The sequence below is a fragment of the Theropithecus gelada genome, chromosome 8 (assembly GCF_003255815.1).
Source record: "Theropithecus gelada isolate Dixy chromosome 8, Tgel_1.0, whole genome shotgun sequence".
NCBI classification, from domain to species: Eukaryota; Metazoa; Chordata; class Mammalia; order Primates; family Cercopithecidae; genus Theropithecus; species Theropithecus gelada.
The window spans coordinates 67,775,058-67,919,236 of NC_037676.1; the positions used below are offsets into that span (position 1 = coordinate 67,775,058).

At 41.3% G+C, this 144,179-nt stretch overlaps 2 protein-coding genes across 5 annotated transcripts in view; one reads left to right on the forward strand and one right to left on the reverse strand.

Annotated features, from left to right (window-relative positions):
- Nucleotides 1-76,039: 76,039 nt before the first annotated feature.
- On the reverse strand, nucleotides 76,040-107,932 carry ARMC1 (armadillo repeat containing 1). 3 transcript variants are annotated; one of them, XM_025394675.1, is made up of 8 exons: nucleotides 107,715-107,894; nucleotides 106,616-106,717; nucleotides 97,473-97,690; nucleotides 93,249-93,340; nucleotides 86,861-87,050; nucleotides 79,019-79,135; nucleotides 78,860-78,934; nucleotides 76,040-78,182 (listed from the first exon to the last, which is right to left on the reverse strand). In XM_025394675.1, exons 3-8 carry the CDS (start codon nucleotides 97,653-97,655, stop codon nucleotides 77,991-77,993), a joined length of 849 nt encoding a protein of 282 aa, XP_025250460.1. In that variant the 5' UTR covers nucleotides 97,656-97,690; nucleotides 106,616-106,717; nucleotides 107,715-107,894; the 3' UTR covers nucleotides 76,040-77,990. The 3 variants fall into 3 exon arrangements, with proteins under 3 accessions (XP_025250460.1, XP_025250459.1, XP_025250461.1); XM_025394674.1 differs by lacking the exon at nucleotides 106,616-106,717 and having other exon boundaries at nucleotides 107,715-107,932; XM_025394676.1 differs by lacking the exons at nucleotides 86,861-87,050; nucleotides 106,616-106,717 and having other exon boundaries at nucleotides 107,715-107,932.
- Nucleotides 107,933-118,277: 10,345 nt separating this feature from the next.
- Nucleotides 118,278-144,179, forward strand: part of MTFR1 (mitochondrial fission regulator 1) — a 73,297-nt gene continuing 47,395 nt past the window's right edge. Inside the window, exons 1-2 of one of the 2 annotated variants that reach the window (XM_025393758.1) lie at nucleotides 118,278-118,484; nucleotides 142,762-142,907. In XM_025393758.1, coding sequence (XP_025249543.1) covers nucleotides 142,842-142,907 — 66 coding nt within the window. In that variant the 5' untranslated portion in view covers nucleotides 118,278-118,484; nucleotides 142,762-142,841. The remainder of the gene's footprint in view (nucleotides 118,485-142,761; nucleotides 142,908-144,179) is intronic. The other variant, XM_025393759.1, reaches the window with a different exon arrangement.

The window sequence follows — 144,179 nt, forward strand, 5'->3', positions numbered from 1 at the left end:
ATAAATAAATCTCTTTTGCCACAGAGATTTTTTTTTATTCAACTCTCCTATTCTAAGGAAACTCTAGAGATTTCAATCTCCCCAGTCTTGGAATGTTGGAAAGCCCCAGAGCTCCAATCTTGGTCTTATTCTCTCTATATTCATTCTCTATTTTCTCTCATCTGATCACATGATCTTAAATACATCCTTTTGCCCCAAATGTATATCTATAACCCGAACCTCTTCCCTGAGCTCCAAACCTATATATCCAACTGCCTACTTGATATCAACAATCGATGCCTAATAAGCATCTCAAGGTCAATATGTCCAAAATGAACTCTTAAGATTCTTTCCAAAACAATTCCTTCACCTATAGTCTTCTTCATCTCATTGAAAGTAACTCTATCCTTCCAATCACTCTAGCTTAAAAACTCACCTCCCCTTTTTTTTCCCCCAATTCCTACATCTGGTCCTACCATCTGTGAATCTTATCAGTAGTACCTTCAAAATAAAATTAATCAAAAACTCAAGTATTTTTCATTATCCTCACTGTCCCCATTTTGATGCAACAATCGTCTCCCTTCTAGATTAGTTCAGTAACCTCCTAACTAGTCTCTCTCCTTCAGCCCCTGTCGAATCAGGGATTTTTTTCAACCCAGACAGATCATATTACTTTCATGCTGGAAACCTGCAAAGTGATCCAGCTCGCTCAAAGTCTTTACCATTACTTAAAAGATACTACATGGTATGGCTCTCCATTACCTCTCCGCCATTCATCCTCCCTCCAACCACACTGGCCCTCTGCAGTTCCCTGAACCCCTCAGGCACGTTTCCACATCAGGACCTTGATGCTTGCTGGATCCTCTGCCTGGGATGTCCTTCTCCGAGACAGCTCCCTCACTTTATCCTTATCTTTATTCAAAATGTACCTTCTTAGTGAGGCCTCCCCTGGCTACCTTATCATAGTTCAATATTCCCCAGCAATTTACATCTTTTTCCTCTTTGAGTTTTTGCAGTTATCACTAGAACTATATTTGACTCCTGTGTTTTATTCATCTTGTTTCTCCCTCACTAGAGTGTAAGCTCCATGGGGACAGAAATTTTGTCCATTTTGTTCACAGTGTACCCCCAATGCATGCATGAGAGAGTCAGGCTGTGTGCAAGTTACATAGTGCTCAGAAATTAGTTATTGAATGATTCATAAATGAAGGAATACAGATGTTTTTATGAAAACAATGAAGAGGGAGAATGGAGTTATCTTAAGGAAGAAAATGATAACTTATTATTGGATACAATCATAATTTGTCTCTCATATTGTGAAGAATTCTACAACAATCTTGATTCTTACTGGTCTTTGAAGCTCCAACTCATGTTTCATCTTTTTCATGAACTCTTCCCTGATAGACTTAGTACTCAGGGATTCTTGTCCTTGCCCATCTCCTGAACCCTTACAGTCAGCATTAACCACTTACCACTTAAAGGCCTTGTATGGTACATTAGCTGTACATGTGTATGTGTGTGGGTACACTTGCAAATTCTTTTTCCCGCCCAACTGTCATCTCTTTGAGAACATGACCCTTATCTTATACTTCTATGTATCCCTCTCTTCCCTCCACTGAGAACTCTGGTAATTCTGTGTATGTCTTTTATCTGTTTTTAATGGATACGAGGGGAACCAGAGCATCAAGATGTTTTTAAAAGTCAAGATTCACCAGGGCTCAGAGCGCTGGACCCTCCTAGCAGTCTACCAGGAGATACCAGTCTGAATAACAGGGGAAAGTAAGAATGGCAACATTAGGATTGCAGTTTTTCTCTTTCTTTTCTTCTTCCCCTCCCCCCCCCCCCCCCCCCCCAATTTTTTTTTTTTTTTTTTTTTTTTTTTGGTAACATAACATAGATAAAATTTGCCATCTTAACTATTTTTAAGTACAGTTCAGTGGTATTAAGTGCATTCCCACGGTTGTGAACCATTATCCCCATCTCTTTCTTACATGAGCCTTTTCAGATGTCTGCTTCAGAAGCAAGTTAAAGATTTTCATATTCTTCCTTACATGGCACCACTACGTCAGCAGCAACCCCTAAATTCCTGGGAGCCAAAGCTGCCCTTCATTTTTTGTTTTTGTGTTTGCTTGTCTGTTTTCTAAAGCTACCTCAGGACTTTAAGACACCATAATTACTGAAAAGGGATCCTGGCACTGGACATGCTAACTAGATAGGAATAAGCAAATACAGAAAACCATCAAAAAGTGTCAAGTAACAGCAAGCCTGGCAAATAACTTTTAAAACTGTCCCAAATAAAGTTAAAGATAACTTCAAGTAAGTTTACATTACCAAGAAAGCTTCACCGTAATAGTTTGTTTTCATTTCCCAAAGGTTATTTTATAAATTTATTACAAGTATTTCACAACAAGTAATTTTGGACAACAGAGGTTTTCCCCTCATCCTTGTCCATTTAGCAGTTGTCCTGTATGATGAGTTACCTCATTCTATGTTCCTAGTAATTGCACGCCAGGTAAACCAAGTGAGGTTGCTGAGCCATTATAACCAACCTCTTTACCTTCCACTGGCCTCCAGCAAGCAGCATTTCCACTTAATCTCCTATTCCTCTCCCTGTGAAACATTTTAATAGGTTTCTTTTGCTTTTTCGTTTTGTTTTGTTTTGTTTTTTTGAGACAGAGTCACTCTGTCACCCAGGCTGGAGTGCACTGGCGCGATCTCCGCTCACTGCAACCTCCACCTCCTGGGTTCAAGCAATTCTCCTGCCTCAGCCTCCTGAGTAGCTGGGATTACAGGCGTGTGCCACCATACCCGGCTAATTTTTATATTCTTAGCAGAGACAGGGTTTCACTATGTTGGCCAGGCGGGTCTCGAACCCCTGACCTCAAGTGATCACTTGCCTCGGCCTCCCAAAGTGCTGGAATCACAGGCGTGAGCCAAGGCACCTGGCTTCAATACGTTTCTGTTTTTTTGTTTTTTGTTTTTTGACGGAGTCTAGCTCTGTCGTCAGGCTAGAGTGCAGTGGCATGATCTCGGCTCACTGCAACCTCCACCTTCCAGGTTCAAGTGATTCTCCTGCCTCAGCCTCCTGAGTAGCTGGGATTACAGGCGCCCGCCACCACACCCAGCTAATTTTTGTATTTTTAGTAGAGACGGGGATTTCACCATGTTGGTCAGGCTGGTCTCAAACTCCTGACCTTGTGATCTGCCCACCTCGGCCTCCCAAAGTGCTGGGATTACAGGCAGGAGCCACCGCACCGGGCCCTCAGTAGGTTTTAAAAAAAAAAAAAAACTCATAAGTTATTTATTAAATACATACACGTAAGTCCAGAAGAAGGCACCGGGAAAAGGTATTGCCTGTGTAGTACAAATTTGCTGTCCAGGGCAGTCCTCCTCAGGAAGCCATATTTGCAGCACTTCAAAGCAAAGACTTTGAGCCATGCAGGCTTCAGTTCCCATCCTGATCCCTCCATGCATGAGCTGCACAACTCAGGAAAGACACCGTATCTCTGAACTTCACCTCCAGACACTGGAAAATGGAGTGTAATAGCAGTAGTTACTTCTCATGATGTTTGTAAAGGTTAAATGCAATAGGGGCAACTGTAGCTCTAAGTTCTGTGCCCATACACAGTAAAATGTTTGATAAGAATTCATGACGCATACTAATAAATAATTATTAGTATTATTATTATGTAAGAGGAAGAAAAAGGAGCAGCAATATAAAAATCAATCATTACTCTTGAAGTGGGGAGAATAAATTTTAAACTTCAGCCCTTCACTAACAAACTGTGAGTAGGAAAAAAAACTGCTTAAAAAATTGATCACAGTCTGGGCAACACAGTGAGATTCTGTCTCCACAAAAAATTTAAAAATTAGCCAGGTGTGGTGGTGCATGTCTGTAGTCCTACCTACTCAAGAGGCTAAGGTGGGAGGATCCCATGAGCCCAGGAGTTCAAAGTTGCAGTGAGCCATGATCATGCCACTGCACTCCAGCCTAGGCGACAGGGTGAGACTCTGTATCCAAAGGGGAAAACAAACAAAAAAAAAGATCATCAAGAATTTGATTTTCTTTCTCCAAAAATCAAAGCTTTTACCAGTTCTTCATATCGCATTTCCTGAGGACCAGGATAGAGAATAACCCAGCAACAGAGTTGCAAGCTATGAAAGGAGAGGCCTGGGGTTCATCCTGATTGGCAGGTTGAAATGAGCCTAGATTACTGAATGAAAGAGCAGGAGTTTGGGGCGCTGCCTCTGGGTAACTCCAAGGATGCAGGGACCCTGGAAACTGAGGAGAGGAAGATGATGAGCTCTCCAGCTACTGAAGAAAGGCCAGCAATATTAAGACAGTTTAGGGCCCTTGGCCAGACTGTAGTCAGTAAAAAGTGCCCTGTGATGGAAAGTGGTTAGTAAACTGTGTTTGGAGAAATCATGTCTCCTGTCAACCTTGACTTCCTTGTTCTGAGCTGTAATCATTCTATGATCCCTAGACCTTCTTCTTTTTTTTTTTTTTTTTTTTTGGAGACAGAGTCTGGCTCTGTTGCCCCGGCTGGAGTCCAGTGGCACAATCTCGACTCACTGCAACCTCTGCCTCCTGGGTTCAAGCAATTCTCCTGCCTCAGCCTCCTGAGTAGACGGTATTACAGGCACGTGCCACTTCGCCTAGTTAATTTTTTTTTTTTTTTTTTTTTAGTAGAAATGGTGTTTCACCATATTGGTAAGGCTGGTCTTGAAATCCTGGCCTCAGGAATTCAAGAACTCGGCCGCCCAAAGTGTTGGGATTACAGGCGTGAGCCACCATGCCCAGCCTAATTTTTGTATTTTTAGTAGAGACAAGGTTTCACTGTTGGCCAGACTGGTCTCAAACTACTGACCTCAAGTGATCCTCCTGCCTCAGACTCCCAAAGTTCTGGGATTACAGGCATGAGCCACCACACCCAGCCCCTACAACCTTTGTAATAGTCTGTTGTGCACATTGCCTTGTCGGTGGTGCATGAGGCAATGGAGAAGCAGGCGCTGGGGCCGATCTGGGGTCATGTGGGCAGGGAAAAGCCAGGAGCCAAAGGGCAGGAGATTGGTGAGGAGAAAATGAAATAAAAGAGCTAATATGAATTATGAGTTTGAAAGACAGGAGAGAATAGAAGCTCTAACAGGAATCCTAGAAAGTACTGGGGAGGGCACTAGACCGACAACATGTGATGGGATGAAAGCTTCAGTTATGCTGTTTGGAACAGATGTTAAAGAAAACTATGAAAGCTGGAGGACTCGGGGATGCTATGATTACAATTGTTAATTCATATATCTGCTACTAACTTAAAATTTTGTGTAACTGTTCACTTATATTTGGTCAGATCTAATTACAAAATGTTAGCTAAGAATCATCAGCTAGGAAGTTAAAATTTACAATGATATTTTACTTAAAACATGTGGACATGGTGATTATTTGATCAAAACTCTTACATTTAAATAAGTGCAAAAGTACAAATCAGTAACTATTTTAAAAGATCATATAATATATTGAAAGTATGCCAAGTGTGGTGGCTCACACCTATAATCCCAGCCCTTGGGGAGGCTGAGGCTGAAGGATCACTTTAGCCCAGGAGTTTGAGACCAACTTGGGCAAGTCTCTACAAAATTTAAAAATTAGCCAGGCATGGTGGTGTGTGCCTGTAGTCCCAGCTACTGAAGAGGCTGAGGCAGAAGGATCACTTGAGCCCAGGAATTCGAGGCAGTAAGTTGTGATCATGCCCCCACACTCCAGTATGGGCAATAGAAAGACCTTGCCTCAAAAAAATAAAATAAAAACTAATATGTATCCATGTGTGTGTATATATATATATATAAAGAGAGAGAGAAAAAGCAAAATTCATGTAGGAATCAGCCTAAGCCAATGCAAATTCCAGTTTTGCTGCTTTGTGTGAGTTGCAAAATTCACTTAAGTTGGCAAATTTCCATGAGTCTTATCTGTCAGTGAGGACAAGGAAGCTCTGGTCTGTTAGGCTGGACATATACAACCCTCACACCTGACCCCACCATTCATTAATCAGTGGGCTCCCTCCATTACTGAAGCTGCCATCTCTTCAGCCCTCTTGGATTTTTTTTGGACTCTCTAAAATCCTCTGTGGATTTTTTTTGGCTTGAACATCCCCTAAGAGTCTGGGCTTGGCTCATTCATTCAGTTTCTGCAGCTCCTTCACTCCACCCCTCCCCACTGCCTTGGACGTGGACTTCCTACTGCAGACACCATTCCTGCCACTGCACCTGCTCATGCCCAAGAAGCCCAGCCTCAGGAAGTAGACAAGATTTTGACAATAACACCCACCACTAGGTTCCCATCATAATCAAATGAAATCATGTCTACAGAAGTTTTGTATAAAAATAAGGCTTTAGAACATGATTTTGTATTAGTCGTCACAAAAAGATGCCTAAATACCCCATGTTTTATATTAAGTCCTTCCAGCTTGGATTTAAATATATATATGCTAATCTAGATAGTGTGCTTTCAGTTGCTATTTCTCTTATGATGACATTCTCAACAGAATACTCCTTAACTGAGATTTTAGCACCTTAGTCCAGGACATAAGCTCTACTAGATGGTTCCAGGTGCCAAGTCATTTGGTAGCTGTAACTGAGCAACCCAGCATTCCTGAGGTTTGTGTAAAGTTGATGCACTGGGGTATTCTAAGTAAGAAACAGAATTTTGCCAATCATTGAAAGTTAAAATAGCTGAGCATAGTGGCTTATGCCTGTAATCCCAGCATTTTGGGAGGCTGAAGGAGGCGGATCACTTGAGCCTAAGAGTTTAAGACCAGTCTGGGAAACATGTCAAAACCCTGTCTCTATAAAAAACACAAAAATTAGCAGGGCATGGTGGCACATGCCTATGGTCCCAGCTACTCAGGAGGCTGCATTAGAAGGATTATTTGAGCTCCGGGAGGCGGAGGCTATGGTGAACTGAGATCCCACCATTACACTCCTACCTGGGTGATACAGTGAGACTCTGTCTCAAAAAAAAAAAAAAAAAAAGGTTAAAATTATTTTAAGATTGTCAAGAAATTTAGTATTAAATTCATTACTGGAAAAAGAAACAGTCAACATAGCATTTGTAGAGGGCAATTGCAAGCACTTTCGGGAAACTAAGTCTATTCACACAGACTCTGGTTAGCCGGTTTCATTAAGGCTGTCTTTCCTACCCAAACACTGTCCCGTCTGTCAATTATAGTCACTGGCTAACTCAGCCACAAAAGCTCCCTGTCATTTCTGGACAGGATTCCGACAGCTTCCAGAGCATCAATTCTGTCACTAACACTTATTTCTCTCCAACCTACATAAGATTATATTAACTTAACCAGGCTAGAGACCTTCTTGTTCTGTTAAGATCAACCTTTAGGCCAGACCTGTCCTCGCTCTGAGTTTTTCTGCAGGGTCCACTTCAAGGCCTCTCCTTCCTGCTCCCTTTCAGCTGCCTCAGTCAGTGACTCAGTTCATGGTAGTCACGCTCAAGAACACACAAAAAAATGTTTCCCTCGGTTAACACTCCATTAGCTTTGGAGGTGAATGACTTTAGAGGTGTGCTTCTGCTAAATTATAACTGGCACATTCAGGTCAATTTCCCTCCTCTATCTATTCTGACATATTTCTCTCTGGGGCAGTAAGAACTGCCACTTCTCTCCCGGAACCACCCGCTGTGCAGAGAATTACTCAGCCAGGTGACTGCGGGAGCTGCCCAGGTGGGGGAGCATTCCAAACTATCTCCCTTGAAGAACACTCATGCTTCCAAGTGTCCCTCACGTATGTCATGAAAACTCACACAACACTGAAGGTGCATCATGGTTATTTTCCACACAGAGGATACCCCGGAACCTTTTGCTGATTTCTGTAGAAATAACACAATATGCGTTAGTGTTTGCTAATAATAATTAAGCTCAGTGAACTAGTCCATGTAGGATATCATGCAAAATTGACTGGACTTGGAAACTAACTGGAAATGGAGGTGAGAGAGGTTTTACATAAGGTTGAGTAGAGTGAGGAGGCGGGTGGTGAAGCCTTTACATGAAAATGGAATTTCAGGAGTGGGAGCAGGATGGGAGAGGGATTGAAAGGTGGAGGAGCAGGGAATAGCAGGGAATGAAATTGATTTTAGATATGTTGTGTTTGAGATACCTACAAAATGAGAATTGAGAACTGAAATGTAAAAGAAAGGTAGAGGCTGGAGAAACTGATTTGAGAATGATCATTGTAAGAGATTATTCCTGAAGCCAGGGAAGTAGTTAAGAATTGCAGAAAAAAGAAGACAGAGGAAGAAAAGAGAAAACTAATCTGTAAGACATGTTGCCATGCTTCTTTTGTCTGTCCCCTTTTGGGCACACGTCTATTTATGGAAGAATGAGTAAGTGTTGTGACTAGAGAGAGCTTAGGATGGATGGAGAGACACAGCACGATACAAGAACAAGACTGAGGAGGACACATTTCAGTTAAGGAAGTCCTTATTTTCTCAGCTTTATCATTAGAAGTTAAGCCATTCTCTTAACACCAACCAGGAATTCAGTAGTAAATTAATTCCCAGAATATGAATCAGTCAGCATAGCAATTGTGGAGAGAAATTGCAAGCAGTTTATGCTAAGTCTACTCTCATACCCAGCAAAGTACACAAGTTCTGCTAAAACTGCCTGCATCACCCAGGCCCCCACAAACTTATTTATTCACACTGGACAAGGAAGCTTAGTAATCTACTAGACAGATCCCAAAAACAAAACTCTATTCTATCTGTGGTTAGACAATAAAAACCCAATTTATTTTTTTTCTACAAGATCTCAGAAAAGTCCACCTAAAATTTTGCATGCAAGCATTGATTTGTTCAATCAAAATCATTATTTACCCCATGATAACAAAATCTAGATTGGAAATGTTAACTTTCACTTTAAAGTTTTTCAACCGTACTCGATACTAGCACCAAAGAACGTGGTTTCTACCTGCTATATGTCAGTCATACTGTAAACTTCTAGAATTATAACAGTGTTATGTCTAGGTTAAGTCTGTACTTGCATTGCCCAATAAAAAACACAGATTACTGGTTCAGTTTCTGCTTCATCTCACTGGACACTCAAGGATCTCCCACATGGGACTTTTTGCCAAGCCCTACAACAGTTCGGTAGAGTGTCACTGAAAATTGCTATTCTGTGCATCTCCTTTTGTTAACGTGACTATAACAGAAAAGAAGAGAATGAAATACAGGCCCATGCCAGGCGCAATGGTTCACGACTGTTATCCCAGCACTTTGGGAGGCTGAGGCGAGTGGATCACCTAAGGTCAGGAGTTCAAGTCCAGCCTGGCCAACATGGTGAAACCCCATCTCTACTAAAAATAAAAAATTAGCCAGACATGGTGGTGGGTTCCAGCTACTCAGGAGGCTGAGGTGAGAGGATCACTTGAGCCCAGGAGGTTGAGGTTGAAGTGAACCGAGATTGTGCCACTGCATTCCAGCCTGGGTGACAAAGTGAGACCCTGTCTCAAAAAAAAAGAAAAGAAATACAGGCATCAGATATATCATCTTCTCTCTCCTTGAATCTGATCCACTCACACTCCCAGATATTCTTATTGGGCTGGTTTGTTGTTAATAGTTTCAGGCTCAGCTGTTTAGCATAGAGACTCCCAAACACAACTCTTTTTTTCTCTCTCTCTCACACAACCTGACGATGGACAGTCCTGAAAGCCAACAGCTCTGCTCCCTGAGATCATCCAGGGACCCACATTCTTTCTACCTTCTTGTCCCCACTGTATCCAAAAGCTGCTGTTTACATCCCCATTTTCAAAGCTAGCTAACCAGCACCATGGCCTGCAAAAGAGGGAAGTAGAAAGTGGAGGTAGCACATTTCACTTCTGCTCACCCCCCACTGGCCAGAGGTTAGGAAATATAGTCCCTAACTGGACACTGTGCTCACTGAAATTAATAGGTATATAGGGGTTTTTTAACTGAAGGAAGAAGGAGAGAATGGACTTTGGGAGACAATGAGCAGTCTCTACAGCAGCTAGTTCAGATTTAGGCTTAGAAATGCCAGGCTCAGCTGGGCACGGTGGCTCACACCTGTAATCCCAGCACTTTAGGAGGCCAAGGTGGGTGGTTCACTTGAGCCCAGGAATTCGAGACCAGACTGGGCAACATGGTGAAACCCCATCTCTACAAAAAATACAAAACTTATCTGGGCACGGTGACACACACCTGTAGCCCCAAGTGAGAATCGCACCTCAGCCCCCTTACCCCTGAGAACAGGGGCCCGAGTACAGAGGACAGGGGTCCAAGTACAGGGGTCAGCGGGCCAAATACAGAGGTCAAGGGGCCGAGTACAGGGTTCAGGGGGCCAAGTACAGTGGTCAGGGGGCTGAGGTTCAAGGATCACTTGAGCCCTGGAGGCAGAGATTACCGTGAGCTAAGATTGCACCACTGTACTCCAGCCTGGGCGACAGAGTGAGAACCTGTCTCAAAATGAAAAGAAAATGCCAGGCTCACCCAGTCAGATCACAAAGACATAGACATTTTTCATATGAGATCTCTGAGAAGCCTCAGCTATGGGTGCAGTATTAATCATGTCTCCAGGAAATATATTATGTCTCAGGTATTGTGCCAAACACTTTATATACATGAGCCCATATAATCCTCACAGCAAACATGTGATATGGATACCACCGTTCTCATTTTAGGGATATGAAAAAATGTATTTAGAGTAGTAAGGCAACTTTCCCAAGCTCAGACAGCTACATGGCAGCATCAGGGGATAGGGTAGAGGGAGAAATAAACTAGACAATTGGGCAAAGCTTCAAGCTAATAGGAATGGGATTAAAAGTAAGGATCCATGAGGTACTGGAGTGTGGACCAGGAACCAAGGACAATGGCAGAAGGTCATTCAGCTTGGATGACCCATGATGCTAGGATTAAATAAATAAGCCCTGGACTGCTTCTCACTAGGACACTGAGCAAGGGATGTGCTTACCCTGGGGCCCACCAAACCCTGAATCTAGTAGTAACTCGCCTCTTTTGCCCCAGCTCACTGGGTGGGGAAACTCCTGTATGGTGCTATAATTAGTTTCCTCGTTTCAGGACCAGGAAGGGACTCTGCCCCTATTCAGTCATTCAGCACATGTATTGGGTGCCATCCTTTGATCAGACCTTGGGAATGTAGAGGTAAACAAGAGCAAAATCATTCCTTCTCTCACAGGATGCATGGAAGAGAAAGCAGACACTAGATATTGTGCCCACAATAACGGGTAGCAAATGTTGTGGTAGGGAAAATGCCAACTGATGAGGGCCATGGCCTTCCTGATGTGAAGAGAGAGGTGCCCTCCAACAGGAGGGAGGGGCCCATTCACAACCAGGAGGGAGAAGCCCATTCATCACCAGGAGGGAGGGGCCCATTCACAACCAGGAGGGAGAAGCCCATTCATAACCAGGAGGGAGAAGCCCATTCATAACCAGGAGGGAGGGGTCCATTCACAACCAGGAGAGAGGGGTGCATTCATCACCAGGAGAGAGGGGCCCATTCACAACCAGAAGGGAGGGGCACTTCATCAGGATGGAGGGGCCCATTTATAACAAGGAGGGAAGCGCTCATCCACAACCAGGAGGGAAGGCCCATTCTTTCCAGAGATCTAAAGGAGAATGGTTTAAGCGACTGGCCAGGAAGACTGTGAAGACTGAGAACAAGGATGAGCTGACATAATAACCAGAGTAGTATTCTGTTGTAGAGACCACAGAACACAAGTACTGCTGCTTTAAGTCACTGTTCTATGGTTGCAAAAAGAAGATGACTTAAGAGTTTTTAAAAGGACCCAATAATCAAATTATTGTACCGTTGACTTTCTTCTTGAAACCTCATTTCCAAAATCCTGACTCTGATTTATTTTAATTTGACCTTTTATCAAGGACTATCTTTTTCTGGCGACCCTTGCCTCCCTGGTATTGATGCTTTCATTTAATCCCTTCACCTTCACTGATCTGATTCCTTTCCCCTATCAATTTTTCCTGGGGCAACCAGTGCCTATGACAGACAACATCATCTAAGTAAACAGTTGCTACAAAATGTTAGTGACAATCACTACTGCTAATGAAAGTAAACTACAAGAATATTTGTATCATCAGTCTAACTGTCAAAGGCGTTCGAACAACAGCAACTCTATTTTGAATAGGGGCTGGATAAAATAAGGCTGAGACCTACTGGGCTACATTCCCAGAGGGTTAAACATCCTAAGTCACAGGATAAGATAGGAGGTCGGCACAAGATACAGGTCATGAACACCTTCTGATAAAACAGGTTGCAGTAAAGAAGCTGCCCAAAACCCACCAAAAGCAAGATGGCGATGAGAGTGACCTCTGCTCTCCTCACTGCTACACTCCCACTAGCACCATGACAGTTTACAAATGCCATGGCAACATCAAGAAGTTACCCTCTGTGACCTAAAAAGGAAGGCATAAATAATCCACCCCTCATTTAACATATAATAAAGAAATAACCATAAAAATGGGCAACCTGGGCCGGACGCAGTGGCTCACACCTGTAATCCCAGCACGTTGGGAGGCTAAGGCGGGTGGATCACCTGAGGTCAGCAGTTTCAGACCAGTCTGGGCCAACACAGTGAAACCTCATCTCTACTAAAAACACAAAAATTAGCCAGGCGTGGTGGTGGATGCCTGTAATCCCAGCTACTCAGGAGGCTGAGGCAGGAGAATCACTTGAACCCGGGAGGTGGAGGTTGCAGGGAGCCGAGATCACGCCACTGAACTCCAGCCTGGTAACGGAGCCACACTCCATCTCAAAAAAAAAAAAAGAAGGGCAACCTGCAGCACTCAAGCTGCTCTGCGTACGGAGTACCCATTCTTTTATTCCTTTACTTTCTTCATAAACTTACTTTCACTTTATGGACTTGCCTGAAATTCTTTCTCGCATGAGATCCAATAACCCTCTCCTGGGGTCTGGACTGAGACCTTTTTCCGGTGACACAACTATAACACTCCTTGAACACTTTCAGTTTAAAGTATCTTTCCCACATGTTCTTAGGATCAGAAACATACACTATTGTAAAGGAGAATTAAGTGACATAATGAACAGTGTTGGTGTCATTACCCACAGGAGCTAAGATTGCAGACTGTTAGGTAAAGAATGGGGAAGGCAGCCAGGCACGGTGGCTCACGCCTATAATCCCAACGTTTTCGGAGGCCAAAGTGGATGGATCATTTGAGGTCAGGAATTCAAGACCAGCCTGGCCAACATGGCGAAACCCCATCTCTACTAAAAATACAAAACAGTAGCCTAACGTGGTGGCGGGCGCCTGTAATCTCAGCTACTCAGGAGACTGAGACAGGAGAATTGCTTGTACCCAGGAGGCAGAGGTCGCAGTGAGGCGAGATGGCGCCACTGCACTCTAGCCTGGGCGACAGAGCAAGACTCCATCTTCAAAAAAAAAAAAAGAAGAACAGGGAAGGCTACACAGTGTGTGTCTTGGAGTGTGGACCCTCATTATTGAGTAGGTCCAGAATTAACTCAGTTCAAAGAGCAATGACAGAACAGAAAAAATCCCTTGGCAAAAAGTAAACACAGCAAAATTTTAAGAAACTGTGTTTGCAGCTTCAGAGGGTGCTAAGATTTGAATATTTGTCACCTCCAAAAACTCATGTTAAAATTTAATCTCCAATTGTCAGTTTTATCAGGTTGGGCTTTTATCATGATTAAGCCATGAGGGGTCTGCTCTCATGAATGGACTTGTCCATTCATGGATTAATGGGCATCGTGGGAGTAGGACTGGTGGCTTTACAGGAAGAAGAGAGACGAGAACCAGCACTCTCAACCCCTCACATGTGATGCTCTGCACCACCTTGAGACTCTGCACAGAGTCCTCACAAGCAGAAAGCCCTCACCAGATGTAGCCCCTTCACCTTGGACTTCTCAGCCTCCATAATTGTAAGAAATAAATTTCTTTACTTTGTAATTTACCCAGTCTCAGGTATTCTGTTATAAGCAACAGAAAATGGGCTAAAACAGAGGAGTAAGTTCTCCATTTTGGGGTACTTTATACCTCAGACTGTGTTGCTGTATACACTGCAAATACTTCATCCCACAAGTACTTGTTGAATACCTACTACATACCACACCATCTGATGGGTACTGAAAATAACACAGAAACAGATGCAGTTCTTGCCACGTGGACAGGTAGACATTCAAATAAATCTATGATCATAAACTGTGATAAAGGCTATGGAGGAAAGTTAAAGAGTTTGATGAACAGTTTGAAATGACAGTAATTTAGATTAAGAAGCCAGGGAAAGCATCTTTGGAGAAAATATTGAAGCCCAAAATAAATAGGAACAGGCCAGCAAAGTGACAGGAAGTGAGAATGGCGGAGAGCACTGAACACAGATGAACACAGAATTAGACGATCTGGGCTCCCGCAGAGGGGTGCAAGGCTCCTGTATTCTGCAGCACCTTCGCTCCCTGGGCTGCAGCAACCCAAGAGGGCTATAAAAGACCCTTTTCTAGGCTGGGCACAGTGGCTCACACCTGTAATCCCAGCACTTTGGGAGGCCAAGGCTGGTGGATTACCTGAGGTCAGGAGTTCGAGACCAGCCTGGCCAACACGGGGAAACCTCGTCTCTACTAAAAATACAAAAAAAAAAAAAAATTAGCCGGGCATGGTGGCACATGCCTGTAGTCACAGGTACTCCGGAGGCTGAGGCAGGAGAATCGCTTGAACCTGAGAGAGGGAGGTTGCAGTGAGCCACGATCGCACCACTGCCCTCCAGTCTGGACGACAGAGCAAGACTCTGTCTCAAAAAAAAAAAAAAAAAAAAAAATTAGCTGGGCATGGTGGCATGCGCCTGTAGGCCTAGCTACTCAGGAGGCTGAGGCAGGAGAAACGCTTGTACCCAGGAGACGGAGGTTGCAGTGAGCCGAGAGCACGCCACTGCACTCCAGCCTGGGCAACAGAGTGAGACTCCGTCTCAAAAAGAAAAAAGATCCAGGGTTGACCTTCTCAACCCAGGTCACCAGACCTTCAGAGGTAGGTTGTTCTCTGCCTTTAGAGCCAAGATAGGAGGGAAGAAGCTACAGACAGTTTGAATTCTGACTGTGAGGTTGTCACTAAGTCAATCCTTGAACTCTCAGGTAGAATTAATCGTTAGATATTCTGACTTCCCATAATGTTTTGACTACATTTTTCTGTCTCACTGCTGCTATATTATAATTACATCTTTACAAATTTTTCTCCATTTTAGCTTTTGAGGTTATAGAGCACAGAAATATGTTACTTATATTTATACCCCTGGAGTCTAGCACACTGCCTGGAAAAGAGTAGCTGCTCTATAGATGTAAAATAAATAAATGCATGAAAAAACACATTAATTCATCAATCAGTTGTTAGGCTTTATAGAATTTTTTTATAATTTGAGTTGATATAGGTTTACATACATTATGTATTTTTATGTGAAAGTGTCTAAAGATAACAGTTTAATAAGAAACAGCTTCTTTATTGAATGTTTCTCAAAATCTTAATGAAAGAAAAGAAAATGGAAAAATATGCTGACCCAACCATTGGGTATGCTACTAGTTATTTTCTTAAAGAAATGTCAGTGCAGACCGGGCACGGTGGCTCATGCCTGTAATCCCAGCACTTTGGGAGACCAAGGCGGGTGGATCACTTGAGGCCAGGAGTTCGAGACCAGCCTGGCCAACACGGTGAAACCCCGTCTCCAAGAAAAATACAAAAATTAGCCGGGCGTGGTGGTGCATGCTTGTAATTCCAGCTACTCAGGAGGCTGAGGCAGGAGGATGGCTTGAACCTGGGAGGTGGAGGTTGCAGTGAGCCGAGATTGTGCCACTGCACTCTAGCCTGGGTGACAGAGCTAGACTCTGTCTCAAGAAAAAAAAAAAAAAGAAAGAAAAGAAATGTCAATGGATTATGAAGGCAAATCAACTGAAGATACAGAGCCCTCCACATCACCACCTGACTCCAAAAATAAATGCATCCAGCTGCAAAAAAGCAAGTCAGCACTGAGTTCTTCTGTGCACTCATTGAAAATCTGATGATCTTGACAAGGAAAAGACTTCTATTCCAAACTAATAGCCTATGAATGCAATTATTCACAAAACGTCCTATTTGGAATCGTTACATTTTGCACAACAATGCCAGCCACCCACAGTTGCTGAGACTCACCACCGACAGTGGCTGGATATCAAGTGTAATAGGACCAGACGCAGCAAACAAATTAAAATGTGTGTCTTTGTCGAATGATACTGTTTCAAGGAGTGTAAGTGACATGGCAATTAATGTCTGTGAACAGCTGGTTTTAAAGATTAAAGAAAGTGATTATTTTGCCCAGGCAATGGACAGATACACCTAAATGTGCTGAGATGCTGGCATTTTAAGTCACTTTTCTGTGAAATACTATGGATAAGAGCATGCTGTTTAGAAAAATTTCATCCAGTATTACAACAGAAGACCATTTTGAAATATTTCAAGAGACAACCGAAAATTTCCATATGCCAACTGGGAATTGTGTATTGCTGTTTATATGGTTCGGAGAGTAATTACAGACTTCTCAAAACAGGAAATTATTTGATTACAAAGAATGATTCAGACCCCTTTTTTTTTTCTTTTTTTCTTTTTTTTTTTTTTTTTTTGAGATAGTCTTGCTCTGTCACCCAGGCTGGAGTGCAGTGGTGTGATCTCGGTTCACTGCAGCCTCCACCTCCCAGGTTCAAGCAGTTATCATACCTCAGCCTCCTGAGTAGCTGGAACTACAGGTACGTGCCACCACATATGGTTAATTTTTGTATTTTCAGTAGAGACGGGGTTTTGCCATGTTGGCCAGGCTGGTCTCGAACTCCTGGCCTCAAGTCATCCACCTGCGTCGGCCTCCCAAAGTGCTGGGATTACAGGCATGAGCCACCACACTCGGCAGATTCAGATTCCTATTGGTTTTTAAAAGGGAGAGAGAGAGACAGAGAGAGAGAGAGAGAGAGAGAGAGAGACAGAGAGAAAACATGTTTCCCTATAGCGGGAGGACTATCATCAGTTTTAACAGGAGCAACCCTCAAAATGGCTATGTAATAAAGAAGCGCCAAGGCCTTGAGTATAAAGAATATCAAAGTCCAATTATCAGTATCTCTTTAAACCAAAATGTCTCCACAAGCAAACTGGCATAGTAAGCATAGTGATCAAACCCACAATAGTATAGTCACAGCATCCCAAGGGACACATCCTGTGAACTTCCATATCTTAAGAACATTCTAGAACAGTAGCACAGACTAGCAATGGATTGGGGGGGTTTTGGGGTTTTTTGTTGTTGTTTTTTTTTAAGACAGAGTTTTGTTCTTGTCTCCCAGGCTGGAGTACAATGGCGCGATCTTGGCTCACTGCAACTTCTGCCTCCAGGGTTCAAGCCATTCTCCTGCCTCAGCCTCCCGAGTAGCTGGGATTACAGCCACCCACCATCACGCCTGGCTAATTTTTTGTATTTCTTAGTAGAGATGGGGTTTCACCATGTTGGCAGACTGTTCTCAAACTCCTGACCTCAGGTGATTCACCCGCTTCGGACTGTGTTTTAAAGGATAGTTTTCACAAAGCAGTCATACTCCTGTCACTTAAGAGGTTTATTTCTTGGAAAATGAGGTCAATTGGTTCACATACCAAATATGTATTCAGGTCTTTCTTTTGCAACTCAGATGCCTCCAAATGCCAGTTTCACAATGATCTTGACTTCACACTCCAGGAAATGTACAAACTAGGGAGTTGCTTCCACACAGCCAATGCTCATATTATGCTTTCATACGTACAAACATTTGTAGAAGATTTTTAAAGAGATGATTACACACTTTAAACTTTCCCGAATTTTATTCCTTATTTGGAAAAATGTGACAAATGCATTGCCCTGAGGCCAGTCAAGACCTAATTTCAGACAGCATGCATGACCTTAACCCTCTTTCTTGCCAAGGCAGGCCCTTCTTTAATTGTTTAAAACGAGTAATCTTTGCTTCTCCTCTTCATAGAGATATTTTTACCTCAGGTCTCTCAGGGGCCCAACAGTAAGCCCACAAGCTGTCTTCACCACAGAAGACCTAGGAGACTATAGGACTCCTAGTCCTGTTATGGGAATAAGTTGTCTGCTATTCGCACTGTTATCCCAGATTTCTTAAGACATACTTGCCAATTAGGCCTCATCCATGACCTTGTTTCATAAGAAATGGCTAAAAAAATGCAAGTAAGTACATGAAGTGAATTAGTTAGAAATGAAATCTTTGAGACAATAAGTCTTGACCTTGATCATGAAGAAGGTGTCAGGGCAATACCTCAAACAAAGGTGGGAACAAGCACCTCTTTGTTGTCAGCCTTGCCTGAAAAGAAGAGGCCATGACAGAGGAATGGCGTGCATAGGTAGAGAGGCAATAAACTGGTCGGTCTCTCTTATTGTAAAGCAAAGGAACTCGGATTTGATCAGGCAGGTAAATTCTTCAATAGAAGAATAGCAGACTAACAAATATCTGAGAAAATTTAATCTATTAACAAAAAAGATGCAAGAAAATGAAGTGAAAGGAAACTGAGCTACAGTATTATCTCGATAATTTGAACACACAGTGATGAAAACTGGAAAGGTCTACAGTTTTGCAAACAATGAGAGAGAACCCCATCTAAGTGATACTGTCCATAGTGAATCAGCAGACTCTGGAAACTGACCAGATAGAAGCCTAATATACATATGCAACAAACCTGCACGTTGTGCACACGTACTCTAGAACTTAAAGTATAATAATAATAATAACAATAATAATAATGATAATAATAAAGAAGCCTGAAGCAGGGACTAGCACCAAAATAACTCAAAAATGTTGACCCAGGAGCATACTGTAGAATTTAATACGAAAGGAGGTTGAACCAGATAACCTGTAAGGTCCAGTTCAACTCCTACTGTTATGATTCTAAAAAAGGCAAAGACCTCACATATTTAAAAAAAAACAAGGAAGTCCTCAAACTTTCTTAATTCTGAAAGTATTTACTGAGCACTATGTACCAGGCACTGTCCAAAGCCCCCAAAATACAATGGTACACAAGAAAGGTCTTTGTCTTATGCAGAAATATATTCTAAAGGGGGTGCACATAAAAAAATGCACTGAAGGGCTTAAACAGAGATTGATCCAATCCAATTTATGTTGTAAGATTACTTTTCTGCTGGGTAGGGATCAAACGCTAAAGAGGGAAGATTTTTTTGAAGGCAGTTAGAGGGATACGGGGGGTCATACTGAAAATGTAAAGAAGTAAAACTTAAAAGATATTTACAGATAGAGTTTCTAATTGGACTGGATATAGTCAATGAGAATAATGGTGGAATCTTGAATAATTGCTATGTTTCTGGCTGAAGTAATCAGGGGTATGTGATACCTTTTGCTGTGATGTGGAAAATTAGGGGGAAGTAGGAAGAATGGAAGTTTAAGGGGAAAACAAACCTCCTAAGGAAAACATTATTGTTGAAGAAGGTATTATTGACTGACAATGTAAGTAAGAAAATGTGTGTCAATTCATCCATCAATGGACATTCCAGTTGTTTCCTATATATCTTGACTATTGTGAATAATGCTGCAATCAATATGGGGGTACAAGCGTCTCTTCAAGATCCTGATTTTAATTATTTTGTAGAAATACCCAGAAGTGGGACTGCTGAATCATATTGTAATTCTATTTTTAATTTTGTTATATACCTTGACTGGGATATTATTCAGTCGTTAACTAAAGGAAAATCTGTGAAATGCAACAACATGGATGAACCTTAAGGATCCTATGCTAAGTAAAATAAACAAGTCACAGAAGGACAAATACTGGATTATTCCATTTGTATGACGTATCTAAAGTAGTCAAGTTCACAGAAGCACAGAGCAGAATGGTGGATGCCAGGGTCTGCAGGGAGGGGAAAATGGGGAGATGTTGTTCAATGGATGTAAAGTTTCAGTTTTGCAAGATGAATAAGTTCTAGAGATCTGCTGCACAAAGATTGTGCTTGTAGTTAACAATACTGTGTTGTACATTTAAAATTTTGTTTAAAAAAGAAAAAAATGCTGCTGGGCACAGTGGCTCACACCTGCAATCCCAACACTTTGGAAGGTTGAGATGGTAAGATCGCCTTAGCTCAGGAGTTCAAGGCCAGCCTGTGCAACATAGGGAGACTGCGTTTTTAATAAAAATAAGAAATAAAAATTAGCACAGCATGATGGACCATGCCTGTAGTCCCAACTGCTCAGGGGAGGCTGAGGTAGGAGCCCAGGAGATAGAGGCTGCAGTGAGTTGTGATCACACCACTGCACTCCAGCCTGAGTGACAGAGCAAAACCTGTCTCAAATTTTAAAAAGAGAAAGAAAAATAAAAAGAAATGCTGCATTATTGATGATCTGGATGGTCTAGAGACTGATACCCTGTGAAAAAGATAGGATTTTGACATGTAATTCAGAGGGATCAAATATAAATGTGGAGTCATTTTAGCGATATTTTAACCAATTTATTGAATTTATATTTTACTTTTTTGAATGGAAATTAAAGTTCTAAATAATAAAAGTCTATTTCCAAGTTTTTTTAATAAAAAGAAAAGGTGTATCAAGTGTCAGGTATTTGAGCCATGCCAAACGAGTTTCCACCTGTGGAGGACTCATCCCTCTACAGTGAGTATCAACATTTAGGGTTTGATCTGTTGGCTTTTTGAGTATCCAAGAGCAAGTATTTGGGGTTTCAGTGGGCAGGGTGAAAGTGAAGCTTGCGGATTGAAGCTGAGTAGGTCTTTCATATGTAAGTCAGAAAAAAATTACAAAATATTTATGCATCATCAAGTAGCTTATTAGCACTGTCACACCACATATTGATGACAGTGAAGAGTCTAGGCAGGGATGTTCTTTACCATCTTAGTGCCACAGGCAAGACTCAAAGGCAAACAGAAATGTTTTGGGGGAAAAATTAAGTGACTTCCCGGTAATATGTGAGTCTTAATGACAAAGTCAATATTCTTCCCCATAAGCTCATGTAATAGAAAATCTTTATTTACAATATGCTTTAATTGTTATCTAAAAGTTACCATTTCTACTTTAATCCTTACTTAGAAACATCCAGTGCTGAAATATACTCATAGTTGCCAGAAGCAGCTAATCAATGTTGTAAAGATTCTTCTGACATAGAAAATCAGAACTTAACACATAAACGGACTTTCTGTCTTGTCTCTAATCAATAGGTCAACTGGTTCTGGCCCAAGTATTCAATATGTATTTAACCTTAAAATAATAGACCCTTTTAACCTAGTTCCATGAATCTCTCTAAGTTAGGGGGCTATGTCTATTAGTTATTTGGAAAAAAATGGACAGAATCATTCAATGTAAAAAGGAAGGAAATCATTTTCATACAGCATCTTAAACGCATCTCTGGTTCATTTCTTCTCTAAGTCTTACAGCTCTCAAATCTTTCCTCTCTTCTTACCCATTGCCACTCTTGGTATCTCATCCTTCAGCAGTCTTCAAACTCTCTAATACTATTTAATTAATCCATCCAACATACATTAATTGAGCAGCTACTTATGTGTCAGACATTATTCTAGGTACTTCAGAACCAAGCAGACAAAACTTTCTGTCCTCGAGTTTACATTCTACTGAGGGGAGATGGGCAAACAAAAAACCTAGTAAGTAAATAAATTAAATAGTATCTTAGAAAGTGATAAGTGCTATGAAAAAAAAACCAAAAAGATAAAGTAAAGGAAGATAAGGAGGATCAGTACGGTAGTGTGAGGTTAGATCATTGGACCAGGGAGTCCTCATGGAGAAGGAGAGATCTGAGCAGACTTGGAGGAGGAGGAGTTGACCAAGCAGATAGCTGTGGGAAGAGCATTACAGGCAGGGGAAATAGCCAGAGCAAATGCCCAAAGCCAGAAATGTGCCTAGCTTTTTCCAGGAACAGCAAGGAAGCCCTTATTGGCTATTGTGGCCAAGTGAGAAGTAGAGCTGCAGTAACAAAGTCACTTTCTTTTCTGTTTCCCACACCAGGACTCAAGTCAGAAATGTAGGTATTATCATAGACTCCTCCTTCCTCCACCATCCATTCTATCATTAAATCATGTTGATTTTGCCTCATCCATATCTTTCTAATATCTTTTCTGGCTTATCTTATCTGGGTGATAGGAATGCCTGTAAATTTTAATTTTTTAGACATTTTTATTGCTTACTTTTTCTTTGTAAAAGTGTATATATTTATAAAAAATAGTAAAATAATTTTATAATAAAAATGCTAATAATAAGCTCTTTCATTAGGGGGAAGCCCTGCCCTACTTATTTATTGACATGGGGAAATATATGACATTGTTTAGCATAAAAGCAATCTATCATTTTATACCATGTCTGTCGTCTGTCTTTAGAGAAGAGAGACTACAAGATACACAATAATATGTTAGAGTTGATTTTCTCTGGACACTGTGATAACAGGTGACTTTCCATTTCCATTTTTCTACACTGTTACATGTCTTATGCATTGAATATATATTATTTCTATAATTTTTTTTGAGATGGAGTTTTGCTCTTTCACCCAGACTGGAGTGAAATGGTTTGATCTCCGCTCACTTCAACCTCCACCTCCCAGGTTCAAGCAATCCTCCTGCCTCAGCCTCCCAAGTAGCTGCAATTATAGGCACCCGCCACCACGCCCGGCTAATCTTTGTATTTTTAGTAGGGGTGGAGTTTCTCCATGTTGGCCAGGCTGGTCTCAAACCCCCAACCTCAGGTTATCTACCCACCTCAGCCTCCCAACCTGCTGGGATTACAGGCGTGAGCCACCACACCCGGCCTGTTTCTATAATTTTTAAAAATTAGCAATGTTGTTTTTTATATGTTTTACATATTTTAGTAAAACTAATACTAAAAACCTGAGTAGTATCATATATTTGCATTGAAGCTACCTTTGTTAATGCTAATTAAATATTCTACCCCATTCCTCCTTCTTGATATGCACTACAACCCTACTGACTGATTGGCCACATCTAGAAATCCAAGAAAAGAAGACATTCGTGCAATTGTTTCTTGTTTATGCAGCCCTAAGATAAGTGAAAATGACTGAAAAAAATGACATTGGAGAGCCTACATAGGAAGAATCTGCCGTTCTTCTAAATGGCAATATGGTTAAGGGCTGGAACTATCAACATAAACTTGGGAATACTCATTACATTTTTGTTCAGATTCCCAGCACCAATACTATTGTCTATTTGTCTCAGCTGTTTAATACCATTTAATTTCTATTTCTCTGACCTGAAAGCCTGTCTTCCCTCATATTGAGAAGAGTTCATTATCATTTCCATCTCTCCCCTGGGAACTGCATTCATTTGCTCACATCCTAATCATAAAGGGTTAAACTATGGACCTCACCTTACCTTGTTCCTAGAAATCCTGACCAGAAACGCTCTCCTCAATGAGCCCTCGGTGTCTTTATTTTATATCTAAGCCATCTTCCCAGTCAATGAGCCTCCCTAAAAGATTAATGTAGTTTGAACTTTTATAGAGGAATATCATTTGTGCACTGTCATATTTAGCACAAATGGTGCTTCAGTCACAGTTCAGTAATACTCCAGCATATTACTTCCAAGGCATTTGAGAGTTTAAAGAATTATTGAAGGGCACGCTGTACTCATTTGGTAATAAGGCAGAGAGCACTGCTTTCTACATATGATTTCAGCAAATGGAATCTCTGCTAATTTCATTGCACGTAGCAAAATAGTTGTGATAATAACCAAGGTAAAATACCCCACTGGAGGGAATAGATGAGATACATTTTTTATAAGACCTCCAAGAAATATTGAGGAGGAAGTTCTAGAATTTGAGGGCAAGATGTTGAGAAATCATCTTCTTTCACTGAATACGTACCCTTGACACTGTGGTTTGTCAGTCCTGGGTGTGAAGTCACAGCCATTACTTGGCCATTATTTGGCTGCAGAGTCCACTGAGCTACACACGCGCCATGCAGAGGGATGGGGGCAGCACAGGCATTAAAGAGAAATAAAGCAGTTAATATCATTTAGAGAAAAAAATGTAGCTACACCAAAGCCCAGGTATTTGGTGAGAAAATTCCCTATTGCAGCTTTGTAAAGAGCATACATGAGATAAGTTTGGGTATTTTTTTTAACATTTAAATTAATAGGTACCTTTTAGAGGAAGGAAAGGTCTTGCTCACTGTCAGGTGCCACCAAATAGTAGTTTACAGGTTTCTGGATGTGTGTGAATCAGAAAGAAAGAGAGACACCTGCTGTCATGAAAGGACCTTTTCATATAGATCCTGTTCCAGCTCTGTCTCAGGTGTTGGCCTTATTTCTTTACTAAATTATACATTCTAAGCAATTATAGCATTTACATTAATATCTCCTAGTTGTGAGAATCCCGAGAGCAGAAGTGGAACTCCCTTTTCTAGGTAAAGGAAGGCATAATTTTGCCATGTGGGGAACAAGCATATTTGAAATCCATTACAATTTCTTCTGCTTATTAACAGTTACTCTCTGGTATTAGAATCAGCTTGCTGAGACATTTGGAGAATACTCAGTTTGTATTAGTTTGAAAATATCCAACCCTTAATTTAGAGAGCAAACAGCTGCGCTCCTCTCTCCTCCCACTGCTTCTCAACAGTGTTGAGCCCTTCTCCTCCACTGCTCTGTCTTTGCTTCCGACCAGAGGAATGTCTCCCTTTTAAGTGGACGCTCCTGGGATATTCTGTGGGCAGCCTCTTCATACCTCTTACTAAGGTAATGTGAAATTATTTCTGCAACATTTTGGTATCACCCACCACTTAGAAAAAGTGGTCAAAAGTACAGGTAGCACATGAAGCTCTTTAGATTTTAAACCAGATATAAACCCAATAAAAACCTTACGAAGTACACAAATACCCAGAATGACTCATCTGACTACTGCTGAGGTGACAATATGCCAAAATCCTTAAAAGGATAAAAAGATGCTTTTACAGATTTTTTAAATACAGAAAATTTATTGTATAGTATTTAGTGTCTTGTACATAAGACTATACATATATATCTTTTTTTTTTTTTTTTTTTTTTTTTTTTTTTTAGAGAGAGAATCTTGCTCTATCACCCAGGCTGGAGTGCAACGCCCAGGCAGTGATCTCGGCTCACTGCCACCTCCGCCTCCTGGGTTCAAGAGATTCTCCTGCCTCAGCCTCCCGAGTAACTGGGATTATGGGCATGTACTGCCACAGCCAGCTAATTTTTGTATTTTTAATAGAGACGGGGTGTCACCATGTTGGTCAGGCTGGTCTTGAATTCCTGACCTTGTGATCTGCCCACTTTGATCTCCCAAAGTGCTGGGATTACAGGCGTTTGAGCCACCATGCCCGGCCAAGACTACAATTTTTTTTTTTCAGGTACCTTACTCGTCTCCAGGTATCCTACGTTGACGTCAACAACCAACATATTCTATTTCCCTGCATAAGTCATTGTTCAGGGATGACCATGGGCCTTTACAAGAGCCAGTAAACATGAAATTCAGAATATTGGTTCAGATGTATTCTTTTCCTCATTAAAATAAATTATAAAAACACACAACACTAAGAGTTACTGGACATTATCTTGCAAGCACTAAAGAGAATCAGACTTGGGATAAAGCTGACACCTTAAAGGGCAAAGTAGAGAGAAGAAAAACAATGGCCCCCATTGATCACATTATTGAGCCTTGACACCACATTCTGAAGCCCAACTTAGCTTTGTTTTACAGCAACATAAACTAATTGGCCCCTTATAATAATGAGGCAATTTAAGATAGGTTTTCAGTTTTTTGGGTTTTTTGTTTTTTTGGTTTTTGGTAGGTTTTCTTTGAGAAGGAGTCTGGCTCTGTCGCCCAGGCTGGAGTGCAGTGGTGCAGTCTCGACTCACTGCAACCTCCACCTCCCAGGTTCAAGTGATTCTCCTGCCTCAGTCTCATGAGTAGCTGGGACTGCAGGCACCAACCACTAAGCCTGCCTAATTTTTGTATTTTTGGTAGAGACGGGGTCTTACCATGTTGGTCAGGCTGGTCTCAAACTCCTGACCTCAGGTGATCCTCCCACCTCAGCCTCCCAAAGTGCTGGGAGAACAAACATGAGCCACCATGCCTGGCCGGTTTTCAGTTATTTATAACAACATAAAGTTCTAACTGATAAAGATCTAACAGATCCAGAAAAAAATATTAAAACTCTAATCAAGAAGCACATTGTCAAAGACTAAATAAAGCATTTTTTGGCTTATAATTTTATATAGTACTCATCACCAGGCCACCCAGGCTCTGTGACAAATGAGCAAGTGTGATAATTTAGAACTAAACACCATACCGTTTCTCAGGTTCTGCCTGCAAAAGACCTTTTTTAATTTTTTATTCTCTTCTTTTTTTTTTAAATCTCTGAACAAAACTGGAATCAGGATTAGATGCAATTTTCTCTTTCATTCAGGGCCCAGATGGCAGACTGCACGAACTTAATTTCTGGTCTCTTGGTAAAAATTTGAGGACTGTCAGCTCTTAAGATTTTAAGTAATTCAGTTAAGTGACTATAAGCTCTGAGGTTTGAGAACTATGTTGTCTTCAGTTTTGTGGTTGTTGTTTTGTTTTGTTTTTAATCATTGTAACATATCTCAATATTCATAGGCCATCCTTGGAGAAAATTGGCAGGACTCTCCCCTGTGTCTGACAACACGGATTTGTGTACAAGCCAAAGATCCCCACGGATCTGAATTGGAGCAGCTGGAGCTTCTAAGGACTGGTGTGATAGAGCTGAGTGAACATTTGGGGAACTGCACCATGAGATGCTTCCTTGAGAGAGGCTTGAGAATAGAAGAATGATGACATAGCAGAAGCAGACCAGAGGCCAGAGGAATGTAGGTCGTCCACAGTACTCTGGAGAGGCTTTTAAAGCTCACAGATTCGATGCACCATAGGGTTGTGTGTGGGGCAGCAGGCAAGATGCTAAAACGGTCACCAAGATTTCCTGCCTCCTCCCCCCACCTCTGTACACATGCTGCAGGATCCCCAGGACTGTTAATGTGATGCATGTTTCCCCCATGATTCCATTATGCAATATGGTACAGGTGACTGTAAGAAAGAAGGATTATCGAGATGTACATGACCCAATGACCTGAAAGCCTTAAAAGCTGGGAGTTTTCTCTAGCTAGTGGCAGAAGAAAAGATTAGAGACTAGGAGCATCAGAGGGATTTGCTTCACCATTGCAGGTCTGCAAATGGAGGGGCTGTGTGGCAGGGAATGTGAGCAGGATCTGGTTGCTGAGAGCAGTCCCAGCTGACAAGCAGCAAGGAGATGGAAATCCTAGCTCTGCAACTGCAACCAAGGGAATTCTGCTAACAACAAGCATAAACTGAAAAGTTGATTTTTCTTTAGAGCCTTCAGACGAGAACTCAGCCCAACTGACACCCTGATTTTGGCCTTGAGTTCATCCTGAACAGAGAACTCCACCTTGCCATGCTAGACTTTGACTTACAGAACTGTGGGCTAATAAGTGGGTGCTGCTTTAAGCCTCTAAATTTGTGGTAAGTTGCTCCACAGCAATAGATAATGAATGCATTTCTCAAATCAAAACAGTAAACAGAGGAAACTATTTTGGCAGGAACAGTGAAGAATGAATGCAAGGAGACAGAGCCACATGTAGAAAACCTACTGAAATCATCCAGGGTTTCCATGCATAATAAGAACCAGTGGCAAACAGTAACATAGTTCAGACCTGCACATTTTGATACTAATCATATTACTGAGTTGGAGAGGAAAGGTTATCAACACAGAAGATGTATAAAAATCACGTGAAAAGGGATATCGTCTTCATAACTTCCAAAGCTCAGCCCTTATGCAGTATTGGTGGCAACACCAGGAATGAATAACTGATTTATAATTGTATTTGTAACTCAGCCAAGTGAGTACAAATTTGTTGGCTACACATATATATGTGTGTATATATGTCTGTGTGTGTATATATATGTGTATATATGGGGGTGTGTGTGTGTATATATATGTGTGTGGTTTTTTTTTTGATAGATATTTACTAATGATGGGACAAATACGTAAGAAGAACCTTGAGACTTCCCACCAGATTCCTAGCTCAGCAAATGATCCCATGCATGTGAGTTAAGAAATCAGAGGTGACGGGAATAAACTAATTTTTATGTGTATTGGTTTTCACATTAGCCCCTATATCAATTGTTTTCTGGTTTTGTTTTTATTTCTATTGAGTGATCTTGAACTATTTTCACCAACTAGAGATTGATAGATTAAATGACAGACAAATAGACAGACAGAGGCAGCTTTGTTGTTTACTAAAGAGTTGTACCTGATTATGTACAGCTTTCTACATGTGATTCTTCAAGCCCTATTTTAAAGAATAATGTGAAGCTATCATTCACAAAAAGTTTTTTTAATAGGCATCATTTTTTAAAGCAGTTATATACTCACAGCAAAATTGGGTGGAAAGTGCAGAGATTTTCTGTATATCCCTGCCCCAACCCATGCACAGCCTCCCCCACTATCAACATCCTCCACCAGAATGGTACATTTGTTAGAACTGATGAACCTACACTGCCACATCATTATCAACCAAGGTCTATAGTTTAGACCAGGTGTTGTGCATTCTATGAGTTTGGACAAATGTATAATGACATATATCCACCGCTGTGGTATCATAAAGAACAGCTTCACTGCCCTAAATATCGTCCGTGCTCCACCTGCTGCTCCCCCAGGCCCCTAGCACCCACAACTTTTTTGTACTGTCTCCATAGTTTCACCTTTTCAAGAATTTCATCTAATTGGAATCATACAACTTCTTTTACTTGGTAATATGCATGTCAGTTCCCTCCATGTCTTTTCATGGCTTCATAATTCATTTCTTTTTAGCACTGAATAATATTCCATTGACTGGGTGTATATCTTGGTTGTTGCCAAGTTTTGACAATTATGAATAAAGGTTTAATAAACATCTGTGTGGAGGTTTTTGTGTGGACCTAAGTTTTCAGCTCCTTTAGGAAATACCAAGGAGTGCAATTGCTGAATCATATGGTAAGAGTGTGTTTCGTTTTGTAAGAAACTGTCAACTTGCCTTCCAAAGTTGGGGTACCATGTTGCATTCCCACCAGCAATGAATGAGAGTTCCTGTTGCTTCACATCCTCACCAGCATTTGGTGTTGTCAGTGTTCTGGATTTTGCCCATTCTAATAGGCATGAAGTGATATCTTATTGTTATTTTAGTTTGCATTTCCCTAAGGAGATGTAATGTGGAGCATCAATTCATATGTTTGTTTGCCGTCTTTGGTGAGATGTGTGTTCAGATCTGTTGCCCATTTTTTAATTGGGCTGTTTAATCAGGTTGTTTAATTGGGTTGTTAGGTTTTTAAGAGCTCTTTGTATATTTTGGATTGCAATCCTTCATCACACAGGTCTTTTGCAAATATTTTCTCCCAGTTTGTGGCTTATCTTTTCATTCTTTTGACACTGTCTACTGTCTTTTGCAGAGCAGATAATCTTTTTTTTTTTTTTTCTTTTTGGGGATAGGGCTTCGCTCTGTCACCCAGGCTAGAGTGCAGTGATGCAATCATGGCTCAATGCAGCCTAGACCTCTGGGGCTCAAGCAATCCTCCCACCTCAGCCTCCCAAGTAGCTGGTACTACAGGCATGTGCCACCACACCTGGCTATTTTTTTATTACTATTTGTAGAGAGAGGGTCCGTGATGTTTCCCAGACTAGTCTCAAACTCCTGGGCTAAAGTGATCATCTTTCCCCAGCCTCCCAAAGTATTGGGATTACAGATATGAGCCACTGCGCCCAGCCAAAATTATTCATTTTAATGAAGTCCAGCTCATCAATTCTTTCTTTCATGGATCATGCCTTTGGTGTTGTATCTAAAAAGTTTTCATCAAACCCAAGGTCATCAAGATTTTTCTCCTGTTATCTTCTGTTTTACAGTTTTGTATTGTGCATTTAGGTCTATGATACATTTTGAGTTAATTTTCATGAAGAGGTTAAGGTCTGTGTCTAGGTTCATTTTTTGGTATGTGAATGTCCAGTTGTTTCGGCACCATTTGTTGAAACACAAAACACTTTTCCTTTCACTGCCAACCCAAAGAAGACAAAAGTGGGGTGCCCTAGTGGTGGGGAGGACGCATCTGTGGAGACAGTCTCAGGTTTGTCATATATGAGTCAAGACTTTGGACAAGTTTACTCACATTGATTCCCCCCCTGTACATTTTGCAGAGGGATTAAATGATACACTGCACATAAAACACACAGTATTCCATGGAACAACAGATGTGGAATCAATAGGTATTTTATTCAGAGAAGCCATTTCACCTCTCTGCCTCTTTTTTTTTTTTTTTTTTAATCTTTAAAATGGTAGTGGTAATCTGAGGAGTGGCCGTCAATGGAAATAGAGAAAGCATGCAGGGTGTGTGGTCAGCAGTTAGCACTGCGTGAGCAGCAGACCTCCCACCTGGGACCAATATAGGAATTACCACCTGATAGAAGTTGTGTGATTCTGTGATTCTTAAAACTTACACTTTTTTTTTTTTTTTTTCAGATGGCCTGCTCTGTCGCCCAGACTGGAGTGCAGTAGTGCGATGTCAGCTCACTACAACCTCCGTCTCCCAGGTTCAAGTGATTCTCTTGCCTCAGCCTTTGTGTAGTTGCGATTACAGGCACACACCACCATGCATGGCTAATTTTTTTGTGCTTTTAGCAGAGACAGGGTTTCACCATGTTGGCCAGGCTGGTCTCGAACTCCTGACCTCAGGTGAGCTGCCCACCTCAGCCTCTCAAAGTGCTGGGATTACAGGCGTGAGCCAATGCGCCTGGCCAAACCTTACTTTTATTTATTTATTTATTTATTTATTTTTTATGTTTTATGTTTTTTAGTAATATTAAGGGTCTTTAATTAGGTACTGCTCATTTGAGGCAGTGTCCCATTTTTCACTGTCTTGGTTAGAAAAATACTGTGACCTTTGTTTATTTGTGTGTGAACTGATGAATCACAAGTGAGTTTAAGATCATTGCAGTTCCCCACTCATGAACTGGTACCTCCTGATACACACATCGAAGACTTTGATGTCCAGTCAACATTGAGAAAAACTGCTGTGGAAAGTTCACATGGATTCTGAAGACACCAGCCATTCCAGATTTTGACACGTGGTTTGACATAATAATTTCTACTCCACAATAAGCCAAATCCTATTCCTTCCTCCCTGAAGCCATAGGCACTTACTAGGCCATAGGTGGCCAGAAGGTACAAGGCCTCTCTAACCACAGAAAATCTCCATCAAGACTCCTATGAGATCTGACTTGGGAGCTGAACAGGTCCAGTATTCTAGCACAAGGCAAGACACTCATTTGACACTCAGTGTAAGTTTTTTGAATAAATGGCATTTTCAAACTTTGTGGGTTAGTTATAGATAACTCTATTTTATATATTATTGAAATTCTGACAGTGACTACATTCGAATTAGTAAGATAATCTCTGTGCTTCTTTCTCACTTCATCCTTTTGTACTATTAGAAGTAGTATTATCTAGAACCTGACCAAAATAATACCTCTAACTGGACTGGTGCTTAACAACTCCTCTCAGGGGTCTTTGAAACTTACTAAAATGAGTGACCCAATTGTATTCGTGTTCTACTGCTGTGATAGCAGATTACCAAAAACTACATGGCGTAAAACAACCAAATGTATCATCTTACAGCTCTGGAGGTCACAAGTTTAAAATCAAGGTGTCAGCAGGGCTATGCTCCCTCTGGAGGCATCAGAGTACAATGTATTTCCTTTTCCTTGCAGGACCTCCATTCCCTGACCATCCTCCCCTTCTCACATCACTTCAACCTCTTGCTTCCATTGTCATATCTCCTCCTAAGTCCTCCTGCCTCACTCTTATAAAGACCCTTGCAATGACATTGGCTCATCTGGATAATCCAGGATAATCTCATCTTAACATTCTTGACCATATCTGCAAAGTACCCTTTACTATATAAGATGACATATTCCTGGGTCTCAAGCATCAGGACATGAACATCTTTGGGTGGCCACTATAACAGCCTACTACACCAGTGATTTCCCAATTCATCTAAAATATGTATTGACAGATTGACTATGTAAAATGTACAAGGCACACTTGGGCATTGTCAGGATCATAAGGATAAGACCAAGTTCCCATCTTAAAGAATTTATTACATAATAAAGCAAAATAAGATACATTCATAAATGACTCTCAGTTTAAAGATCCATATAGGCAAGCACAAAGGACAGAACAATACGGCTCTCAGAGCCAAATACAGGAAATTAAGTAGGACACTAAATTCAGAAAGTGCCAAAAGTTAAGGTTGTCATGGCAACATGAACTCAGCAACACAGCAAAACCTGTTCATCAAAAGTATACACTTAACAGCTTTTCACAATTATGATCTGCTGAAAGAGCAGCTTTCATTCAATGATCCAGAAACCCTTACAACTATGGATTAGCTCTTGTTCTGTGGTTATAAGAAAAGAAATGGTTTCACTAACCAAATTCAATATCACAAATATTTAGATGTCATCGACTATTTGTGAGATGTGTAAGACAAGAAGATGAGGTCTGAGGGCATCCAAAGATAGAGAAGACATCATTCTTCATCCCAAGGAACTTTTCATCTAGGGCTACGGGCATGCAAATGACGGTAGGGAAAGTACACTAAGCAGAACATTGCTAAGGAAAGTCAAAGGGGTGAGAGGACTCAGACGGCTGGGAGTGAAGAAAATTCTCCTGGATTGGGTGGCATTTGAAATGGGCTTCCAATGATGAATGGTATATTTGCAAGGAAGTGGTATGGTGAGAACAGCCAAATAAAAGATCCAAAGCTGGAAAGAGCAAGGCGTGTAGGGAAACAGTAGCAGTCTGGCTGAAATAAAGACTACAGGAAAGAGTCAAGTTGCTTGAAATGTGAGATTCCTACTTGTCTTACAAAGCCAGGGCCTGGAATGATATATAGTAATGTACTTAGTAGACAGCAGGGTTTTTCATAAAGACATTACCAAATTTAAAAGATCAAAGGCCTCTTTCCTCTATCTACTTTCCCTGATTCTCTACTGTAAAAATTTACTTTCAGAAAACCTCATATCTGATTTTCTCAAGCCTCTTATGTCCATGCTGTTTTGTGGCCTATGTTGTTCCCCCGAAATGCAAGGCAAAAGTTATATCCATTTTCTAATAAGGAGACTGAAAATCAGAGGTAAATTTCTCAAGTTTACACAAGGAAGGCAGTGGTGACACAGCTTGTCTGTGTGACTACAAAGCCCAAGCCATTTTTTTTTTTTACTTTGTTGATCTTATCACACTGTGCTGCAATTATTTGTTTGAATGTCTCTCTCTCCCAAGTTAAACTGTGAGGACCTTTTGGACAAGTTCATATCTTGCTCAATTTTGTATTCTTAGAATCTAATTCAACAAATGACACAGAGTCGGACCCATGTAAGTTTTGTCAAATAAGGAATTATGGATTTTAGGCAACCAGTTACTGATGGCAAAGAGTTCTTTTCTTTGTGAAAATGTAGCAGTAATGTCAGCTGTATGACCTGTTATAGTAAACACTTAGTTGGTTTTATTCATCACTTGGCTATTTATAAAAATACAAAAATAGATATGAACTACATGGATGTCTCTTCTCTCATGTTAATTCACACTTGCATCTTTCCCTTTGTCTGTTCTGCCCAAAACTTGTTCCCAGCAATACTGAAAAAAATAAAATAATTGCCAATCCTGCTGGTATCCTTGGAGGACAAAAGTCTAGCTTCCTTGCCAATTGGGTTGCTATGGCCCATGGTCCAGAGATCCCACATCAAACTTCTCTGTAACTTGTGACACCACAGGGCACCATCGGCCTCTCAGCATCCTGTTTGAGCTGGTGCCCAGTAAAACTTTGGCCTGGATCGCAGCTTCCCTCAGCCTTTCTGTCCTCTCCCGGAAGTTTTTTTTATCATCTAAAAGCACTGGAATGACAATTTCCTTTTTCTAATTAGGATAAGAGAAAATCATTTGCTCTTTGGCTATTACTTCGCCTGACCCCACTAAACTCCCAATCTCCTTTATCCTGACTTTTCATCCCATGGGTTTATGTACTCTGCCTAGTGCTTTTTCTATAAGAACTGTTATATTAAGCATTTCTCAAGAGACACATTACCTACTCTTCATGCGTGGCCCTTCCCTGGTTCTAGTTTCCAAGTATTGGAAAGACTGCCAGCATCTCTTCAAAGCTACAAAGTAGAAACCTTGGAATAGTATTGAATTCATCTCCTAGCCCATACTCAGAATGCTAAATTAGTTGCCAAGTTCTGCCAATGTTTTCTGTAACAAATTTTTCATAACTACCCCTTCCCTTCTATCCCTCACTCACTACAGCTTTGTTGAGTTTCTTATATTTTCCCAACACTCTTTGCCTTTAGACTAGCCTTATTACTGCTGAGAAGGTATTTTCTCCATATTCTGCTATAAATTGGGGGCTATTTCACTCTTTAAACCATAATGGAATCGCACAGGCCTTTTGATCACATCAAAAGTCTTTACCGTGTGCTTCGTCAAGATGCTACAAATTACTGAATTCTTAGCCTCCTCCCAAAACTCTCCCTCCCTTGACAGGATTATCTCTTTAATGATCCTACCCTACTCTGCTCTTTTAAGGTTTTATCTTCTGCTTCTCCATTCACTTAAATTGTTTTAGAAATTCTCTCCTTCCTTGGAGTCTTGCTACGTAGATCCTGTACTATCAGGAAAAATTGATTTGGAAGCTCAGCATCACCTCCAAAACACAGGAACAATCTCTATTTCCACTGCTACCCCCTGGGACAGGCCACCGTCACCTCTTTCTAGGGCTGCAACAATCAATTATTTAGGTCTCCCTGCCTGCCCCTCTGTCTCTCCTCAATACAGCAGCTTCAATAACCTTTTAAAAATCAAATCAGGCTGGGCGCAGTGGCTCACGCCTGTAATCCCAACACTTTGGGAGGCCAAGACGGGCGGATCACGAGGTTAGGAGATCGAGACCATCCTGGCTAACACGGTGAAACCCCGTCTCTACTAAAAAAATACAAAAATTAGCCGGGCGCAGTGGCGGGAGCCTGTAGTCCCAGCTATACGGGAGGCTGAGGCAGGAGAATGGCTTGAACCTGGGAGGCGGAGCTTGCAGTGAGTGGAGATCGCACCACTGCACTCCAGCCTGGGCAACAGAGCGAGACTCCGTCTCAAAAAAAAAAAAAAAAAATCAAATCAAATCACTTTACTCCTCTACTTAAAATCCAAAATGGTTCCCCCAAGTTACTCATAGTAAAGGCAAAGTCCAGCCTACACATGCCCATGGAGTCTAGCCCTCTTCCCTCTCTGAGCTGGCATCATACTCCCTCCTTCTGCAATCCACTCCCACCACAAAGGCCTGACCTCATACTTGCCAGGCATTTGCCATCCATCCTGCTTAGGGCACTGCTTTCCCTTCCATCCACTCCTTCAGGTCATTGTTCAAATGCCATCCTACTCATCCATGAGTAAGGCCTACCCTGACATCCCACCTAACAGTGCAATTCATTCCCTTTCCATGCTTTGTTTTTCTCCTTGGCACTGATCACCACCTCATATACTAAGAATGGTTAATTCACTTACTTTCCCAGGTACTAAAATTTGAGTGCCCTGAGGGCAAGAAGTTTTATCTCTTTTGCTCATAAAACAGTGACAAGAACAATACCTGGCATACAGCAATTTCTCAATGCAAACTTGTTGAATGAATGAACTCAAAATATTAATTTACTACAAGTTTTCTATTTGGCCATTGTTACTATTCAAACTTCATAGAGATACAGAACGTATAAAACACAGCCTCTGCAGTGCAGAGGGCACATTCAATGCTTTAACTTTCCAACGTTTCACTCATAAGCAGCAAAACCATACTGCTTTTTTGTTTTCTATAGTCACCAACAATGCATTTGCTGCCCTCAGAACCTAAAGGGAGCCTCTCAAACACCAGATCCACATCTAGGAGTCCAGTCTACAAAACTAGACACAGTTCAAAATGGAGCAAGCAGAGGCAGACATTATTGTAAAAGAATAATGATGGCCAGGTTCGGTGGCTCACGCCTGTAATCCCAGCACGTTGGGAGGCTGAAGCAGGCGGATCATGAGGTCAGGAGTTCAAGACCAGCCTGGCCAAAATCGTGAAACTCCGTCTCTACCAAAAATACAAAAATTAGCCGGGCATGGTGGCACTTGCCTGCAGTCCCAGCGACTCAGGAGGCTGAGGCAGGAGAATCCCTTGAACCAGGGAGACGGACGTTGCAGTGAGCAGAGATCAAGCCACTGCACTCCAGCTTGGGCAACAGAGTGAGACTTCGTCTCAAAAAAAATAAAAAATAGAAATAATGAGAAAATGGATGCCTTATATGGTAAGAAAAAGTTCTGTCTAATGGTCTTGTTTACAAATCCCAGGACCTTATAAATGGAAGAGTCTGGATCTTTTTCAAGATCCTTGTTACCCAGGATCTTTTTAAATATCACCTAGTTGATAAAGGTTGAGATCACCCATTGCTGCAATCCCAGAGACACCCTCCAGGCCCCAAAAAAAGGCCAGATACTCAGTTTATAGAACCACTGGGATACAGGATTCGATTAAAAAATACTCATGGGACTTGAAAAGGAGTTCTGAATGTGAAATGTTACACCTGTTGTCTTATATTTGAATTTCCATTATTTGTATAAAATGTTTTCCTTCCTTTTCATGAAATAAATAAGAGTCTGAATCCCTTGGCTGAGAAATCCTGTCATAAAACAATACTTTGCCAGCGTTCGCCCCTCCGTGTGAAGTGGCAGAGATGAGATGATCTCCGCAGCTCGGCGGGCCTGCGGGTGAGGGGGCCGCCATAAGGCGACCACTCAGGAAAACACTGGAGCAAACAGATGGGGCCTCCGCTGTGCCCCGAAGGCAAACAGCCCCGGCCCTGCCGGACCCGGGCGGAGCGCATTCCAGAGTCTTCAGTGCCTCCTTGACAATGCCCTGCCCCTAGCTTCCCAGACTTCAGACCTTCCCCTCCTTGATCTCTGGCACCGTGGAGGAATCGAAGAGAAGGAGGGTCCCGAGGGAGAGCGCATTTCAATCCTGCCTGGCTGTGTAGATAAAAGCCAACACCTGCTGGCGAGGCGAGGTGCGCCTGGAGCCGGTACTATCGGGGCCTCACAGGTGTGAAGACCGCAGCCGGGGGCCGAGCACGGGGGAAGCCGTGGCCACGGAGTGCGTGGTGCAAGCTGAGAGCCGGGCGCGCGCTGCCGCTGTTCACACACAGGCTTCATCCCAGTGCTCTCAAAAAGAAGAGAGCTTCACCGGTGTGTTCCCACTTGTAATGTACCAGCTCTGCCCATGTGGGTGTCATCATAGGATTTTATTACTAATTTCAACTGTGGTGTTCCACTTCTGAAAATGCTATTTGGTCAAAAGTTTAGATTTTAAATACTCACAGAGAAGCACACAATATTGCTCCGTGCAGCATTGTAATTATAGCAACAAAAAGCATGGAAAACAATATCCATCAATAGAGTTAGTTTAAAACATTATGTCAGGAACATGTAATGAAATCATCTGTGGCTTATAAAAACCAAACATGGAAAGATGTCCATGATAGAGTAAATCTGAAACCTAAGTTGCAACGCAGTATCAGAGCTGTATGATCTCATTTGTTAAAATATGTAAATGTGTTCATCTTTCCTTAGAGAAATATCTGCAAGAATATTCACAAACTACCTCAAGGGATTGTGGGACTCTTCATTTTCTATTTCATATATTCCTGTATGATTTAAAAGTTTGCAACAAGCATGTCCTATTTATATAAACAAAAAGCACATTCAAGCATGCATATGTGTGTTGTGTGTGTGTGTGCTTGTGTGTGTGCTTATGTGTGTGAGTGTGTGTGTAATTAAGTTTCCAAGCTTCAGGCATAATGAAATCCAAAGTAATAAATGATACAGAGTAATGATAATTAATTTGTTATTAATTATATCTATAGAACAGACTTATATTGTGCCTTTTATCACTTCATAAGAAATACATGACACTAAAATTAGAAAATTGAGGTCATTTATAGGAAAACAATTTCTTTTCTTCTGAATAAAAAGCACCTGCAATGATCTATTGTTAACTCCAATTACTCCCTCTAACAAATAAGAGAAAACGTAGCTGATAATATAAATATAATACAAATTTAGGTGAAAACTGCAGTCTCTATGGAAATATCCTTTTTCCCCCACACACGCCCTCTCTTCTTACCCCACTCACCACCCACTCCCCCACCTAAACTCAGGCTCCAATACCTGAAAACCATCTCTTTCACTTTTTTGTTTGTTCCTAAAGGATGGTGGCATCAGGTTGCAAATCACCACAAAGAACACTCTTAGTGATGTCCCAAAATTTATTGTCCCCAGCTTTGCTAAGATTACTTATGAGAATGCTCACTGTGAAAGAAAAACATAGCTCGGCAAGTACATTTCCAGGCATTTAGACCTGGTTCTTGCTGCAAAATGTAGAGAGTAAGGAAAACAACTTTAAGACCAATAAAAAATAAAATAAAATAAAACCCTCGTTACATCTCTCATAAAAGACATGAGAAATGACTTAAAAATTCTAACTGGCTACTCTATGTTTAGAAAGGACCAAATTACAAAGGTTAGTCTATTTTTTGTTAAAGTGCACTTGTAACAACCTCTCCATAGATGATACATTTAAATGAACATTTCTCTGCTGCCATCTCGTGGATTATTTAGGTAATGTGGTCAAAGGCAAAGGCAAATCTAAAGTCCTTCCCACTAAAATTTTACCGGATGTGAAAAGTCATATTGATTACTTAGTCATTTATTTGACAGAACAAAACACAACTTAATGTATATAGCATGCTACATATAACATAGTAATCCTCATTCTAAGAACAAGGTTTAAGATCCTTTCCCTTTTAAATGTTGTTAACCTTGATAGAGAAAACAACAAAATGCTTTTTGCCGTTGCATAAGCAATAATTACTACAAAAGACATTATATCTCTATTCAATAATCACTAAAAGTAACAAGATCACACCAGTGCACTCCAGCCCGGGCAACAAGAGCGAAACTCCGTCTCAAAAAACAAAAAGGCGGGGAGTGGAAAGCAGGGCGTTGCTGCTGCGTGCTCTCAGTTGGATATTTCTTTACCTTTGGTTGTAATTTAGATGGCTCTATGGGAAGAGAAGGGTGTTGTCCTAACAGATCATGCCTTCTGAACTAGATCCTGGCCTCCAAGATTCTACTTCTCCATTAGATTCTAGAACCTCAGTTTGGAAGGCTTCAATATAGAATATTAAATACTCCAGGAGTAGAGCCTGGGATTGGTAGATTTAGGGGGGAAAAAATAGAACACCCAGTTAAATTAAAATTTCAGAAACACAACGAACAATTGGGACATACTTACCCTAAAAAGATCCTTGTTGTTTACCTGAAAGTCAAATTTCTAATGGACATCCTGAATTTTATCTAGTTACCCCATATAAATGTTCTCCCTCCTCAAAGTACTATTGATGCCAGTTAAAGAACACGGATATTGCAACTAGAGAAAAATAAACTGCTTCTCTTTTTAACATAAAGTTATTTTTTAATCATTGAGATAAAATAGCAGCATGGTGGCTCACACCTGTAATCCCAGCACTTTGGGAGGCCCAGGCAGGAGGATTGCTTGAGCTTAGAAGTTTGAGACCAGCCTGGGCAAATCCTGTCTTTACAAAAAAATTTTTTAATTAAATTATAAAAAGATAAAATAGCATAAGAATACTCTGAGTAAGAGGTTTTCCAAATATTATGAGGATAAAATAAGGCAAATTATATCAAGGTTATAATTTAAAGGTAGAATTGAAGGTTGGTGGAATTATCCAGTTTAGTCATTCAGATATTTGGTAAGCACCACATTAGATAAGCACCATCTATGCTGGACACGGGGAAGAAGATGAACAAGACACAGCCCCTGTTCCCAAGAAGCTTACAGTCTAGTAGAGGAAAGAGACAAAAAGAGATGATAAACATGTGATATAAATAGGAATATAAAGGAAATGGGATTTCATGCCTGTCCTCTCCCTTCTCGCCTGCCCCCCAGCAAAGCCTACAGTGCCTGGTCTCATCACTAATGAGATGTGACTATCACATGAAGAGATTTATTTACAAGAAATAGACTAGAACTGTCTGCACTGATTCTTGATAAACATCAAAACCTATACCTTGTCTGCCAGATAATAAAATGTCAAAGCGGGTAATAACCTTGGAGATCTCATCCAGCATGTGCGTTTTATGAACAGAAGCCTGCCATCCCCCGCCAGCAGGCATCAAAGCAGCTGACCAACTTTATCCAGAGTTTTTCCTGGCTGCTGCTTCCTTAGGTGAGGTCTGGCCATGAAGATGGTTTGGCCCATATCTGTTTCCAAATAATTTATTAATTCATGCTTCCAGGGACCAAAACTATTAAAGCAGAAAGAATTATCAAAAGAGTTACAAGAAAGCCTGCTGCCCACATTGGAACTAACACTCCAACCAGAGTAACATGCACAGTGAGCTTAGGAAAGTAAAGGAAAAAAGTTATTAACATCAGAGGTGATGCTTCCACCTTATTCAGCAAATAATATCTACTCATCCCATCCTTTGCCCTCATATAGTTGCTTCAAAAGGCTCATCTCTGAACTTTGATACAAACTGACCAGGAAAATTCACCTTGTGTTGACAACCGGTTCACAGAAGCAGGTAGAGGGTAGACAACGACTGATAAACTACTCATGTTAGCTCTTTATGCTAAAAGTCCTACTTGTTACATTAACTTAAAAGAATAAAGAGGGGCAAGAAGAAAGAAGAATAGAGGTGAGATCCAGTCCCCGAGAAAAGGAGAAAATGGCATCAAAGTAGTAGAGAATATGTCTTCATTTTCCTCTAACTTCCAGTTCTTCCAATCTCTCCTTCCCTAGGACATCTTCCTCTCCGAAGTCCTTGATGTCATGTTGAGAAAGTCTCCTCTCCCTCTCCCATGTTCCCATATATGCAAGTATAATATAGGCTGATCTCTTCTAGAAATAGGAAAATTGATTAAGATCATTCTCAATAAAATGTGAGTGATCAATAGTTTTCAACCTTCTCAATCCACCCAGTAGCACCTCCCTGTTCTAACAAAACTGATGAAATTTCAGAGAGAAACACAGAGATACTTTTAATCATCAGGGTTTAGGTTGGGTGCCGAAGCTCACACCTGTAATCTCAGCACTTTGGGAGGCTGAGATGGAAGGATGGTTTGAGCCCAGGAGATCAAGACTCCAGTGAGCTGTGTTTGAACAACTGCACTCCAGCCTGGGCAACAGAGAAAGACACTGTCTCAAACACATACACCCACACACGCACAAGGTTTATTTCTCTGCCCACCCCTCCACACATGCTCACATACATGTGTAACGGTGAGATATAAGGGATCTCTGGACAATTTTTATGGTACATACTTACCACTCCCCAGTTTACTACCCTCCATCTCAGTAAAATGCCCAATACTCATTTACATTTTGCACCTACTTATTCAAAACACTCAATATTTATCTATATTGTATTATTGCAGAAAGTATTTGTTATGTGTTATGGCTAGGACTCCCTGTCCTGAGGTTCCCTCATTTTGCTCTGTTGGGCCATATCCTGCTACAGTCAGCCTTTGTGTTTGAATCTACTCTGTGACCTAGGCCAAAACTCTATGGTCAGACAGGCTCTTCCCTAATGGAAGAAAGGACTATGGCTGCACTAGTATACACCTTCCCACTTCCATTCCCACAGCCACTGGAATTTGTTCAGGAACGTGTCCAGTCAGAGACAGCATGCTGCAATGAGACCCTTGCTGGGAACTCTAGGAAAAGGACTTCACTCATTCTCATGGAACATTAGCTTGTGTGGGTTGAGCCTACTGCTGTCTATTGCTACCATGAAGGGAGAGTGAGAATAGAGCTACAACAAGCAAAGGTAAGATGAAAATGGAAATCAGGTCCTTGTGACATCATTTAAGCTCATATGTTAAACTAAACTACACTCAAAATAAGCCCAACTACTGAACTTTTTAGTTTTGTGAGCATTAAGTTCCTCCTTTCCTTATGCAGTTTAGATTTGATTTTCTATCACTTGCAATCAAAAGAAGTTGATATCATTAGTATACTTAGGAATATCTGAGACAATAGGTGAGCTATGCCTCTCTAAAAGCAGGGCCGAGTGCCAGAAAGATTCCTTAAAATCAAAACTATGGTTTCCTTAATTAAAATTTCAATAAAAGGTCTAGAAGAGAAAGTTGAGAAAATGTCTCAGAATGTAAACCAGAAAGATGAAACCATGAAAATACAAGAAAAAAGTTGGAGAATGGAGATGAACTGAGGAAGCCCAGTATTAGTCAAATAGTCATTACAGGAGAAAAAAAGAGACAACTAACTGGGAGAAAATAGAAGAAAATTCACAGAGCTAAAAAGATGTAAGTGTACAGCACAGAATGCCATTAGGATAAATAAAAAGATTTATACCGAAGTATATCCTTATAGAACTACAGGACTCCAAGGAAAAGGTGAATATCCTGAAGCTTCTAGAGTTATAAACAGGTTCCCTACAAAAGAATGGAATTTTACATAGTATTAGATTTCTCAACAGGGTCCCTGAATATTAGAAGACAATGTCTTTCAAATTTGGAAGAAAAAAACTGTATGGACCTACAATTATATACTACATAGTACTGGATGTTCTGACCAATGCAATAAGAAAAATATAAGGACTGGAAGGAAAAAGATCAAACTGATTATTTGTAGATGCTTTCATCTCCAAAGCAGTTAACTCTTAGACCTAATAAGAGAGTTGAGAAAAGTTCCCAACTAAAAGATCAACTCATCAGTAGTGTTGTTCTGCACTCACCATTTAGAAAAGATAATTCAAAGTAAGCTACCGTTCACAGCAGCAACAAAATCAAGTGTGAGGAAAAAAAGCTTTATAGATATAAAAGTACTATTTTGACACGCCCTTCTGGAAAAATTACATAGTATCCGAAAAAAATGACACCAACCCAGGGAGTGCAATAAAAAGAAATTCCTGGATGGCAGCTCTGTGACTGGAACACAAAGTTAGAAGGTATGAAAAAGAACACTTTCAATGTCGGAATGGACTTCATTCTACAAATCATAGATTAGGAGGCTGAAAGAATTTAGTGAGATGGCCAAGAAGCATTATTTTTTTCTCAACAAGAATTTAAAAAGCCACTCTAGAACTCTGAGAAAAATTTGAGAAATTACAGAAAAGTCATCAGCCAAATAGGAAGCATTCTCCTTCAAAGGCACAGGTTTAGTGAAGCAGGAGTGTATTTCCTTCTCTGCTGTTCCAATCCTACTGATTCAGTGGTAAATAATATTACATGTTTACATAATAAGGCTCTATATTTAAATCTCATAATGCTAATAATTTAAATGCTGTATTTATTTCTAACTTGTTTATTTGTTTGTTTGTTTTAGAGATGGGATCTCACTGTGTCGCCCAGGCTATATCACCCACGCAGTGGTGTCATCATAGCTCACTGCAGTTTCCAACTTCTGGGCTCAAGCAATCCTCCTGCCTCAACCTACTAGGTAATTGGCATTACAGGCTCTGGCTGTACGTGGCTTATTTATTTTATTTTTGTTTTTTGAAACAGTGTCTCACTGTCACACAGGCTGGAGTGCAGTGGCACAATCTTGGCTCACTGCAGCCTCGACCTCCTGGGCTCAGGTGATCTTCTCACTTCAGTCTCTCAAGTAGCTGGGATTACAGGCTCACTCTATCATGCCTGGCTAATTTTGTGTAGAGACAGGGTTTTGCCATGTTGCCCAGGCTGGTCCCGAACTCTGGGCTCAAGCTATTCTCCCGCCTTGACCTCCCAAAGTGCTAGGATTAAAGGTGTAAGCCACCATGCCCGGTTTATTTTTTATTGATATATAATATTTAAAAATCAGTGGGGTACATGTGATGTTTTGTAACATGCATAGAATGTGTAATTATCAGGTCAGGTGAGGGTATTGAGGTGTCATTCATCACTCTGAGCATTTATCATTCCTACATATTGGGAACAACGCAAGTCCTCTCTTCTAGCTACATTGAAGTATACCATACACTGATGTTAATGATAATCACTCTTCTCTGCTGTGAAAAAATAGAACTTCTACCTTTTATCTAACTGTATGTGTATACTCCTTAACTTACCTCTTTTCATACCCCAATCCCACCCACCCACCTTTGATACCTATCATTCTACTCTCTATCTTTATGAGATCAACTATTTTAGCTCCCACAAATGAGTGAGAACGTGCAATATTTGTCTTTCTAGGCCTGGCTTATTTCATTCAATATGATGACCTCCAGTTCCACCGTGGTTGTTTTTTTGGGTTTTTTTTGTTTTTTGTTTTTTTTTGAGACAACATCTTGCTCTGTTGCCCAGGCTGAAGTGCAGTGGCACAATCTTGGCTTGCTGCAACCTCCACTTCCTGGGCTCAAGCAATTATTGTGCTTCTTGGTCTCCTGAGTAGCTGGGACTACAGGTGCCCGCCACCACATCTGGCTAAGTTTTACATTTTTAGTAGAGATGGGGTTTCACCATGTTGGCCAGGCTGGTGTCGAACTCCCAGGCTCAAGTGAGCCTCCCGCCTCAACCTCCCAAAGTGCTGAGATTACAGGTGTGAGCCACCAAGCCCAGGCTTATTTCATGATTTTTTAATGGTTTAATAGTATTTCATTGTGTATATATACCACATTTTCTTTATCCAGTGATCCATTGATGGACATTTAGGTTGATTATATATCTTTGCTATTGTGAATAATATTGCAATAAACAGGCAAGTGCAGGTCCCTTTGATACATTAATTCCTTTTCCTTTGGGTAGGTACCCAGGAGTGGGATTGATGGATACTATGGTAGTTCTATTTTTAGTTTTCTGAGAAATTTCCATAGAGGTTGTATCATATCTCTGTTTATCATAGAGGTTGTACTAATTTACATTCCCACCAACAGTGCATGAGAATGCCCTTTTCTCCACATCCTTACCACCATCTGTTATTTTTTGACTTTTTAGTAATAGCCATTCTAGCAGGATAAGCTGATATCTCATGGTAGTTTTAACTTGAATTTCCCTGATGACTAGTGATGTTGAACATTTATTCATATACCTGTTGGCCATTTGTATGTCTTCTTTTAAGAATTGTCTATTCATGTATTTGCCCACTTTTTAATGGGATATTATTATTATTATTGAGTTCCTTGAATTCCTTGTATATACTGGATATTAATCCCTTATCAGATGAATAGTTTGCAAATATTTTCTCCCATTCTGCAGGTTGTCTGTTCATTCTGTTGACTGTTACCTTTGCTGGCAGAAGCATTTTAGTTTAATTAAGTCCCATTTGTCTATTTTTGTTTTAGTTGTCTGTGTTTTGTCTTTTTTTGTCTTAACCACAAAATCTTTGCATAGGCCAGTATCCTGAAGTGCTTTCCCTATGTTCTTTTATTCATTTTATAGATTCGAGTCTTATGTTTAAGTCTTAAATCCATCTTGAGTAGATTTTTTGTATATGGTGAGAGATAGGGGTCTAGTTTTATTCATTTGCATATGGATATCCAGTTTTTCCAGCACCATTTATTGAAGAGGGTGTCATTTCCCCAGTGTATGTTCCTGGTGCTTTTGTCAAAAATCAGTTGACTGTAAATATGTGGCTTTATTTCTAGATTCTCTATTCTGCTCCATTGATCTATGTGTCTATTTTTATACCAATAACATACTGTTTTGGTTCCTGTAGCCTTGTAATATATTTTTGAAGTAAGGTAGTATGATGTTCCAGCTTTGTTCTTTTTGCTCAGGATTGCTTTAGTTATTTGGGCTCTTTCTGTTGTTGTTGTTCCATATGAATTTTCTAATTATTTTTTTCTAATTCTGTGAAAAGTGACTTTGGTGTTTTCATAGGGATTGCATCGAATCTGTAGATTGAGGCAATGTAGTCATTTTATTAATTGGTCAACTTGGTAATTTCCAATCCACGAACATGGAATGTCTTTCCATTTGCTTGTGTCCTCTTTATTTTCTTTCATCAGTGTTTTGTAGTTCTCCTTGTAGAAGGCTTTCACCTTCTTGGTTAAATTTACTTTTGGGGTTTTTTTGTAGCTATTGTAAATGAAATTGCCTTCTTGATTCCTTTTTTGGCTATTTCGTTATTGGTCTATAGAAGTACTACTGATGTCTCTAAAACAACCATTAGATTTTTTAGAATTTTAAAAATACAGAAATGCTATTGATTTTTGTAATGTTGACTTCATCTGCAACTCCTAGCCTCAAGCACTTCTCTCACTTCAGCCTCCCAAGTAACTGAAATTACAGACACACTATATGTTGATTTTGTTCACTGAAATTTTCTGTATTTGTTCATCAGTTCTAAGAGGTTTTTGGTGGAGTCTTTTGGTTTTTCTGATTGTAAAATCATATCATCTACAAAGAGGGGCGATATGACTTCCTTTTTTTTTTTTTTTTTTTTGAGATGGAGTCTCCCTCCATTTTGCCCAGGCTAGAGTGCAGTGGTGCGATTGTAGCTCACTGCAACCTCCGCCTCCCGGGTTCAAGTGACTCTCCTGCCTCAGCCTCCCCACTAACTGGGACTACAGGCACACAACACACCTCCACGTCCGGCAAATTTTTTGTATTTTTCGTAGAGACGGTGTTTCATCATGTTAGCCAGGATGGTCTTGATCTCCTGACCTCATGATTTGCCCACCTTGGCCTCCCAAAGTGCTGGAATTACAGGTGTGAGCCACTGCACCTGGCTCATTTCCTCTTTCCGAATTTGGATGCTGATATGGTTTGGATGATTGTCCAAATCTAAAGTTGAAATATAATCCTCAATGTTCGAGGTGAGGCCTGGTGGAAGGTGTTTGGATCATGGAGGCAGATCCCTCATGAATGGCTTAGCACCATCCCCTTGGTGATGAGTGAGTTCTTGCTCAGTTAGTTCACATGAGATCTAGTAGCTTAAAAGTCTGGGATCTCCCTCCTCTTCTTGCTTCCTGTCTCACCATGTGATACGTCTGCTCCCGCTTCGCCTTCCACCGATATTGAAAGCTTCCTGAGACCCTCACCAGGAGCAGATGTTGGCACCATGCTTCCTGTACAGCCTGCAAGCCATGAGTTAATTCAACCTCTTTTCTTTATCAATTACCCAGCCTCAGGTATTTCTTTATAGCAATGAAAGAATGGACTAACATAGATGCCTTTTATTTCTTTCTCTTGCTGATTGCTCTGGCTAAGACTTCCAGAACAATGCTGAATAGGGTTGGTGAAAGTAAGCATCTTTGTCTTGCTCCAGTTCTTACAGGAAAGGCTTTCAACTTTACCCCATTCATTAAGACATTAGCTGTGGGTTTGTCATACATGGCCTTTATCAGTTTGAGGTATGTTCCTCCTATACCTACGTTGTTGAGCATTTTATCATGAAATAATGTTAAATTTTACTAAATGCTTTTTCTGCATCTATTGAAATGATTATATAGTTTTTCTTTGATTCTGTTGATGTGATGTATCATGTTTATTTATTTGCACCTGTGCATGGTAGCTCACACCCAGCACTTTAGGAGGCCAAGGTAGGAGGAATTCTTGAGTCCTGGAGTTCAAGACCAGCCTGAGCAACAGAGCAAGACCCTGTCTCTACAATAATTTTTTTTTTTTTTAATTAGCTGGGCATGGTGATGTGCCTCTGTAGTCTCAGCTACTCAGGAGGCTGAGGCAGAAGGATCACTTGAGCTCAAGAGGTTGAAGCTAAAGTGAGCCTTGATCATGCCATTCCACTCCAGCTTGGGCAAAAGAGAGAGATCCTGTCTCTAAAAACATTTTTTAATTAAAAATCTAAAAAAAAAAAAAAATAGTGATTTGTATATGTTAAGCCATGTTTTCATCCCTGGCATAAATCCCAAATTGTCTTGATGCATTATCTTTCTACATGCAGTTGAATTTGGTTTGACAGCTTGTTTTTTGTTTCTTGTGTTTTTGTTTTGTTTGGTTTTGGTTTTTTGAGACAGAGTCTCACTGTCACCCAGGCTGGAGTGAAGTGGTGCAACCTCGGCTCACTGCAACCTCTGCCTCCTGGGTTCAAGTGATTCTCCTGCCTCAGCCTCGCAAGTAGCTAGGATTACAGGCATGCATCACCATGCCCTGCTAATTTTTCTATTTTTAGTAGAGACGGGGTTTCGCCATGTTGGCCAGGCTGGTCTCAAACTCCTGGCTTCAAGTGATCTGCCCGCCTTGGCCTCCCAAAGTGCTGGGATTACAGGTGCGAGCCATTGCATCTGGCCAATTTGACAGTATTTTTTGAGGATTTTTGTATCTGTGTTCATCAGTGATATTGGCCTGTAGTTTTCTTTTTTTGTTGTATCCTTCTCTGGTTTGGTATCAGGGTAATGCTGTCCTCACAGAATAACTTAGGGAGAATTTTCTCTTCTTCAATTTTTTGGAATAATTTTAGAAGGATTGATATTAGTTCTCTATGTTTAGTAGAATTTGGCAGTAAATTCATCCTGCCCTAGGTTTTTCTTTGCTGGGAGACTTTCCATTACTGATTCGATCTCACTACTCATTATTGGTTTATTCAGGTTTTCTATGTTTTCCTCATTCAATCTAGGTAGGTTGTATGTTTCAAGGAATTTAACCATTTTCTCTAGGTTTTCCAATTTCTTAGTATACAGATGTTCATAATAGTATCTGGTGATCTTTTGTATTTCCATTGTGCCAATTGTAATGTCTCCTTTTCCATTTCTGATTTTGTTTATTGGGTCTTCTCTCTTCTTTCCTTGGTTTGTGTAGCTAGCAGTTTATCAATTTTATTTATCTTTTCAAAGAATCAGCTTTTTTCATTGATCCTTTGAATTTTTTTTAAGTTTCCATTTTATTCAGTTCTGATCTTTATTATTGTTTTTCTTCTGATGTTGGATTTGGTCTGTTTGCTTTTTGAGTTTCTAAGATGCATTATTAGATTGTTTACCTGAAATATTTTTACTTTTTTGATATAGGTGTTTATTGCTATAAACTACCTTCTTAGTACTGCCTCTGCTGTGTTGCACAGATTATAGTATATTGATTTTCATTTTCAAGAAATTGTTTTATTTTCATCTTAATTTCTTTATTGACTCAATGTTCATTCAGGAGCATGTGTTCAATTTCCATGTATTTGTATAGTTTCCAAAGTTTCTCTTGGTATTGATTTCTAGTTTTATCCCACTGTGTCTAAGAAGATACTTGATATGATTTCAGTTTTTCTAAATTTGTTGAGGCTTGTTTTGTGGCCTGACATATGGTCTATCCTAGAGAGTGTTCCATGTGCTGATGAAAAGAATGTGTATTTTGTAGTTGTTAAATAAAATGTTCTGTAAATGTCTGTTTAGAGCCATTTGTTCTAAAGTCCAGTTAAAATCCATTGTTTTTTTGTTGATTTTCTGCCTAGATGATCTGTCTAATGATGAAAGTGGGGTGTTGAAGTCTCCCACTATTATTGTATGGGAGTCTCTCTCTTTAGATCTAGTAATATTTGCTTTATGAATCTGGTGCTCCATTGTTGGGTGCACATATATTTAGCTTGTTATTTCCTTCTGCTGAATTGATCCATTTATTATTACATAATGACCTTTTTTGTCTGTTTTACTGTTTTAGCTTAATGTCCTGTTTACCTGATATAAGTATACTTACTACTGCTTGCTTTTGGTTTCCGCTTGCATAGAATATCTTTTTCCATCTGTTTACTTTCATTCTATACATATCTCTACAAGTAAAATCAATTTCTTCTAAACAGCATGTAGTTGGATCATTGTTTTAATCCACTCAGCCAGTGTATATCTTTTAAGTGAAGAATATAATCCATTTATATTCAAGATTATTATTGATATGTGAGGTTTTTGTCTGTTATATTGTTAATTATTCACTGGTTGTTTTGTACATTCTTTGTTCCTTTCTTTCTCTCTTATTGTCATTTTGGTTTGGTGGTTATCTGTAGTGGTACCATTTGAGTCCTTCTCTTTCTCATTTGTGTGTTTGCTTTCCTAGTGAGTTGTATACTTTTGTGTGTTTTCATGATGGTAAATGTCATCCTTTTGCTTCCAGATTTAGGAATCCCTTGAGCATTTTTGTAGGGCTAGAGTGGTGATGATTAATTCTCCTACTTTTATTTATCTAAGAAAGACTTTTTCTCCTTCATTTATAAAGGATCATTTTGCTGTATATGTTATCTTGGCTGGCAGTTGTTTTCTTTCAGCACTTCAAATACATTATCCCATTCTCTCCTGGCCTGTAACATTTCTGCTGAGAAACCTGCTATTAGTCTGTTTGCCTGATGGGGGTCCTTTAAAGGTAACTAGACACTTTTCTCTTGCTGTTTTTAGAATTTGTCATTGACTTTCAACATAATGTGCTGTAGAGAAGATGATCTTTTGCATTGTATCTGTTTGGGGATTACTGGGCCTCCTGTATCTAGATGTCTAAATCTCTTGTTATACTTGGGAAGTTCACATCTATTATTTCATTACATTGATATTTGAATGCTTTCATTCTCTCTTCGCCTTCTAGGATACCAATAATTTCTTTATATGGTCACTTTATGGTCTCCCATCTATCAAGAAGGAAGCTTTGTTCATTCCTTTTTGTTGTTTTTCTTTATTTTTCTCTGACTGGAGTATTTCAAAAGATCTGTCTTTAAGTTCTGAGATTTTTTTTTTTTTTTTCATTTTTATTTTTTTGTAGAGACAGGACTCACCTGTCACCCAGGCTAGAGTGCACTGCAACCTTAAACTCCTGGGCTCAAGTGATCCTCCCACCTCAACCTCCCACAGGTTGGGAATACAGGTGTGAGCCACCATGCCCAGTGATTCTTTCTTTTGTTTGATCTACCCTATTGTTGAAGCTTTCAAATGTATTTTGTAATTAATTAAATGAATTCTTCAGTTCCAGATTTTCTGTTTGGTTCTTTTTTATGATATCTATCTCCTTGGTAAATTTCTCATTCATATCCTGAATTATTTTTCTGATTTATTTGTATCATTTTTTCAGTTAGGTGCAAGCCACCTGCTGGTCTACCCTTGTGCCTCAGCCCCTGGTGCAATGGCTTATGGTTGCTTACACCTGAGGGTCTCTTGTATCTAACTGAGTTTCTTTAGAATCAATAATTTTAATTCTTTTTCCAGGCTGTCATGAATTTCTTTTTGATTTGGATATATTTCTGGAGAATTGTTGTGTTCCTTTGGAGGTGTCATACTTCCCTGCTCTTCATGCTTCCTGTATCCGCATGTTAATATCTGCACATCTGGGCCGGGCACAGTGGCTCATGCCTGTAATGCCAGCACTTTGGGAGGCAGAGGTGGGCAGATCACGAGGTCAGGAGATCAAGACCATCCTGGCTAACACGGAGAAACCCCGTCTCTACTAAAAATACGAAAAAGAAATAGCCGGGTGTGGTGGCGGGTGCCTGTAGTCCAAGCTACTCCGGAGGCTGAGGCAGGAGAATGGCTTGAACCTGGAAGGAGGAGCTTGCAGTGAGCCGAGATCGCACCACTGCACTCCAGCCTGGGCGACAGAGCGAGACTCCGTCTCAAAAAAAAAAAAAAAAAATCTGCACATCTGGTGTATTAGCCGCTTCTTCCAATTTTTTGAATTTGCTTTCATATGGGGAGGACTTTCTCCTGAGGATGAATCCATGATGACAGTTGGGTAAAACACTTTGACTTTTATTCTGGGTCTGTGCAATAATGTAGTCTCTGTATGATTTCTTTGGCTGTAAACAGTATCGGAGTAGTCAAGATTTCTTTGGTGGCATATAGTGTGGTATTTGTGGAGGCTGTGTGCAGTTTTATTAGGGACTGGGATGTCAGGTAGCCCAGTCTTTGGGCTCTAGTGGTGGGAGCCGTGGGCTGATCATGCCTGTCCTTTGGTGGCATATGCTGGCACCAGTGTTAGCAGTGTTAGCAGGTACATGTGGATCAATTTTTGGGCCTCCACATGGCTTACTCAGATGCTGGTAGTGGCATCCATGGACCAGGCAGGTAGGAAGGTTCTCAGGCACCTGGGCAACCAGTGTGGTGTGAGTTGTGGCAGTGATAGGATGACCCTCCATGTCTCATGCCATGCAGTGTGCACTGATGTTGGTGGTGGCTGCAATGGGCTGGGCAAGCCAGTCCCCAGGCCCACAGGTGGCACATGCAGGTAAGTGCCAGCTGTGGTTTTAGTGGCCGGGTGGGTAGGCCCAATTTCAGACCCTCAGGAGAGTGTTCAGGTACCAATGATGGTGGGTTGGGCTGGTTAATAACCTGGCTCTGATTGGGTGCTCTGGTATGAGGTGGGATGACTTGTTCTCAAAACCCCCAATCATGTGTACAGGAGCTGGATGTGGTAGGTAAGGACAAGGCAATCTCCAAGCCACCAGCAGAATGCTCGAGTGGCGGACAGCAGCAGCTCTGCTGTTGCTCTGCCACAGGGTGTGAGGGAGTGCTACCTTTGGTGATAGCAGCCTAGGCCAGCAGCTGGGGAGCATACATGCCATTCATGCCTCAGCTCCTGGTGCAGCAGCTCACAGTCGCATGTACTTAAGCACCAGGGTTAACAGCCAGCTCTTCTCGTACGCCTCAGTCCCAGCACCAGAGGGCTCCAGAACAGTGAGGAGTTTGTTGGGGATGGGGCTCTAGAATGGCACCTCACTTGCACCTCAGTCCTAAAGGCAGCTGCACACCTCAGCCTTGCCTTCACCCCCAATGCAGTAGCTACAGTTGCTCGCACCTAAGCCCCAAAGCCACAGCCTGTGTTTCTCTCGCACTTTAGACCTTAGACCTGGCACCACTGGGTTCCAGGCAGTCTACGGAGGATAGAGTTCTAAAATGGTACCCCGCAAAAAACATCCCGTGCTCTGTTCTCACTCATAAGTGGGAGTTGAACAGTGAGAACATATGGGCATATGGAGGGGAACATCACACACTGGGGCCCGTCAGCGGGTAGGGGGAAAGGGGAGGGGTAGCATTAGGAGAAATACCTAATGTAGATGACGGGTTGATGGGTGCAGCAAACCACCATGGCACATGTATACCTGTGTAACAAACCTGCACATTCTGCACATGTATCCCAGAACTTAAGTATAATTTTAAAAATCTCAAATTTTAATTGGAAAAAAAATCCCATGCTCATAATTAGAATAATTAGTATCATTTCAATGACCATACTGCCCAAAGCAATCTATAGATTCAATGCAATCCCCATCAAAATACCAATGTCATTTTTCTTTTTCTTTGAGACGTAGTTTTGTTCTTGTCACCCAGGATGGAGCACATTGGTGCCATCACCTGACTACAACCTCCACCTCCAGGGTTCAAGTGATTCTCCTGCCTCAGCCTCCCCAGTAGCTGGGATTACAGATGCCCACCATCACACCTGGCTATTTTTTTTTTGTATTTGTATTAAAGATGGGGTTTAACTATGTTGGCCAGGCTTGTCTCGAACTTAGGTGATCCACCCGCCTTGGCCTCCCAAAGTGCTGGGATTACAGGCATGAGCCACGGTGCCCAGCCCAATGTCATTTTTCATAGAATTAGAAATAACAATCCTAAAATTCACATGGAATCAGAAAACAGTCCAAATAGCCAAAGTAATGTTGAACAAAAAGAACAAAGCTAGAGGCATCACATTACCCAACCTCAAATTATATTCCAAGGATATAGCAACCCAAACAGCATAGTACTGGCATAAAAATAGACACATAGATCAATGGAATAGAATAGAGAACCCAGAAATAAAGCCACATATTTACAGCCAACTGATTTTAGACAAAGGTGCCAAGAACACACACTGGGGAAAGGACACCCTCTTCAATAAATGGTGCTGAGAAAATTGGATATCTATATGCAGAAGAATTAAACTAAATCCCTATCTGTCACCATATACAAAAGTCTACTCAAGATGGATTAAAGACTTAAATGTAAGACCTGAAACTATTTAAAAATACTAAGGGAAAACTTTTCTGGACATTGGTCTAGGCAAAGAATTGCCTTTGGAGGTCTTAGAGTACCTAAGATCTCAAAAGAATAAACAACAAAAACAAGGCACAAATGGGACTTGATTAAACTAAAGAGCTTCTGCACAGCAAAAGAAACCTCAACAGAGTGAACAGACAACATGCAGAATGGAAGAACTTTGCATTCAATAGAGGACTAATATTCAGAATATACTCAACTCGATAACAACAAAAAACAAGTAACACCATTATAAGTGGGTAAAGGACATGAATAAACATTTTTCAAAAGAAGACACACAAATAGCCAACATGCATATGAAAAAATACTCAACATCACTAACCATCAGAGGAATGCAAATTTAAACCACAAAGAGATATCATCATACATCAGTGAGAATGACCATTATTAAAAAGTCAAGAAATAACAAATGTTGGCAAGTGTATTAGTCCGTTTTCATGCTGCTGATAATGACATACCCAAGACTGGGAAAAAAAATAAGTTGAATTGGACTTGCAGTTCCACATGACTGGGAAGGCCTCAGAATCATGGTGGGAGGCGAAAGGCACTTCTTACATGGTGGCAGCAAGAGAAAAATCAGGAAGGAAAAAAAAGCAGAAACCCCTAATAAACCCATCAGATCTCATGAGACTTATTCATTATCACAAGAATAGCATGGGAAAGAACAGCCCCCATGATTTAATTACCTCCCCCTGGGTCCCTCCCACAACATGTGGGAATTCTGGGAGATACGATTCAAATTGAGATTTGGGTGGGGACAGAGCCAAACCATATCAGTGAGGATGTTGAGTACAGGGAACACTTATAGACTGTTGGTGGGAATGTAAATTAGCAAAATCTCTATCAAAAGCAGTATAGAGATTTCTGGAAAAAAAAAAAAAATAGAACTACTATTTGATCCAGCAATCACACTAGCCAATGGAAAATCATTATATCAAAAAGATACCTGTATTTGTATGTGTATCAGTACTATTCACAACAGCAAAGGTATGTAATCCACCTAACAGTTCATCAACAAATTATTGGATAAAGAAATATGCCAGGCAGCTGGGTACAGTGGCTCATGCCTTTAATCACAGCACTTTGGGAGGCTGAGGCAGGTGAATCACTTGTGATCAGAAGTTCAAGACCAGCCTGGCAAATATGGTGAAACCCTGTAATCCTAGCTACTCAGTTGGCTTAGGCAGAAGGATCACTTGAGCCTAGGAGGCAAAGGCTGCACTCCAGCCTAGGTGACAGAATAAGAGTCTGTGGAGAAGAAGGAGAAGGAGAAGGAGAAGAAAGAAGAAAGAAAGAAGAAAGAAGAAAGGAAAAGGAGAAGGAGAAGGAGGAGAAGAAGAAGAAAGAAGAAGAGGAGGAGGAGGAGGAAGAAGGAGAAGAAGAAGGGGGGAGGAGAGGAGGAGGAGGGGGGAGAGGCAGAGGGAAGAGGGGGAGGGGGAGGGGGAAAGGAGGCGGAGGGGGAGAAAGGAGGAGAAGGAGGAGGACAAAGAGGAGGAGGAGAAGGAGGACAAGAAGGGGAAGAGGGGGAAGAAGAGGAGGAGGAGGAGAAGGGGGAGGGGGAGGAGGAGGAAGGTGCAGGGGAAGGGGGAAGAGAGGAGAAGAAAGAAGAGGAGGAAGAGGAAGAAGAACTATGCAAAGGTTGCACTTCAGTCTGGGTGACAGAATGAGACAAGAAGAAGAAGAGGAAGAAGAGGAAGAAGAAGGAGAAGGAGAAGGAGAATAAGAAGGGGAGGAGGAGGAGGAGGCAGGGGAATGGGAAAAAGAAGGAGGAGGAGGAGATGGAGAAGGAAGGGGAGGGGGAGGGGAGAGGGAGGGAGAGAGGGAAGGGGAGAGGAAAGAAAGAAGAAAAGAAAGAGGAAGAACTATGCTGGGCACACTTGTAATCCCAGCACTTTGGGAGGCCAAGGCAGGAGGATCACTTAAGTCCAGGGATTCGAGATCAGCCTGGGCAACATAGTGGGATCCCTATCTCTACAAAAAATAAAAAATGAAAAAATTAGCCAGGTGTGGTGGCACATGCCTGTAGTCCCAGCTACTTGGGAGGCTTGAGGTGGGAGAATTACATGAGCCCAGGAGGTCGAGGCTGTAGTGAGCTGTGACCACACCACTGCACTCCAGCCTGGGCAACAGAATGAGATCCCCATCTTAAAAAAATAAAAATTAAAAAATTACTAAAAGAAATACACATATATTTATTATACACACACACACACACACAATGAAATACTATTCAGTCATTTAAAAAAATCATGTATTTCCCAGCAACGTGGATGGAACTGGAGGCCATTAACTTAAGTGAAAAAACTCAGAAAGCCAAATACTACATATTCTCACTTGCAAGTGGGAGCTAAATAATATGTAAACATGGACATAAAGTGTAGAATAATAGACATTGGAGTCTTGGGAGGGTGGAAGGGCAGGAGGAGGTGAGAGATGAAAAGTTAGTTAGTGGGTACAATGTACACTGTTCAAGTGACAGTTATGCTAAAAGCCCAGACTTCACCACTGTGCAGTATATCCATTTAACAAAACTGCACTTGTACTCTGTGAATGTAGACACAATTTAACATTTAACCCTTCATTTTAAAAAATTGAGGCTGGGCACAGTGGCTCACACCTGTAATGCCAGCACTTTTGGAGGCCAAGATAGGTGGATTGCTTGAGCTCAGGAGTTCGAGACCAGCCTGGGCAACAAGATGAAACCCTGGCTCTACAAAAAATACAAAACTTAACCAAGTGTGGTGGTGTGCACCTGTAGTCCCAGCTACTTGGGAGGCTGAGGCAGGAGGATGGCTTGAGCCTGGGAGGCGGAGGTTGCAGTGAGCCAAGATCACACCACTGCACTCCAGCCTGAGTGACAGAGTGAGACCCTCTCTCAAAAAAAAAAAAAAAAAAAAGAAAGAGTGGGCAAAAAATAGATTTAAAAAGGGGGGAATCCCCAAAACAGAAGAATAAAATGACACCTTGCTGTAGCTGTTTAGACCTCAGGCATGTGAAGGACCCAGTGCAAGCTTCCTCCCTGAGGAAGGGGCAGTGCAAGTTTTTTAGGGCTCTAGAATCAACTTGGCATTAACTGCCAAATATAGTCAACCCTCTAGAGGGTTTGTTTTTTCAGGCTTCTTTATGGATTATAAGGTTGTCACATTTCACTTTTTCCATGAGCATCATCTAAAACCCACACTAGAAGTTAATTCGCAAAACAGAAGCCTCACTGTGATGATAGGACACAGAGAGTCTAGAATCAGGAACGTACTGTTTGCCATTGAATTATCTGGCTGGGCCACGCATGTGGACAGGATGAGATTCTGACCATAAGAGGACAATTAATCAAAGATGCCCCCAAGGCCAGGCACAGTGGCTCACGCCTGTAGTCCCAACACTTTGGGAAGCCGAGGTAGGCAGATCACTTGAGGTTAGGAGTTTGACAGTAGCCTGGCCAACATGATGAAAACCCATCTCTACTAAAAATACAAAAATTAGCCTGGCGTGGCGGTGGGTGCCTGTAATCCTAGGTACTCAGGAGGCTGAAGCAGAAGAAACACTTGAACTCGGAAGGCAGAGGTTGCAGTGAGCTGAGATCATGCCATTGTTTCAAAGAATAGAAATAAAAACTAACAAAGATGCCCCTAAAAAACTATTCTGGGGTCAGCCCACCTAAAAGAGGAAGTTCTTCAAGGCATAGTCACTGCAAAGCACACCTCCAAACAAAGTGATACTACTAGAGAAACAAGGGTAGAGAGGCCAATCTAATGCGTCAGTCAGACACATAGCAACTAATTCCAAACCCAGGAAAATTATACAGGCGAAGATCCTTGACTGCAGATCTAGACAGGGCCTAAGAATCCCACATTATTCCTAACTAAAGGACGCTTGTCCTTTTACCAGAGAGCAGTGAGGAGCAGTGGCACAGATGCGACCCTGGGTGATTGCTGGCGGTTGCCCCAGTTTGTCCCCAGTGTGTACACACAGGGTCGCATCTGTGTGCTGCTCCTCACTGCTCTCTGGTAAAAAGATCTTGCCTCTCCCTGGCTCCAGAGATGGGCACATGGTTAGGTTAATCCCAGAGCGCCTCTGCATCCCAGCCACATTGCTGGGTAGGGTTGGACAATGGCCAACCTGTAGCTAGGAAGCAGACCTCCTATTGCCTCCCAGATTGCAGCCCTAGATGGGGAGTTCTGGAGTAGCCTGAGCATTGGTCCCCACCACTTGGGAAAAGCCCTTCCACAGTAGTCTATGGAGGCAAAAATGAAGCCAACATGTGCACAAGTTCCAATGGCGTTTAAATCTCTAGATCCAGTGGACCCTAGGGCAGGTTCTATGCCTGCCCTTTCTGCAGTTTATCTATAGGAACTGATGCATTCTTTTTGGCTTTAACTAAAGTTGGGTGAAAGAGCACTAATGCCTATCATCTGCATAACAATTTTATTGAAGATACTCACCTCTTTGGGGAAATAAATGTAACATAATCTTTTTTTTTTCTTCAAATGACTGCCTCAAGCACAACATTGAGTATCCCTCTCATCTTTTAAAAATATGCACAGATTAAATGCCTTTCAGTTGTTAAAGGGTCAGCAAAGTTTTTCTGTAAAGAGCTAGATAGTAAATATTTTAAGCCTTTTGGGCCACATATGATCTCTATTGCATATCCTTGTTTATTTTACAATCCTCTAAAAATGTCAGAACCATGAGCTGGGCTACATCTGGCCCATGGGTTATTAAAACAGCTCAGCTTTGGGCTTCAATCTCATTGTTAGGATAGGCGCTTTGGGCCCTGAGAGCCCCAACATGTTCCTGCTAAGTGGACTGGACTGCCAGGACTACATGTCCTTTGACACTGAGAAAATTCTGTAGCCAGTCCCACAGGCAGCTGAATAAGTCAGTAAGTCAGTGGGAAGTACAGTATGACCAGCAGAGCTAGGAAGAGGGTAGGGCAAGCAAGTCCCCCAGGGCGTAAGATTTAAGGAAGCTCTCCCTCTCGGGTGCCAATTCTGCATTTGCACAAACCTGAGAGTGAGTACCACCTTACATTGTCTGCCTTGGGCACCATCCCTTGCCTCATCCTTATCCCAGAGCGGATGACCACCACCTAAGTGCTCATTCTCGAGGCCAGGGGAACCAGCTTGCCTGCTGTTTGCTACAATGTGTGCTGCTTGATCAAAAAGCACTGGGCTCTTGGCCCTGGCTTCTCCTGGAACAAAACCCACTGACAATGTTTGTGTTATCTCAGCCCATGAAATCACCCTCATGGGACTTGGGAACAAGAAAAACCAACACAAATACACTGAGGCTCATGCTTTCATCGTGCTGTGAGTATGAAAAGCCACTTGTTTCTGACCCAGGAGTCTGACATCTTCTGCTAGCAGATACAAAATCATAGCAGGCTAGTAAGTTGGGTAAAATCATACCCTTCATACTTGTCAGCCCTCATATCTGATGCAAAATCTCCACCCATCCCTACTCCTATGACCATCTCAATCACAGGCTGGATGCCAACTACAGGGGCTCGTAGCAGGGTTGTCTGTCTTTGTAACACCTTCTCTCCTTTCATCTTAAGGCTGGAGTTGCGGGAAGGCAGGAAGGATTAGGGAGACCAAAATGTGATGTACTTGCCTGCCTGCCTCATCATGGTAGGAAGGGGCCCTCATGATTGGACTTGGTTCTCCTTGATGCTGGTGGTCTCCAAACAGCTATCTGTTTGTTCTTGGGTTACTGTAAGCTTCACCATGGCTCCTTTCGTTGCTGAGAAGCCCCTCAGGGAGGAAAAGCCTAGTCCCCTTTGACCCTGAGAGTGGTAATATCCTAATCCCTTCTTGAGGTGGGTTGCCTTCTCACTTGACCTAGGTGACTCTACAGTTCCTGCCCTTCCTTAAACCTCCAAGCTCCTTCACAAGGAGCCCAAAGAACCTCTGGATACCTCTTCTAGAGCCTCTGAGGACTATGGACACTTAGCATGGGGTGGCAGTTGCCACCTTCTATCCAGGCATGCCACATCAAGGTCCTTTCAAGCTCTCCTGACACAGGCTACTTTTATTGATCATCTTCAGAAGCTTCTGGATAGACACATGGGTATTGGTTTCTATGTACACATTAGTGCCCCAGATTCTTATGTGATATATTGCAAACTCTCTCTAGGCTCTGTCCAGCTCCACTGAAGTGACAATACAGGAAGGGCCTGTAAGCACTCTTGGTCTCAGATTGCTTCTCTTGAAGCCACCCTCCCCACTCCCTGGGTTTGGGGAAAACCCTCACTCTTCTCCCCATGAAGAGAGGAAGTGGCCTTCTGCTACAGAAACTGTTTTCCCGAAAGGCCAAGGTGTCACTCCTCCTTCCCAAGACTTTCCTTATATACACCTGGGGGTGAAGGAAGTGGTTGCTAATGTAAATTTGGAATTTGGCAGAGCTGAGCAACAGAAATGAGAGAATCTAGAATGCTTTGCTCTCCACTTTGGGCCTTGCCTGCAATTCCAGGATAGTAAGAAAGGCCCATCTTAGTTCATTTTCTGTAGCTATAACAGAGTACCACAGATTTGGTAATTTATAAAGAAAAGAAATTGATTTCCTACAGTTCTGGAGGTTGGGAAGTCCAAGGTGAAGAAGCTGTATCTGGTGAGGGCCCTCTTACTGTGCCATAACAGGGCACGATATCACATGGTGAGAGAAGAAGCAAGAGCATGCCAGCTCAAGGTCTCTCTTCCTTTCTCATAAAGCCACCAGTACCATCATGGAGACCCAATCTTGATAACCTTACCTAATTCTAGTTACCTCACATAGACTTCACCTCCTAATGCCATCAGTATATAAATTTGAGGATTAAGTTTTCAACACATGAAATTTGGGAGACATATTCCAACCATAGCAGGCCCCATTGAATATCCTGACACAGGTATTTGTAAGACATGTGTCTTTTGTCTTTTTGTTTTTGTTTTTGTTTTTGGTTTTTTTTTGGAAATGGAGTCTCACTCTGTCACCTAGGCTGGAGTGCAGTGGCACAATCTTGGATCACTGCAACCTCCACCTACCGGGTTCAAGCAATTCTCCCACCTCAGCCACCCAAGTAGCTGAGATTACAGGCGTGCACCACCACACCTGGTTAATTTTTGTATTTTTAGTAGAGGTGGAGTTTTGCCATGTTGGCCAGGCTGGTCTTGTACTCCTGATTTCAAGTGATCCACCTGCCTCGGCCTTCCAAAGTGCTGGGATTAGACACGTGAGTCACCACACCCAGCCAGACATAGGTCTTTTAAAACCACACTTGAAATGCTCATAGGCAACAATGCTGCATTGTTAGGTCTCACTCTAACAACAGGAAACCTCACGCTATTTTCTACATTCTCTTGTTTTTTTTTTTTTTTTTTTTCCTTTCAAGAGTCTCGCTGTGTCACCCAGGCTAGAGTGCAGTGGTGCAATCTTGGCTTACTGCAACCTCCGCCTCCTGGGTTCAAATGATTCTCCTGCCTCAGCCTCCGAAGTGGCTGGAATTACAGGCATGCACCACAACGCCTGGCTAATTTTTGTAATTTTAGTAGAGACAGGGTTTAGCCATATTGGTTAGGCTGGTCTCAAACTCCTGACCTCAAGTGATCCACCCGCCTCAGCCTCCCAAAGTGCAGGGATTACAGGTGTGAGCCACCATGCCTGGCCACGCTATTTTCATAGTTTTTAGTATATGTGTTAATAGCACAAATGAAAGCTGGTCTCAAATTTAAGGAGAAATTTTCAAGAGAAATTTAGGATACATTCAAACATAGTAAACGAAAAAGTCAACTTCAGAAATTGGAAAAGCAAACATTTCCTTACTAGAAGTGTTAAAACTATTTTCTGACTCAATAGAGTGCTTACAGCTATTTCATTGCTCAAATTACTATCATGTGCACCAATGGGAACATTGCCAAAAGTAGCTATTTGTATAGTTTGGGGTTGGCCTTAAAGGGGTCTAGATTTTTAGAGCAGCGGTTCTCAAACTTCAGCACTACATACATAAGAGTCCCCTGGGGCACTTGTTAAAACACCAAATGCTGGGTCCTGTCCTGAGTTTCTGACTCAGTAGCAACTGTCAAGTGGGGTCTGACAATTTGCATTGCCAATAAGTTTCCAGTGACGCCATGCTGCTGGTCCGGGAATTACCCTTTGAGAAGAATTGCTTAGGGCATCATTTTCTAGCTCTGAAAAGCCAGTCAACCAAATCCAATCTGTCACATGCTTGTATAAATAAAGTTTTATTGTAACAATGAAATAATAATATGCATATTGGTCTCTTCTCCCAGTTCCTGACAGAGCTCCTAAATCTCTTGGAATTTCCTGGATGATAGGACCATCTTTTGTTCTAATGCAGTGACTCCTGGTGGGCTCCTGGATAGCCTCAAAACGAGGGATTGGTTGCCAGGTGAATTATGTGATCAGAGGTTTTGAACTTTCAGCCCCACTCCCTGACCCTCTGGGGAGGCGAGAGGCACAAAGGTTGAGTTGATCACCAATGGCCTGTACTCAATCATGGCTATGTAATGAAGCCTCCATCAAAACCCTCCAAAACATGGAATCAGGAGAGCTTTGGATTGATGAACACATCCACATGTTGAAGGGTGAACAACTACATGAGGACAGAAGCTCCTGCTCTTGGGACCTTCCAAAGCTCACCCTATGCATCTCTTTATCAGGCTGTTGATCTATATCCTTTGTTATATCCAGTATTAATATGATAAGCTGATATAATCCCTGAGTTTATCAGGGATTATGTTTCCCTGAGTTCTGTGAGCTGTCCAGGGTAAATTAATCAAATTTGCTAAGAGGGGGTCATGGGAATCCCAACTTATGGCCAGTTGATCAGAAATACAGGCTAAAACCTGGGACTTACAAATGGTATCTAATGTTGGGGCAGTCTTGTGGGCTTGAGGCTTAACCTGTGGGATCCAATACTATCTCTAGGTATAGTGTCAGAACTGAACTGAATTATAGGACACCAAGTTGGTGTCCACTGGAGAACTGGTTGTTGGTGGAAGAAATCCCCGCACATTTTGGTGAGCAAAGGTGAAGTGGTGAGTGATGTTTCTACTGTCTCACACACAGCCACACTTACTTGTTTACATATTGTCTGTGACTGCTTTCTCAGTACAACTATAGAACTGAGTAGCTGCAATAAACTTTACGGCCTGCAAAGCCTTTTTGATCCTTTACAGAAAAAGTGTGCTGATCCCTGCTCCAGAGCATCATCGTCTAGTCCACAGCCAGTCCTGCCAACATAGCCTCCTGGAATGGGCAGTTACAGATGATAGCTCTATAAGGCTGCCGCCATGACTAGGGCTTATTTTGTTAATTTTATAAATGACTTTGTATGAGTCATTTATAGTTACATGTAATTTTTTAAATGCTTGCACAAAGCCCTACTTTATATTCAGATCATTTAATTCTCTTAATGAATTTTTTTTTTTGAGATGGAGTCCCGTTCTGTCACCCAGGCTGGAGTGCAGTGGCATGATCTCGGCTCACTGCAACCTCCGCCTCCCGGGTTCAAGCGATTCTCCTGCCTCAGCCTCCCAAGTTGCTGGGATTACAGGTGCCTGCCACCACGCCCAGCTAATTTTTGTATTTTTGGTAGAGATGGGGTGTCACCATATTGTCCAGGCTGGTCTCGAACTCCTGACCTCATGATCCACCTGCCTTGGCCTCCCAAAGTGCTGTGATTACAGGCATGAGTGACTGCGCCCAGCCCATGAAAAGGTTTTTTAAAGAGGTTTCCATACACCTTGGAAGATAAAGAGCTTTTGTGATTGTCTATGTTAACTGGTAACAAAGGAAAATTGGAAGGATGCAGCATTTATTATAGTGGTTGCATCTCATAGAGTTGTACACACAAGAAAAAAAAATCTCATGGAGTCCAAATTATGCTTGAAAATCTAAGTCACCTTTAAAATACAGTATACAACATTTACAGACTATGTTGGAGGCAGATTCTCAATATGTCCAACACAGCCAGTTTTTCTTTCAGTGTTCAAACAGATGGCTCATTCTTTGGGTGAGCACCAGATGAAGTAGTTGGCTTGCTTTTGAGGCCATCTTGTATAAAAAATACTTATCTTTAAACACTAGAATCACACTCTGCACAGTGAGAAGCTCATGCTGCAAGCCACAAAGAATCTATGACCATTTGAGGGAACAGCAGATTAATGTCTCCCTTTTAACATTTACGCTGGGGAATACTCTTCAGAGAGATAGGCAGGCAGAAGTGACTGCACAACTTAAAGTCTCAACCTTTCTCTCTGCCCTAGCACATATAGTTGGATTCCAAAACCTTGAATATGCCTCAGATGGGACTACACTATAATCATAAACTAGTAACAAAGATCTTAAAATAGTTTATTATATCCCATTCCTGGTGCCAAATTCCGTCACTGACATGCTCAGATTACAAATAAAAGCCAAGGCAAATTTATAAGCAAAAATATTTATTTTTAAGATATGTCAGGGCCAGGGGCAGTGGCTCATGCCTGTAATCCCAGCACTTTGGGAGGCCAAGGTGGGCAGATCGCTTGAGCCCAGGAGTTTGAGATCAGATTGAGCAACATGGTGAAACCCCGTAACTACAAAAAATACAAAAATTAGCCAGCTACTTGGGAGGCTGAGGGAGGAGGTTCGCTTGAGCCCAGGAGGCACAGGTTGCAATGAGCCAAAATGGTACCACTGCATTCCAGCCTGGGCAACAGAGTCAGACAACATCTTAAAACAAAAAGAGGTAAAATTTTATAAACAACTTTCAAATCTTTAGGTGAAACAGAAACTATTCATTATAGAGTACACAGGCATCTTTGTTTTATATAAGTTTGTATTGAAAATAAACCAATATTCATTACACTTATGTATTTGATAGTTACAAATTAAAATGTACATTATACATACTTGCACCTACATATGCACATAAACTGGCTATAATTTCTTTAATAATGAGATTGCCTCTGTAGAGTAAATGACACAATAAATGTTCAACTATTTTGAATGGTTGCTATTTCCATTTTATGGTCAGTAATATGTCTTCATTGTTTTGAAAATGTAGGCATTTGAAATTAAGTAGTCAACAGCATTCATCTGTAGTAAGTGCTAAGTATGTTATACATAAACAAAAACACTTATAAAAGCATCTTATGCATTCCTTTGAAACAGGTGAAAAATAACAGACATAACTTGCTTTAAAAAGTCATAAAATAGCTGCTTTTCTACTGATAACATTTTTGCTTTTAGCATTTCAGATTAGTATTTTTCATTTGGAGAATTTATAGATGTACAGGAAGCATGTACATTTAACCGATATTTATAGACCAACATAATTTTGTTTGCGTAAGTTGTAATTTATAAGATACCAAGTAGCAATGCAAAGTTATTACGACTATCAATGGCTTCTTCATACTAAAACATTTATGTTCATGCCTTTTGATTAGTTGCTAGTGCTAAATTTTTTATATTCATTTTGTTAAGTATTTGACTACTCAAGCATTCTGGCCAGGATTGTCTTGAGAAAACTTTGAAGTATATTCTTGCCTTTTTACTCTGATGATGGTTTAGATTCTAGATATCTGGAGAATCTAAACATTTTTGGATATATGTATTGCTAAACCACCTATTTTAAAATAATACTAGTTGGACCTAAAATAGAGTTTCAAGGTTAAGAAACTTCAAATCTATGGTCCGAGTGCAGTGATGTTTACACCTCACAACCAGTTACGGATTTCTTTGTTCCTTCTGCACTCCCACTGCTTCACTTAACTAGACTTAAAAAATAAGAAAGATTGAAAGAAATTTCAAATCTAGGAAGAATATCTGTCATCAAATAGCTGATCAGACACAAGCACAAGGGTAAAATGAGCATACTAAAAGCCATACAAAGCCTAGTAAATAATGAAATAGCAAAGATATCCAACTAACAATCAAAGGTTTTGTATACAAGTTTTTGTTCTAATTCATGATTTGTGTAGTTTCTAAAACCAGCTGGCTGGAAGAAGGTGCTTTACTAAATGGAGCAAAAGTTTAAGGTAGCACGTCTCAGAAGATCTTTAAATCTTAGATGTGCACTGTATGTTAACACAATGTTGAAAAGAATACAAAAAGAAAAAATCAAAATAAAAATATTTGATGTGCAAGAACTACGTCGTGCTTTTCAACCTGGACTGCGTATAAGCATAAGCACAACATGGTTACAAAATACCCAAGCCCTTGCCCCATCCTTAGAAACTCTGGTTCAGTCCTCTGCAGTGGGAACACAGAGTGCTGTTTATTAAAAATATGCTGGCCAGGTGTGTTGGCTCATGCTTGTAATCCCAACACTGCTGGAGTCCAAGGCAGGAGGATTGCTTGAGCCCAGGAGTTCAAGACCAGCCTGGGCAATGTAGTGAGATCCTATCTACATAAAAAATACAAAAATTAGCCAGGCATGGCCATTTGCACCTGTAGTTCCAGCCACTCAGGAGGCTGAAGCAAGAGGATTGCTTGAGCCCGGGAGGTAGGGGCTGCAGTAAGCCATGGTTGTGCCACTGCACTCTAGCCTAGGCGACAGAGACAGACCCCATCTCAAAAAAAAAAAAAAAAAAAAAGCCACACACACGCACACACACACACAAAGCATTTAGGAAATTCTAATGTATCAGAAGGGCTGAGACCCACTGAACTAGATGAAAGGATTAAATGAAAAGATAAGAGAAAGGCCGGGCACTGTGGCTCAAGCCTGTAATCCCAGCACTTTGGGAGACCGAGGTGGGTGGATCACTTGAGGTCAGGAGTTTGAAGTCAGCCTGGTCAACATGGTGAAAATCCATCTCTACTAAAAATACAAAAATTAGCTAGGTGTGGTGGCGTGCACCTGTAATCCCAGCTACTGAGGAGGTTAAGGTGAGAAAATTGCTTGAACCCAGGAGGCAGAGGTTAGTGAGCCGAGATCGCACTACCTGCACTCCAGCCTGGTGGCAGACCAAGACCCCGTCTCAAAAATTTAAAAAATAAAAAATAAAATTAGCTGGGCATGGTGGCACACACCTGTAATCCCAGCTACTCGCGAGGCTGAGGCAAGAGAACCACTTGAACCTGGAAGGCGGAGATTGCAGTGAGCTGAGATCGCACCATTGCACTCCAGCCTGGGTGACAGAATGAGACTCTGTCTCAAAAAAAAAGGTTAAGCAGATGACAATCTAGAAATCTGAAGCTCTATCATGGAAATCACCTCATTCATGCTAATATAAAAAATATTAGTGACTAAATTATTAAGACTGAGCACATTCTCACTGTGCTTAATTTTTTTATTGTTTTTGTTTGTTTTTGAGACTGAGTTTTGCTCCTGTTCCCCAAGCTGCAGTGCAATGGTGTGATGTTGGCTCACTGCAACTTCTGCCTCCCGGGTTCAAGTGATTCTCCTGCCTCAGCCTTCGGAGTAGCTGGGATTACAGGCATGTGCCACCACACCCAGCTAATTTTGTATTTTAAGTAGAGATGGGGTTTCGCCATGTTGGTCAGGCTGGTCTCGAACTCCTGACCTCATGTGATCCACCCACCTCGGCCTCCAAAAGCGCTGGGATTACAGGTGTGAGCCACCGCGCCCAGCCAAATATTATCTTCTATATCTGATCTGTCTCCTGAATCCATCCCACCAGCATTTAAATACTTGTTTCTCCCCCATCTTAACACATGCATCCCTGGACCCCCTATTGGTATCCTTGCCCACAATCCTATCCTAACAGTGTCTCCTTGCTCAGTGCGCAACAAGACCATCAGCGCAGCTACTAAGAATCCTGGGAGTCTTCCCTCACAACAAATCATCACATTCTTCTGCGATACAGCCTTAAAGTATAATCTCCCAAACATGTCACCTCTCTCCATGTTCACTGCTACTTACCATCCAGCATTGCCCCTGTACTGTATGTGTTAGTAAAAGCCTTGTAACTTTGTAGCCTCATATCCACTTTTCTCCTCTCCAATCCACTCTCCACACTGTAACCTGACTAGTCTCATCTTAGGCAAGTACTGAACCATGCTCCATGTTTCCCATATGTGAAGTCCACTTTTTTTTCAAACAGAGCTCATAGGATTGTTAAGATCAAATACTAGACAAAACCACTTAGCAACTACAAAGCATAATAAATGGTAGCTATTATTAGTTTAACATACAAAGATTTAATACCAGTTGAACTACTGACATTAGGAGAAGAAATACTATAATATTCAGGGACTCGAAGAGCCTGCAAAATCTTGTTCAATCTGGTCTCCACCAACATTTCAATATAATCTTAGATTTGACCCAGCAGCCTCACTCGAAGCTGTCACAATGGGGGTCCCTTTGGCTGGAATGCTCTCCCTGTCCCCCTTGGCCAACTAACTCCTGCTCATCTTTCAAGTTCTGGCTTAAACCACAATTTATCCAGAAAGCCTACCCTGACTTTCCCACTGCCCAACCCCACAAACACTAGGTCTTCCAAACCTACTGTTCAACTTCCTGATACAACACATTTGTGGTTATCTGTCCTATGACCTTCCTTCCCATAAGACTATGAATCCTGTGAAGATCCTGTCTATAATTCCACCAAGTAGCACCATGAATGGAACAATGTAGGTTTTCAAATATTTGGCAACCGACTTTAATGACATAACTGAAAAAAAAAGTACCCTTTAAGTGCTATACTCAGGTAGAAGCCTGTGACTCCCTTTAGCATGAGTCGGGAATTGTTGGCATTTCTCTTTCTCTGTGTCTTCCCTGAATTTCACCAACCAGAAAGGCCATACCATATAGCGTAAAAAAGTACCTTCATTTTTTGTTTCTAATAAAACTTTGGTGGAGGTGATAAGACATCGCTTGGCCTATTTTTTTTTTTTTTGAAACGGAGTGTCAATCTTGTCACCCAGGCTGGACTGCAGTGGCAAAATCTCGGCTCGTTGTAACCTCCATCTCCCGGGTTCAATCGATTCTCCTGCCTCAGCCTCCCAAGTAGCTGGGATTATAGGCATCTGCCACCACGCCCAGCTAATTTTTGTATTTTTAGTAGAGACAGGGTTTCACCATGTTGGCCAGGCTGGTCTCGAATTATTGACCTTAAGTGATCCACTTGCCTCGGCCTCCCAAAGTGCTGGGATTACAGGCGTGAGCCACTGCGCCCAGCCCTTGGCCTGTTTTATTATAACATTAGGAAACTTTATAGTGAAGGAAAAATATTGATTTTCTTTCCCATCTTAGACTGTAACTAATTGATCAGGATCTCAATTTTTCTTTAACTCATTAACTTACAGTTGCCTATACTTGTTATTTACTATTCAATCACAGGAGGAAAATTCCTGTAGATTTCCATCTCCACGAGTTTTACTATATATACTACTTCCATTAAAAGTCAAATAAGGCCGGGCGCGGTGGCTCAAGCCTGTAATCCCAGCACTTTGGGAGGCCGAGACGGGCGGATCACGAGGTCAGGAGATCGAGACCATCCTGGCTAACACAGTGAAACCCCGTCTCTACTAAAAAATACAAAAAAAATAGCCGGGCGAGGTGGCGGGCGCCTGTAGTCCCAGCTATAGGGAGGCTGAGGCAGGAGAATGGTGTAAACCTGGGAGGCGGAGCTTGCAGTGAGCTGAGATCCGGCCACTGCACTCCAGCCTGGGCGACAGTGCGAGCCCCCCTCTCAAAAAAAAAAAAAAAAAAAAAGTCAAATAAAAGGGCTGGGGAGCAGTGGCTCATGCCTGTAATCCCAGCACTTTGGGAGGCTGAGGCGGATGGATCACCTGAGGTCAGGAGTTCGAGACTAGCCTGGCCAACATGGCGAAACCCTGTCTCTACTAAAAATATAAAAATTAGCTGGACGTGGTGGCGGGCGCCTGTAATTCCAGCTACTCAGGAGGACTGAGGCAGGGGAATCGCTTGAACCTGGGAGGTGGAGGTTGCAGTGATCCGAGATCGTGCCATTGCACTCCAGCCTGACCAACAAGAGCAAAACTCTATCTTAAAAAAAAAAAAAAAGTTAAGTAAAAGATCAGGCCAGGCAGTGGCTCACACCTGTAATCCCAGCACTTTCAGAGGCCAAGGTGAGTGGATCACGAGGTCAGGAGTTAGAGACCAACCTGGCCAACATGGTGAAACCCCATCTCCACTAAAGAGACAAATAATTAGCTGGGCATGGTGGCGTGCACCTGCAATCCGAAATACTCGGGAGGCTGAGACAGGAGAATCACTTGAACCTAGGAGGCGGAGGTTACAGTGAGCTGAGATCGCGCTATTGCACTCCAGGATGGACACAAGGTGAGAGTCTATCTCAAAAAAAAAAAAAAAAAAAAAAAAAAAAAAGTAGTAAAATCAAAACTAAAAGCGTAAACACCCATATAAGCAAAAGTTTTACTGCATACATCTTTATTTTACATACAAGTTATCTTAAAGCAGTGTACTTTTTCTCTGAGCTTCTGCACTGACAGGTGATGACTCATTTTTCCCTTGAAGTTTATTTCCTAAAACTGAGTCTGGCTTCTGACTCAGCTCTTTCTCAGTCTGCTTTATGGTGTCATCCACATTTGCTTTAACTCTGTTTTAAGGTAGGTAAAGTTGATTTTCCATGTATTTCTTTTTCCATCTTCTTTTATTCCCTACTATCATCTTCAATTCATTCTATGCCACTTTCTTACCATTCAGTTTTCTAATTCATTTCTAAAGTAAAATTTTTCCTTTTCAACCAATCACATAAATACTTTTCCCCTGAAAGTGCATTTTCCATTGCCCAATTTTGTTCCTTCTGCATAATTGGAATATTTCTATTTGCTACAGATCACACACAGAGTATTAGTGTTAATGTGTCCTAATGTACTATCTTCCACCTGAAATAATTAAACATGAGAAAAATAGTACTTACACAACTTATTAAACTTCTTACCAGAGGAGAATTGGTTAGAAAAGGACTTCAGAGTCAGTAAGGGCCAGAAAGAACCTCAGGATACAGGCTGGTCCTGAAGCCACCAGTAAAGAGGAGGCTTGGGGTTAGGCTTCAATTTGGCTTGATAAGGAAGGGGGCAGTGCAAAAGGGGAAGCACAAGGTTTGAAAGAGATCTCTGCTGTCATAATCTACATAATGAACCCATTAAGGAATGAAGATACAAATGACACAAAATCAGTGGCTAAATATACAGCAGACTGTTTAAGTGCTGAAAAAGTTTGAACAACTGGGAAATAAATCAGCAAGAACCAAAACAAACGTGGACAGCTTCATGGAATAGCCAGTTCTTGAAGAACAGATAGAATTTTTTAAGTTGAGGAGAAGAGAATGAGTGGACTCCCAAGCACACAATGCAAGTTTTACTGAAGTTTAAAGATGTCAACTTAAGTAAAAATAAGAGTGTCAGGTCAATTCACAGGAAAGGAGAGCAGGTTATGGTGATTCCTGAAAACATAAGAATTTAGACTTGACACAGTAAGCCATAAATGCTTATAAGCAGAAGAGTAGAAAAAATCAAATGGCTAATGTTGAAAAATGCTGAAAATGTTGAAAAGAATACAAAAAGAAAAAAAAAAACAATAAAAATCTTAAATGTGCAAGAACTAAATCATGCTTCTCAACCTGGGCTCAGTCTCATTCACAGCAATTATTTGGGCAATAGACTAAAAGGTCACTAAGAAGGACCTCTGAGATTTAAATACCAGCCCTGCCACTGATTAGTTTTTAAGTGTACTTAAGACCAGTTACTTTATTTCAGACAAGATCAGGCACGTTCAGGGTGATATGACCAGTTACCTTATTTCTAAGCTTTAGTTTCCTGTGTAAAATGGGTAAGAAAAAGCCCAGCTCACTGGACCACTGTAATAATTAAAGGAAATAACACAAGTAAAGGTCCAATAGATAGTGTGGGATATAGTAAGTGCTCAAGTAGTGTTAAAAGTTATTAAGGCTGGGCACAGTGGCTCCCGCCTATAATCCCAGCACTTTGGGAGTCTGAGGCGGGTGGATCACCTGAGGTCAAGAATTTGAGACCAGCCTGGCCAACATGGGATAACACAGTGAGAAGTTGAGGGGAACCACTCTCACACCTTGCTGGAATACTCTCTAAGGAGGCAAGAACTATCAAAATTAAAAACCTAGCCTTTGGCCCATTTCCACATCAAGGAATCATTCCTACAGCTATACTTATACAGCACTATTTTTTTAAGAGTAAAAGATTACAAAGCACTAAATAAATCATGGAACATTAATACAGTATAATACTTTGAAGCTGTAAAAGAAGGGAGCTGCTTTATACATGAATATACAGTAACTTCTAAGATACACTTTAAGGGAAAAAAGTAGGTGCAGGATATCACACTACCATTTGCATGGGGAAAAATATGAAAAAGTTAGTAAATTTGTAGAATCTCTCTGATGGGCATAAAAAATTAGTAAAAATGGCTGTCCCTGGTTAGAGGAACCAATAACTAAGGTTCAAAAGAAGACAAGCAGGACTTTCCGTTGGATGCCTTTTTTTTTGAGACGGAGTTTCACTCTTGCCCAGGCTGGAATGCAATGGCGCAATCTCGGCTCACTGCAACCTCCACCCCCCTGGGTTCAAGCAATTCTCCTGCCTCAGCCTCCCAATAGCTGGGATTACAGGCATGTGCCACCACGCCTGGCTAATTTTGTAGCAGAGATGGAGTTTTACCACGTTGGTCAGGCTGGTCTCGAACTCCTGACCTCAGATGATCTGCCCACTTCAGTCTCCCAAACTGCTGGAATTACAGGTGTGAGCCACCACGCCCGACCCTGGATGCCTATTTTTACAAGATGGAGTCTTGCCATGTTGCCCAGGCTGAACTTGAACTCCTGTACTCAAGCAATCCTTCTGCCTCAGCCTTCTGAGTAGCTAGGACTCCAGGTACCTGTCACCACACCCAGTTCTGGATGCCTATTTTGAAAACGTTGCCAATGTAAAAAAAATTGTAAACAGATAAATGAAAATAAAATGAAACAAGATGTTCAGTTACCTAGACTATCTATGTTGTGACATGACAGGTGGTTTGTGCTTTCTTATGCATTTCTGTAATATATTGAGCTTATTTTCATAACAAAATATTTTAAAGAAGAGTATAAAGGAGGAAATTCCCGAAAAGATTACAAAAAAGATCTAGAGGGTAGGATGAATATGGAATATTTATGCTATAATAGGCAAGGCTAAATAAAGCAGACTGTTATTCTAACAATGAGATATACAACTGTGCCTTCCATAGTCTGAACTAATCCTAGCAAAACTGTGAAAGGCTAGGCTGGCGACTAAACTCTCAGGGCATTTTTGATGCTGCACAAAGCAGTCTAAACTTCAGTCCATAGGCTTTTGTTGACATTAGAGCTGAAAATGATGAAAATACTATTAAGATGAAACTGATATAACAGAATGGGCCATTCTAGGAGGAAGAGTAGCCTATTTCTGGCCAACAGGCATATCTTATACGGCTCTAGTAGTGTTTGATAGGTCTGGAAGAGCCATAAAGTCCAAAAGCTGTGCATTCTCAAAGCCAGCCACCCATATGAGGATAATGTGGTTTCCTTTAGACAGGTGCTGTTTTCCTGTGCTGTCGCCTGACTAGGCTTATTGCTTTTATATACTTAACTTTTCTGGTCTCCAGACACTGAGTTTCTGACTGCTAACAGGTACCTGAATTAAGTCCCCAGACCAGATACAAGCCAAAGGGTCTGGACTAGAAGGGTGGTGGTAAATCTGGAAAGGCACAGCGGGGGAACACAAGATGCAGGCTGCCTTCTGGGGGAGTACAGACTCAGGAGCCAAAATGCCCAGGTTTGAGTCCTGGCTTCCCCACTTACTAGGTCCATAACCTGGCACCAATAAGTTACTTAATCTGTCTCGTTTTTCCCCATCTGTAAAACTGTGATTTAAGAGTACCTACCTCATAGTGGTTTAGGGTTCAGTGAATAAATATTTGTAAAGCATTAGCATAGTACATGGCACAGAATTCATTTTTGTTAAAATTTATTGCATGCCTACCATGAGCTGAGTTCTAACAAAAATTAAAATTCAGACTTTACATTTGATAGGTACTGCAAAGGAAAAAAAGTGCAATCAAAGTTGACAGTACAGTGGAGGTTTAGCAATTATCTACAAAAAGGTAATTAAAATCCTGACAATAAATGAATTATCCAAGGGAGAAAATTTAGATAAAAATCAAAGAGCAGATGACTAAGCCTTAAAAAAATAAAAATAAATAAAAATTTCAAAAAACAAAAACTCTCTGATTGGATGTGTGAAGACGGGAAGATGAGGAGTCAGATAAAGCATGATTAGAATAGTGTTTGAAGGCCAGGCGAGGTAGCGCACATCTGTAATCCCAGCACTTTGGAAGGCCAAGGAGGGCAAAGCACTTGAGGCCAGAAGTTCAAGACTAGCCTGGCCAACAGGGTGAAACCCTGTCTCTACTAAAAATACAAAAATTAGCCAGGCTTGGTGGCAGGTGCCTGTAATCCCAGCTACCGGGGAGGCTAAGACATGAGAATCGCTTGAACCCTGGAGGCGGAGGTTGCAGTGAGCCAAAATCACACCACTGCACTCTAGCCTGGGCAACAGAACAAGACTGTCTTTAAAAAAAAAAAAAAAAAAAAAAAAAGGGTTACCACTTGAGAAACTTCCAGTAACAATAAATCCATTGCACACCGGTAAATTTTTAGTTTTCAAAACACTCATCTCTCACTGGATCCTAATAATGGCCCCATGAGGCAGAGGAATCATCTCCATTTTACTAATGAAAAAAGTTTAGAAGTTAAAATATTGCCTAGGATCACACAGCTTATCAGTTATAAAACAGAAAATAAAAACCACTATTTTATGTATATCATTTTCTCCTGTAAAAATTCTGTAAGAATCAGGATAATTCTAGCTCCATTCAATGCAGCAAATATTATGCCCCCTCCCATTTTTTTAAAATAAAAACCAAATGACAAAATAAATGAAGACATTTGCTTTTTATTTGAGATACAGGGTCTCGCTGTGTCATCTAGGCTGGCATTATCACGGCTCACTGCAGCCTCAATCTTCTAGGCCCAATCAATCCTCCCACCTCAGCCTCCCAAGTAGCTGGGACTACAGGTACTTGTCACCACAGCTAGCTAATTTTTTTTTTTTTTTGTACAGTCAAGGTTTCACCATGTTCCCCAGGCTGGTCTCAAACTCCTGAGCTCAAGCAATCCTCCCCACCTTGGCCTCCCAAAATGCAGGGATTACAGGTACGAGCCACTGTGCCTGGCTGAAATGTGTTAAATATTGATGTCAGAAATAAGCATGCCCAGAAGAAATACATATGACATTTTTCCTTTTGCCCAACAAGTATGTTTATGTTTTACTGATTTTTAAAAAAACTTTGCTCATTTCCCCTAAAAAATATCTGAGCATTTACTATAAGTCAGGCACAGCTACAATGTTAATGTGAAGACTCACATCATTATTGTACCCCATAAATATGCACAAATATTATGTGTCAATGCAAAGCAAAACTTAAAAAAGAAAGATTCTCTTCTCAGAGAGCTTAGTAGGGAAGAGACACTGGTAAATATGCAATTTTGATATAATGTGATAGATGCTACAATGAGTATATGCACAGGAGCAGTGATCCAATCTGGGGAGAGGCAGGTGTGGTGTCAGGAAGGAAACAAATAGAGGATGCGTGGGAATTAGTCAAGTGGCACAACTGCAGGGAACTGGGAAAGTGTGCTAGGCAATGTGTGTACACACAGGCTTAAGAGAAATCAACATAGGGAAACATCACACACCAGGGCCTGTCGGGGGGTGGGGGGAAGGGGAGGGAGAGCATTAGGAAATATACCTAATGTATGAGGGGCTTGAAACATACATGACGGGTTGACAGGTACAGCAAACCACCATGGCACATGTATACCTATGATACATTCTGCATATGTATCCCAGAACTTAAAATAAAATTTAAAAATAATCAATAATACTTATACCACAAGTATATAATATCCACTCAATTTTAATTATGTTACCTTTTATTATTTTACAATGTATTTCAAAAAATGCTGTTACAGTTGCCTTAACTGCTCTATATGATCTGGAATAAAGAACTCTTAGAATTAGAACACACAAACATCAAGCAGTAATACCTACTTGTCCTGAAACATTACTACCAAAGGGATGTAGTTTTTAAATAAGCAGATGTGTGGCAATGCAAAATAAAATACAAATTTGTTAGAACAGTAAACTTTGCTTTAATGGCTATAGAAAGAAGGTGGTTTTATTTTCTTTTTTCAATACATCTGGTTCTGGCAGCAAGTTATATTATGCATTTAGAGCAATAGGTGCCCTGAAAGTTGTTGGGTTTTTTTTTGTTTTTTTTTGTTTTTTTTTTTTTGTTTTTTCAGTTTGTGTGTGTCACTTGAATGAGAAACCAAACACATGAAAAAAAAATATCCTCAATGCCTCCAGTAACTCTCTCTCCAGAAGGTGATAATGTTAGTGACCTCAAGACTCTCACTGATGATGGTATTTTACAATGAAAACACAAGGAAACCTTTTGGGGTCCAATCTTCACATCATATTCTCCAAATAGTAAAATAGCAGCTCTACATGTTGATGAAAAGAAATTTCAGTTTCTTCTTGTTTTTAATCATATCAACATTAATATGTATCTAGATTTATTAATTTCCAAAAAAGAAAATTTTAGTTACCAAATATTTCAGAAATTTAATAAAGTATTACATATATGTAATTAGCACTTAACTACCAAAAAAAGTATTATATGTGTATTATTTATTTATCTTACCTTCACTGAAGTTCTTTTTTTCTGGCTGGACATGAGAAACAGGATTAAGTAATCAATCCTGGCTTTATTTCTTCATAAGCTATAATTTGGGTCTTTTTCATTCAACACAACTGCAGCATTTTCATAAAAAATTCACAAAAGGCAATACAAAGAAACACCTACTGAATAGAATTCTGTCGAGCAATTCATGTTTTAAAGTTAGACTCTATACCAAAGTGGCATTAGGGTATTATAGGCATTTGATTTTTGTTTTCTTTTTTTCAGTTTGTCAGTTCTTTACTACATTATCTTTTTCTAGCAGGAGATAACGTATAATCACAAAGTAAGGCCTAGAGACCATTTACAGTTGTTTGCAATATCATGATCAGATTTAACTCTCAAGAGCTGATATAAGCCAAAGTGAAAAGAAGTCAACCAGAACCACATTTGGTCACATTCAAATAGTCTCCAAAAACACTTCGCTAATATACATGTTTCCTTCTTCTTGACTGATTTTGTGTTAATTTTATTAAAATTATAATGAATAAGGCTGCAAAATTTTTGTAGAGTTGTTTTTCTAGGGGACTATGTTCAAATGAATGTTTTTACTTTGCAAAATGTCATTAGTAATGTCCTTTCTATAAACATGGTTGGCAAAATAAAAAGGCACAAAAGAGGGTAACAAGAAATGTTTCCAGCTTTCAGTGAAGAGTATAAAGCATGTATCCTTCATGAAGAAAAGCACAGTAAAATATTCAGTAATTCATGCACAACTTGAGCTACAAGAAAACTTCTCTTCAGGTAGGTCCTGAGGCTTGAGGAGAAAACGAGTTTTCCTAATCACGTGCTTCATGTAAAATAAAATGTAAAGCTGCACATACACGTGTGTTTTAACAGTGGACCCATGGTTTTTAAATATGAGGCAATTAAATGAAAGAAAACAAAACCAAAATACTTTCATAACAAAGCAACTCCATCCGTAGCCTCTGTCTTTTTTACCACTCAGTGGGGTAAAATGTCCAATAAAATGTAAAATGCAGCATACGCAATCATGTAATCTAAAAACTTTTCATGATAACTTATTGCAAATTGCACTTGACAGTTCACCACAACAATGGAAAACTGGCCCCTTGTTGGTTCACACAGTCCTTGAGCCCCAAAGTGAAGTCACCAATAAAATGATCTGGATAAAAAGTTTGCAGCTGTGCTCAGCCAGCTAGCTCCACCTTCTGGGTGTGAGCCAACCCGGGACACCGCTTTGTCCTGTTCCTTTGTGGGACTCTCATCCTCAGGCAGGTAGTCAGGTAGCTCTGTGTTCTGTTCTACTTCCACAGGAGTATCTTGGAATGGGACCAACATCTGATACAGAAAATATTAACAGTTATTACAAAATCAACTTTACCCCTTATTCTAATTACCATGGTTATTCTCAGGGTAAACTTTCCTCTTCCATGACAGTAGGCCCAATTGCTGAGCAGCGTCAATACAGAAAGGAGTAAGCAGAGTACAAGTAAGAACTCAGAAGCTGATCTGCTGAAATTCTAGGAGTAAATGAGCAACCTTTCTCTGTGTAATAATCACTAAAGCAAGTGTCTAGCCACTGCAGGCCACTGGAGAGCCATGGAACCTCCCATCTATGTGATGGGAACCCAAATGAGCTCAAGGCATATTTGTTTCCCCCATCACAAAGCTAGTGAAGAGAGTAGCAAGATACAAGGATTTTCACCCTATTTACTTGCTCGGTGGATACACCTTTATTTTTTGGATTGTCAAAATTAGTTAAGGTTATGAAGAAAGTATTTAAAAATAAATGCAAGGAAGACACATATCCTTTATTTCCAGGTAAAAATCGGCAAGAGCAGACTCTGATATCCACAAAAGATCTCTCTATATTTCTAAAATAGTTAACTGTTAACCAAGAAACAGCACATCCTTACATACTTGGCACTATTAATTTAGAAATACTGGCAATCTGCTAGCCATAAAAAATAACTGAGAGTGAGTTAGAGACAAAGAAAATTAAATACAACTTTTACCTCTTCTCCACTTTCACTTTTCACAACTTGCTGAGCTTTCATAACCTTGGTTGATGCTATTGCTGATGCCAAAGCCTAAGTCAAGATAAAAAGGAACGACTTTGAAACTGAATTGTTTACCTATAATCTCAAACATATTAAGCATTTTAAAATACTTACCTCAGCTTTCAAATCTGAACGGATTCGCACCACACACCTTTGAACAGCCATTTGAAAAGTAAAGCTAATAACACCTTTAATTTTTAACAAAGCCTCTTCACATAGATTTCTCCGAGACTGAAAAAGTAAAAGCAAATTGTTATGAAACTAGGTAAATAAAAGGTAATAAATCAGCTAAAACCAAGTTATATTTTGGAGGGGGGAAGGCAGCAAATGACCTATTTCAGTTTTACCATCTTATTTCAGGGCAAAGAGTGGGGGAGTGCTTAGTCAAATTTTTTAAATTTTATAAGATCAACAGAATAGTAATTCCTAAATTTTTAAAGCTTCAATACTAATATGCAGTTTTAATAATTTTTTTAATCAGAAAGAAGTTAGCCAAGGATAATTTACATCTTAAATAAAGCAGAACACAATACAGGGGAAAAAAATGCCAAAAAGCAGAAAAGCAGAGGTTCTTCTAGCTCATGGGTGGGGAAAACCATAGTCCACCAGCTGTTGTTGTAAATAAAGTTTTATTGGAACACAAGCACACCCATTTGTTTACATATTATCTGAGGCTAGTTTCATGCTAATACAGCGTTAGTAGTTATGACAGAGCCCATCGTGGTCTACAAAGCCAAAAATATTTACTTTCTGGTCCTATAAAGAAAAGGTTTGGCCAGGCGTAGTGGCTCACGCCTGTAATCCTAGCACTTTGGGAGGCTGAGGCGGGTGGATCACGAGGTCAGGAGTTAAAGAACAGCCTGGCCAATATGGTAAAACCCCATCTCTACTAAAAATACAAAAATCAGCTGGGCATGGTGACGTGTGCCTGTAGTCCCAGCTGCTCGGGAGGCTGAGGCAGGAGAATCACTTGAACCCGGGAGGCAGAGGTTGCAATGAGCTGAGATTGTGCCACTACACTCCGGCCTGGGTGACAGAGCGAAACTCCATCTCAAAAAAAAAAAAAGAAAAGAAAAGAAAAGAAAAGGTTTATGATCCACACTCTAGCCTAAAAATCTCCAGGGATAAATTCTAATAGACTGAAGTTAGAATTAGTGAGCATTCACTGTTTAAGTCCCTATTCCTTAAATCACCTGGTATTATAAATATCACTGCATCATTCATTTATGGCATTCTTATGGTTACCATTGCATTCTCAAGGGTTAGACATACCTTATGTGGTTCTCATTTTCCTAATACTCTTCAAAACACAATATAACATGTACCCTTCAATGCTTCAATGCAGGGTACTACATTATCCTGGCCTTCCACTTCCCCACTGATTATTCCAGCTCTGTCTCACCTTAACTCCAAAGTCCAGTGCCTACACTGACTTTCTTTCTGCTTCAACCCTCAGGAGACTATTCTCATCACTTTAGCCATCACTAACATTACTAACTCCAATATGACTTTCTTATTTTCATTTGTCTGTCAGACATATCCACTTGACCATCAAGTGGTCATCTCAACACAAGATCCAAAGAGAAAATGGAAAAAGTAACTGCATTTTCTCCTCATAGCTCCCTCCACCTCTGGCCCACATACACCAAATCACACACTCTACATTTTCTGATTTCTGTATTGAGAACAGGTTTTCATTTATATCTCTGAGGGGTCAATCTGCAATTGACCCATGTGCCAAGTCTGTAGACTATATCCAGTTTTCAAACTTATTTCCACATCCTTCAGAACAACTGCTCACATCATTGCTCATCTCCCTACTTCTGCATTTCAACCCTACTCAGGGAGGCCTGGGACGCGACAGTCTGTGGCACAGCACGGGCCCACAGTGGGCTCATCTAGAGCACTGTGTCTGGACCCTGCTCTGCAGGGGCCTGCATTTGGTGAAGCCCTCTTACAGGATTGGTGTCAAATAGCACCATGTTTATCTCGTCCACATATTCAACATCAGGTAAACTTAAAAGTGAAGTAAAGCTCGCACAATATATGTAAGTTAGGATATTATTAATCTGATCTCTTATTTCAAATGTGAGTAACGTGAAAAGTAGAAAAACAACTTGCCTAATTTACCACAGGTAGAGTCTGGTACTAAATGCCAACCACATGCCACAGTGAGAAACGAGATTCATAAGTCTAATTTATCTTTATTTCAACATAAATTAACACACTTTTTTAGCAAGCTTATTGTCTGCCTCCTCCAACTATGCTAGCTCCAAGAGAGGAAAAAGTTTTGCTCTTTGGTCATCACTGTATCCCTGGTATCTAAAATAATGCCTAACATTAGGTGCTCTCTTTTATTGTAAAAATTAGTACATTCTACCATGTGAACTTTTAGATTGGGAAATAAACTTCCAAAATCATCAGACTGATTGGTATTATTTTAAGTCTACAAATTTAGGAAGAACTGACATCCTTACAAACTTTCAGAAACAGGCATTTCATTCCACTTACTCCAGTCTTCTTATAACACTGAGGACATTTAATTTTTTTTATTGAGTCTCTTATGTTCTTACTAAGAATAGCCTTGCTACTATCACACTGATCATTAAGTTTAAAAAAACAAAAAACAAAAAACAAAAAATACCCCTGCACTCTTCCTAGCTGTTTGTTTTGTTTGGGAGAGTAAAACTACTTTTCTCCTTTTAAGAAGTGACTGATTTCCATATATTTAATAATGTCACTGGATTTTTAAAATATTTTTAAGAAATTTCAGATCATTCTCCTGGATTTTCTGTATTTACAGCAGTATGAATAGCAAATTATCAAATTATTGACTTACTGATATTATACTAAAGTATTTCATTATGTTAAATCATATTTACAACTCCAGGATAAAACTAGATTGTTTTTAGGAAATTATAATATTGTGATTAAAAGTTCAATTCTGGGCCAGGAGCAGTGGCTCACGCTTGTAATCCTAGCACTTCGCGAGGACGAGGCAGGTGGATCACCTGAGGTCAGGAGTTCAAGACCAGCCTGACCAACAAGGCAAAACCCTGTCTCTACTAAAAATATAAAAAAAATTAGCCGGGTGTGGTGGCGGGTGCCTGTAACCCCAGCTACTTGGGAGGCTGAGGCACGAGAATCACTTGAACCCAGGGGCTGGAGGCTGCAGTGAGCTGAGATCGTGCCACTTCACTCCAGCCTGGGCAAAAGAGCAAAACTCTGTCTGGAAAAAAAAAAAAAAAAAAAAGTTCAATTCTGAAGTCACACTACCTAGTAGTCCAAAAAATGTTGACTAAGCTAAAGTTACATAGGTGGAGCAAACAGTTAAGTTATTTGACCATTCTAAACTCAACTTCCCCTTCTATTATAACCTAGCACTTTGGGAGGCCGAGGGAGGCAGATCACTTGAGGTCAGGCGTTCAAAACCAGACTGGGCAACAGAGTGAAACCTCTATAAAAATACAAAAAAATTGGCGGGCCATGGTGGTGGGCATCTTTAATCCCAGCTACTTGGGAGGTTGAGGGAGGAGAATTGCTTGAACCCCGGAGGCAGAGGTTGCAGTGAGCCAAGATTGTGTCACACTGAACTCCAGCCTGGGCGACAGAGTGAGACTCTGTCTCAAAAACAAATAAAGAAAGAAAAAAGATATACATCTCTCTGTGCTGCTTGTCAGAACTGAATGAGAGAATCGATGGAATAAACTTATCACTAGTGCTAGGCTATGTCACCAAAAACATGTTAACATGATAGTACAGTACTAGAGTTAACTTGCTAATATTTCATTTTAGACTTTGACAATCATATTTTTACTATACATTGGCCTATATGTTTGTTTGTTTGGTTTCTGCTGTTTCTTTTTTTTGAGACAGATTCTCACTATGTTGACTAGGCTGGTCTTGAAATCTTAGGCTCTAGCGATCTTCCTGCCTTAGCCTCCCATATAGCTGAGATTACAGACAAGTGCCACTACACCTGGCTAGCCTATATTTTTGTGTGTGCTTTGCTGGGTTTTATTATTTGATTTGTGCTAGCTTTAAAAAGAAACTGTATTATTCTTATTCATTAAAATTAAATACATGGTATTGGAGATATTTTATATATTTTAAGATCTTCCAGTGAATCAATTTATCTTTATTAGAACTTGCTTTCTAGAAATTGTCTCATGATCCCACTTTCAGTAAGATAGCTGTGGACTGATTTGGCTCTGATAATATGCATATGGAAGGTTTCTTCTCAAGCTTATTTACTAAACCCCAAATCCTGAGCCTAAGCACCTCAAACACAACTAGAAAAAGCTGTGGGCCAGGCACAATGGCTCACGCCTGCAATCCCAACACTTTGAGAGGCCAAGGCAGGTGGATCACATGGTCAGGAGTTCGAGACCAGCCTGGCCAATATAGTGAAACCATGTCTCTACTAAAAACACAAAAATTAGATGGGCATGGTGGCGGGCGCCTGTAGTCTCAGCTACTCAGGAGACTGAGGCAGGAGAATCATTTGAACCTGGGAGGCAAAGGTTGCAGTGAGCCAAGATCACGCCACTGCACTCCAGCGTGGGGGACAGAGTGAGACTCTTGTCTCAAAAAAAAAAAAAAAAAAAACAGAAAAAAGCTGTGAATAATCTAATGTAACCTACCTGGCATTGCTAAAGAGGTAAGTGGTAATCTACCAACTGCTACCCCAAATACGTAAAGTTATATAATCTCTGTGCAAGGTAACTTCAGGGGAACTTCCAGTCGCAGTCCAGATGGATTAACAGGGACCAGATTTAGCCTCTAAACAACTAAAAATATAGACAAAATAAACATTTTTGTGTGTGTGTGACAGGATCTCGCCCTGTTGCCCAGGCTGGAGTACAATGGCACAATCTCAGCTCACTGCAACCTCTACCTCCCAGGTTCAAGGGATTCTCCTGCCTCAACCTCCTGAGTAGCTGGGATTACAGGCATGCACCACCACACCCCACTAATTTTTTGTATCTTTAGTAGAGACGAGGTTTCACCATGTTGGCCAGGCTGGTCTTGAACTCCTGACCTTGTGATCCACCTGCTTCAGCCTCCCAAAGTGCTGGGATTATAGGTTTGAGCCACTGCACCAGGCTGACAAAATAAAATTTAAGGCCGGCCGCAGTGGATCATGCCTGTAATCCAAGCACTTTGGGAGACCAAGGCAGATGGATTACCTGAGGTCAGGAGTTCGAGACCAACCTGGCCAACATGGCGAAACCCCGTCTCTACTAAATAAAAAATTAGCTGGGTGTGGTGGCGGGCACCTGTAATCCCAGCTACCTGGGAGGCTGAGGCAGGAGAAAGGCTTGAACCCAGGAGGTGGAGGTTGCAGCGAGCCGAGATTGTGCCATTGCACTCCAGCCTGGGCAACAAGAGCAAAACCCTGTCTCAAAAAAAAAAAAAAAAAATTTTTAAAACCAATGACACTAGAAAACATGCTTCTATCCGGGCTTCAAGTTTTATTTATGGCATGATTTTTAGCTACAAATTCAATTTCTTTAGTAGATATACAATTAATCAGGTCATCTGTTTCTTCTTGAGTGAGCTTCAGTCATCTGTGTCTTTCATGAAACCTGTTTCATCTACATTATGAAATTTATTGGCATAAAAGCATTTAAAATATTCACTTACTCTTTTTTTTTTTTTTTTTTTTTTGACATGGAGTCTTGCTGTCACCCAGGTTGGAGTGCAGTGGCATGACCTCCACTCACTGCAACCACTGCCTCCTGGGTTCAAGCGATTCTCCTGCCTCAGCCTCCTATGTAGCTGAGATTACAGGCCTGCACCATGATACCTGGCTAATTTTTGTATTTTTAGTAGAGATGGGGTTTCACCATGTTGGCCAGGCTGGTCTCAAACTCCTGACCTCAAGTGATCCGCCTGCCTCAGCCTCCCAAAGTGCTGGCATTACGGAGGCGTGAGCCACCGTGCCCGGCCCCTTACTTATCCTTTTGATGTTTGTAGGATCTATAGTGGCATCTTCTCTCATTTCTGATATTGATAATTTATGACTTTTTTACTCTTGATCTGTTCGACTTGAGGCTTACCAATTTTAACAATCATGTCAAACACCAGCTTTTGATTTCATTGGTTTTTCTCTATTGTTTTTCATTTCCCAGATCTTTCTTGTTTCTTCTCTTCTGCTTGTTGTGGCTTTAATTTGCTCTTCTTTTTCTAGTTTCTTTTTTTTTTCTGAGACAGGGTTTTTGTTGCCTACACAGGAGTGTGTAGTGACAGGATCATAGACCACCATAACCTTGAACTCTTGGGATCCAGTGATTCCCTTCAGCTTCTTCTATTTTTTTAAGATAGAAGCTTAAGTCACTGACTTGATACCCTTTCTTTTTTGTATATAAACAGTTATGCATCTGGAGCTAATGAATTTCCACTGTAAACATCGGTAACTACTTCCAACAAATTTCAGCTACACTTTCATGTATATATCACTTTCATTTTTATTACACTTTCTTCATTTTTTTTTTTTTTTTTTTGAGACGGAGTCTCACTCTGTTGCCCAGGCTGGAGTGCAGTGGTGTGATCTCAGCTCACCACAACCTCCACCTCCTGGGTTCAAGCAATTCTCCTGCCTCAGCCTCCCGAGTAGCTGGGACTACAGGCGTACCACTATGCCCAGCTAATTTTTGTATTTTTAGTAGAGACGGGGTTTCACTATGTTGGCCAGGCTGGTCTCAAACTCCTGACCTCATGATCCGTCTGCCTTGGCCTCCCAAAGTGCTGGGATTACAGGTGTGAGCCACCGCGCCCAGCCTACACTTTCATTTTTATTCAGTTCACTTTCCTTTTTATTCAGTTCAAAATGCTAATTTCTCTTTTATTTACTGACTCATAGATTACTTTAGAAATGTGCTATTTAGCTAGGTGCAGTGGTTCATGCCTGTAATCCGAGCTCTTTGCAGGGTTGAGGCAGGAGGACTGGTTGAGGCCAGGAGTCAAAGACCTGGCAACACAGCAAGACTCCATCTCTGCAAAAACTTAAAAATTAGCCAGACATGGTGGCACATGTCTGCAGTTCCAGCTACTCAGGAGACTGAGGCAGAAAGATTATTTGAGCCCAGGAGTTTGAGGCTGCAGTAGACTATGATTGTGCCACTGCACTCCAGCCTGGGCCACAGAACGAGACCCTGTCCCTGAAAAAAGAAAAGGAAAAAAAAAGAAATGTGTCACTTAGTTTCACAAATTTGGGGGAAATTTTTCAGATACCTTTCTGTTATTGATTTCTAATTTGCATTCACCATGTTCAAAGAACATGCTTTGGGCTGGGCACGGTGGCTCATTCCTGTTATCGAGCACTTTGGGAGGCTGCGGCAGGCAGACTACCTACCTGAGGTCAGGAGTTGAGACCAGCTTGGCCAACATGGTGAAACCCCGTCTTTACTAAAAATACAAAAATTAGCTGGGCATGGTGGCGCACATTTGTAATTCCAGCCATTCGGGAGGCCAAGGCAGGAGAGACACCTGAACCCGGGAGGCAGAGGTTGCAATGAGCCAAGATTGCACCACTGTGCTCTAGCCTAGGTGACAGAGTAAGACTCCATCTCAAAAAATATATAAAAAATAAATAAATAAAATAAAAATTAGGTTAAATTGGTTGATAGTATTATTTGAGTCTTCTATATCTTAACTGATTTTCTGTATGCTTCCTATATTAATTGAGAGAGCTGTGTTAAAAATCTCCGTTTCTAACTGTGGATTTTTCTGTTTCTCCCCATTTCTGTAAGTTTCACTTCACATATTTCGATGTTCTATTATTAGGGACATAAATATTTTAAATTCTTATATCCTATGATTGACCTCTTTAGCACAAAATGACCCTTTGTATTAGTAAAATACTGATAGCGAGATTTATTCTCAAAGACTGTTAGCAAGGGACACTGAAGAAACTAGTAACATGATTTCTCTTTCCCATCTAACAGACCTTACCGTATCATCAAGGCCATCTATATGCAAAACCACTGTTTTGGCACGTTTGTTTGTAGTTCCCAGAAAAAACTGAGCTTTCCTTCGACGTGAATTCATTTCATTAAAACTATCACCATCTGCCATATTGGAGGACTGAAGAATGTCATAGATTTCAGAGGCCAGAAGTTTTGTTTCTCCTGGAGTCGTAGTTCTTGAAAAGAAACACATATATAATTAGTCTTGTCACTTCTACTGATTCTGTAATTTTATTTCTCCACTAAAAGGAGCCTTGTTTCTTTCACTCTAATGCTTTGTTCAATTTAAAAGCAATAGCAGTGAATCCTAGAAAAATCAATAATGTAGAAAAAGCATCTTGTCTATAACAATCTTCTAATTTCATTTTAAACTCGTGGCTCATTGAGATTCAAAATCCTCACTACAGAGGTATAAAAACACATTTGGCTGGGCGCGGTGGCTCATGCCTGTAATCCCAGCACTTTGGGAGGCCAAGGTAGGTGGATCACTGAGGTCAGGAGTTCAAGCATGACCAACATAGTGAAACCCCATCTCTACTAAAATACAAAAATTAGCTGGGTGTGGTGGCGCACGCATGTAATCCCAGCTACTCAGGAGTCTGAGAGAGGAGAATTGCTTGAACTCGGGAGGCAGAAGTTGCAGCGAGCTCAGATCACACCACTGGAATCCAGCCTGGGCGACAGAGGGAGACTCCATTTCAAAAAAAAAAAAAAGCCTAATAAAAATAATTAAATACAAAATCAACTAACAAGATCAGGTTGTAATATGTTCCTGTATTATCACTAACATTCAACTCTCAATTTGAAAGTACCTTGACTTTTAAGAAAATACAACATATAAAAATCCAAAAGGAGAAACCAAATTGGAATAGGATCATTCACACTATCAACTAATTTCAAGATTTCTTTGTATGTTGAAACCAATTGTTTTTTAATTTACTTTTTTTTTAACATATTACAAATTATGTATTTATCATAAAACCACAGCTCTAACAAAAGTTTTCATTCTTAAGCTTTTAAATCCTACTAGAGATCCTCACATCAACATCTAGGGGGCCGTGCTGTCCAATAATCTTTCTGCAGTGATAGAAATGTTCCATAGCTGCACTCTCCACTCACATGCATAGAAATGTTCTATAGTGCACTCTCCGCTCACATGAGACTACTGAGCCCTTGAAATGTGGCCAGTGCAACTAAAAAAATTTTATAGACCTTTAATTAATTTGCCAAACAAAGTGAGTAGCTAACCACACTGGACAACAGTCTAATGGTTCTTATTAGTGGAACTGAACAGAGTAAGTACATGTAACCATAAGAAAAGAATCCTCATTTCACCTATCAATGGGCTCAACTAAGCCCAAACCCTTTAATGTACACTCAAGGCCTTAAAATCTGGCTATCTCCATCAGCTCATTTTGTCCTTCTATTATTCTTTGGGTTGACTATGACACTTGGCCATCTCCTACAAAGACCATGCACTTTTATATGTTCTTTGCTCTCGAGTGCTTTCTACCCTTAAGTTTTGTTCAGGCCTTTCCTTAGCTGGAAGAGCTTCAGCCAGACTGCAGGCTTTCCAACTCTTATTTCAACGTTTGAAGGCTCAGCTTAACCAACACCTTCCATATAATGCCTCTACCTAATAACCCAATTCTCCCTTTGCATTCAGAGTACTATGCTTGTACTTATACTACTGATCTTAATTTTCTTTTTCTTTTATAAGTATATGAACTCTTTAAGAGGAGGAAGGTATCCTTTTTGTACCTTCCGTAGAACCTAACAAAAATGTTTGCAAATTATTTATTGAATGAGTAAGAATACTTCATTTTCTGATATTCAGATTGTATATGTTCTAGATATTTAGAGCTTTAATTCCAGGGGTGATAATCTGACAGTGTTCCAGACACTCAATTACTATATCAGGTGCTTTTCTGGGCCACTGTTGACCAGAGATAAGTTACTTTTGGTGACTTTAACTGTGTGTTACAGGAAGCTATCAAAAAGACTAATTTGTATTAGTTGTCTCAGCATTTTTATTGATAGTTATTTTAGAGTTTATTGAAAAGTCACTGAAGTTCTCAGATATTTTAAATATCAGCCAAGAACAAGTTATAAAGGGCACGAAGAGACAATGATTAGAGAAACTTATGAAATTTAAGTTTAAAAAAAAAACCAAAAAACAGGGCCGGGTGCAGTGACTCATGTCTGTAATCCCAACACTTTGTGGGGCTGAGGTGGGTCGATCACTTGAGGTTAGGAGCTTGAGACGGGGTTTCAGCATGTTGGTCAGGCTGGTCTCGTACTCCTGACCTCGTGATATGCCCACCTTGGCCTCCTAAAGTGCTGAGATTACAGGCATGAGCCACAGCGCCCAGCCATTAATCCCTTTAAGAACCTAATGTAAAGTGTCTCACCAGAAAAATCCAAGTAAAAAGTTTTCCAAATCAATTTCAGTGGAATTATGTCCCCACCCAAACCATCCATTTTCTATCAGTCTCAACGGAGATGTTTAAATTGTTTTTAAAGTTGATTTCAAATTAAACAGGGTAGGAGAACTATGATGTGAAGAAACTATTCCAATGTTTGGAAAAATCTAATAAAAAGAGAACTGTCAGGCCAGGCACAGCGGTTCACACCTGTAATCCCAGCACTTTGGGAGGCTGAGGTGGGCGGATCATGAGGTCAGGAGATCAAGACCATCCTGGCTAACACGGTGAAATCCCGTTTCTACTAAAAATACAAAAAATTGGCCGGGCGCGGTGGCTCACGCCTGTAATCCCAGCACTTTGGGAGGCCGAGGCGGGCGGATCACGAGGTCAGGAGATCGAGACCATCCTGGCTAACACGGTGAAACCCCGTCTCTACTAAAAATGCAAAAAAATTAGCCGGGCGAGGCAGCGGGCGCCTGTAGTCCCAGCTACTCGGGAGGCTGAGGCAGGAGAATGGCCTGAACCCGGGAGGCGGAGCTTGCAGTGAGCCAAAAAAAAAAAAAAAAAAAATACAAAAAATTAGCCAGGTGTGGCGGGCGCCTATAGTCCCAGTTTCTTGGGAGACTGAGGCAGGAGAATCGCTTGAACCCAGGAGGCAGAGGTTGCAATAAGCTGAGATCACGCCACTGTACTCCAGCCTGGGCTACAGAGCAAGACTCCATCTCAAAAAAAAAAAACAAAAAAGTAACTGCTGGTAAAAGCATCATTGGTATTACTTGAAAACAATTAACAGGGATACAAAGACAAAGATATTTACATCTTTGACTTAGTAATTCGCCAGTAAATAGTCCATGAAACAAAAATAATCCAAAACACAAAAAAAGCCCCTAGATGCAGTTAAGCAAAGAAATTTTAGAGCAGGCTGGGGGTGGTGATTCACGCCTATAATCCCAGCACTTACAGGGAGGCCAAGTGCGGGTGGATCACCTGAGGCCAGGAGTTCGAGACCAGCCTGGCCAAAATGGTGAGACTCCATCTCTACTAAAAATTAGCCGGGTGTGGCGTCATGCACCTGTAGTCCCAGGTACTTGGGAGGCTGAGACAGGAGAATCGCTTGAAACCAAGAGGAAGAGGTTGTAATGAGCTGAGATCACAGCCATTGCACTCAAGCCTGGGTGACAGAGTGAGACTTTGTCTCAAAAAGAAAAAAAAAAATTTAGGGCAGTCGGGCACGGTGGCTCACACCTGTAATCCCAGCATGTTGGGAGGCTGAGATAGGAGGATCATTTGAGTCCAGGAGTTCGAAACCAGTCTAGGCAACATGTCGAGACCTCATCTCTACAAAAAACAAAACAAAACAAAACAAAACATAAAAAAAGGCCAGGAGCAGTGGCTCACGCCTGTAATCCCAATACTTTGGGAGGCTGAGACAGGCAGATCACCTGAGGTCAGGAGTTCGAAATCAGCCTGGCCAACATGGTGAAATACTGTCTCCACTAAAAGTACAAAAATTAGCCAGGCATGATGGTGGGCGCCTGTAATCCCAGGTACTTGGGAGGCTGAGGCAGGAGAACTGCTTGAGCCCAGGAGGCAGACGTTGCAGTGAGCCAAGATCACGATATTGTACTCCAGCCTGGGCAACAGAATGAGACCCACAACAAAACAAAAAAAAATTATCAGGACATGATGGCCTAACTCCCTGCTACTCAGGAGGCTGAGGCAGGAGGATTACTTGAGCCTGTGAGGCAGAGGTTGCACTGAGCTAACATCGCACCAGTCAAGGCGACATAGTGAGACCCAGTCTCAAAAAAAAAAAAAAGACAAGAAAAGAAAAATTTCAGAGCAGCACTGTACATCAGCACTTTCCGAGATGATGGAAATAGTGTCACTAGCAACATGACTAAACACTTGGAATACGGTTAATATAACTGAGGAGCTGAGTTTTTAATTTTTATTATTATTATTATTATTATTATTATTATTATTTTTGAGAGGGAGTCTCATTCTCTCGCCCAGGCTAGAGTGTAGTGGCGCGATCTTAGCTCACTGCAACCTCTGCCTCCTGGGTTCAGGCGATTCTCTTGCTTCAGCCTCCTGAGTAGCTGGGATTACAGGCGCCCGCCACCACACCTGGCTAATTTTTAAATTTTTATATTTTTGGAAGAGATGGGGTTTCACTATATTGGCCAGGCTGGCCTTGAACTCCTTACCTCAGGTGATCTACCTGCCTCCCAAAGTGCTGGGATTACAGGTGTGAGCCACCACACCCTGCCATTAATTTTAATTAATTTAAATTGCCACATGTTGCTATTGATTACCATACTAGACCCACTTCAGGAAAAAAAGGAAGATGCTTCTGCTGTCATCATCCTTAAACCAGCCCTCCTCTTCCTGGTTAATCACTGCTTCTATCCTTCTGGTCACTTCTCTAGCACCCTTTCTGAACTGAGGTCCTGTAAAAGAATTTAGTTCGATTAAAAAAAACAACAACAATAACTATCTGGGCAGGGTGTGATGGCTCATGCCTGTAATTCCAGCACTTTGGGAGGCTGAGGCAGAAGGACTGCTTGATCCCAGGAGAGCAGCCTAGGCAACATAGTGAGACCATGTCTCTACAAAATAATTAAAAAATTAGCCAGGTATAATGGCACATGTCTGTAGTCCCAGCTACTTGGGAGGATGAGGTAGGAGAAGAGCTGGAGCTTGGGAGGTTGAGGCTGCAGTGAGCCATGATCATACCACTGCACTCCAGCCTCGGCAACACAGTGAGACCCTGTCTCAAAAAACCAACCAAACAAACAAAAAAACCCTGAGTTATTATTTTTTCAATTACTCCAAGGATAGTATAGAGGTGAAACCATTCCAGATACACTGCACAGAAGATAATCCATTATATCCAATGGATTCCTTAGGGCTTTAGGGCTTCTCTTACAAACCAGTTCTAGTGGCTTCCACATTAGCAGCAACAGGATAAGGGGAGAAATAGCCAAGTATTCATATTCATATGAACAATGTGCAAAGTGGGGGTATGCATGCTTATAATTGCCAGTATAGCTACTGGGGCTACTCTCACTATTTTAATTACAAACTTAAGAATTTACTACAAAACTGTATCTAGAGAGTCACACAAGCTTCTGTCTACTTAAACAAAGCAGTACAGATGAGAGATTAGCAACAATGGTTATATACATTTTTTTTTTTTTGAGACACAGTGTTGCTCTGTTGCCCAGGCTAGAGTGCAGTGGCAGGATCTCAGCTCACTGCAATATCCACCTCCCAGGTTCAAGTGATCCTCCTGCCTCAGCCTCCCACGTAGCTGGGATTACAGGCACATGCCACCACACCAAGCTAATTTTTGTATTTTTAGTAGAAACGAGATTTCACCACGTTGGCCAGGCTGGTCTTGAGCTCCTGGCCACAAGTGATCCGCCTGCCTTGGCCTCCCAAATTGCTGGGATTTCAGGCATGAGCCACCATGTCCTGCATGTATGAAATATTAAATGCCCCACCAGCACCATCTTAACTTGTTTATTTTATAGTTCTGCAGTTTTACCATTTTCCTACAGTAATAAACTACTTCCTGAATAATTTGTAATTTTTCTCTACCTAAAATTGAAATTTCTTTTTTTTTTTTTTTTTTTTAGATGGAGTCTTGTTCTATCGCCCAGGCTAGAATGCAATGGCGCGATCTCAGCTCACTGCAACCTCCACCTCCCAGGTTCAAGCGATTCTCCTCCCTCAGCCAGCTAAATGATTAAAAACAGTTAACTATAGGACATTAAAACATAGTAATCCAATAATAGTAGTAATCATGCCTGTAATTCTAGCACTTTGGAAAGCCAAGGTGGGAAGATCGCTTGAGCCCAGCCTGGGCAATACAGTGAGGCCCTTTAAGTAAGTAACATAAGTATGTATGTAAATAAATGAGACACTGTCTATTGTACTTACTTCTGTATAACATTTTGTAAGCTCAACATCATACCCAGTTCTCCTTTCATCTTTTCTCTGTTTGCACGGCATTCTGCCAAGTATCGAAGAGCCTACAGTAGAAACAGTAATAAGTTAATTCGTCTGTCCAGACTATTCAAAATTGAAATTACTACCAACTTATTGCAAGAAAACAAAAACAAAAAAAGAGAAAATAGGTTTTTGTTTTTAGAATAAAATCCTTTAAATGTGAAGATTCAGAATTATTCCCTAGGGAAGAAATGATCCTTTGAGCTATAACAGCTGATCTACTCTTTGAAATGAAGGCTCCTAACTTATTCACAAGTCTCAAAAAAAATTAAAAAAAAAAAAAAAAAAAGATGGGCACTGAGTGGCTCACGCCTATAATCCCAGCATTTTGGAAGGCTAAGGCAGGTGGATCACTTGAGGTCAGGAATTTGAGACCAGCCTGGCCAACACGGCAAAACCCTGTTTCTACTAAAAATACAAAAATTAGCTGGGCATGATGGCACGCATCCCAGCTACTCGGGAGGCTGAGGCAGGAGAATGGCTTGAACCCAGGAGGTGGAGGTTGCAGTGAACCGAGATCGCACCACTGCACTCCAGGCTGGGCGACAGGACAAGACTGCATCTCAAAAAAAAAAAAAAAAACCACCATCCATATCAAAGACATCATAATTATTTGCTGAAAATCACTAATAAAGTTCCAGAAGAAGCCAGAAAAAGGCATTATATAAGAGAAGAACAAGAATTACGGCAGTTTTCTTATTAGAAACCATACATGCCAGAAGACAAAAGAGCAAAATCTTTTTTTTCTTTTTGTGATGGGGTTTTTCTTCTTTCACCCAGGCTGGAGTGAAGTGGCACAAACTGGACCTACCACAACCTCCGTCCCCCAGGTCCAAGGGATTCTCTTGCCTTAGCCTCCTGCTGGGATACAGGCGCCGGCCACCACGCCTGGCTAATTTTTGTATTTTTAGTGGAGACGGGTTTTCGCCATGTTGGTCAGGCTGATCTCAAACTCCTGACCTTAGGTGATCTCCCAAAGTGCTGGGATCACAGGCATGAGTCACCACACCCAGCCGAGACCCTGTTTCAAAACAAAAGCAAAAACAAAACCCAAACAACAAAAATGAATCTATATTGGGGAATAAAGAACACCAGAAACATAAAGATGAAGGTAAATATAAAAGACCTTTTTTTGCTAGGCATGGTGGCTCACACCTGTAATCCCAGTACTTTGGGAAGCTGAGGTGGGCAGATCACATGAGCTCAGGAGTCAAGACCAGCCTGGCCAACATGGCAAAACCCCGTCTCTACTAAAAGTACAAAAATTAGCCAGGCATGCTGACGTGCACCTGTAATCTCAGCTGTTAGGGAGGCTGAGGCAGAAGAAACACTTGAACCCGGGAGGCAGAGGTTGCAGTGAGCTGAGATTGTGCCACTGCACTCCAGCCTGGGTGACAGAGTAAGACTCCATCTCAAAAAAAAAAAGGCGTTTTTAAATTTTTAATCTCTTTAAAAGATAATTGACTGTTTAAAGCAAAAATATATACACTGTAGGTTTTTAAACATATGTAGAAGTAAAATGTATGACAAAAATAGCACAAAAGATGGGAGGAAGAAATGGAAATATACTCTTGTGTGATTCTTACACTACATGTTAAGGGTAGGATTCATTTAAAGGTAGGCTGTAATAAGTTAAAGATGCATATTGTAAAACCTACAGCAACCACTAAATAAAATAAAAACAAAAGTGTACACTAATAAGCTAACAGTGACAAAAAAAGGAAATCATAAAAACAAAACAACACACCTGATGGCCAGGCGTGGTGGCTCATGCCTATAATCTCAGCACTTTGAGAGGCCAAGATGGGCAGATCGCCTGAGGTCATGAATTCGAGACTAGCTTGGCCAACGTGGTGAAAAACCGTCTCTACTAAAAATATAAAAATTAGCCACATGTGATGGTGCGGGTCTGTAATTCTAGTTATTCAGAAGGCTGAGGGAGAAGAATCGCTTGAACCCGGGAGGCGGAGGTTGCAGTGAGCCAAGATCGCGCCATTGCTTTCCAGCCTGGGCGGCAAGAGCAAAACTCTGTCTCAAAAACAGAAAAAACAACAACAAAAAAATCTTTTCTTCAGCCTCTTGGGAACTTTCACCCATTGATCCCTCTCCTTAGCTCAGTCCCTCCATGACTTTATACTTCCCTTCCTTATTCAGCCTAGTACCTACTGTATATCATTTCAAACAATCCTGCCAAGACCCTAAACTCCCTTGCACAATCATTCTGCCCAACTTAACCTGGCCAAGTAACAACTCTGCACAAATCCAACTACTCGGCTCTCCGAGCCTACAGCAGGCCTGAATCATACCGATTCAGTATTACCAAACTAATCAGCCCCTCAACACTGCTGAACAACTTTATCATTAGCAAATCTTTCCTATTTTCTGCAATTATGAGAGCCTTCCCCTCAAACCTCTCCCATTCTAGTAGCCCTTGCCCTCTGAATTTAGACATGTTCTAGTCTATTAAAAAAAAAAAAAAAAAAAAGACTTCCTTTAGCCCCAAGTTCCTATCTATAGACCAATCCCCTCTTTCTTCTCATCCTTATTGCATTTCTTATTGAAATAGAACCCAGACTGGGGGCTGTGCCATTTTTCCCATTTGTTACTACTGTTCTCTTATACCAATGTCTTTTTTGACTGCTAAACTTCGTTCTGTAAAGGCAAGATAGAAAAACTTTTCCAAAAGGAAAAGCCTATATGCGTTCTGTACAAACTTATGAAATTAGACTAAATGGGGAATTTACCATGAGTCCTTAAGTAAAGGACAATAGATAAAATTTCCGTAACATTAATTTCCCATAACATTAATTTTAACAACTTTTTTTTTTTTAATGGAGTTTCGCTCTTGTTGCCCAGGCTGGAATGCAACGGCACAATCTTGGCTCACTGCAACCTCTGCCTCCTGGATTCAAGGGATTCTCCTGCCTCAGCCTCCTGAGTAGCTGGGATTTCAGGCACCCACCACCACGCCTGGCTAATTTTTTTGTATTTTTAGTAGAGATGGGGTTTCACCACGTTGGCCAAGCTAGTGTCAAACTCCTGACCACAGGTGATCCACCCACCTCGGCCTCCAAAGTGCTGGGATTACAGGCGCGAGCTACCATGCTTGGCCCTATTCATATGCAAAATATATAGGCATTTTTGCCAGAATAGGCAAATATAAACATACAAAAAGTAGATTAATAGTTTGCTTAGGGATAGGGAGTTGGGGGGTCTGGGAAGCAATAGGTAAAAAGTTGTGGTGGGCCAGGCACAGTGGCTCACATCTGTAATCTAAGCACTTTGAGAGGTCGAGGTTGAAGAATCACTTGAGGCCAGGAGTTTGAGACCAGCCTAGTTAACACAGCTACATCCTATCGCTACTAAAAAAAAAAAAAAAAATTTAGTTACAAAAAATAAAGAAAAATAAAAAGTGTTGGTGATGGTGACACAACTCTGTGAATATACTAGAACTACTTAATTGTATACTTTAAATGAGTGAATTGTATGATGCTGTGTGCTTACATCTTAAAAAGCTGTTATAAAATAAAAACAAAATAAGTGCCTCTTTGGGTGTCTATGTGTATGATATGATCCAATCCTCAAGATTGTTAAATGAAAAGGAAGTGGTAGAACATTCCATGCATGGAGTATGCTACAGTTTGTATTAAAGAATAAAAATAGGGCCAGCCATGGTGCCTCACAGCTGTAATCCCAACATTTTGGAAGGTAAAAGTGGAAGGATCACTTGAGCCCAGGAGTTTGAGACGAGCCTGGCCAACATAGCGAAATCCTATCTCTACAAAAATATCAAAAATGTGCCTGGAATGGTGGTATGTGCCTATCATCCCAGCTACTCAGGAGGCTGAGGTGGGGGAGGATGGTTTAAATCCAAGAGGTGGAGACTGCAGTGAACTAAGATCCTGCCACATTGTACTCCAGGCCTGGATGACAGAGGGAGACTCTGTCTCAAAAAAACAAACAAAAGAATAAAAACAATGTAGCATGTTACTACTGGTGTAAACAGACCACACATACATATGTTTGTACATACATAAATACAAACTATTAATTGCTCTCTTTCAGTTTTTTTACCATGTCATCTAGCACTTTTTCCAAATTCTCTCTTTAATTGCAAAAATAAAACAGAGATTGAAATTACTAAAGGTAACTTACAAGCAAAGCCGAGTGGACGACTGGAGGGTTGGGATGGTCCATAAATAAAATAAGGCCAGGCAGACATCCCTGATCCTGGACGATGGCTCTTCTGTTTAATGGATCTGCTGCTAGATCCCGTAACTGGTTAACTACTGATAGAGCATCAGGCTCTTCACTCATGGTGGAGGTAGAAGAATTCATCTTCTATGCCATGCACATGAATAAAATCTTAAATTCTGTAGAAAAGGTTTGCAGAATTAGTTCTAGGTTGCTGAGGTATATTATGACACTTGTGAAATAACCAGGATTATAACACGTTTAGAAAGAATCAGGTAACTACAACTAAATCACACAAAAACTTAGAAATCAGCAACTCTATAGTTTGAGAAAAGTAAAATGAACATAAGATGACTGAAAAAACTTGGGTGCACAATATTTAAAGAACATATGTTAACCTCAATATTCCAACAAATTACTTTTTAGCATACATATTTTAACAATAAAGTCACAATAAACATCTCTATAGTTCAAACTTGTAACCTTTGCTATACTTCTAAAACTGTTAATATTGCCAGTGCTTTTTTTCCTCTAGACTATTTCTACCCCTAAAACTAGTGCCTGAGGGAAAAGTGGCTAGCTTATAGCTTGCTTATTCATCAATGAACAAAAACCTAGCATACTCTGTCTACAAAGAATAAAATGCCCTTGGAAAACGGAGGCAGAAGTCTGTAAATCAAGAAGACAGGAAAGTTATTTAGCCTGTGGCTCAGGCCAGTAGTGTGAAAGATCATAGTGAATCTAGACTGAATCTAAACACATCTGTTCATCTGATTATGCCATATTCTACTGCCTAACAGAAAAGGAAGAATAGGAAGAATGAAACAGAATTTGACGTAATTCACTTGCCAGATGAGGAGACAGTCATAGAGAAGTTCAATAATTTGCCCCATATAACAAAATCTAGTTAGCATAGAACTGGCCTAAAATATTACTTATTATTTCCTAAACTCGTCAGCAGTCTTGCCACTTTGCATACTTCGTTTTCGTTGTTTGTTTTTTTTCTGAGACAGAGTCTCATTCTGTCACACGGGCTGGAGTGCAGTGGCGCAACCTCAACTCACTACCATCTCTGCCTCCCGGTTCAAGCAATTCTCCTGCCTCAGCCTCCTAAGCAGCTGGGATTACGTACACAGACCACCATGCCCGGCTTTTTTTTTTTTTTTTTTTTTTTTTGTATTTTTAGTAGGGACTAGGTTTCACCATGTTGGTTAGGCTGGTCTCAAACTCCTGACCTCAAATGATCTGCCCACCTCAACCTCCCAAAATGCTGGGATTACAGGCATGAGCCACAGTGTCTGGCCTCATGCCTCATACTTTCGTTTTAAAATCAGCATTTCGGCCGGGCACAGTGGCTCATGCCTGTAATCCCAGCACTTTGGGAGGCTGAGGCAGGCAGATCTCCTGAGGTCAGGAGTTCGAGATCAGCCTGGCTGACATGGTGAAACCCCATCTCTACTAAAAATACAAAATTAGCTGGGCGTGGTGGCACGCGCCTGTAATCCTAGCTACTCGGGAGGCTAAGGCAGGAGAATTGATTGAACCCAGGAGGCAGAGGTTGCAATGAGTTGAGATCACGCCATTGCAGAAGCAAAACTCTGTCTCAAAAAAAAAAAAAAATTCAGCATATCGGCTGGGTGCAGTGGCTCACGCCTGTAATCCCAGCACTTTGGGAGGCTGAGGTGGGTGGATCACCTGAGGTCAGGAGTTTCAGACCAGCCTGGTCAACATGGCAAAACCCTGTCTCTACTAAAAATACAAAAATTAGCCAGGCGTGATGACATGCGCCTGTAATCCCAGCCACTCAGGAGGCTAAGGCAGGGGAATCACTTGAATCCGGGAGGCAGAGGTTGCAGTGAGCCAAGATCGCACCACTGCACTCCAGCCTGGACGACATGGCAAGACTCCGTCTCTAAAAAAAAAAAACAAATAAATAGACCAGACTGGCCAAGATGGTGGAGGCTCATCTCTAGTAGAAACACAACAATTAGCCAGAAGTGGTGGCATGTGCCTGTAGTCCCAGCAACTCAGGAGCCTGAGATAGGAGAATAGCTGGAACCTAGGAGGCAGTGAGCCAAGATTGCACCATTGCACTCCAGCCTGGCCAACAGAGCGAGACTCTTGTCTCAAAAAAATGAATAAAGTCAGCATATCTTTTTCCCATAAAAGTAAACAGGGTATTGTAGAAAAGGCAACATGCTGGACATATGAAGAATCAAAATGTCAAGAAATGATCTTCATATATGCAGCAAATTAAAAATAGTAACTTCAATTAACTTACATAGTATATTCCTTATTAGGAAGAATATAAAGGTGTAAATACTTTCCATAAATTAATGAGTTTAATGTTAACATCAGTAACAATGCCAACTGTCAGGGCAACAGGGACAAGATTATTCTGTAAGTCCACAAAGACTACTGAAGTTATCTGAAGGAAAAAGGTAATAAGGCAAAACTGGCCTTACTATGTATTGAAATATACAAAGCTATAAGCAACAGTACTAACTGGGGGAAAGTGGAGAGATAAAGATACTCCCTCCCAGAAAGTTATTTATGCATTTGATATAAGGAAGAAGGATCAACTGAGTCAGACCCAGGCCCCATCACTGGGTAACTTTATGAGTTTAGGAAAATTTGTTAAACTCTGTCTCAGTTTCTTCATCTCTAAAATGGGGTCAATTATAGCAGCTACCAAATAGCGTTACTCTCCAGATGAAATGACAATACACATAAACACAATACATACTAGTGCCTGGCACACAATAAATGCTCAATAAGTTATATCATGTCAAAAATCAATAAAAAATAGTAAGATTATTCAATAAATGGTATTGGAATAACTTCTTAGCAATTTTAAAACCACTGCTAAGATCCTTAACTCACATCACATGGCCAAAAAATATATTTAGTGTTAAAATACACTAATAATTTTAATTTGCAGGTCAGGAGTTTGAGCCAGCCTGGTCAACATGGTGAAACCCTGTCTCTACTAAAAATACAAAAAGCAGCTGAGCATGGTGGCGGGCGCCTGTAATCCCAGCAACTCAGGAGGCTGAGGCAGGGAAAACTGATTGAGCCAGGGAAGCGGAGGTTGCAGTGAGCCGAGCAAATGCAAAAACAAAAAACTCAGAGAAAAGACGGCTTCGGTAGGACAGTATTTGGCAAGTAATTTTCTCAAAAGGAAAATAGTTACTACTGCAATTTTTTAAAAGTCAAGACACAACAAAAAGTCACACACTGAACACACAGCAATACAACTAAGGGATTTGACAGCATTTTGCCTCTTAGGTGCCTCTATTATCGTATTATCAGCATCCTGAATATCCCCATTTACCAACCAGCTTACCCATAATTTTTTTTTTTCTTTTTTTTCTTTTGAGACGGAGTCTTACTCCGTTACCCAGGCTGGAAGGAGCGCAGTGGCACAATCTCAGTTCACTGCAACCTCGCTCTCCCGGGTTCAAGCGATTCCCCTGCTTCAGCCTCCTGAGTAGCTGGGATTACAGGTGCACACCACTATGCCTGGGTAATTTTTGTATTTTTAGTACAGACAGGGTTTCACCACGTTGGCCAGGCTGGTCTCAAACTCCTGACCTCAGGTGATTCACCCACCTTGGCCTCCCAAAGTGCTTGGATCACAGGTGTGAGCCATGGTGCCCAGCCACCCATAAACTTTAAGTGCTGTTACTAGCACAAATTCTTTCCACAATGGAACCTGCAGAACCAATCATTGGCATAAAGACCCCAGAGGCAAGTCACAGCTAAAGCACCAGATACACAATCCAGCAATCCCACTTCTGGGTATTTACCCACAAGACTGGAAATCAATTTGTCTAATAGATGTCTGCCCTCCCATGTTCATTACAGCAACATTCACAGCAGCCAAGTTATAGAATCAACATGAGTATCCATCAACAGATGAATGGGTAAAGAAAATGTGGTACACTGGCCGGGCGCAGTGGCTCATGCCTATAATCCCAGCACTTTGGGAGACCAAGGCAGGCAGATCATAAGGTCAGGAGTTTGAGACCAGCCTGGTCAACATGGTGAAACCTCGTCTCTACTAAAAATACAAAAATAGCTGAGCATGGTAGTGGGTGTCTGTAATCCCAGCTACTCAGGAGGCTGAGGCAGGGAGAACTGATTGAACCAGGGAAGCGGAGGTTGCAGTGAGCCGAGATCGCGCCTTTGCACTACAGCCTGGCTGACAGGACGAGACTCCAACTCAAAAAAAAAAAAAAAAGAAAGAAAGAAAATGTGATATACATACACAATGACACAATGGAATACTACTCAGCCTTAAAAAAGAAGGAAATTCTGTCACTTGTGACAACATGGACGGAACTGGAGAACATTAAATGAAGTACTAAATGTAGTAAAGGAGGCACAGAAAGAGAAATGCTGCATGTTGTTGCTTAACTGTTGAAACTAAAACAACAGAACTCAGCAGCAGAGAATAGAATGGTGGTAAGAGGCTGGGGGATAGGCAAAATGAGGAGATGAGGATCAAAGGATACAAAGTCGTAGTAGGAATAAGTGAGGGGTTTTTTTTTTGACATTTACTGCACAATATGGTGAATATAGTTACTAATAGTGTATTCTATTAGTATACACTAATAGAATTAGTATACACTAATAGTGTATACTAATAGGTCAAGACCAGCCTGACCAACATGGTGAAACCCCGTCTCTACTAAAAGTACAAAAATTAGCTGGATGTGGTGGCGGGCGCCTGTAATCCCTGCTACTCGGGAGGCTGAAGCAGGAGAATCGCTTAAATCTGGGAGACAGAAGTTACAGTGAGCCGAGATCGTACCACTGTATCCAGCCTGGGCAACAGAGTGACACTCCGTCTCAAAAAAAAAAAAAAAAAAAAAAAAATCAAAACAAAATAGTGTATTCCGGGTTTTAAAAAGGCTATGAGTTGCCAGGCGTGGTGACTTATGTCTGTAATGCCAGCACTTTGGGAGGACAAGGCGGGTGGATCACTTGAAGTCAGGAGTTTGAGACCAGCCTGACCAATATGGTAAAATGTCATCTCTACTAAAAATACAAAAATTAATTGGGCATGGTGGCGCAAACCTGGAATCCCAGCTACTCGGGAGGCTGAGGCCAAAGAATTGCTTGAACTCGGGAGGTGGAGGTTGCAGTGAGCTGAGATCATGCCACTGCACTCCAGTCTGGGCAATAAAGCTAGACTCTGTCTCAAAAGCAAAACAGAGAAGAACTGTTGTGAGTAAATTTCAAGTGGTCTCACCACAAAAAATAAGTATGAGGTGATAGATGTTAACTAGCTTGATTTAATTGCTCCACTTTATATTCATGAATCATAACATCATTTTGTACCCCATAAATATATACAACTATAAATTACCAATTTACAATCAAATTTTTTACAATAAATCAGGGAAAAAAGAACCAAACACTTTGAGTGTTGGCCTTTTGCATACAATGCTGGCCTTGAAACTGGAGAGTTCCATTCTCATTCAAGGAGCCATTAGATAACTATTCAGTAGGAACTATACTGAAAAAAAGTTATATAGTTTTACTGTTCTTTTGGGATGAACAAAAATCGAAACGACTAAAACTTCCAATCTTTGGCAGGGTGCAGTGGCTCATGCCTGTAATCCCAACACTTTGGGGAGACCAAGGTGGGTCGATCACCTGAGGTCAGGAGTTTGTGACTAGCCTGGCCAGCATGGTGAAACTCTGTCTCTACTAAAAATACAAAAATTATCTGGGCATGGTGGCAGGCGCCTGTAATCTCAACTATTTGGGAAGCTGAGGCAGGAGAATCACTTGAACCCGGGAGGCAGAGATTGCAGTGAGCAGAGATAGCGCCATTGCACTCCAACCTGGGTAACAGCGCGAGACTCCGTCAAAAAATAAAATAAAATAAACAACAACAAAAAAAACCTTCCAATCTTCAAAGAGCACTGATAAGGAGTAGGCTCAATCAGCATCTGCACAGGATCCATCAAAGACCTTAGCTAATGCAGCTGATGCTCGATATCCACAGATTTCAAATCCTGAGAATACTGTACAATATTTTCGATTAATGCTTGGTTGAATCCGACAATGTCATGGGTTTACTGTATAACAGAGGCAGAAGCTGTGGTCACTGCATTTCCCATGGCATTTAAAGGAAGGCAAGAAAAGCTGACAGAAGCTGTGATTTGTCCCTCAAATTACAAGGGTTTTATGTAAAACTTCAGGAGAGAACTCACAGTTAAGACTCATTTTTCTTACTTTAATATTCTTGATGATAGCAAGTCACTCTGACATCCATTTCTAACTACCACATTGCTTGAATTTTTTTTTTTTTTTTTTTTTTTTTTTTTTGAGACAGGGTCTCACTGTCACCCAGGCTGTAGTGGCATGGCGCAATTTTGGCTTATCGCAACCTCCGCCTCTCAGGTACAAGTGATTCTCCTGCCTCAGCCTCCCAAGTAGCTGGGACTACAGATGCCTGTCACCACGCCCGGCTAATTTTTTATTTTTAGTAGAGACAGGTTTTCACCATATTGGCCAGGCTGGTCTTAAACTCCTGACCTCAGGTGATCTGCCCTCCTTGGCCTCCCAAAGTGCTGAGATTACAGGCGTGAGCCACTGCGCCTGGCCGTTGCTTAAATTCTGTTAAATGATCAGTATTTCTGTGGATTGCAGAGTTCACAAAGCAGATTTTATGAGATAGCAATAGAACAGTTAGGAAATTGAAAACAGATAAACAAAAGTTACAACTCTAACCCCAATTCATGTATTAGATACATATTATGTTTCTGTGTTAATTTTATCAACTTCACACAAACACTCAAGCTGTTTGATAAAAATATCTGCCTTTGCTGGGTGCAGTAACTTGGGAGGCTAAAGCAGGATGACTGCTTGAGGCCAGAGTTCAAGGTTGCAGTGTGCTATGATCTTGCCTGTGAACAGCCACTTTACCACAGCATAGCCAACACAGCAAGACCCTGTCTCTTAAAAAAAAAAAAAAAAGTCTATCTTCATAGGTTGGAAAAAATAATTTTAAATGAATATTTCAGGATTCAGTCTATCCTACCCACTATATGCCCAATTTGGCAAAGTGCAAAATAATTTTTATTTTATTTTTGAGATAGGGTCTCGTTCTATTGCCCAGGCTGGATGGCAGTGGCAGAGCCACTAAAACTTTATGCTGGTGTATAAAGGCATGTCTTTCAAACATGGCTATGAACATATGAATAGAACGCTAAGCTCTAAAACTCTGTAAGATGGCCAGGTGCCATGGCTCAGGCTGGTAATCCAAGCACTTTGGGGGAGGCCCAGTGGGGTGGATCGTTTGAGCCCAGAAGTTCAAGACCAGTCTGGGCAACATGGCAAAACCCCATCTCTACTAAAAATACAAAAACTGAGGTGGGAGGATCACCTGAGCCTGGGAGTTCGACAGAGTGAGCTGCAGCCTCCACCTCCCAGGCTCAAGCTATCCTCCCACCTCAGCCTCCCGAGTAGCTGAGACTATAGGCATATGCCACCATAACCAGTTAATTTCTGTATTTTTTGTAGAGACAGGGTTTTGCTGTGTTGCCTGGGCAGGTCTCAAACTCCTGGGCTCAAGCAATCTGTGCACCTCAGGTTCCCAAAGTGCTGGGATTACAGGCATAAGCCACTGCACTGGCCAAAAGAATTGATTTTTTGCTTTTTTTTTAATCGAGACAGAGTCTCCCTCTGTCACCCAGGCAGTACACTGGTATGATCCTAGCTTTCTGCAACCTCTGCTGCCCAGGTTCAAGCTATTCTCATGCCTCACCCTCCCAAGTATCTGGGACTACAGGCATGCACCACCACATCCAGCTAATTTTTATATTTTTTAGTAGAGAGGGGGTTTTGTCACATTGGTCAGGCTGGTCTCAAACTCCTGACTTCAGGTGATCCGCCCACCTCAGCCTCCCAAAGTGCTGGGATTACAGGCATGAGAAGAATTATTAAATAATCTGAAATATACTGACCTAAGCAATTTTATAGTAACCAATAAACCATAATGTAAGTTAAAAAAAAAAAAAAACCTTCCTATCTTCTTCTACAATGAGTATTGCATTAAGTTCAAAAGAAAATAAGTTTTTCTCTAGTTGAGTTTTATCCAAAATGCTAACACCAAGAAGTGGGGACCTCAACAGAATAAACTGGGATTATTGTTATAACGCAAAGACCTAGGCTCTATCCCCATCCTAAATAGGAGTATTTGGAGAGAGAGCCCAATACTCATTTTAATAAACATACCACGTGATTTCTGCTGCCAAAACAAAGAGCCACTAAAACTTTATGCTGGTGTATAAATGCATCTCTTTTAAACATGGCTATGAACATATGAATAAAATGCTAAGCTCTAAAACTCTGTGAGATGGCCCGGTGCCATGGCTCAGGCCGGTAATCCAAGCACTTCGGGAGGCCCAGAGGGGTGGAGCTCTTGAGCCTAGAAGTTCAAGACCAGCCTGGGAAACATGGCAAAACTCCATCTCTACTAAAAATACAAAAGCTGAGGTGGCAGGATCACCTGAGCCTGGGAGCTCGACAGAATGACAGCTCATCTCAAAATAATAAAATTTGGGAGGCCGAGACGGGCGGATCACGAAGTCAAGAGATCGCGACCATCCTGGCTCACACGATAAAACCCCATCTCTACTAAAAATACAAAAAATTAGCCGGGCGTGATGGCGGGTGCCTGCAGTCCCAGCTACTCGAGAGGCTGGGTCAGGAGAATGGCGTGAAACCGGGAGGCGGAACTTGCAGTGAGCCGAGATTGCGGCACTGGACTCCAGCCTGGGCAACAGAGCGAGATTCCGTCTCAAAATAATAACAATAATAATAATAATAATAAACTCTACAAGAGGCCGGGCACAGTGGCTCACGCCTGTAATCCCAGCACTTCGGGAAGCCAAGGCCTCTGCTACTCCAGAGGTTGAGGCAGGAGAATCGCTTGAACCCGGAAGGCAGACGTTGCAGTGAGCCGAGATCGCGCCACTGATCCAGCCTGAGACACAGAGCGATACTCCATCTCAAAAAAATAAAAATAAAAATAAAGGCCATAGCGTCACTAACAAATGATGAAAATGTGAAAAAACTTTTTATACCTTTACTTTCTCTTTTGTTTAGTTCAACTTGGACAAACAAATCATTCTATGACAAAGAATACTCCTCATCCTTTAATGAGCACTCTGGTAACTTAAAGATTCCTGTTAAAAAGCAAATACTGATTCAGCAGGTGGGAGAGTCTGAGATTCTGCATTTCCAACAAGCTTCCAGGTGAGGCCTAAGCTACTCGTCACACTTTGAGAAGCAAGCAGTTAGATGATACATGTGAGACACCTGTAGTTAGGCAGATGCCTGAAAGAGTTTTCCTTCTCGTACAGTCAAGATTCACCATTCAATTCAAAGATTTAATTCTCACATGCTAAGAGCTGCAGAGGGAATACGTTTAACCTAAATCCTTATTCAGTTAGGTGGGCTTTGATAAAAATAACATAAGCATTGAGATTAAATCTGACTTTCCCCTTACTCGAAGAGTTAACTGTAACTTTGAGAAGTTAAGTTCTCAGAGCCTGTTATCTCACATAACAATCCTCAGCGGTTATCAGATTAAAGTAAGAACGCGAAATGGTAAAATCAAACACCAGCAATTACCAAACCAGAATATTACTTGCTCATGTGGGGACATCTGTCCTGCCAGGTGTTGGAGGTACCTTCTGCACCGCCCTGACACTTCAGTGCACTAAGTATCACCAAAGGAGTTGCTAACTTCACGAGTACCTACCCCCGCCCTCCCAAAATACAGTCTTAAATATAAAAAAGGGAACACTGGTCTCTCTTGAATTAAGCCTAACACAACTATGTCTTTCCGCTCTTAGGAGACATGCAGGTGCACAAAACTAACAGAAAGTTACCAAAGAATAACCTGGAGAGATGAAAAGATGAGATGACACCCATCAATAATGCTGGGGTTAGTAAAAGTCGGATGTGAGGAGGACAGAGAAGAAGTGAGCAAAGCTAACAGATTCACGGGACACGTGGAGGTAGAGCGTGCTAAAGCGCCTCACTGGGACGCACTACTGGATCTGACAAGAGGCAGGCGGGGCGCCCCTCCCAGGCGGATTCGCTGCCTCGGTGCAGGGGCCGCTTCCCGCGGCCTTCCCGGCTCCACTGCTTTGTCTGCCGCCCGTGGACCCCACATACCGCTCCAGAGCTTTAGGAGTCCAGAGCCTGCCGCACCATCAGGGCCACACCTACGGATGAGGTAGAGACCTAGGAGGCGCGGAGCGAGCCCTTGGGTTCGCAGCCCCGGCCGCGGCGATCGCAAACAACCGGACTAACTCAGGAACCCAAAGAGCCAAGGCGCTGGCGGGCAAAGGCTCTGCAGACTCTTCCCAGGTGACCTGACGCCTCTGTCGCTTTTGCCCTCCTATTGGCTGATAATGAGTCCAACGTGAGGATAAAGTATCCAATCAGTGAAGGTCTTTTTAGAGTGAAGCGCTCATAGGTGGTTTAGGGAAATACACTAAGTGTTCGAGGAACGGATCCAATGAGGACCCAGGAACACTATATTGGCCCTAACTACTCGCCGTCCACCAAGCCCTAACCGAAGAAATTTGATTCCGGCTGGGAAACTGTCGCACTTTGACAACCTCAATTCCCAGCCTTCCGGGGCCGGTAGGACTTCACCGGTACTGCATTCGGTAATTCAAATTGAGTATTTCTTCTTTAGCAACTTTTGCAATTCTAATAAAGGCAATACCTAATATTTTATTCGGTTCTGTGAGTCTTAATTCATAATTTTTTTTTTGTTTTGTGTTTTACTGTGGAAGTTAGCAGTACATTAGGCATTCCTTGGATTTTCGTTTATTTCTTCTTGGTGTCCACTGTCTCCCTAGCAGCTTGAAAGACGCAAAGTACAGTTTTCGTTTAAGTAGCAATTTATTTTGGAGAAGAAGTTTTCTTTTTTTTTTGTAAGGAATTTATGATCAGAATCTTCTCATTCACATTTTAAAATGTTTTCTATGTAGTTTATATACTTGTAAGGATTTATATACTTGTTTTATGGATGGCAGTCACTTAATGTTTTTGTTTTCTTTGGGCATAGATTTTATTTTTTTTTAATTTATCTAAATATAAACCTACTCTTAACCCGCAGGCAGATCTTTGAGAATAATGTATCCATTTGCAATCAATAACCCCAATGAACAGATTCTGGATTCGCTCTATAAGAGTTTGATTCGGCCACGTAGCTCATGTGTTAAAGTCAGAAGGAATATGAGAGGCCTCTAATAGGAAAGGAGTGTAAATAACAATAAATATCCCAGATTGTATTCAATGCTAGTATCTCCTATACTTCGTAAGTGAATTTAAAAACCAAGCAGCTTCTTGAATTTCTTTCCGTTCCCTTGTTCTCGGTTATCTTCTTGCTTCCAATGAACTCAAAAGAGGAGCAAAATAAGCTAAGTAGGAAACAAATAGGCCTGGCGCGGTGGCTCACACGTGTAATCCCAGCACTTTGGGAGGCCGAGGCGGGTGGATCACTTGAGGTCAGGATTTCGACACCAGCCTGGCCAACATGGTGAAACTCTGTCTCTACAAAAAATAAATAAATAAATAAAATTAACCGGGCGTCGTTGCGGACGCCTGTAATCTGTGCTACTTGGGAGGCTGAGGCAGGAGAATCAATTGAACCTGAGAGGCTGAAGTTGCAGTGAGCCGAGATTGCGCCACTGCACTCCAGCCTGGGCAACAGAGCGAGACTGTCGCCAAAAAAAAAAAAAAAAGTCCAAAGGGTACAGCCAGGTTAAACATAACCCATTTGGTTGAGTAAGTTTCTTCAGTATAGTTATTAAAAACAACTAAAAAAAAAAAGAAATTAAACTTGCTATTTTTGTTAATGTTAATATATTAGGACGGCAGGTGTGGTGGCTCATGTCTGTAATCTCAGCACTTTGGGAGGCCGAAGTGGGTGGATAACTTGAGTTCAGGAGTTCGAGACTAGCCTGGCCAACATGGTGAAACCCCATCTCTTTTTTTTTTTTTTTTTTTTTAGACAGAGTTTCCATCATCTTGCCCCGGCTGGAGTACAATGGCGTGATCTCGGCTCACCGCAACCTCCGCCTCCCGGATTACAGGCATGAGCCACCACACCCGGCTAATTTTTGTATTTTTAGTAGAGACCGAGTTTCTCCATTTTGGTCAGGCTGGCCTCGAACTCCGGAGACCTCAGGTGATCCGCCCACCTCAGCCTCCCAAAGTGCTGGGATTACAGGCGTGAGCCACCGCGCCCGGCCAGCTGTCTCTACTAAAAATACAAAAAATTAGCCGGGCGTTGTGGTAGGCGCCTGTAATCCCAGCTACTCCGGAGACTGAGGCAGGAGAATTGCTTGAACCCAGGAGGCAGAGGTTGTAAGTCAAGGCCGCGCCACTGTACTCCAATCTGGGAGACAGAGCAAGACTCCGTCTCAAAATAAATAAATAAATAAATATTAAATATAATCATGCTTCTGCCATTAAAGTATTGAGAAAGCTAATTCTTCCTGTATACTGCCATTACAGAATAGATGACTGCTATTAAGAAGCAGGGGGTGTATTCACAAAAAAAAAATTACCAGTTTCCTAAGCACCTATGGATTATAAGCCATAGGGAGGTATTTAAAAATTTTAAGAATTTGTATTCTCATATTAAAATGTCTAAACTTGACACCAGTGAAGTTATACTACCTTCCATTGTGAATCATTGCTTGTTCCTAGCCTCAGGTATCTTCCCACAGGACACTGGAATGTCATTTCTCAATAGCTGTGTTGCTTAAGACATGATTCAGATACTGGCAGTTTCATTCATTTAATTGTTTTGAACGCTACAATGTGCCATAGACAATCTTAACTATGGATTCAAAGGTAAGGAAAATCACAAGCCCTGCCCTCAAGGAGTTCATGGTCTAAAGTGCTCAAGAAGCACTGGATTTCAAAACTTTTTGATCAAGCAACACTTTCAGCTTTATACATACGTATTGGAGTACATAGCTCTGACATATTTATATGTATTTATTCCTAAATTCTATATGTGTACTATCAAACTAATATGTAGTTTTGAAAATGTCAAAGTAGAAATTTTTGAAGAAAGAGAAATAATTATAAATTGAAGCTCTCACTATACATCCAGATGAAAATAAAATTGGATCCATATATTACATCATTTACCAAAAAAATAAATTCCAGGTGTATTAAAAACTCAAACCTTGAAGACTACATATATGACCTAGAAGCAGAGGGAAACCTTGAACAAAACTGGAAACCCAAAAGTTAAACAAGAAAAAAATGGATACATTTGACTTGTTTTAAAAAGCAGCTGGGCAGGCACAGTGGCTCACGCCTGTGATCTCAGCACTTTGGGAGGCCAAGGTGAGTGGATCACTTGAAGGCAGGAGTTCCAGACAAGCCTGGCCAACAATGGCCAAACCCAGTCTCTGCTAAAAATATAAAAATTAGCCAGGCGTGGTGGTGTACGCCTGTAGTCCCAGCTACTCGGGAGGCTGAGGCAGGAGAATCACTTTAACCTGGGTGGCAGAGGCTGCAGTGAGCAGAGATCACACCACTGCACTCTAGCCTGGGCGACAGAGTGAGACTCTGTATCAAAAAAAAGAAAAACAGCTCTATAGGTCAGGGTCAATCCCAAGAGCTGGTTTATAGAAAAGAATGTCACAATCTCTGGAGGTGATCTTTTAACCTATTTGGATATAGAGGTTTTTTTTCTGGTCACTATGCACTGATCTAAGAAGAATTAAACTGTTTCAAGGCTCAGAATAACCAAATATACCCCAGAGTCTATGACTGAATCAAAATAGCTCAACAATTTGTCATTGGGCACCATGGTAAAAACATTCATTCAATTGAGATTTAGATAATAAATGCAGATTAAAATATTATCTTTTCCCAACAATATGTGCTTTTTTTTTTCTTCTTCTTTGAGGTGGAGTCTGCTCTGTTGCCCAGGCTGGAGTGCACTCGAGTGCAGTGGCATGATCATGGCTCACTGCAACCTCTGCATTCTGGATTCAAGTGATTCTCCTGCCTCAACCTCCCAAGTAGCTGGGATTACAGGCATGCACCACCACACCTGGCTCCTTTTTTATATTTTTAGTAGGGATGGAGTTTCACCATATTGGCCAAGCTGGTCTCAAACTCCTGACCTCAGGTGATCTGCCCACCTCGGCCTCCCAAAGTGCTGGGATTACAGGCGTGAGCCACCTCGCCCAGCCCAATATGTGCTTTTATTACTAATTAAAGGAGCTTTGAAGCCAATAGGCACTGCATGCATCACTGACTCTTTCCTCAGGTGAGATGAAGTTGGCCCACTAACCGGTCTTGACCAGCTCTCCTGTAGCCCAACCTGTCCCAGACACATCTAGCTTCACTGTGTCTCAAAGCACTTCACCGTCCTACCCTGTGATCTTTTACCATCCATTCCTATATTCTAATGCAGAACCTCCTGAAGCTTATTTCAGTGTGTTACATTTTCTCCAGGGAGGCAATTAGAGCTGGTGGGGGGGGGGGGGCTGGAAAACACAACTAGAGGAAAAGGGTCTCAACTTCCAGGAAAGATCCTTTGTAAGCTTTGCAGATTATTCACCTTGTCTCAACAAATGGGGCTGTCATTAAGCCTTATGTGAGAAACAGGCTGACACAGACATTGGTCTGTTCCTACTTTACTAACCACTGGATCACAACCACCCAAGCTGACTATATATCCTACATGGTTATTATTTATTGGGCCCTTGAGATAAACCAGGCACTCCCCTGAGCATTTGACAGATGTTACATAATTGATCCTCAAGGCTTCTCTTTGAGCTGTCTACTATTGCCACTGTGAAAGGGAAGAAATTGAGACCCTGGAAGGCTGTCTTGCTCAAGACCACACTGCTGGTCATTGGCAGAGGCATATTTCCAACAAGGGTCTGTCTGCCTCTGAAGCCCATATTCTTTCTACTACAGTATACAGCTTCATTGTCTACCAACATTAATGGGAATCTGATATTTTGTTAAATCTATGATGAAGGAAGCTCACAATCAGCCTTGGTCACCTCTCTTTTGTCTAATACATCTAACAATGAACAAATCTATTTGTGTAAATAATGGCATTTATAATCCTTTAATTTCCTACTCGGAATTTAGAGGCCCAAAAAAGATAAGGGACTTTTTCAAGGCCATACAGTGAGTAAGAGAGCTCTGTTTCTTTCTCTTCTGTTCAATAAAAACTGCAAATGGCAGATGAAGTTTCAGTTGTTCTAGATTCTGCCAGGAAAACTGAGCCCTTAATTTGGGTCAAGAACTCTAGGATCAAATACACTAAAAAGAAAAGTATTCTATTTTATTCTCACATCCCCAAATGGATTGCCCTATAATCTTCCACATTTGTTTCCAAAGCTAGCTATGCAGAACAATCATAATTCTGCTGAATAGACCTGCAGAGGTAGAGGCCTGGGCATACATACTTTTAAACAGCTCCAATGTGAAATTTAAGAGTCACTGATCTTGTGGAGGAAACATAAATTGTGTTAATTATCTAATGTGTCCTTTGTATTTCATTTTATTTATTTAACTTAATTTAATTTTTGAGACAGAGTCTCATCTGTCACCCAGGATGGAGTGCAGTGTTGAGATTAGGGCTCACAGCAGCCTCAACCTCCCCAGGCTCAGGATATCCTCCCACCTCAGCCTCTTGAGTAGCTGTGACTACAGACACACACCGCCACACCTGGCTACCCTATGTATGTTTTTTCTTCTTTCTTTTCTTTCTTTTTTTTTTTTTTTTTTTGAGACGGTGTCTTGCACTGTCACCCGGGCTGGAGTGCAATGGCGCGATCTCAGCTCACTGCAACCTCCGCCTCCTGGGTTCAGGCGACTCTCCCGCCTCAGCCTCCCAAGTAGCTGGGATTACAGGTGCCTGCCACCATGCCTGGCTAATTTTTTTGTATTTTTAGCAGAGACAGGGTTTCACTATGTTGACCAGGCTGGTCTCGAACTCTTGACATCAAGTGATCCACCTGCCTCAGCCTCCCGAAGTGCTGGGATTACAAGTATGAGCCACCGCACCCGTCCCTTATGCATATTTTTTCTAGAGATGAGGTTTCACTGTGTTGCCCAGGACAGTCTTGTACTCCTGGGCTCAAGGAATCCTCCCGCCTTGGCCTCCCGAAGTTCTGTGATTACAGGTGTGAACCACCACGCCCGTCCTGTATATCACTTCCTAATACATTTCTACAAAAGTTGTCAACACAGTAATAATTTACTAGCTTATAGTTTCTGTGCATCAGGCATCCATGTGCAGCTTAGCTGGGTGCCTCTGGCTCAGATCTCTCAAAAGGCTGCTATCAAGAGGTCAGCTGGGGCTTCAGTCATCTCAAGGGTTGAGTGAGACAGGCTATTTTTCCAAGCTCACCTCACATGGCCATTAGTAGGACTCAGTTTCTCATAGCTGATGGAAGGAGAGCCTCAGTTCCTTGCTGAGTGTTGGTCAGAGGCTTCCCTCAGTTTCTTGCCACATGGGCTTCTCCCTAGGGCAGCTCACATATGACACTGTCTTCCCTCAGAGCAAGTGAAGGAGAGCTAGAAGGAGCAAACAGGATGAAAGCCACAATCTTTTTGTAATCTAACCTAGAAATGACATCCTTTCATTCTTACTGTATTCTATTCATTAGAAGCAAGTTGATGCTCAAGGAGAGGGGATTACACAAGGGGCATGAATACCAGGCGGCAAGGATCATTGGGGGTCACCTTAGAGGCTATCATAGAGATGTAAGCAAAGAATTAAAAAACAAGGTGGTAATATATTTCCTAGCTCTATCTTGTAAGAGAAGATAAATTCAACAATATCCTGGTCCTGGCATGGTGGCTCACACCTGTAATCCCAGCATTTTGGGACGCCAAGCAAAAGGATCAGTTGAGTCCAGGAGTTTGAGGCCAGCCTAAGCAACACAGCAAGGCCCCATCTCCATAAAAAATAAAATAAAACAATAAATTAAGTGATATCCCAGTAGCAATGAGATCATCCAGTACCTAAATCTTGGTTTCTAAATACCATTCCAGGACTTCTTGGAGAAATGGCTGACTTTAGGGCTGGGTAAGGAAAAATACAAGATAAGCGCAGAGCGTCTTATAGTTCCAGAAAAAAGGAGATAATCAAAAAACAAAAGGAACACATGAACCTAGTTAAAAGAACTCCCAATGGCCAAAGCTGAAACAATTGAGTAACAGTATAAAATAAATATACAAGAGTCTATATGTCTATATAAATAAATGATTGAATATAAATATAAATTAATAAATGAGGAAAGACAAATCTTCCTTTCAGAATTTCAAATAAGGTTTATCAATTGTCCACTCCAGAAGTTGAAGCTTAATCCTCATTCCATTTGAGTATGAGCAGTATTTAGTGACTTGTTTTCAAAGAAAGGAATATGGAAAGTGGGAAAATACAACTTTATAGTGGAGTAACTAGCAAATATTACCATGTGTCAGCCTCACCAGTAATAAGGTAGAGTGATATCATGTATCCTCTGACATAATGTGATGAGAAGGTCATCTCATCTTGTGATGTTTTCCCCAAACCCTATAACCACAGTCTAATCATGAGAAAAACATCAGACAAACACAAATCGAGGGACATTTTGCAAAATACCTGACCAGACTTCAAAACTGTCATGGTCATATCAAGGTCATGAAAAACAAGAAAAGACCGAAAAACGGTCACAGGTCAGAGGAGACTAAGGAGGCTTAATGGCTAAATGCAATGTGGCATCTTAGATTAGATCCTGAAACAGAAAAACAACCTTACTAAAACCCAAATGAGGTCTGGAGTTTAGTAAATAGTAATGTACCAATATTTGGCTTTTCAGTTGTTTTGTTTTTTCTTTTTATTTATTTATTTATTTAAAAAAATAGAGATAGGGGCCGGGCGCAGTGGCTCAAGCCTGTAATCCCAGCACTTTGGGAGGCCGAGACGGGCGGATCACGAGGTCAGAAGATCGAGACCATCCTGGCTAACATGGTGAAACCCCGTCTCTACTAAAAAATACAAAAAACTAGCCGGGCGAGGTGGCGGGCGCCTGTAGTCCCAGCTACTCGGGAGGCTGAGGCAGGAGAATGGCATGAACCCGGGAGGCGGAGCTTGCAGTGAGCTGAGATCCGGCCACTGCACTCCAGCCTGGGCGACAGAGCGAGACTCCGTCTCAAAAAAAAAAAAAAAAAAAATAGAGATGGGGTCTCGCTTTTTTGCCTAGGCTGGTCTTGAACTCTTGGGCTCAAATGATCCTCCCAGTTTGGCCTCCCAAAGCGTTAGGATTACAGGCGTGAGCCACTACGCCTGGCTGGCTCTTTAGTTTTGTAAGTGTATCATGGTAATGTAAGATGTTAACACTAGGGAAACTGGGTGAGGAGTAGACAGGAACTTTATGTACTCTAACTTTTCTGTAAATCTAAAATAATTCTAAAATAGTTAATTAAAAACAAAAAACAAAGCATCCTGCTGACAGTTTTAGAAGCGCGATGACCAGAAGATCTCCCCTAGATTAGCTTCCGGTTTAGTACATTTCAAACTCTCTTTCTCTCTCTCTCTCTTTTTTTTTTCTTTTTTTGAGGCAGAGTCTTGCTCTGTCACCTAGACTGGAGTGTAGAGTGCAGTGGCGTGATCTCGGCTCATTGCAACTTCCGCCTCCCGCGTTCAAGCGATTCTCCTGCCCCAGCCTCCCGAGTAGCTGGGGACAGGCACCCGCCACTATGCCTGGCTAATTTGTGTGTGTGTGTGTGTGTGTGTGTGTGTGTATTTTTAGCAGAGACAGGGTTTTCACCATGTTGGTCAGGCTAGTCTCGAACTTCTGACCTCAAATAATCTCCCCGTTTCGGCCTCCCAAAGTGCTGGAATTATAGGCGTGAGTCACAGCGCCCAGCCCCTCCCCCCACCCTTTTTTTTTGAGACAGAGTCTCGCTCGGTCGCCCAGGCTGGAGGGCAGTGGTGCGATCTCCGCTGACTGCAGCCTCTGCCTCCCGGGTTCATGCAATCCTCCTGCCTCAGCCTCCTGAGTAACTGGAGTTACAAGCACGTGCCACCACACTCAGCTTTTTTGTATTTTTTGGTGGAGACGGGGTTTCACCATGTTAGCCAGGCTGGTCTCAAACGCCTGACCTCAAGTGATCCACCTGCCTCAGCCTCCCAAATTGCTGGGATTACAGGCATGCACCACCGCGCCTGGCTTCAAACTTTATCCTCCACTAGCCACATACTTCTAGGGCCAGGTGCCAAGGGACACATCCCTGTATCATAGCACTGAGTGAGATGGCAGAGCATGTCTTGCTTGAAGCCAGTCCAGCACCAGGAAAGCCAGCAGTAACTTATCACGAAGAGGCCCAAGTTCAATTCAACTCTCTTTCCCCCACCCAGATTCCCAAAATGTCCAAGGCCACTCCAGCGTATCTAGCAAGAAAGGAATTATGAAAGAAGGGAAGTTGGAGAGGATGGAAAAAAAAAAAAAAAAGGTCTTAACCAATACCTCTTTGAGGGGTGCTTTAAGACATTTTCCTTTTAATAAATAAGTAAAAAAACAACGTATGATCACGTAAACTCAATGCTAAAGTTCCTCTATGGACTTTGGAAAGGGCTAGCGAAAGTTAGCGTGCCTGAAACACAAGCTTCATTAGCTTAGCAGTAAATACCCTCCAGAAAGATCTCAGAGGAAGAAATGAGTGCCCTTTGACAGAACAGCCACTGTCGTTCCCACCCTTTCAGCTCCAAAGCTCATACTCTTGCACCCAGTCTCAGACAAGCACTCACTTCTCTGAGTATTTTCTCAAGTATTCCCTGAGACATTATGGAGGCGCCGAGGCTCCCACCTCAATTCCATTATAACATTTGATCACGTATGTTAAGTTTGTGCTTTTGTTTAGTTTGTGTTATCTCCTCGTCATCATGTAGGCTCACTTAGGGCGTGGCTCAAGGCTTTTACCAACCTTTCTGCTGTCATAGTGGTCCCCCAACAAGCCCTTGTTGAGTAAATGAGTTAATGCTCTGGGTGAAGGAGGAAAGCCCTCACTAGGAACAGACTTGTGTCATCCAGGGCAAGAACATCAGAGATCCAGTGACAGCCCAGCGACCTCCGGGATCAATTGCAATCGGAGGGTAAGAGAGACAGCCAATCAGCAACAGCCATACAGAAATACGGACAGGTTTCCTGCCCTACATAGGAATCTTTCATCAAGCCTACGCACATTACTATACTGCATAAGTTAGCTATAAATGTAATAATCATATTTTCACGACAATTATTGGAAATCCAGAGTGTCCTAGAGTATTCAAATCTTTAGAAAGCACGTTCCCCAAATGAATCGGACTGAACAGACGCTAGAACTGAACACGGTAAAGTAAAATACTTATCCATGAGGCACTTTGTAATCCCCGCACTCCTGTTCTGCCTAAAGAGAAACACTCCTGATGTGAGGTCCGCACAGGCATTATATCTGCCGGGTGGACACAGGTCCCTACAGCGTGCGGTGAAATGGGCTCCACATGTTAGGTTAACAAAGGCTTACGACTCGCAGCCTCTTTCAAGGTAATACACATCTGCGACTACATTTAGAATGTGAGTGTCCCTAAACCCCTAGAGCATGAAGCTGACAAAAGCACTTCCCAGGGCAGGACAGTGAAGGCACAAAGCAAGGTCCGCACAAAAGCACACGCCCCCTCGCAGAGCTCGGCGCGTGCGCACACCGACTGTGAAACGCCGCAGCCGGCTTGCGGAGCGGTTGCCGCGCCCTCCGCCGGGTTTCTTGTGCCCGCCTCCGAGCCTGAGGAAACAGCTGATTGATCAGCCTGGCTCAGGCTTGGGGCGGGGATTGGCTGATTGGCAGCAATGCCACGGGACAGCCAAGCTGGAAGCCTGAGGAGCCGGAGCGGGTGCTGGCTGCCGCGCGGCGGAGGTGAGTTGGGTGGGAACTCGGAAAAGCGGTTGGCGATGGGGTAATGAAGTCGGCTCCAGGCCTGACGGCCATGGGATGCCCTGGAATCAGGACAGGAGCTGAAGGAGCTCGGTTCGGGAACGCAGGGAGACCGGCGGGATCCTGGGCCGGTTGGGTGTTTGCCCCGCGGCCGGGAGGCAGAGACTGCCTCGGCTGAGGGCGCGTGGGTCCGGGGCTCCGGAGAAGCCGAGGGAAGTCGGCTGACTTGCCCTGAAGGCTGAGACTCGCCCACCCGCCTATCTACCCCTATGCCTCTTGCCTCCTCCCCCGACCTTCGGTCCATCTTTCGGACCCCCGTTTCCCGCGCCAGCCGCCAGGCGGCGGTCCTGGGGCGACCGCCCTTCGCAGCGGCTCCCTTGGGGGCTGCGCCCTTCCCGGGCTCGGGAGCCCTACTGCGCGGGTGCACTCAGGCCGGCGTCCGAGAGGAACAGTGCGCTCGGTGGTCTGCCGGAAAGTTTAACCAGCTTCGCGTGGTTGCTGTGTCACTTTTCGCCTCCTAAAACTTACCAGTGTATCTTCTGACCATAACCAGAGTTTGCAGGAAGCCCCAAAGCCGGCCTTTGGGCATTAACAACAGCATTTTATTATGGAAATCTTCAAACTGTGAGAAATTGAACAAACGATATAAGGAATTCACTGTACTCATTACCCAGTTTCAGTAATTATCAATACATGGGCAGCCTTGCTCCCCTAATCCGGGTTATTTTGCGTTTTTGAGACAGGATCTCTGTCACCCAGGCTGAAGTGCAGTGGCGGGATCTCGACCCACTGCAGTCTCCGCCTCCTGGGCCCCAGCGATCCTCACGCCTCAGCCTCCCCGCTAGCTGGGACTACAGGCAGGCGTCACTAAGCCCGGCTAACTTCTCCCCCGCCCCGCCCTTTTGTAGAGCTGGGGTCTCCTTATGTTGCTCAGGCTGTGTTTGAATTCCTGGGCTTAAGCGATCCTCCCTCCTTGGCCTCCCGAAGTGTTGGGATTACAGGCGGGGGTCACCGCACCCGGCTACCCTGGGTTATTTTGAAGCAAATCCCAGACATTATATCATTTCAGTTATTTTATATATTTCTATGCTCTGTCATGATAAATAATCATACGTATAATAACTTGCTTTCTAGAGGGGTCAAGTAAAATAAGGGACATATTAAAGTGTAGACAGTGCTTATTTAGTTTGTACTACCAGAATTTAGGTAACTGCTACAGTGAGTCTCATTATCTTGCGCTCAGGTTTTCAAAATCGGAGTTACCAGATACTCTAGACAGTAGTGCTCTTGCTGTTGAATAGTAATAATTGTATTGATAATTTCTATTTGTAGAGTTCTTAGTATATATCAAGGACTATGAAGTAGTTTCCACTTACTCATTTAATGTTTACAATAACCCTATGAAGTAGGTATTATTATCCCCGTGTTAGAGTTAGGGGAAAGAAATTTGGAGAGGTCACAATTTTCTTAAAGTCACACTGCTGAAAAAACAGGGGTGGGGCATAGAATTCAGAATGCTAATCTTGGCCTTTGTCATTGCAAAGTTCTTGCTCTTTTAACTGTAACTGAATGTCCTAAGAGTTGTGGAATAAATGGAACTGCTGTAGAAAATTATTTCTGTTAAGCTACAGATCAGTAATGGAAAAAAAAAAAACCTGAAAATTTACACAAATACAAACAATAGTGAGAGAGGTATGTTTGTTCTTTGAAAAGTTAAAGATTATTACAACTAAATTTAATGTCCTGAGAAGACATAGTTCAACAAATACAAGTACTAAAATTTTATTCTTGGCCAGGTGCATGGCTCAGCCCAGCACTTTGTGAAGGCCGAGGCAAGAGGACTCCTTGAGACCAGGAGTTTGAGACCAGCCTGGGCAATATAGTGTGACACTGTATTTAAAAAAAAAAAAGTAAAATAAACATTTTATTCTTTGATATGTGACCAGTTAAAGGGAAAAGGAAAATATACATCAATGAATAGTGTCTACCACTCCTTTAGCACATAGCTTATATTGGATATTAATACTAAATATTTCATTTTGTATCCTTCATCCTCCCAATCTTAAACTACTAAGACAGCATCTTCATCCAAATAGTGTTTGATGAATAAGGAATGAGATAGAAACAGTTGGGCCTCCTCTACTTATTCAAAGGACAGTAGAGAAGGCCTATTAGCTTGGAGTTTAGGAATCCTACTGGATAGGAGTAATTTAGAAGTCCAGAAGTCAGGTCAGACTCCTTTGTGAAGGAACTTGAGCGCCACATTTAAAGAGTTTAAACTTAATGAGCAAAGAAGTGACATGATCAAAGTCATCTTACGAGAAGATAGATACAGGAAGATAGCTGGTACTGTCAAAGGTGGCTTTACCAGCTATGTGAAAGGATTAGCAGTGGGTTGACCTGATAAACATAAAGGAAATAGACATGGGGAACTGGCAAATTTATCGATATGAGGAAAGAACTAGACAAAGAAAACAGCCTGAAAGAGAGAAAAGAGCATGGTATGTAGTAGGATTTTGTTTTGTTTTGTTTTGTTTTTTTTGAGATGGAGTTTCACTCTTGTTGCCCAGGCTGCAATGCAGTGGCGTGATCTCGGCTCACTGCAACCTCTGCCTCCCGGGTTCAAGCGATTCTCCTGCCTCAATGTCCCGAGTAGCTGGGATTACAGGTGTATGCCACCACGCCCAGCTAATTTTGTATTTTTAGTAGAGACAGAGTTTCACCATGTTGGCCAGGCTGGTCTTGAACTCCTGATCTCAGTTGATCCACCTGCCTTAGCCTTCCAAAGTGCTGGGATTACAGGTGTGAGCCACCATGCCCGGCCTATAGTAGGTTTTGAAGTGATGATACACTTCATTTTCCATGGGTTTGTTTTCTTGGGCCATCCTGGTGATGAGTTGGTGATGAGTTATTACTGTATCACTGTTCTTTGAAGTGGTAATTACCGCCCAGCTACTGAACTATTCTTTTATATACTTATTAGATACTATTGATAGAAATTACACAATTTAGATAAGCAACAACAAAAAAAGACCCTGTAATCCTACCCTTTGAAGATAACCACTGATGATGGAGAAAAGGTGATAACAGTTTTAGTTAACATTTATTTGATTACTGTTCGACATTTTTCACATTTTATTTTCCATCTGTATTTCTACTTGTAAAATGCCTACTCATGTACTATGCCTATTTTTCCATTGGGCTTTTGATCATTCGTTTCTTTATTTGCAAGTACTTTATATTCATTAGGGATATAAATCATTTGTTATATTAAGTTGCAAATAGGTTTCTTAATTACATGGCTCTTCTCAAAATCTTCAGAGTGGCTAGTAAAATGAAAAAGATGACAGCTGGGAGAGCACTCAGGGCTGCTGTTTCAGGGACCAGAACATGCCACCTCTGAAACAATTCCTTCATTTTATGATACTGAAGTTATTGTCAGCCAGTCAATCTGCAAGTCATTTTTAGCAAATAAATTGTTTTGTGTAAATGTTTGATATCATTAAAAAGATTTTTTTTCTGCTCCCACTCCACCGGGAGATATCATTTAACAGATAATTTATACAGCTGGAGTTGACTAGTGTGAGTTGGTTGCGGTTAAAATGTAAACAGTCAGACAAGTTAAACAGGAAAGTTAAATTAAGTCTCCATGATTGAAAAAACATACATTGTAATATACATATTAATGTATATAAAGCAGTATAACTAAGATCTTTTTAAACCTTTAAGATATTTTATTTTTTTTAGAGACAGAGTCTTTCTTACTTTGTTGCCAAATTGGAGTGCGGTGAGGCTATCATAGCTCTAAGATACTTTATTAATTTTTTTCCCCCTCCTCCCTTAGTTACTTTTTGAAATGGATTTCTTACATACTAGTAAATACTGATTTGATATACAGTCGGCCTTCTGGATTCATAGGTTCTGTATCCGCAGATAGAAAATATTTGAAAAAACAATGATAAAGTAACAATATGACAACAAGAAACAATACAAATAAAACAATAGACAACTGTTTCCATTATATTAGGTATTCTAAGTAATCTACAGATGACTTCAAGTATATGAGAGGATGTGTATAGGTTATATGGAAATACTATATCATTTTATCTTTTTTTTTTTTTTTTTGAGATGGAGTTTTTCTCTTGTTTCCCAGGCTGGCGTGCAATGGCACGATCTCGGCTCACGGCAACCTCCACCTTCCAGGTTCAAGTGATTCTCCTGCTTCAGCCTTCCGAGTAGCTGGGATTACAGGAGTCCACCACCATGACCTGCTTATTTTTAATTTTTAGGAGAGACAGGGTTTCACCATGTTGTCCAGGCTGTCTTGAACTCTTGACCTCAGGTGATCCACCACCTGAGCCTCCCAAAGTGCTGGGATTACAGGTGTGAGCCACCGCGCCTGGCCCATTTTATCTTTATTTTTATTTTTGTGGGTACATAGTATGTGTATGTATTTAGGGGGTACGTGAGATATTTTAATACAGGCATATAATGTGTAATAATCACATCAAGGTAAATGGGGTATCCACCTCAAGCATTTTTCCTTTCTTTGTGTTACAAACAATCCAATTATACTTTTAGTTTTTTTGTTTTTTTTTTTTTTTTTTTTTTTACTTTTAGTTATTTTTTAATGTACAATAAATTATTGTTGACTATTGTCATCCTGTGATGCTATCAAATTCTAGGTCTTATTCATTCTAACTGTATTTTTGTATGCATTAACCATCCCTACTCCACCTCCCCTGCCCACTGTCCTTTGCAGCATCTGATAACCATCCTTCTGGGTTTTTTTTGTTTGTTTTTGAGATGGAGTCTTGCTCTATCACCCGGGCTGGAGTGCAGTGGTGTGATCTGGTCTCACTGCAATCTCTACCTCCTGGGTTCAAGTGATTCTCCTGCCTCAGCCTCCCAAGTAGCTGGGGTTACAGGCACCCACCACCACGCCTGGCTAATTTTTATATTTTTAGTAGAGATGGGGTTTCACTATGTTGGCCAGACTGGTCTTGAACTCCCAACCTCAGGTGATCTGCCCGCCTCAGCCTCCCAAACTGCTGGGATTACAGGTGTGAGCCACCGTACCCAGCCTAATTTTTGTATTTTTAGTAGAGACAGGGTTATGCCATGTTGGCCAGACTGCTGGTAACCATCCTTATACTCTTTTTTTTGAGACAGAGTTTCACTCTGCAGTCTCCGCCTCCCGAGTTCAAGCAATTCTCTGCCTCAGCCTCCTGAGTAGCTGAGATTACAGGCACCCACCATCACGCCCAGCTAATTTTTTGAATTTTTAGTAGAGACGAGGTTTCACCATCTTGGCCAGGCTGATCTTGAACGCCTGACCTCGTGATCCACCTTCCTTGGCCTCCCAAAGTGCTGGGATTACAGGTGTGAGCCACTGTGCCCGGCCAACCATCCTTATACTCTTATCTGCATGAGTTAAGTTGTTTTAATTTTGAGGTCCCATAGTAAGTGAGAATATGTGAAGTTTGTCTTTTTCTGCCTGGCTTATTTCACTTAACATAATATCCTCCAGTTCCATTCATGTTATTTTCAAATGACAGGATCCTATTCTTTTTAATGGCTGAATAGTACTCCATTATGCATATGTATCACGTTTTCTTTATCTATTTGTCTGTTGATAGACATTTATTTAATTGCTTCCAAGTCCTGGCTGTTGTGAATAGCTCTACAACAAACATGGCAGTGCAGATATCGCTTCAATATACTGATTTCCTTTCTTTTGGGTCTATACCTACCAGTGAGATTGATGAGTCATATGGTAGCTCTATTTTTAGTTTTTTGAGGAACCTCCAAACCATTCTCTATAGTGGTTGTGCAAATTTACAATCCCACCAACAGGGTATGAGGATCCCTTTTCTCCATATCCTTGCCAACATTAATTATTGTCTCTCTTTTGAGTATAAGCCATTTTAACTGGTGTGAGATAGTATCTCATTGTAGTTTTGATTTGCATTTCTCTGATGATGGGAGCACTTTTTTTATATACCTGTTTGCCATTTGTAAGTCTTCTTTTGAGAAATGTCTGTTCAGATCTTTTGGCCATTTTTGAATTAGATTATTCAATTTATTTCCTATTGAATTGTTTGAGCTAATTATGTATTCTGGTTTTTTTTTTTTTTTTTTTTTGAGACGGAGTCTCGCTGTGTGGCCCAGGCTGGAGTGCAGTGGCGCGATCTCGGCTCACTGCAAGCTCCACCTCCCGGGTTCACGCCATTCTCCCGCCTCAGCCTCCGAGTAGCTGGGACTACAGGCGCCCGCCACCACGCCCGGCTAGTTTTTTGTATTTTTAGTAGAGACGGGGTTTCACCATGTTAGCCAGGATGGTCTCGATCTCCTGACCTCGTGATCCACCCGCCTCGGCCTCCCAAAAGTGCTGGGATTACAGGCTTGAGCCACCGCGCCCGGCCGTATTCTGGTTATTAAACCCTTGTCAGATGAATAGTTTGCAAGTATTTTTTTTCCATTCTATGGGTTGTCTCTTCACTTTGTTGATTGTTTCCTTTGCTATACAGAAGCTTTTTGACTTGGTGTGATCTCATTTATCCTTTTTTGCTTTGATTGCCTAATACCCCATGTGGGCTGCCATTCAAGAAATCATTGCCCAGACCAATGTCCTGGAGAGTTTCCCCCAATGTTTTCTTGTAGTAGTTTCATAGTTTGAGGTCTTAGATTTAAGTCTTTAATCCATTTTGATTTAATTTTTGTATATGGCAAGAGATGGGTTGTAGTTTCATTCTTCTGTATGTGGATATCCAGTTTTCCTAGCACCATTTTTTGAAGAGACTGTCTTTTCCCAATGTATGTTCTTGGCATGTTTGTTAAAAATGAGTTTACTGTAGATGTATGGATTGATTTCTGGGTTTTCTACTCTGTTTCATTGGTCTATGTGTCTGTTTTTATGCTAGGACCATGCTGTCTTGGTTACTATAGCCCTGTAGTATAATTTGAAGTCCAGTTTTTTTTTCTTTTTGCTCAGGATAGCTTTGGCTATCGTGGGTCTTTTGTGGTTCCATATAATTTTTAGGATTATGTTTTCTATTTCTGTGAAGGATGTCATTGATATTTTGTTAGACATTTTGATAGACATTTCATTGAATCTGTAGATTGCTTTGGGTAGTATGAACCTTTTAACAATATTGACTCTTCCAGTTCATGAACATGGAATATTTTTTCCGTGTGTGTGCCCCCTTTAATTTTTTTTTTTTTTTTGAGGCAGGGTTTTGCTCTATCATCCAGGCTGGAGTGCAGTGGCATGATCACAGCTCATGGGCTCAGGCGGCCCTCCTGCCTCAGCCTCCCATGTAGTTGGGACTACAGGTGCGTGCCATCATGCCTGGCTAATTTTTTTTGAGACGAAGTCCCACTCTGTCGCCCAGGCTGGAGTCTGGGGTGCAGTGGTGCTATCTCAGCTTACTCCAACCTCTGCCTCCCAGGTTCAAGCAACTCTTGTACCTTGACTTCCCAAGTAGCTGGAATTACAGGTGTGCACCACCACACCCGGCAAATTTTGTGTTTTTTAGTACAAAAATACAAGCTGGTCTCGAACTCCTGGCCTCAAGTGACCCTCCTGCCTCTGCCTCTGCCTCCCAAAGTGCTGGGATTACAGGTGTGAGCCATCACATCTAGCCCTTAATTTTTCGTTTTTTTTGTAGAGGTGGGTCTCACTTTGTTATCCAGGCTGGTCTCGAACTCCTGAGCTCAAGTGAGCCTCCTGCTTTGGCCTCCCAAGGTGCTGGGATTACAGGCATGAGCCACCACCCTGGCCCTCTTAAATTTCTTTCATCAGTATCTTATAGTTTTCATTGTAGATATCTTTCACTTTGATTTCACTTTGGTTAATTCCTAGGTATTTAATTTTATTTGTGGCTATTGTAAATGGGATTCATTTTTTGATTTCTTTTTCAGATTGTTCACTGTTGGCATATAGAAATGCTACTGAGTTTTGGATGTTGACTTTGCATCATGCAACTTTACTGAATTTATCAGTTCTAATAGTTTTTTGGTACAGTCTTTAGATTTTTCCAAGTACAAGATTACATCGTCTGTAAACAAGGATAATTTGACTTCTTCCTTTCCTATTTGGATGTCCTTTATTTCTTTCTCTTGCCTGATTGCTCTAGCTAGGACTTGTTTCTATGCCATTTTATATAAGGCACTTGAGTATCTATAGATTTTGGTATCCACAGGGTTCCTGGAACCAATCCCCTGTGGATACTGAAGGACAATTGTATAATGTGTACTGGCAGGAGGGTAAACTGCTTTCCTAAAGAGATGATTTTAGGTGGAACAAGAATCAACTTTGTATTTATTTTAGTCAGGATATCCTTTTCTGTCTGTTTTGGCTCAGATAGGGAGTACAATGTATAGTTAAGTACTTTAAAGTATATCCTGGAACAAACTTTGATTGCTTAAATATTATTGCTTGGCAAGAGGCTAAGTTTATTTAATTTTTTAAAAATGAGTTTATTTAAGACTGGGCACGGTGGCACATGCCTGTAATCCCAGCACTTTGGGAGGCCAAGGTAGGTGGATCACCTCGATCACCAGGCAGTTCGAGACCAGCCTGACCAGCGTGGTGAAACCCTGTCTCTACTAAAAATACAAAAATTAGCTGGGCATGGTAGTCTGCACCTGTAATCCTAGCTACTCGGGAGGCTGAGGCTCAAGAATCGCTTGACCCCAGGAGGTAGAGGTTGCAGTTAGCTGTTATCGTGCCACTGCACTCCAGTCTGGGCAACAGAGCAAGGCTCTGTCTCAAATAAAAAAAAAAAAGAAAGAAAGAAAGAAAGAAAAAAAGAGTTTAATTTAAATTAAAACATTAAGAGCATCCAGATATGACAAAACTCATAAAGCAAGTATGAAGGTCTGAGAAATATTAGTATAGCCTGTAAGGGTTCCCAAAGTTTATATATTGCTAACGTTTATTATTTACTTAGATTGTCCAAATTAGAATAATTTTTATGTTTTTACTTTTTAGATGTCAGTTATTTAATTTAGAAAATGTTACTGGTCTTGAAAAATTACAAAAGTTACCTGGGTATGGTGGCTCACGCCTGTAATCCCAGCAATTTGGGGGACTAAGCTGGGAGAATCACTTGAAGCCAGGAGTTTGAGACCAGCCTGGGCAACATAGTGAGACCCCATCTCTACCAAAAATTATGAAATGTGCCGGATGTGATGCCAGATGTGATGATATGCCTATAGTCCTAGCTACTTGGGAGGCTGAAGCAGGAGGATCACTTGAGCCTGGTAGCTTAGGGCTGCAGTGAACTCTGATGGTGCCATTGCACTCCAGCCTGAGTGACAGAATGAGACCTTGTCTCTAAACAAACAAACAAAAAAACAAAAAAACAAAAGTGGTACATATATCCTACTGGGAAAAAAACAACAACATACAAACAATACAGGAGTGCATAAGCGTATAATAAAAGTGGAGGGTCTCACCACCAAGCCCTCAGATACAGTAAGTGTTAAGTTTTGGTTTGTTTTCAAATTTTTCATCTATTTCACCGCTTTATTGGTTTTTAGTTATTTTTAATGGAATTACATATACGTGTTTGTAACTTTTTTCATTCAGCATTTTATTATGAAAATTGTTTCGTGTATAGCTGTATCTTTGTAGTTTTAATGGCTATAAGCTTAGAATGGGCATATTTAATTTATTGAATTTATTTTAACCATTTCCCTGTTGATGGTCATTTAGCTTGCCTTTGGATTTTCTCTTTCACCATAATGTTTCAGTAAATACCCTTACCAGCTTTCAAAAACTAAACATCTTTCTCCTTGAAGAAAGGCATAATTTACTGAGTTCTTCCAGTAAAACAGTTTTTTTGTGTGTCATGTTGTGTTTTGAGACAGTTTCACTCTGTCACCCAGAGTGGAGTACAGTGACGCACTAATAGCTCATTGTAACCTCAAATTCCTGGGCTCAGGCGATCCTTCTGCCTCAGCCTCCTGAGTAACTGGGACTACAGGTGTGTACCACTGTGCCTAGCTAATTTTTTAAATCTTTAGTAGAGATGGGGTCTTGTTATGTTGCCCAGGGTGGTCTTGAACTACTGGCTCAAACAGTTCTCCTGCTTCAGCTTCCCAAAATGCTGAGATTACAGGTATGAGCCTCTGTGCCTGGCCTGGCAATTTTTTATACATATAATATGCAAGGGACAGTAACTATTACACAACTTATCAACATCAACTTTATAGTGATTTTTCATCATTTCCTTGGGCCTAAGGGTAACATTTTTAGTCATTGTTGACTTCCAAGTACTTTATTTGCTTCTACTGATGTCCAGCCCAGGATCACTTAAGATATTTGAATAGTGTTTTCAAAAGATTGTTTTAAAATTTATGCCTCAGTACTTAATTCATCTGCATGTGGCTGCTTAAAATATTCTGTCAGTCACTGTGGGGTTATATTTCAGAGATTCTCACATGAAAGTGTCAGCCTTTAGTTCAAATATGAATATGACCTCTGTCTCTAACTTCTTTTGAAGATAACATCTAAAAATGTCCTTCAGAAGTTTAATTTTATATCTAAATTGCATTAACTTGAAAGAATTTTTGCCAAGTTTGATTAGGCTGTGTTCATGGACCTCTTACTAGTTTTTGTTTTTGTTGAGAGATGTGATATAGGTCATGAGATTTATTCGCTTGTGGACTGAAAAAATGACGTATGTCCGATCCTGTGCTGGTACTGGGAGTAGCAGTGTACTTAATTTTGCATGAACAGTATAGAACATTAATTCTAAATCACTACCAGTAAATTGTACCCACAGATTGAATATTGTATTTTGTTTTATAGTATGGTAAAGTGTTTTGACTTAAGTATCAAATAGACTGATGTGAAGGACAGCAGTGGTCCCTAGACTTGAATTTCAAAGTTTAATTTTCAAAAGGTAGTATAGGGGCCAGGTGCAGTGGCTAACAGCTATAATCCCAGCACTTTGGGAGGCCGAGGCAGGTAGATAACCTGAAGTCAGGTGTTCGAGACCAGCCTGGCCAACATTGTGAAACCCTGTCTTTACTAAAAATACAAAATTAGCTGGTCATGGTGGTGCGCGCCTGTAATCCTGGCTACTTGGGAAGCTGAGGCATGAGAATCGCTTGAACCCAGGAGGCAGAAGTTGCAGCAAGCTGAGATCATGCCATTGCACTCCAACCTGGGTGACAGAGAGAGACTCTGTCAAAAAAAAAAGTAGGATAGTGGGTTGATGTAGGGTTGACAACTAAACATTGTGACAAGTAAGGACATTAAAAAAAAAAAAAGCTGTAGCCGGGCATGGTGGCTCATGCCTGCAATTCCAGCTATTCAGGAGGCTGAGGCAGGAGAATCGCTTGAACCCGGGAGGCAGAGGTTGCAGTGAGCCGAGATCGTGCCATTTCTCTCTAGACTGGGCAATAAGGGTGAAACTCCATCTCAAAAAAACAAAATGAAAACAAACAACATTCATCTACTGTCCCTATATGATAAAAGGAAAGTAACGTTTACACCATAAGCATAGGAAGGACATAGTCTCAAAATAAAGGACAATAACTTTATTCTTTAATTTTTATTTTATTTTTTTGTTAGAGCCAGGGTCTTGCTCTGTTGTCCAGATTAGAGTATAATGGTGCACTCATAGCTCATTGTAATCTCAAACTCCTGGGTTCAAGAGATCTTCCTCCCTCAGCCTCGTGAGTAGGTAGGACTACAGGCATGTGCCACCATGCCTGGCTAATTTTTTTTTTTTTTTTTGAGATGGAGTCTTGCTCTGTCGCCCACGCTGGAGTGCCATGGCATGATCTCGGCTCACTGCAACCTCCGCCTACTGGAGTCAAGTGATTCTCCCACGTCAGCCTCCCAAGTAGCTGGAATTACAGGCACCTGCCATCATGCCCGGCTAATTTTTTTAGAGACGAGGTTTCACCATGTTGGCCAGGCTGGTCTCAGACTCCTGACCTCAGGCTGATCTGCCTGCCTCAACCTCCCAAAGTTCTGGGATTACAGGTGTGAGCCACCACGCCTGGCTGCCTGACTGCCTGGCTAATTTTTAAGAAATTTCTGTGGAGAAGGGGTTTCAGTATGTTGCCCAGGCTGGTCTTGAACTGTAGGCCTCAAGTGATTCTCTTGCCTCAGCTTCCCATAGTGCTGAGATTATAGACGTGAGCCACCACAACTGCAGGACGGTAATTTTCAACTGAATACTTTTTTTTCTCTCTTTTTTAGTTCATAATCCTCATTTATTCATTTACTTTTTTTGTTTTTTGAGACGGAGTCTCACTCTTATTGCCCAGACTGGAGTGCAATGGAGTGATCTCTGTTCACTGTAACCTCCGCCTCCTGAGTTCAAGTGATTCTCCTGCCTCAGCCTCCCAAGTAGATAGGATTACAGGCATGCGCCACCATGCCCGGCTAATTTTGTATTTTTAGTAGAGATGGAGTTTCACCACGTTGGCCAGGCTGGTCTGGAATTCCTGACCTCATGTGATCTGCCCACCTTGGCCTCCCAAAGTGCTGGGATTACAGGCGTAAGCCACTGCGCCCAGCCTATTTATTTATTTTAAACCAGCTTTTATTTTTAGAACAGTTTTTGTTTTTGTTGTTGTTTTGGTGGGGACAAGCCATATTCACACCATAGCAGGGTTCAAACTAAATCAGTTATATGGTCTGGGCACAGTGGCTCATGCCAGTGCTTTGGGAGGCTGAGACAGGAGAATTGCCTGAGCTCAGAAGTTTGAGGCTAGCCTGGGCAATATAGTGAGACCTCGTCTCTAAAAAAATTTGAAAAAACAGCCAGGCATGGTAGTGCATGCCTGTAGTCCCAGCTACTCAGGTGGCTAAGGCAGGAGGATCACTCGAGCCCAGGAGTTTGAGGCTGCAGTGAGCAATGATCATGCCACTGCACTCCAGCTTGGGTGACAGAAGAGTGAGACTCTGTCTTCCCCCCTCCCCCAAAAAAAAGCACTAATTGGGTAATAATTGTCTTCCTCTGAGTGGTAGGGAGAACAATGAGTTCATATTCCTTTTTTAATTTAACGCATAATAATTGTACATATTTATGGATACATCATGATGTTGCAATACATATAATATATAGTACTCAGATCATGGTAGTCAGCATATCCATCATCTCAAACATTTATCATTTTGTGTTGGCAACATTCAGTATCATAGTCCTTATTTTTATTTTCCATCATTTGGCCTTAAAATGTGGACTGTCATCTGTGTTGCAGTGATATAGTTTGCCTTATCTCTTAGTATTCTGAGAATAGTAAACGTTATTCTAATGATGATTTAGCCAACCACATAACTAAGAATATTCTGTTAATCTTCTTAGATATTTTCCCCAACTATAAAATGAGTCAAACTCATCTTTCATAATGAAAATATAGTTAAATGGCCATTTCCTTGAATAGTTCTCAAAGACGTTCTAAAAATAAGCCCCATCATACCTTTGTAACTGTAAATTTTTGGCATCTCAAATGTAGTGACAACATTGTCATTATTGCTAACAGAGTTATTATGAAACTATTTACTGCTGATAACTTTTTATTATAACTATCTCAAAAACAGATATTACATTAGTTGAAGACAGTATTATTTTATATTATCTTCAATTTGACTGCTGTAAATTTTAGTTGAGCTGCATACTATTATATATTTTCACAGTGTTGATAGAAGAAAAAGAAAGTCTATTTCCAATATTTATCTAGGTTTCTCTTCTACCAGCTGCCAACCAAAATTAATTTGCTATTTCTTATAGTGTATGCTAGAGCAGATAGTCTAGAATATAAGCCTATACCATCTTCATAACATTTCTAGGAGTTGAATACACACACACACACACATTTTCATTGATTCATAAGGAACCTAGAAAACAAAATGCAGCCTGATTCTTAGCAATTTTTTAAAAAATCTTATTTATTTTGAAGTGTAACACAGAAAAAAGTACAAACATAAATTACAGCTCAATAAATTGTCACAAAGCAAATATCCATATAATGACCACCCAGGTTAAGAAATAGAATATTGTCTGTACTTTGGGTAGTTTTGCTTTTGAGCAAGAGCTTTTAAAAGATCTTAGAAAAATAGTTGACAGGAAACAGCACTGAAGTAAAATGTAAGAGAATAAGCAAGCAGAAACCCTTTAAGAAGGCTGTGGGCTGTAGGAGAAGCAGTATTCTAAAGGGAAGCCAAGTTTCATCAAGGGAGGGAAGTAAGCTAGGGGAGTTCAGTAGTGAGTGAATCTGTTGAAGATAAGATATGGAGTTGGGGGATGTTTATAGACAAACAAGTTCCAGAGAGCACTGTGAAGAAGTTTGGAGGAAGGGGTAGCAGCAGGAGTCCACCATCTATGTCACCTCCCTTCTGTGTTTAACAAGGACCGTTACCTTTCTCAAATCCTTTCTCAAATTTTTCTCTTTTTTTTGGTGATAATACCACTCTTATTTTTCTACTGCTATTTTGATCTTTTTTTGGTTAGTGTCTGTTGGATATAAAAATGCTCCAGGAATAAATGCTCAGTGCTGCAAAGTGGAACCAGCACTCAGGCAAAAGTTTTCTCAGCAAGGCAATTTACTATTGCAGAAGGGTGCCACCCACGTCAATCAAGATCACAAAAGCACACAGAACAAAAGAGAGGAGGTTTTTGTTGTTGTTGTTGTTTTTATATCTCTGATGTGTAGTCCTTACCTCTGTGTCACTCCCCCATAGGCTGGGGTCGGACCGCACAGTCTGAGCTGACCCCATTGGCTACTTGCAAATATTTTTCTAAATATGGAAAGGAAGGGGGACATGAGGTACAGTGGTGAGATGTGCAGTTTCGGGGGAACAATGGGTGCAGGTAACCAAGGGAACAGATGTGAGTTATTGATTAGATCTGACAGGAAGGGGGTAGGTTGTTTACAGTAAGTAGGGGCAAGGAGGCATGTAGAAAGAGAAAGTTGAGTTTGAGAACAAAGGACAAGGAAGTTAACAGGCTAAACCTTTGAAAAGAAAGATACTGATTCATTGAATCTTACAGTGTCTTTTATTTTTTTCTGTTTGTTCTACAAGTATTAGTCTTTCCTGAGCTTTCTATCCAGTCTTCCCTTCTTACTCTATATGATTTAACTCATTCCATCTGTGTTTTTCTAGCCAGTGCTCTGTATTCTTTAGCCTAGACTTAAGAAACATCTTTTCCTGGCAAATCAGGATAATTTTTCAAATAATAATTTGAAAAAAACATCTGTGAGCCAGGCACAGTGGCTCACGCCTGTAATCCCAGCACTTTGGGAGACTGAGGCAGGTGGATCACCTGAGGTTGGGAGTTCAAGACCAGACCGGCCAACATGGCCAAACCCCATCTCTACTAAAAATACAAAAAACTAGCTGGGTGTGGTGGCGCGTACCTGTAATCCCAGCTACTTGGGAGCCTGAGGCAGGAGAATCTCTTGAACCCAGGAGGTGGAGGTTGTGGTGAGCGGAGATCGTGCCATTGCACTCCAGCCTGGGCAACAAGAGTGAAACTCTGTCTCAAAACAAAACAAAAAACATCTGTGGTGGTTAATTTTATATATCAACTAGACTGGTCTGAGGGATGCCCAGATAGCTGGTAAAACATCACTACTGCTTTGTATTTGTGAGGGTGTTTCTGGAAGAGATTAGCATTTGAATCTATAGACTGAAGAAAGGCATCACCAATCCCTTGAGGGCCTGAAGAGAATAAAAGACAAAGAGAGAGCAAATCTGTACTCTGCTTGAGCTGGGATATCCCTCAGGCCCTCCCTCAGGCCTTCTCACTCAGCCTGAGATTTAACACTGTTAGCTCTGTTGGCCTTCAGCTTGCACATAGCAGATTGTGGGACTTTCTAGCCTCCATAATTGCGTGAGCCCGTCCCTCATAATAAATCTGTTTCTATGTATCTATATTCTGTTAGTTCTCTGTGGAGAACTCTGACTAAATACACTGTTTAAAAAAGGAGCAAAACTTGCACAGAGATGTTTAGAGCAGCTTTATTCATAGTTTATCAAAATGTGGAAGCAACCAAGGTGTTCTCCAGTAGGGGAAGGAATAAATAAACTGTGGTATCTCTGTAAAATTCTATGTTATTCCACACTAAAATGAGCTATCAACCATGAGAATACATGGAGGAACCTTAAATGCATGTTACTAGGTGAAAGAAGCCATTATGAAAAGGCTATATACTGTGTGATTCCAACTTCATGGCATTCTGGAAAAGGCAAAAAACTATGGAGACAATAAAAGGATCAGAGATGCCAGGGGTTGGGAAGGAGGGTAAATTAATAGGCGGAACACAGGATTTTTAGGGCGGTGAAACTATTCTTTATGATATAATAATGGTGGATACATACTATTATTCATTTGCCGAAACCCACAGAATGTACAGTACTGAAAGTGTACTGTTAGGTAAACTGTGGACTTTAGATGATGATGTGTCAATATATGTTCATCCGTTGGAATAAATGCACCACTCTTGTGTGGGATGTTGATAGTGGGAAGACTGCCCAATTAAGAAATCTGTACTTTCTACTCAATTTTGCTGTACATTTAAACTGCTCTAAAAAATAAACTCTATTTTAGTCTGTAACCCCAGCACTTTGGGAGGCTGAGGGGGTGTTATCACTTAAGGCCAGGAGTTCCTGACCAGCCTGACCAACATGGTGAAATCTTGTCTCTACTAAAAATACAAAAATTAGCCGGGAGTCGTGGTGCGTGCCTGTAATCCCAGCTACTCAGGAGGCATGAGAATCTCTTGAACCTGGGAGGGGGGTTGCAGTGAGCCAAGATCCTGGCACTGCACTTCAGGCTGGGTGACAGAGCGAGACCCTGTCTCAAAAATAAATACATAAATACATAAATAAACTCTGTTTTAAAAAATGAGCGAAAGGCCAGGCGTGGTGGCTGACACTTGTAATCCCAGCACTTTGGGAAGCCGAGGCGGGAGGGTCACTTGAGGTCAGGAGTTCAAGACCAGCCTAGATAACATGGCAAAACCCATGTTTACTAAAAATACCAAAATTAACCAGGCATGGTAGCATGTGCCTACAGTCCCAACTACTTGGGAGGCTGAGGTGGGAGAATCGCTTGAACTTGAGAGGCGGAGAATGTGGTGAGCTGAGATCACACCATTGCACTCTAGCCTGGGCAACAGAGCAAGAGTCCGTCTCAAAAAAAGAAAAAAAAAAGCAAAAGACTTAAACAGATACTTCACAAAAGAAGATATCAAAATACCCCCCAAAATGTGAAGAAAACACTAGAATTGCTAAAATTTAAAAAGTACTAACAATACGAATTATTACTGACAAAGATGTAGAGTACCTGGAGTTCTCTTAATTACTCATGGGAGTGTAATTTGTCCAATAACCTTGGGAAATGTTAGGCTCGCCCTTTCTCTCTCTCTCTCTCCTCTCCCTTCCTTCCTTCTTTCCTTCTTCTTTCCTCCCTCCTTTCCTCCCTTCCCCCTTCCCTCTTTCTCTCCTTCCCTCCGTCCCTGCTTCCCTCCCTCCTTCCTTCCTTCTTTCTTCCCTCCTTCCCTCCCCTCCCTCCCTTCTTTTTTTTTTTTTTGAGACGGAGCCTTCCTCTGTCACCCAGGCTGGAGTGCAGTGGCACGACCTCGGCTCGCTGCAGCAAACTCCGCCTCCTGGGTTCAAACGATTCTCCTGGAGTAGATGGGATTGCAGGCATGCACCACCACACCTGGCTAATTTTTGTATTTTTAGTAGACCGGGTTTCGCTACATTGGCCAGGCTGGTCTTGAACTCCTGACCTCGAGTAATCCTCCCACCTCAGCTTTCCAAAGTGTCAGGATTACAGGCTTGAGCCATTGCACCTGGCCACGTTAGGCAGTTTCTATTAAAACTTTATATATCTTTTTTTTTTTTTTTGAGACGGGAGTTTCGCTCTGTCACCCAGGCTGGAGTGCAGTGGCCAGATCTCAGCTCACTGCAAGCTCTGCCTCCCGGGTTTACACCATTCTCCTGCCTCAGCCTCCCGAGTAGGTGGGACTACAGGCATCCGCCACCTCGCCCAGCTAGTTTTTTGTATTTTTTAGTAGAGACAGGGTTTCACCGTGTTAGCCAGGATGGTCTTTTTTTTTTTTTTTTTTTTTTTTTGAGACGGAGTCTCGCTCTGTCGCCCAGGCTGGAGTGCAGTGGCTGGATCTCAGCTCACTGCAAGCTCCACCTCCTGGGTTTACGCCATTCTCCTGCCTCAGCCTCCCGAGTAGCTGGGACTACAGGCGCCCGCCACCTCGCCCGGCTAAGTTTTTTTTTGTATTTTTTAGTAGAGACGGGGTTTCACCGTGTCAGCCAGGATGGTCTCGATCTCCTGACCTCGTGATCCGCCCATCTCGGCCTCCCAAAGTGCTGGGATTACAGGCTTGAGCCACCGCGCCCGGCCTAGCCAGGATGGTCTTGATCTCCTCACCTCGTGATCCGCCCGTCTCAGCCTCCCAAAGTGCTGGGATTACAGACTTAAGCCACCGCGCCCGGCCTAAAACTATATATATCTTATAATCTAACACTTTTACACTTGGGTACTCAAGAGAATGCTCAAGAGAAATGATCATTTATGTGTACCTTGCTATCTTTGTGTAAGAATTATCTTAGCACTCTTATTTGTAATAGCTAAAAACAAACAGATGAATACATGAATTGTGTTACAATAATATGATGAAATACTTTACAGCACTGAAAAAGAACTGTAATTCATAAACAACCTGAATGAGTCTCACAGTGTTGAATGATAGAAGTCAGAAGGCACAACTAACACATGGTTGCAAATGTTAGAATAGTGGTGGTTAGATAGGCAAGGCATGAATATTGACTCAGTTCTTAAACTGTTTCCTATCTAGATCTAGGTGGTTGTTACAAAGGTATATACATATGTAAAAATTTGTTGGACACTTATGTGTACATTTTTCTGTGTAGGTTATACTTCAATTTAAATAAAAATGATAGGTTTTCCCTTTTTTTGGATATGGAGTCTCACTCTGTCTCCCAGGCTGGAGTACAGTGGCACAACCTCAGCCCATTGCAACTTTCACCTCCCGCATTCAAGCTATTCTCCTGCCTCAGCCTCCCAAGTAGCTGGGATTACAGGCACACACTACCATGCCCAGCTATTTTTTGTATTTTTAGTAGAGACGGGGTTTTGCCATGTTGGCCAGGCTGGTCTCAAACTCCTAACCTTAGGTGATCTGCCTGCCTCGGCCTCCAAAAGTGCTGGGATTATGGGCGTGAGCCACTGCACCCTGCCAAAGAACTATTTGACGTTTTAGTTTTTCATGCTTTTTAAAAAATTAATTTATTTATTTACTTTGAGACGGAGTCTCGCTCTGTCGCCAGGCTGGAGTACAGTGGCATGATCTCAGCTCATTGCAACCTCTGCCTTCTGGGTTCAAGCCATTCTCCTGCTTCAGCCTCCCAAGTAGCTGGGACTATAGACACGTGCCACCACGCCCAGCTAATTGTATTTTTAGTAGAGATGGAGTTTCACCATGTTGGCCAGGATGGTCTCTGTCTCTTGACCTCATAATCCGCCTGCCTTGGCCTCCCAAAGTGCTGGGATTACAGGCATGAGCCACCACGCCTGGGCTTTAATGATAGGTTTTCAAACCCCGCATAAAACCACCCTTTCTCCTTGCCTGCTTTTTGCCAGTCATTTCCAGCTTTGACCTCATTTTTGGTTCTTTGTTCTTCTTATTCACCATTGGCTCTCAGAGGATTCATTTATAAAACTAATAATAGATCCTGGTAACATTAAAATATATCTGCCTGATCAAAGATATAGTCACAGACCTTTTATAGTAATCAATAAATATATATTCCTGCCAGTGCTTAGCACTCTACTACATAGTTTCATCTAGATATACTTCTGTCATCTTAGACTCACCTTCATTGAAGAGCTTTACTCTCCAGCATTTCCTTATCTGATAGCCATAATTTCTGTCATCTCCAATCAAAACCTTGGAGTAATTTGATTTTCCTCTTCTTCCTTATTGCGCTAGCCAACCACTTTACATTTGTTGTTGTTGTTTTAAAAAGAGATGGGATCTTGCTTTGTTGACCAGGCTGAACTCTAACTCCTAAGTTCAAGGGACCCTCCTCCCTCAGCTTCCTGAGTAGCTGGGACTTCAGGCATGCAACGTCACACCCAGCTTTAGCCAGCTACTTTACCAAGTTTGGTTAATTCTTTCTTTTATTGGCATCCTGAATCCATCTATTCTTTTCCATTCCTGTTAGTATTAACCTACTTTTTTAGTATTTTTACTGAAATGGCTAATGTATTATCTCTATTAATTCCTACAACTCTGTGAGTACTGTTCCTATCTGGAGATAACTTGTTAATACTTACCATTTAGTAGGTGGCACAACAAGGGTACAGACTCAAGTCCAAAGCCTTCATACTTCAATATTTTATGTCATTAGCTTGAGAATATAAATGTGTTGAAAGTTGAATGTAATCACAATATGAAAAAATTAAAATAGAAAACACCCGGCTGGGCACAGTGCCTCAGGCCTGTAATCCCAGCACTTTGGGAGGCCAAGGTGGATGGATCACCTGAGGTCAGGAGTTCGAGACCAGCCTGGCCAATATGGGGAAACCCCGTCTCTACTGAAAATACAATAATTAGCTGGGTGTGGTGGTGCACGCCTGTAATCCCAGCTACTCAGGAGGCTGAGGCATGAGAATCACTTGAACCTGGGATGCAGAGGTTGCAGTGAGCTGAGATCATGCCACTGCAGTCCAGCCTGGGCGATGGAGTGAGACTCTGTCTCAAAAACAAAAACAAAAACAAAACACTCAAAATTTCGAATAGGTTTTTCAAACTACTCCTTTTTTGTTTAGTTGCATGGTTATAGTGGATAAAAGCACAGACTTATGGAAACATCTAGTTTGAGTCCTAACTTTGCCACTTACAAACATGTGACCCTTACTCAAGTTACACTAACTGTGCTTTAGTTTGCCCCTCTACAAATAGAAGATAATTTAATACCTACCTTAATAAGGTGGTTTGTGATAATTGAGACTTTATATGTAATGACCTAATAAGCATACAAATGTTCCTGATAATCCCGGGTACATAACAAATGTTCTGTGAAGTTAGCTCGTTATTAATATAATTTAGTAGTGTTTGGACATTTTAGCTAAGGGTTCTCATTTGGAATACCAATAAATAAAGGAGACTAAAAGCATTATTTCACTAATTCAAATATATATCAAAAGTTATTTTACACTCCCTGGCACCATAATCCCTCCCATTCACTCTGTGCTCCACTTCCCATACCCAGATATACATACTGTATGTCTGATAGAATTATAAAGGTAAGTGAAAAACATATTAGAAAGTTAGAACTTTCTGGCCGGGTGCGGTGGCTCACACCTTAATCCCAGCACTCTGGGAGGCTGAGGTGGTGGATTGTCTGAGGTGAGGTCAGGAGATTAAGGCCAGCCTGACCAATATGGTGAAACCCTGTCTCTACTAAAATACAAAATTACCCGGGCATGGTGGTGCATGCCTATACTCCCAGCCACTTGGGAGGCTGACGCAGGAGATTTGCTTGAATCCGGGAGGCGAAGGTTGCAGTGAGCCAAGATCACACCATTGTACTCCAGCCTGGGCGACAAGAGCGAAACTCAGTCTCAAAAAAAAAAAAAAAAAAAGGAAGGGAAAGTTAGAACTTTCCATCATGTTAAAATTTTCTGTAGAGCAAAATATGTATACTTTTTTTTTTTTTTACAGCTTTTCAAAGGATTAAAAAATAATACTTTAAACTTTGGTGAATTCAGCAAACTTTCTTCTTTTTTCTTTTTTTCTTTTTTTCTCTTTTTTTTGAGATGGAGTTATGCTCTTGTCGCCCAGGCTGGAGTTCAGTGGCACCATCTCAGCTCACTGCAACCTCTGCATTCTGGGTTCAAGCGATTTTCCTGCCTCAGCCTCCTAAGTAGCTGGGATTACAGGTGTATGCCACCACGCCTGGCTAATTTTTGTATTTTTAGTAGAGATGGGGTTTCACCATGTTGGCCAGGCTGGTCTTGAACTCCTAACCTCAGACGATCTTCCTGCCTTGGCTTCCAAAGTGTTGGAATCACAGGCGTGAGCCACTACACCCGGCTGAATTCAGCAGATTTTCTAAAATAACTGTTCTACCGTATTGAGTCAAACTCTTATACCTAGGTTCTAGGTTTGTCTAATAGGATTTCTGTTTCTTTTTCCCTTTTTCTTAATATAGGCTTTTAGCTCAGATTCTCATATGAACTCACACCCTATTATACTCCATCCTGTCTTCCCCCACTGCTGTTCATTTTTACCCATGATGCACATCCTCCTCCTTTCATCAGCACTCAGCTTTTTCAGTTTATTTTCACCCAGCACTTTGCACATTTGTGGCATCTTTACTTTTCTTCCTATTCTCTGTGTTATCTATAAAGTTATTCTCAAAATGTAGACCACAAACCGTTTCTGGTCATGATGAGATAAAGGGCTTACATCACTATGTAAGTCAACTATAGCATACAGCATACTGTTTTGTTTAGCTGATTTTTTAAGCAAGATTTTCTTTTTTTCTTTTTTTTTTTTTTTTGAGATGGAGTCTTGCTCTGTCACCCAGGCTAGAGTGTAGTGGCGTGATCTCAGCTCACTGCAACCTCCACCTCCCACCTGCCTCAGCCTTCTGAGTAGCTGGGATTATACGCATGCTCCACCACACCCAGCTAATTTTTTTTTTTTTTGTACTTTTAATAGAGATGGGATTTTACTATGTTGGCCAGGCTGGTCTCAAACTCCTGACCTCAAGTGATCCGCCCGCCTCAGCCTCCCAAAATACTGGGATTACAGGCATGAGCCACCGCACCCAGCCTTTAAGGAAGATTTTCTTTTTTTTCTTTCTCTTTTTTCTTTCTTTTTTTTTTTTTTAAGATGGAGTCTTGCTGTGTTGCCCAGGTTGGAGTGCAGTGGTGCCATTTGCAACCTCTGCCTCCTGGGTTCAAGGGATTCTCCTGCCCCAGCCTCCCAAGTAACTGGGATTACAGGTTCCTGCCACCACGCCCAGCTAATTTTTGTGTTTTTAATAGAGTTGGGGTTTCATCATGTTGGCCAGGATGGTCTCAAACTCCTGACCTCAGGCAATCCGCCTCCCTTGGCGTCCCAAAGTGCTGGGATTGCAGATGTGAACCACCACACCCAGCCTTAAGCAAGATTTTTACAATGAGAGAGCAGTGTATTGATTCGTATTCTGATGCAAACTCCCTTATCTTGTTAGAGACCAACACTTCCAGTAAAGTCGTCTATACCATACAAGTTAACATTGTAATTCTGTCAGATATACAGTATATTGATGGGGAGTAGGGCAGATAATGAATGGCAGGGGTTATGGTGCTAGTGAATATTAAAAGATTTATTCATTGGTTTTGGTCTTTCAGCATCTGAATTTCTGTTTTGTATTTCTCGAATTCCTTCCTTTATGATTTTTGGTGGGAAGCTTAACCTGCTTGTTACTATAGCCAGGTGCTTGCTTTGTCAGCCTTCCTTTTACTATGACACGTGAGCTGTGGACTTGGTCTAGCAAATACACCAGTACAGACAGCATCTTTGGAGCTGGGGACATGGAAAAGGAGGAACTGCATGGACCCTGTCTGTGGTGGTAGTAACAAATGCAGTGGTGTTTTCCCAGGGCCAAGTCTGCTACAGTTTTGAACGTCCTTGGTTGTGTAGCCTATAAATTGGGTTCTCTGAAGATTGTTATCCCCCAGATATCTTTTCATAAATGTATTTTTTACTTGAATTAGCCAAACTAGGTTTTTGTTGCTTCCAGCTAAGAACACTGACTGAAAAAAATACTAACAAAAGAAAACAAAACACCTTATACTGTTACAGTTACTTTAAGCAAGCTGATCACAAGCAAATCTTTTTTTCTCTTAAATTCCACATGAAGTTTTTTTTTTTTTTTTTTTTTGAGATGGAGTCTTGCTCTGTCACCCAGGCTGGAGTACAATGGCACGATCTTGGCTCACGGCAACCTCCACCTCCTGGGTTCAAGCGATTCTCCTGCTTCAGCCTCCCGAGTAGCTGGGATTACAGGCATGCGCCGCCACGCCCGGCTAATTTTGTATTTTTAGTAGAGATGGGGTTTCTCCATGTTGGTCAGGCTGCACATGAAGTTTTAAAAATGTTTTAGGCTTGCTCTGTGAGACATGTAGACAGTACAAATTCTAAATAATAATGATTTCATTTTAGTATTTGCATTTTAAATTTTCAGTGTGTTTTATGGACCATGTGCTGCTATGTATGCCTGAAGAAGTACTTGAAATGCAAATTTGGGGAGACTTTGCCATATAAATGCTTGGCTGGATTAAGCGCCTAATTAGGATGGTTTTTCATCAAGTTGGAGTAAGCATGCAATCGGTGAGTGCTCAAAATTCATTTTTTAAATCCCGACATTTAGATATTTTAAGAATTTTTTCTGAGAAAATGAAATAAATCTATATATGACCAACATCTTGAATTCAATATGTTTATGTACTGTTTAATTTGCTTTCTATTTAAATCATAGAAGTGAATCTTTTCTCAGTATCCAAAGTAAGGAAGTAACTTTCTGGGTTACATTGAAAACTTACCAGTATTCATGTGACCATTAAGAGCAATATATTTGTTATTAGTGAGGAAAAGGCGTAAATAAGCAGAAAAGTCATTGCATAAAATATGCTTGGCTAACACTTGACAGCGCTCTTAATGTTGTAGAATTATTAACATTGAATATTAACATGCTGTTATAATGTGTTTAAACAACACGGTTGTTTAAAAGTAAGTCATGTCTCTTAAAAATAACAACTATTGATAAGAAGGAAAAAGTTACTATAATGATTATTCTATGCTAGAGATGTTAGTTTTCATCTTGACATTTTTTTATAAGTATTTTCTACTAATATATAAAGTTTGTTTAGACCTATAAATTATTAGAGCAAGTATTGTGCCAAGCACATTTTGTAGAATATTTTGTTTTACATTTTCAGATTTGTTTTTTTCATGGCTATGACATAGAGTTAAATTTTATTTATTGAAGATATAGGCAGGTTACATAATTTGAATATGGGTATACTTTTTTTTTTGACAAGGAGTCTTGCTGTATTGCCCAGGCTGGGGTACAGTGGAACAATCTCAGCTCACTGCAACCTCTGCCTCCCAGATTCAAACGATTCTCCTGCCTCAGCTCCCTGAGTAGCTGGGATTATAGGCTCACACCACCACGGCCAGCAAATTTTTATATTTTTAGTAGAGACGGGGTTATACCATTTTGGCCAGGCTGGTCTTGAATTCTTGACTGCCCACCCTGGCCTCCCAGAGTGCTGGGATTATAGGCGTGAACCACTGTGCCTGGCAGAATATGGGTATACTTTTTAGTGCACTTTTACTTTTTTGTTTTTGTGCCCGAACTTTGAATCTCCCCAACTTCCAAGATTATATCTGTTTTCTTCAGAGATTAAACAGTAGAAACCAAATAAAATTATCTTTGTTTGTAGCTGCATAATTTTGAGATTATTAGCTTGAGGATAAGCAATAGGAAAATGACTTGTAAATTTGTTGGTATTTTCATCTATTTCAGATATACGTTCCTATGTTTTAAATTTCACTTAGTGGCCAGGTTCAGTGCTTCTTTGGGAGACGGAGGCAGGAGGA

Coding starts and splice junctions, on each gene's coding strand:
- ARMC1 (XM_025394674.1), bottom strand. CDS start 97,655: ATGAATTCTTCTACCTCCACCATGAGTGAAGAGCCTGATGCTCTATCA. Junction 87,051..93,248: donor TTACAAAATGTTATACAGAA/GTAAGTACAATA, acceptor TTTCTTTTCAAG/AACTACGACTCCAGGAGAAA. Junction 78,183..78,859: donor AAAGTGAAAGTGGAGAAGAG/GTAAAAGTTGTA, acceptor TTTCTGTATCAG/ATGTTGGTCCCATTCCAAGA.